Below are 128,821 nucleotides of genomic sequence, written 5' to 3'. Positions count from 1 at the left end.
GGAAGAGGATTTCATCACAGACACCCTGTGGTTGTTCCATGAACTGGTTTCGATTTGCAGTTGAAAAATGATACAGATGCTGGTTTCACAGGAATTGCTAGGACTAAATCTTTGCATCCATTCCCCAAGGCAACTCAAAGAATAACTGTGCCACGAAGAGGGTGAGAGAAATTTAGCATATTGTTTAGGAGGTGGCCGTGACGGCAGGATTTTGCAGCTTTGCAGGCATGAAAATGTCATCAGTTTCCCAGATGGAGAAGAACACCCTGTGCTGAACACAGAGATTGCCATCAGTCTTCCCTCTCTTATTTTTCCATTTTTTATGCTGGGACACAGTTGGAATCCCAAGGCTACAAAACTTTAGTAAAATAACTGAAATTCAGGAGAGAGAGAGAGAGAGAGAGAGAGAGAGAGAGAGAGAGAGAGAGAGAGAGAGAGAGAGAATGAATACTATTTTTTTTTAAATTTTATTTATATGCCGCCCTTCTCCGGAGACTCAGGGCAGCTTATAATGCGCTAAACAATAGCCTTCATTCTTTTGTATATTTATACAAAGTCAGCTTATTGCCCCCACAACTGGATCCTCAATTTACTTACCTTAGAAAGGATGGAAGGCTGAGTCAACCTTGAGCCTGGCAAGATTCGAACCTGCAGTAATTGCAGGCAGCTGGTCTTAATAACAGGGTGCTTTAGACCACTGTACTACCAAGGCTCTATTTAACATGAAGTCAGACTTATGAAATGTTTGAGAGACTGTGATTCTCTGATATTCCAAAGAGGAAAATAGCAAAGCAGATAGTAGAAAAACAACTGTTCATGGGGAAGCCATGAAGTTAAGTAAACTGGGTTCTGAGTAGAGTTAGCAGTTCTAAGGGAACCAGTTTTGTGTAGTAGTTAAACATACAGAATAACAGAGTTGGAAGGGACTTTGGAGGTCTTCTAATCCAACCTCCTGCTCAAGCACTAGATCCTATACCATCCCGGACAAATGGCTGTCCACCTTGACTTAAAAACCTCCAGTGATGGAGCACCCACAACTTTTGGAGGCAAGCTGTTGCCCTGATTAATTGTTCTCACTGTCAGGAAATTTCTCCTTATTGGATTAGAAACTAAGAGACTGAGTTCTATAAGTAGTCCTTGAGATACAACTGTAATGGAGCCTAGAATTTCTGTCAATAAGTCATGATGGTCTTAGGTTGAGGCACCCATGCAACTGATCTTATTTTGTGACTTTTATTTGTGACAGTCGTAAAGCGAGTCCATTCATTCCACTGGAAACCAACAATCATGGTGGTCAATCATCGTATGACTGTGGAATGATTCAACTTCTGAAAATAGTAACCCCTGTTACTATGCTCTTGTTCCTGCAATGACCAAAGGTCAAGACTGACTCAATTGACTGCAACAAAACAAGATGACCACAGGATGGTAGCAGTTTTCTGTGTCTCTTTACTGCCATCTAATGGTACACTGATATTTTGCAATAATCCAACTCTTGAGCTATTTTCCCCAACTGCAGCATAGTACTCCTGAAAAAGATCAGATTTTCTGTCTGGTCTTGTTGGCATGCCTATTCTCTCCAAATTGCATGTCGAAAATTTCAAGCGGATCCATTGGAATCCAGACAAGCGAGTCATGGGGCTAAGAATAGGATTCAAAAAAAGCATCCAAGAGGATCAAAGGGGATAATTCTGGCTTGGCAATTAAAAACGATTTTGCAATGAAAAAGGATTATATTTTTTATAAACGTTGATGCCTAAGTAGTCCAATCATTAAAAGCCTAGAGGAACATTCCATTAAAAAGAACATCCCACAGTTGTTCTGGAAACTGGTTAAAAATTAAGCATCAGATGGACAACACCTTTTATTGGCAAGAGTTTCAAATATGGTCTGGGAACAAGACTATCTGGCTATTTTTAACAAAGCCATGTCAGGTCCCACCCCTAAACTATACAATTTTGGACTGCACAATCATAGTTCTCTTCCTTACTTCCTACAACACATAATCCATAATATGATATGTTTATTCTTGGCAATGTGTAGATTCAGACACTATTTATTTATTCATTTATTTATTGATTCGATTTATATGCCGCCTTTCTCCGGAGACTCAGGGCGGCTTACAATGCATTAAGCAATAGTCTTCATATTTTTGTATATACCTGCTTAGTAGGGCTTTCGACCCCCCCCCAGCGGTGTTCTTTTTTTTATACAAAGTCAGTTTATTGCCCCCACAATCCAAGTCCTCATTTTACCTACCTCGGAAGGATGGAAGGCTGAGTCAATGATGAGTTAGAATCCATCGTTTATGGCTCAATGTGCTCTCCTTGAGTCCATTCAATAGTGGTTAACTTAATAATCTAGCTAGATAAGTCATGTGAACCAGGTTGGTCAGTCAATCAGACATGTCCCACTCAACAGGTGTTGTTGTGTAGACAACATTGGGGAAGGAGTCTCTGTCTGCAATCTTGTGCTTCTGAAGGAGACAGTTAGATCTCAATGCATCCAATGAATAAAGCTACTCTAAATTTGTGCAGTTATTCATTAAACTGATAGGTGGTTCAAGATGGGGGGGGGAAGCATTTTTCCAGAAAATGTGTCTGCACAGGGATGCTTGGAGAGAGGAGTTGAAAAAAGTCAACTGCACAATCAAAGACCTGCCCCTGTTTTACACATATCGAACATGTATACAGAACTTATGAAACACATGAGACCAAAAAAATCCATGGTACCTTAATCTTATATTTGGTAACTGCAGGAAGACTGCTCTGTGTTCAATGTTGGAAATATTCCCCAACGATAGTAGGAAGTTATGGTTAGTGAAAGTCATGGAACATTGGAACTGGGCAGAGATGGCAAAATTAACAGCTCTCATTAGAGGAAAGATACTAGTGAACTTCAACAGTAACTGGAAACCTTTGGTGGACATGTTGGAAGAAATGTCCAACTTGGTTCAGTTCCAAGTGGGAAGAAAGACACTGGAAATGTTAAGTCGTGGGCTCAAGAATGGACAGGACACGCAGTAGAATCTAACACTCTTTATTAGCTCCGTAATCGCAATGGAGAATCCTAGCCACGGCAGCTCCCTTTATAGTTAGGAGCTGTCCACGGCTTCAGCCACTGACGTTATTCTGAATTTCCCGCTCACGTCCCTGATTGGTCCGTTCAAATCTGCCATTCAATACTCAACAGGAAACATGGAGACTGCTTGGAAAGATGGTTTAATGGTGGACAGGACCATGTGGTTTTTGGGTCCTGGGCAAAATGAGCACATGATTTAGAGAGAGAGAGAGAGATTTATACACAGGAACAGGAAGCCTTCGAGCTTCCTGTTCCTGTGTAAGAAATGTATTCTGATTGGTTGTCAGTCTCCCATGGGGCCATGCAGGAGTAACTTTGTAGGTTGTCTTTTGAGTCCCAGGCCTGGTTGAATCTTGCTGGGTGATGATGTAATGAAGAGGGTTTTAGGCAATTCCTATTATGGCTGTGGGCTAATCCCAGCTTTGTTGGATATTGGGTGAGGGCATTTGCTTATGAATAGACCTAGCTATCTCTTTATCTCTTAAGTGCTGACATCTCTGTGGGCTATTGAGGAGGGTGGGAGCTATTAAGAGTGAGTCTGCTTCCTGCCTCAGAAGAAATGTTTCTCCATTTCTCATCCAGGGAAATATAATATTCTACCTTTTTAATATTTCCTAGACTATTTCATTCTTCTAGGAGAGGGGTGGGTGCTAACTTCCTACAGACATTTTGCGAGAAATACAACCCCCCCCAAATTATGACATGCGGATTTGATTATTGGTAAAAACTACTGATCATTGGGAAAATTGATTCTATGATGTAGCCCTAAATTAAGACCTGGATTTAAGTTTTATTCCTATCCTTTGTAACAGAAGTTGGAAGTAACTTTCTTTTTATACTTTTGGTTTTTTATATGCTGGTAGTTTTTGTTTTTGGCACGCTATGCTCTACCTTTCTCTTTATTCATTCTATCTATTCTTCTTTTTGGCTATTTATGTTTGTTAGTTTGTTAGTATGTTCTATAAAAACTTAATAAAATTATTTTTTTTATATACAAGACCTCCATCTTCCAATGTATCTCTGACTGTTCTCAGCTAGATGGCAGCATCCAGCTAATCTTGACTGCTCTCAAAAGCCTAAGTAGAATTGGGTTGCATAGGAGGCTTTCAAGGAATTTCAGGGGTGTAGACCAGTGGTGGGTTGATCCCGGTTTTGTCCAGTTCTTGCGAACCGGTAGTAAAAGCGGTGGGAGGCTCCGGCCACCCGCCCGGATGTCATAATGGACAATCTGTGCATGCTCCCTTTGCGAACCGGTAGTAAAGATAAGTAGAACCCACCCCTGCTGTAGACTATATTTGTTCTTTTTGTGTCTTCAAATCAATGCTGAACTCTTGAACAAATATGTAATTTTTTTGGCTAGATTTTGGAAGTGATTGGACAATTCCTTCTTGGCTGGCTAGGGAATTCTGGAATTTAAAGTTCACAATCTTAAAGTTGCCAAGGTTGAGAAACTCTGCTCTACAGCAAACTGGATAATGATGAGGATGATGACAGAGAATCTGGAGGGGGAGTGGGAGGAGATATCTCTGCAGTTTTCTTGAATTCAGATATGGTTTGCTATTGCCTCCTTCCTAGGATGAGAGAAAGTAACTGGCCCAGGGGTGAAATGCTCCCAGTTCGGCCCGGTTCGCCCAAACCGGTAGTAAAAAAGGCTACTGGTTTGCTGAACCGGTAGTAAATATATATATATATATATATAAAAAGTTCCGACGATCAGCTGAGCGACGCGCAATCGTTGGAACTTTTTTTTTTTACTTTTTTAGCATTTTTTTACAATTTCTGTAATTTTCTGAGTTTGTATGAAATGATGACCTTATTAGCTTTTTACTTCATTCTGCATTTTATCTGCTTTTGGTGATATTTTGAGATGTTCGTTTTTATATTATTGTGTTACTTTGCACAGTAATGGAAGAATCTGTAATAATTCCTTCCAACCCCAACAGATGTGGTCCTGAAACAGAGAGTGATCTTTTTCTTTGTGAATGCACACCAATAAGAGAGTATGGTAATCTGTTGTCAGGCACCAGGCAAGACACCGGGAGACTGTGAGTTCTAGTCCAGCCTTAGTCACAAAAGCCAGCTGGGTCAGCATGCGTATGTGTGCTTGTTTTGCTCGCACGCGGCACTTCTGCGTATGCACAGAGCATCCGTGATGACGTCCTGGTGGGTGGGCAGAGCCTCCCGCCACTGCCACTACTGGTTTGCCCGAACCGGGGCAAACCGGTACAAATCCACCACTGGACTAAGTCCAACCCCTCTTGAATTCCTTTTCTAGCGCCAATTTACCGCTGACCGAAAATTGACTAGATTCTTGTGTACAGTACATGAACAATAAATTGACTTAACTGGAACTTAATGTGTAGTCCTGATTCTTTGAGCCTGACAGCTATGCCCTTCTGAAAGCATCTGCCCCCAGCTGCATTAAAGTACATCCCCCCCCGTCTGCAAGGTGCAATTGCCAATTTAGGAAGTCTCCATTCCATCGCACAGTTCCTTGTAGCAATAGTCAGCCCGCTGAGATATACTGCTTGAAAATCTCCCCATTTATTCCACGGAGGGTGCATAAAACAGAGCCGAGCAGGGCCATCCGTGACCCTATAAAACAGCCTCCCCCACCAGCTCTTAAAACCTCCCCATTTCTCCTAAACCTAATACGTTATTTTTTTATTGAGCTCTGCTTTGTGTTTTGCATGGAAGTGATCAGAATGAAGCCAGTCCAAGAAGATACTGGCTTTAAATGTCCCCTCTGATTCAGAGTTCCCAAGACTACCCGGGAACTTCCTTTTTGGAACTGGTTCCAAATTTCAGGAGAAAAAAAAAACTCATTGTTCCATTCCGAGAGTCAGGTGGGTGTTTTTTTTCCATTTTTCTGCTGGGTAATCTCCAGAGGCTTTCAATATCCTTGGAAAACATTGAAGTCCTAAAAGGCCTTGTGCTAATGGGGAGCATCGGAGAGGCGGGGGGAAGGAGAAAATGGTCTAAGTAGCTCAGGAAGAGACCAGGGCCAAAGACATTCTGTTGTCCTTGAAGGACACTCCTTTCAGCTTTGAAAGGAAACCTGAGAAATGAACCCTCCTGATTGTACAGTCCAAGAATTTCATGTCCCCAGGCTACAACTCATTAAATCTATAAGGTAGATCAGTAAGAGCATTCCTATTTTGCAGACAAAATCATTAAAAGGAGGAAGGAGATGGAAGACAATCCATTGCAAGCCATCATGATGCAAACTACATTTGGCTGGATTTACAGAAGACACAAGACCTAAGGGAACCCACCGCATTCTATCTTAACACAATGTGTGAGAATAGAACATCTAAAGAACCTTTTCAAAATGAAAAAGAACTTCTGCAGTCACGACATAAGCCTAAGACTGAAAATCAGGCTTGTCAGATGTTACATCTTTTTTATCCTGCTCTACGGAGTAGAGAGTTGGTCTCTGATGGAAAACCACTTGAAGAAACTAGAAGCATTTGAAATGTGGATTTACAGATGGCTGTTACGTATAAATTGGGTTGACAAAATCAGAAATGAGGTGGTGATAAGCCGCCTGGGAAAGCCAAGGGAAATCATCAAAGCCATTAAAAAGCGAAAGTTAGAATATTTTGGACATGTGATGCAACACCTGGAAAAATACGGCATCCTTCACTTAATCCTCCAAGGAAAAGATTGAAGGCAAACGAGATCCAGGCAGAAGAAGAACATCATGGCTTCAAAAAACTTAAGGGATCATTTTGGACAAAACTCAGCAGCCCTTTTTCATGCGGCTGTTGACAAAAATAGGATGGCCAACATGATCGCCAATGTCCGATGATGGATATGGCACAAGAAGAAGAAAGAAGGTATAGGCAATCTGAAGTTAGGCAACCAGATCTGGGCTGCAAATATCTAGGGCCATGATGGCAAACCTATAGCATGCGTGCCACAAGTGGCACACGGAGCCATATCGGTGGGCATGTGAGCTCAGCTCTGGCGTGCATGTGTGCACCGGCCAACTGATTTTCAGGTCTTCTGGGCCCACTGGAAGTCAGGAAGCAGGTCGTTTCTGGACTCCGGAGACACTCCAGGGGAGTGGGGAAGGCCGTTTTTGCCCTCCCCAGGCTCCTAGAAAGGCTCTGTAGCTTGGGGAGAGTGAAAAACGGGCCTTTTGGTCCCACAGGAAGTCAGCAAATGGGCCTATTTCTGGCCTCCAGAGGGCCTCGGGGGGGTGGGGAAGGCTGTTTTTGCCCTCCCCAGGCTCCTAGAAAGCCTCTGGAGCCTGGGGAGGGCAAAAAAACGGGCCTACTGGGCCCACCAGGCCAAAGCAGAGGGAGCGCGGGGGGGGGGGGCGCATGAGCATGCACACGGAGGTGGGGCGCATAGAATTATGGGTGTGGGCATGTGTGTACGTGACCCTCCTGTGCTCTCTCCGCTTTTGGCACATGATGGCAAAAAGGTTAGCCATTACTGATCTAGGGAGTTACTTGCTGTTTTCTAATGGTCACCTGTCTTTTTGCAGCCCAGATCTACGGTCGTTTAAATTTTAAGAGCCCAACTGGTCCCTACATCCTTTCTTTGCTTCCCATGCCATTTATTAAACTGATGCTTCCAAATTTTACTTTCCCATTGTCTAGCAGCTGGACCCAAAGACATTCTGCAACAGTTCTTCTCAAACCAAAAAGAGATGAAGTTGGTGCCATCTGTTTAATCTCCTCACCCTGAACACTGGACTGAAAAGGGGGCATCAGCCATGGTGCCCTCAAAGACTTTGGTGCATATTTCTGCCTGGTTGCCTTGAATTTTTAGTAGATAAGTTATAGTGAGATTTAGAGACTGAAGTCTGCAGGTAGAGGATGGATGAGTGAGAGGAAACAAGTGTATGAAAAAAAGAAGAATGAGATTTAAGACAATTGAATATGTATTCTGGATGTGTTCATTTTTTTCCCTTGGACTTCTGTATGTTTCATCCACGAAGATTATGTGTTTGTAAATCTGAAGCATGTGTATGTATACTGCAGATTCATAGTTTTCAAAATGGATTAATAATTCTAGCCAAACAGCAGGTATCAGAGTTTATAACTAACAACAAGGAGCCTTGGTGGCGCAGCAGACTAAAGCACTGTTAAGTAATACCAGCTGCTTGCAATTACCGCAAGTTCAAATCTCACCAGGCTCAAGGTTGACTCAGCCTTCCATCCTTTCGAGGTAGGTAAAATGAGGACCCGGTTTGTGGGGGCAATAAGCTGACTTTGTATGAAAAAGAACACCGCTTAGGGGCCCCCCGAAAGCCCTACTAAGCAGGTATATACAAAAGTATGAAGGCTATTGCTTAACGCATTGTAAGCCGCCCTGAGTCTCCGGAAAAGGGCAGCATATAAATCGAACCAAATAAATAAATAAATAAATAAATAAATAAATAAATAAATAAATAAATAAATAAATAAATAAATAAACAAGGTGTATTAACTAGGTATTTTAGTTTATCATGCTATACAAACAAAATCAATGAAATTTTAATAAAATAAAGCACTTTCTAGGTTATGTTCTGGATTGCTGTGCCAATCATGGAAGAAAGGAAATGATCTTACATTACCTGGGTTTATGCATTGCCCTAAACCATGCTTATAAGGGATGTGGTGGCTCAGTGGCTAAGATGCTGAGCTTGTCGATCGAAAGGTCGGCAGTTCAGTGGTTCGAATCCCTAGTGCCGCGTAATATGGTGAGCTCCCGTGACTTGTCCCAGCTTCTGCCAACCTAGCAGTTCGAAAGCACGTAAAAAATGCAAGTAGAAAAATAGGGACCCCCTTTGGTGGGAAGGTAACAGCGCTCTGTGCGCCTTTGGCATTTAGTCATGCCGGCCACATGACCACGGAGACGTTTTCGAACAGCACTGGCTCTTCGGCTTTGAAACAGAGATGAGCACTGCCCCCTAGAGTCGGGAACGACTAGCACGCATATGCGGGGGAACCTTTACCTTTACCTTTAAACCATGCTTAAATATGTATTTCTTCCTGTATTTATCCAACAAGCCTTAGATTGGCTTCACAGATATCGTTAAATTCCAATGTCATTGATTTACTTTCGGATCCTTGGCACAGCATGCCTACCCACCCAGTTGTAACTTATTCAACAGCCCATGATTAAAACGAATCCCAGCTTAGGGTAATGTGTCAGCTCTTGCTTGGATCTGTCGCTTCTTCAATCCCTTCTCCGGCTTTCTGATGTAGCCACGGCCTCTCCATGCTGTCCCAGCCGAAGATGCCAAGCGCTCCTGTGTGCAGCCACTGAAAGCCTCCTGGCCCTCGAAATTAAGGCGCGATTGATTTTTCCCATTAGCCAGTCCAGGTCTGGCTTGGGTGGTGCGGAGAAAATGAAGGCCTGTTGAATAATTCAGGAGATGAGATGACAAAGTCCTTCCCTGCTCTCCACAGGCACCACAACACAAGGGCATCACAACCGCCGCTGCGCTCTCCACCCAAGTTACAGGTAAAGAAAAGGAACCCAGCAGATGGAGCAGAGTTCCTGCTTCTTTCTTGCATTTATGTCCCATCTCCCTCCCCCTAATGAACCCACAGGAGTGGAGTCTTCAAATCCCCCACCATTTTTTCCTTCACAGCCATCTACTCGGATAAGTGGTGATTGTTGTTGTTCAGTTGCTAGGTTGTGTCTTCACAACCCCACGGACCATGGCATGCCAACCTCTCCCTCCCTCTCCTGTCCTCCACTGGCTGCTGGAGTTTGTCCAAATTCATGTTCATTGTGTCGGTGACCCTGTCTAACCATCTCACCCTCCGCCGTCCCCCTTTTGCCTCCCCTCTTTCCCAGAATCAGGGTCTTCTCCAAGGAATCCTCTTTTCTCATTTGGTGGCCAACGTATTGGAGCTTCAGCTTTCGGATCTGTACTTCCAAAGAAAAGTTCAGGGTTGATGGGTTGATCCCCACCCTGAATGGCAACCCCCAGTGGGTGGGGTGGGGCCAGCCAGGACGAAGTGGTGCGAACCAGTTGAATCCCACAACTGGTTGATTTCCTTTAGGATTGACTGATTGTATTGTGGCCCACCAGCAGCCAGCAGAGCTGGCAGCAGATTCAGACAGTGAGAAGGTTGGGGTGGAACATGGGCCAGTCCTGGAGTCTGGGGAGGCTTGGATGAGGGCTCTGAGTTGGAGGCAGAGAGGGGGCCAAGGCCATCTGGAAGTTCTTTGCTGCCTCCGGAGTCTGACATCAGAGAGAGAACAGCGGGAGCCTGTTCCCAGTGTGCGCATGCACAGAGCTGCCAGAAGACAAGAACAATTAAGAAAACAGAATCGACTTGGGAGTAAGCCTTGGAGATGATTGGCCCCTCCCATAAGACCTAAAAGAGGGACGAACGGGACATGAACTTTTGCAGGAAGCAACTAGTTCATCTGGTTGGTTAAAGCTTTGGAAAGTTCTGTTTGACTCTGTGCTAAGTTTGGCCTTGCCCTGCATGTGGCAATTAGTTCTCTGGGAGCATTCCAAGGGAGATAAGGTGGGTGTTTATAAACATTCCCCTGAAAGACTGTTTGAGAAGCTTTTCGGACTGGGAATGATAATAATTCACAGCCCTATGAATAAAAGAGTTTTGCTGGGACTAAGATTGTGCTGTATACTTTCTAAGGAAGCCTAGGTCAGAACAGATTGGATCTTCTTGCAGCCCGAGGGACTCTCAAGAGTCTTCTCCAGCACCACAATTTGAAACCACCAATTCTTTGGCACTCCTTATGGTCCAACTCTCACAGCCCTACACTACTACTGGGAAAACCATAGTTCTGACTGTCTATGGAGATTCTCAAGTCATCCAGGTCGTGGGTTGTCCCAAAGGTGATTTTTTTTTTCCCCAAGAGGCAACTGGATTTCCTGGTTTTTCTTTGAAGACATTTTACTTCTCATCCAAGAAGCAAAACATCTCCAAAGAAAAATGAGATAGTCCCGTTGCCTTTAGAAAATGCACCTTTGGGACATAGCTTTGACTATACGGACTGTTGTCAGCAAGGTGATGGCTCTGCTTTCTAATATGCTTGTCAAGGTTTGGACTGAGAAAAGCTGAGTCATCTAGAGGGTTTTAAGCTCCAACTTTCCCAGTTGCAGTTTAACCCAACATTTTTCAACTTTGGCCACTTTAAGACCAATGGTGGATTTCTACCAGTTCAGCCCGGTTCGGGAGAACCAGTAGGGGCAGCAGGAGGCTCCGCCCACCTGCCTGGACATCATCACAGATGCTCTGCACGTGCGCAGAAGCGCCTCGTGCACGTGAAGCAAGCACACACACACACGAGCTCACAGTTCCGAACCAGTAGCGAAGGTAAGTGAAACTTACCTTACGTTTAAGACATGGGGACTTCAACTCTTTGCTGCTTTTCCTGTTTTTGCAGTTGTTTGGGCCACTGTAAATGAGTTGGGGTTTTCCCCCTTAGGTTGCAAGATTTTTGTACGGTATTGTAGTTTTGATATGTAAAGATTCGAGGGGACTGGTTGGTTTTGTTGTAGTCTGTCAGCAGCCTGCGGAGCTGGCAGCGGAGTCGGACAGCGATGAGGCTGAGGAAGAACATGGGCCAGTCCTGGAGGCTGGGGAAGGCCCAGATGAGGGCTCTGCGTCGAAGGCAGAGATGGGGCCAGGGCCATCGGGGAGTGAGGTGCAGACTCCAGAGCCTCCAGAGGCTGACAGTAGAGAGGCAGAGGAACAGGAGGAGCCTGTTCGTAGTGTATGTATGAGAAGAGGTGCCAGAAGGCAGGAGCAGATAAAACAGAGAGGACGACTTGGGAGTAAGGCCAAGAGATGATTGGCCCCTCCCATAAGGCTTAAAAGACCAGCAACGGCTCTTGGCCTCTTTGCCGGAAAACAACATTGAGAGATTTGCTTCTTGTTTCACTGTATTCATTTCTTATCGGCATCTTCTGCTTCTTGAACTTTTGCCAGGAAAAGCCTTTGGCAGTTTGCCTAATTATCCCAAGGTCGGTGATAAACTGAGGAACGGTGTTTTGAAGAATTTGCTTTCATTTCGTTTGGACTACGCTGAGAATTAGTTAATTCTTAGCTGTTCTAATAAGTCTGTTTGTTTTCGAATTGTTTGCATTTAATACTAACTACTTGGGCCTGGGTCACAACAGCTTTGATGTTCTAGCACAGTGATGGCGAACCTTTTCGGCACCAAGTGCCAAAAAAGGTCGCATGAACACATTGTGTGAGCGTGTGCGCTTGTCGGGGCCGCGCTTTGGAAAAGCTGAACTTCCAGGTTCTAGCACGCATGTGCACCTGCTGATCAGCTGGCCAGCACACATGCACAGGCCGGTTTTTGGCACTGCCACACACGTGATCACGCTCTGGAAAAGCTGAACTTCCGGGTTCTGGCGTGCATGCACACCCGACAATCAGCTGGCTGGTGAGCATGCGCACATCAGTTTTGGCACTGCCACGCACGCAAAGGACAGCTGATCGTCGCGCACGCATACACACCAAAAACCAGGAAGACAAACAGGCAAGGTCACGTGTGCCGGGTGACATGGCTTCGTGTGCCACTTTGGGCACGCGTGCCATAGGTTCGCCATCATGGTTCTAGCATTTTCATTATTTTGAATCCATTTGTTTGTTGTGCACCCAACCTCTTCATAATTATTTAAATCTGGTCCTGTTTGATTCCTCCAAAAGTGGAAGAGGAATCAGTGCTCAGTGCTCCAGTGCAAAAGGACTTTTATGGGCTTTTTTTGTTGAGAATAAATAAAAACGAATGGATAATTTCTTGATTAAAAAGTACATTTACAGAAAAAAAGAGAATTCTGTCATATACAGTAATTTAGAAGGGTGAAAACTAACTATGTTAATCTCCAAAGAAGATTGGAAATCATTTCTTTAAATATTTTTTCTCCTTCTCTTTTCCCCCTCATTTTCTCTTTCTCTTTTCCCCCCCTTTCTCTTTGTTCACTTCTCCTCTCTTCTTCTCTTCTTTTCTTTTTACTATTTTTATTTTTATTTTTATTGCTGCTTTGAACTTTGTCAAAGTTTTATACACGTGCGTGTCAGTGGTGAAATCCATTTTTTTTTATTACCGGTTCTGTGGGCGTGGCTTGGTGGACGTGGTGGGACTTGGTGGGCATGGCAGGGGAAGGATACTGCAAAATCCCCATTCCCACCCCACTCCTGGGGGAAGGATACTGCAAAATCCCCATTCCCTCCCCACTCCGGGGGAAGGATACTGCAAAATCTCCATTCCCACCCCACTCCTGGGGGAAGGATACTGCAAAATCCCCATTCCCTCCCCACTCCTGGGGGAAGGATACTGCAAAATCTCCATTCCCACCCCACTCCTGGGGGAAGGATACTGCAAAATCTCCATTCCCTCCCCACTCCTGGGTGAAGGATACTGCAAAATCTCCATTCCTACCCCACTCCTGGGGGAAAGATACTGCAAAATCTCCATTCCCACCCCACTCCTGGGGGAAGAATACTGCAAAAGCTCCAGTCCCACCCTACTCCTGGGGCAAGCCAGAGGTGGTATTTGCCAGTTCTCCAAACTGCTCAAAATTTCCACTACCGGTTCTCCAAACTACTCAAAATTTCCGCTACCAGTTCTCCAGAACCTGTCAGAACCTGCTGGGTTTCACCCCTGGTGCGTGTGCACGCATACACACACACACACACACACACACACACGAGTCCTCAATGTTCAGGGAGCACCTGCTTTTAGGCAGCTACATTTCCAAATTCAATCCGAAGCTCTCCAGTTCATTGATTAGAGGCCAGGATAATGGCGGTGCATCAATCCACTTTCTGCAATTTCCATCTCTTTCTGCAAGATATATTATTAAACTCGTCTTTGGCTCCTGCCGCATATCAATACCCCAGGGCTTGGCACTGACTGGCATTACAGGGATGTATTAGCGGCACAGAGTTCCTTTTTGTCAAAGAGCTGCCCTCGCAGGCAACCACCTCACTGGGACTTTGTAAAAGCCCATCAAAAGCCAAACCAACATTTTTCAGAAGACGTTCTCTTTGTTGCAACATGACGAAGCTTCGGAAGGCCGTCTGAAGAATTTTTTTTTCCCCCTCTGGTTATTCGACGCTGGCAACCATTTGCTTTCAATTATGCTCCCTCTCCTGATCAATCTGGGCCAGAACAGAGAGACACAAGAATGACTAGTCAAAGAGTTGAAGTCCACACATCTTAAAGATACCAAGGTTGAGAAACACTGCTCTAAGCTCTGTTCCAATATTTGAGGTGGGGTGTCAGAGGTGGGTTTCAGCAGGTTCTGACCAGTTCTGGAGAACCGGTAGCGGAAATTTTGAGTAGTTCGGAGAACCGGTAGTAAAAATTCTGACTGGCCTCGCGCCCATCTATTCTCTGCCTCCCAAGTCCCAGCTGATCAGGAGGAAATGGGGATTTTGCAAAAAGCTTCCCCTGGATTGGGGAAGGAATGGAGATTTCACAGTATCCTTCCCTTGGAGTGGGAAGAGAATGGGGATTTTGCAGTATCCTTCCCCTGGAGTGGGGTGGGAATGGGGATTTTGCAGTATCCTTCCCCTGGAGTGGGGTGGGAATGGGGATTTTGCAGTATCCTTCCCCTGGAGTGGGGAGGGAATGGGGATTTTGCAGTATCCTTCCCCTGGAGTGGGGTGGGAATGGGGATTTTACAGTATCCTTCCCCTGGAGTGGGGTGGGAATGGGGATTTTGCAGTATCCTTCCCCTGGAGTGGGGAGGGAATGGAGATTTTACAGTATCCTTCCCCTGGAGTGGGGTGGGAATGGGGATTTTGCAGTATCCTTCCCCTGGAGTGGGGTGGGAATGGGGATTTTGCAGTATCCTTCCCCTGGAGTGGGGTGGGAATGGGGATTTTGCAGTATCCTTCCCCTGGAGTGGGGAGGGAATGGAGATTTTACAGTATCCTTCCCCTGGAGTGGGGTGGGAATGGGGATTTTGCAGTATCCTTCCCCTGGAGTGGGGTGGGAATGGGGATTTTGCAGTATCCTTCCCCTGGAGTGGGGTGGGAATGGGGATTTTACAGTATCCTTCCCCTGGAGTGGGGTGGGAATGGGGATTTTGCAGTATCCTTCCCCTGGACTGGGGATAGAATGGAGATTTTACAGTATCCTTCCCCTGCCATGCCCACCAAGCATACCCACCAAGCCATGCCATGCCACGCCCACCAAGCCACACCCACAGAACCGGTAGTAAAAAATTTTGAAACCCACCACTGGGGGCTGCCACAAAGAAGAAGTGGGTCGACCTATTCTCCAAAGCATCAGAAGGCAGGACAGGAAACAATGGATGGAAACTAATCAAGGAGAGAAGCAACCTAGAACTAAGGGGAAATTTCCCGACAGTGAGAACAATGAATCAGTGGAACAGCCTTTGCCTTCAGAAGTTGTGGGGGCTTCATCACTGGAGGTTTTGAAGAAGAAACTGGACAACCGTTTGTCTGGAATGGTATAAGTCAGGCAGTGATGGGATTCAAGTAATTTAACAACCGGTTCTCTGCCCTAATGATTTCTTCCAATAACCAGTTTGCCAAACTGCTCAGAAAGTTAACAACCGGTTCTCCCGAAGTGGTGCGAACTGGCTGAATCCCACCACTGAAGTCAGGGCAGTGGTGAAATGTAAAATTTGTTACTACCGGTTCTGTGGGCGTGGCTTGGTGTGTGTGTGAGGGGGTAATGTGACTGGGTGGGCGTGGCCAACTTTTTTTTTTACTTTTAAAAGCATTTTTTCTACAACTTTAAGAGGTTGCAGAAAAAATGCTTTTAAAAGCCTCTGATGATCCCAACTGAGCCGCTCGATCATCAGAGCTTTTTTTTTTTAACTTTTAAAAGCATTTTTTCGGCCGAAGATCCTCTGATGATCGCGCGGCTCAGCTGGGCATGGGTGGGGGGGGGGCCTGCAGGGATTTTTGCTACCGGTTCTCCGTACCACCCACCGCCATTGCTACCGGATCGGGCGATCCGGTCCGAACCGGGAGCATTTCACCCCCGAGTCAAGGGTGTCAAACTCAATTTCATTGAGGGCCGCATCAGGGTTGTGTTTGATCTTGGGGGGCAGGGGTGGGCATGGCCAGTTTGACATCACTCATGTTGGCAGTGCCTGTGGTGGCCCGAGCGCTCTGCCAGCGAAAATGGGCTCCTGCCCACAACCATAATTCTATACGCCCTGCCCCCGTGCATGCGCGTGTAACCCTCCCATGCTCCCCCCATGCTCTCGGCACGCGATGGCATGGGAGGCCCGTTCTTCGCTCTCCCCATCCTCCAGAGCCTTTCTAGGAGTCTGGGGAGGGTGAAAATGGCCTTCCCTACCCCCCTGGAGGCCCTCCTGAAGGCAAAAACTGCCCATTTGCCAACTTCCAGTGGGACCGGAAGGCCTGTTTTTTTGCTCTTCCTAGCCTCCAGAGCCTTTTTAGGAGTCTGGGGAGGGTGAAAATGGCCTCCCCCCCCAGAGGCCCTCTGGAGGCCAGAAACGGCCCATTTGCCAACTTCCGGTCCTAGAAAGGCTCTGGAGGCTGGGGAGAGAGAAAAACGGGCCTTCCCCCCACCCCCGAGGTCCTCCGGAGTCAGGAAACAGCCTTTTCCCCTATTTCTGGTGGGCCCAGAAGGCCTGAAAATCAGCTGGCTGGCATGTGCATGTATGCCGGAGCTGAGCTCACATGCCCACTGATATGGCTACGCATGCCACCTGTGGCACATGTGCCATACGTTCGCCATCCTTGCCCTACACCATTTCTGACAAATGGCAGTCCAAACTCTTCTTGAAAGTCTTCAGTGATGAAGCTCGTATAGTGATGAAGTGATGTGTAGATTAAGATAACTAGAAGGTCCTGTAACCACATCATCTAAATTTGGACACACAATGACCGGCCCACATTTCCAATCGTCACAGCATCCCATAATCACGTATCCGCATTGGACACCTTCCCTGCCAGTTTCTAACAAATAAAATCAATAGGGAAGCCGGCAGGAAGCCACAAGTCACTTAACGACCCATGCAGTCCTTGCTTAAGGACTGTCACAAAAATGCCACTGTAAATCATCGCAGTCATGCAGAGTCTTCACTTAATTACTAGGTGGCTTAGCAACCAAGTTTCCAGACCTAATTAAGGTTTAACAGGTTAACAGAATTAGAAGGGAGCTCGTAGGTTATCTAGTCCAAACCCCCCCCACCGGGCAAGCAGGAGACCCTACACCATTTCTGACAGATGGCAGTCCAGTCTCTTCTTGAAAGTCTCCAGTGATGAAGTGATGTATAGATTAAGATAACTAGACGGTCATCTTCTCTCCTGAGAAAGCGCCATTTTGTTTTCTGTGTAAGATTGGGTTCACACCACATTCTTTAAACACAGATTACCTGCCTCGTTGTAGCATTTCAGCGGGGAAATGTGAGATCCCACCACTGCAATTACCGTCTTTTTTCTCCTTAACTTCCGTGCATTATTGTAATTTCTTGGTTTGATTATGGTGAACCTCCCAGAATTGTTAAGAGTCGGGCGGCATACAAGTTTAATAATTATTATACTGTATATTATTACTAGTGCGTATAGCCAAGGCTATGGTTTTCCCAGTTGCAATGTATGACTGTGAAAGTTGGACCATAAGGAAGGCTGAGTGCCAAAGAATGGAGGCCTTTGAACTATGGTGTTGGAGAAGACTCCTGCGAGGCCCTTGGACTGCAAGGCGATCCAACTGGTCAGTCCTAGAGGAGATCAACCCTGACTGCTCTTTAGGAGGCCAGATCCTGAAGAGGAAACTCAAATACTTTGGCCACCTAATGAGGAGGAAGGACTCCCTGGAGAAGAGCCTAATGCTGGGAACGACTAAGGGCAAAAGAAGAAGGGGACGGCAGAGAACGAGGTGGCTGGATGGAGTCACTGAAGCAGTCGGCGTGAGCTTAAATGGACTCCAGAGGATGGTAGAGGACAGGAAGGCCTGGAGGAATGTTGTCCATGGGGTTGCAATGGGTCGGACATGACTTTGCACCTAACAACAACAACAAATTATTACTACCTTTCCCATAACACACTACTGTGTGCTCCCATCAACCTTATGATGACCAAATGTTGAATCTGATTCATGCGGGGGGCTAAGGCCATTGCCAGTTTGCCACAAGATGCTGAATCATAAGCATCCCAACCTCATGGGCAGGCCATGTTACAAGGATGCCAGACCCCCACATCCCCAAACAGCTCCTCCATGGTGAGCTGTCTCAAGGAAAGCAATTGCATGTGGGACAAAGGAAGCTATACAAATAATAATAATAATAATAATAATAATAATAATAATAATAATAATAATAATAATAATAATAATAAATAAATAAATAAATAAATAAATAAATAAAATAAAAAATAAAAAAAATAAAAAAAATCGTGTGTTGTCCCGATTGTAATTGGAGCCCTTGGAGCAATACCCAAAGGGCTACCCCACTATTTAGAAATTCTAAATTTGCCGGACTTGAACATTTAGACTGCAAAAAACCACCTTACTCGGAACAGCTTACATCCTCTGACGATACCTTAACAGTTCCTAGGTCCTTGGTTAGGACTCGAGCTGCTGAGCTATTAACCAGCCTCAAAGGCTGTGAATCTCACTAAAGATTAACTAATAATAATAATAATAATAACAACAACAACAACAACAACAATAACAATAACAATAACAACAACAACTTTATTGCCATTGTATGTGTATATACAGTATACCCATACAACGAAATTCACTTAACACCCAAAGACCAGGCCCAACACACATATCAATCACCAAACAGACTCCCACCCACCCCAATTCCCCACCCCTAAACCACCCAAACATCCACACAACAGACCAAGTAATACTGTCCAACAGTTCACTGATGGTGGCCCTTTAGTTCATTGTTGAGTGCAATTATAGCTCTGGGATAAAAACTATTCAGAAGACACATGGTCCGAGTTTTAAAGTTTTAAAGACACACTGAAAGCCTCTCTCAAGACCCTGGATATCGACACCGCCTTCTGGGAAACCCTGGCACAAGATCGATCGACATGGCACACGTTGATCCATCAAGCTGTTTGATGGATCAACGCTGCCAGATGTTTGAAGACAGAAGGACAACCACAGCACAAGAGAAAGCGAGCACTCCGCAAAGTCAGAGCTGCAAATACTGCAATAGTGGTGCCCACGCATATCTGCCCGACATGTGGCAGAACATTCCGTGCCCGTACAGGCCTTACCAGCCAGCTGCGGACACATCGTGGATAGCCCACAACCTATTAGATGTCAAGGTCCTCTTCGAACACGATGGACAAACATCATCAATTATTATACTGTTGAATTATTATTACCTTTCCCATAAGATACAGTATTATTGTGTGCTCCCATCAACCTTATGATGATGATTAAATGTTGAATCTGATTCATGCAGGGGGCTAAGGGCTATGGCCAGTTTGCCACAAGATGCTGAATCATAAGCGGCCCAACCTCTTTGAACCAAGTCCAGCATATCTTGGGAATATAGCTGAGTTAAGGTCAAGGTCAAGGTCCCCCTCGTACATATGTGCTAGTCGTTCCCGACTCTAGGGGGCGGTGTTCATCTCCGTTTCAAAGCCGAAGAGCCAGCGCTGTTTGAAGACGTCTCTGTGGTCATATGGCCAGCATGATTCAATGCCAAAGGCGCATGGAATGCTGTTCCCTTCCCACCAAAGGTGGTCCCTATTTTTCTACCTGCATTTTTTACATAGGTTGGCAGAAGCTAGGACAAGTAACGGGAGCTCACCCCGTTATACAGCACTAGGGATTCGAACTGCTGAACTGCCGACTTTTCTATTGACAAGCTCAGTGTCTTAGCCACTGAGCCACCGCATCCCCCTAGCTGAGTTAAGATCCCCCTTTTTATGCCCTGCAACCCAACTTAGCCAATCCAGTTTTTCAGTTATGTTTATTGTCATGTTTTTTCCCTTTCCATTCCTTCAGGCAAGGCTGCTGTCAAAGGCACCGGGAGCATGAGTACCTAAAAAGGGGAGGGGGCACTCCACTGCTCCAGCCTCCAGAGACTGATCATCCCGAGACCCCCCCCCTTCTCTCTAAGAGAGAGAGAGAGAGGCACGGAGGCTGCTGTTCAGCCTTCAAGGCATGTGGACCAGAACTGCGGCAGGGGAAGAGTTAACCCTCCAGCCTCACCGCGTGAAGCTGGAGCTATTAATACCCTGCCTGCTTTATCTGTCAGAGAGAGAGAGCTGGCTGCTCGGTCAACCAGACAGCCCTGTGAATCTCGGTCTATTCAGCAGGTCTTGGAAGTTTTGATTCCCAGGGCAAAAAAAAAAAAAAAGACTGTGAGCATGGAACTCAGCCTTGGCTGCCCAGGGTGAATCCTTCCCTTCCTTCCGTGTGCATGCACATCTTTCTCTCTCTCTCTCTCTCTCACACACACACACACACACTCATAGAGGTGCTACCTTCTACCAAGGCATCACTTCTCCTCTTCCTGACCAAGAGATCCAGAGTGTAGAGCTGGCTGTCTCCACCTGAAAGGTCAGTGTCTTCCCTTCCCAAAGGGAGAAGAAAACTTTCCATAAGGCAAGTTGTACTGGGATGTCCGGAAGACCGCAGGGCAAAGCCTGACTTGGTTATCTGGGCTGAATGGGATTTTCCCCATCATTTCCAGAAGAACCAGAGTCAGTGAAGAGAAACAACTCCAGCAGGTGATCACCCACTTTTTTGGGAAGTCACCAGCAGAGACATCCATGGGAAAAATCTCAGAAGACTTGATTTCTAAGTTTGTCCAAGCTTTCTGGCTGAAGATTGAGAGAACTTCCTTGACTTCTTCTCTGGTTCTGGAATAAGGGTCTCTTTGGAAGCCTATGCCTGCAACCATCAGGCCATTGCAAGATTTAACAAGAGGAGAAGACATAGAAAAGAAGCAGAGGCTTCTCTGATCTGCTGCCAAGAAGACGTCAACGTCAAAGGTTCTCCAAGGAAGAGCACCCTCAAAAAACTGCTCAGCAAGGTCTTGTGAAGGTGGCCCCGATTTTCAAGGAAAAGCCGTTCTTCAATGGAAGCCGGGACCTGTCAAGAAATCTGCTAGATTACCTACAAAGCAACTGGCTCTAAAGTTCCTGATTTCCATCTCCAGCGGAGCGACCCCACAACAGGGGGGACCTTTTGCACCCTGGAAGGGGCAGCGGGAAATTGGAGAAGCGAAGGTGCGAAATGTTCGCCCGTGGAAGCTGGGCCAGAACAGCTGAGCGTGGAAGGCGGTTCCCGTTCCTTGCAAAATGCTGATGTCTGTCAGGTGTGGCCCGGCCAGGATCGCCCCTTGCCTTGCTTCCTCGGAGAGATGGATTCCTTCTGCTTCACCTGCTTTCAGAAGGAGGAGCTCCAGCCTTTGCAATCCAACAGGTAGGGTCCCATTATTTCTCGGCGCACCCATGCAAAGCGCGGTAGGCAAATCTGCAGGAGTCGAGGTGTTCTGATGTTCGGGTGCAAGTTCAGAAATAAGGAATCCTAAACTTCGATCGATAGGGTCACGGTGGCTCAGTGGCTAAGACACTGAGTTTGTCAATCGAAAGGTCAGCAGTTCAGTGGTTCGAATCCCGAGTGCCGCGTAACGGAGTGAGCTCCCGTTACTTGTCCCAGCTTCTGCCACCCTAGCAGTTCGAAAGCATGTAAAAAATGCAAGTAGAAAAATAGGGACCACCTTTGGTGGGAAGGTAACAACATTCCGTGCACCTTTGCCGTTGAGTCATGCCGGCCATATGACCACGGAGACGTGTTCGTCCAGAGCTGGCTCTTCAGCTTTGAAATGGAGATGAGCACCGCCCCCTAGAGTCAGGAACAACTAGCACATATGTGCGAGGGGAATCTTTACCTTTAAACCTCGATCCCAGACTCCACTGTGCAGGGAGGGTGGTTATTATAACAATGATTTGAGGGATAACACATTCAGGTTGTCTGTACATGCTCAGGGACACTGTTGCCCTTGTTTCTCCCATCCTAGAAATGCAGTCTGATGTTTTAAGTGGGCTCTGTGGCCCATTTCACCGGGGCAGGAGATTAAAAGCCTCACTGGAAGTTTTTAAGAAGATGCTGGATAACCATTTGTCTGAAGTGGTGTAGGGTTTCCTGCCTAAGGAGGGGGTTGGACTAGAAGACCTCCAAGGTCCCTTCCAACTCTGTTATTCTATTCTATTAGACCAGATCAGACGATTATTCCACCATATATAAGAAGAGGGAGTCCAGCTATTTTCCAAAGCACTAGGAAGGCAGGACAAGAAACAATGGGTGGAAACTAATCAAGGAGAGAACTTAGAACTAAGGAGGAATTTCCTGACAGTTAGAACAATGAATCAGTGGAACAACTTGCCTCCAGAAGTTGTGGATGCTCCAACACTGGAAGTTTTTAAGAAGAGGTTGGACAACCATTTGTCTGAAGTGGGGTAGGGTTTCCTGCCTAAGCAGGGGGTTGGACTAGAAGACCTCCAAGGTCTCTTCCAACTCTGTTATTCTAATTCTAATACTCAGAACTGCCTACTCTGAAGGATAGGCTGGGAACCCATCGCACATGGCACATCAAGCCCAACCGTCTATCTTTTTAGCTTAGCAATTTGGGTCGGTTTAAGTTGCAGGCTGTGAATGCAAAACACGAAGTTAGCTGGATAAACTCTGGTTCAGAAGCCTGTTGAAACTTCTCAGAGGAGTAGAGTTGCCATGGTTCTCTCCTCTCTGCAGAGAACGAGGCTTTATGCCCAGCCAATTTTAAATCAGCGAGTAGAGATGACATCACTCCTTACATCCTTTTCCTTAGGAGTTTGTGACTCTTCTCAATCACCAGCAGAGTCGAGGCAACCAGGTTGCCCCGTTCCTCCGCCTCTCCAACTCATATCATATCATAATATCACAAGTTTATTTGTCAAGCATATATAAGATAACAGGTAAAAGTATAAACATAATTTGAATACATGAAAAGAGTAAGTAAAAAAGGAATATTAGGACAGGGATGGTAGGCACGCTGGTGCCCTTATGCACGCCCCTTACAGACCTCTTAGGAATGGGGTGAGATCAACAGTAGACAGTTTAAGGTTAAAGGTTTGGGGGTTTGTGGAAGAAACCACAGAATCAGGTAATGCATTCCAGGCATTGACCACTCTGTTACTGAAGTCATATTTTCTGCAATCGAGTTTGGAGAGGTTTACCTTGAGTTTGTGTCTATTATTTGCTCGTGTATTGTTGTGGGTGAAGCTGAAGTAGTCACTGACAGGAAGGACATTGTGGCAGATAATTTTATGTACTGTGCTTAAGTCAGACTGAAGTTGGCGTAGTTCTAAGTTAACTAAGCCCCAAATCTGGAGTCTGGTGGCATAAGGGATTTTATTGCGGTTAGAGGAATGGAGGACTCTTCTCGTAAAATATCTCTGGACTCTCTCGATTATATTTATGTCCGATATGCAGTGCGGGTTCCAGACAGATGAGCTGTATTCAAGAATTGGTCTAGCAAATGTTTTGTATGCTCTAGTTAGTAGTACAACATTACCAGAAAAGAAACTCATTCATCTCCTCTTTTTTTCCATCCCTTGGACATGATGTTGCTTACCTAATTATGTATTTATTGGTATCCCCCCCCTTTATTATTTTTACAAATAACTCGAGGCGGCAAACATATCCAGCATGCTTCCTCCTCCCATTTTCCCCCAAAGAGAGAATAATTTTTATGCTGTCTCTCGACTAGTTCCAAGATCTGTCTGCTTTATACTAAGACCGTGATGGCAAACCTATGGCACGTGTGCCAGACGTGGCACGCAGCACCCTCTCTGATAGCACGCGAGCCGTCACCCCAGCTCAGCTCCACAGCGCATGCACGCCTGCCTCCCGCCGGCCAGCTGATTTTTGGGTCTATTCTACCCCTATTCTAGTCCAACCCCCTGCTCAAAGCAGGAAATGTAATACCATTTCAGACAGATGATTTGAAATCATAAAGAGGTCAGCTTTGCATATTGTATGAATCAGGGGTGGGATTCAGCCGGTTCGGACCCGTTTGGGCGAACCGGATGCTAATTTTACATCTGGTTTGCCGAACCGGTAGTTGCAAAGACTGGCTGGCCCCTCCTACCCCTCCCCTCCTCTCCCAGGAGTCTCCATGCATCCAGTTTTGGATGCCATGTAAGTGCACTGGCCTCCCAGAAGTTCTGGAAGTCTGGAAACTGGCCCATTTCCGGCTCAAGGAAAGCCTCTGGAGCTTGGGGAGGGTGAAAAACAGACCTACCGGAAGTCTGGAAACTGGGCCATTTCCGGCCTCCGGAGGGCCTCCGGAGCCTGGTGGAGGCCGTTTTCGCCCTCCCAAAGGCTCGAGGAAAGCCTCCAGAGCTTGGGGAGGACAAAAAACGGCCTTACTGGAAGTCTGGAAATGGGCCCATTTCTGGCCTCCGGAGGGCCTCCAGAGACTGGGCGAGGCCATTTTCGCCCTCTGGGAGGCTCAAATAAAAGCCTTTGGAGCCTGGGGAGGGTGAAAACGTCCCCTCTCCCTGCCATGCAGGAGGCTGAGTAGGCCAAGCCCACCATGGCCACCTAGCACGTGTGAATCCAACCTAAGAAAGATACTTTCTTAGTTTTCCTTTAGCACGGGACTGTACAATCAGGCCGGCAGCAAAGCAGGTGTCCCATTGCTGACCCAGCTTTCAAATTATGAATGACCGGATGGCCGTGTGAGAGCTGAGCCTGCTTGATAACAGCTTGGCCTCTCAGCCAGAAGGTGTTAAAAATGCTGAGAAACTTCAACAAAACGTGATCAACACGGGTGGATTATTTGGTGTTAAATTGTCCTCCAGAAGCCAACTTATTTATTTATTAGATTATTAGATCCTGTCTTTCTTTTTCTTTTTCTTTTTTTTGCACTGCCCACACCTCTGCTTAAAATAGCGGTGCGAACAAAGCTTAGAATTCATTTCGGATAGGTGTCGATTTTTCAGAAATGCACCTCGCCCGTACTTGAGCACAGGTGGATGAATTGGAAACGGCTTGAGAGACAGAATGGGGGCAGGACGAGAGATTAAAAAATATATATATATTGGATGACGGGAAGAGAGAAGGTGGATTTTCAAACCACGAGGATTCTTGTAATGCTAAATGGTGCTCCAGTTTCTATAACAGGAATGTCAAACTCAAGGCCTGTGGGCCAGATCCGGCTCATGGGGTTACTTAGATCTGGCTCGCGGGTGTTGTGGCTCCGTCCTCCGAGCCTATCTTATCGGAGGAAGAAGGCTCCGAACATGAAGGAGAGGAGTCGGCCAGGCCTCCCTCTCCAGGCCCCTCCTCTCTGGCAATGCCTCAGGTGCTGGCCGAGGAAGAGGAGATTAGCCAGGAGCCAGGCGTCTCCGATGATAGCGATGGAGGCGATCTGTCGTTCCTGGATCCACGCCAACGAAGGCGTGATAAACGGTTGCAGCAGTCGAGGAGGCGTGCCAGGGATTATAACTGAGTCACTGGACCACACCCCAGAGACTATATAAGAGAGGGTGGTGGCTATTTAAGACACTGTGACGGACAAAAACTAACTCTGGCTAGTCACTTTGAACAACGCCTAAATCTGCCGAAGGTTTCTTGTTTTGAACTGGACTATTTGCAAACTGTGTATATTATTGCTGTTTATCTGGTGAAGGGATATTAAGGAAAAGCACTTGGCAGTCGGTGCTCGTATTGCTGCCAAGTTTCTGATAACAAACTGTGTGTGCCAAGTACTTCCTTTAACCCTCGGCTGGCTGTGTGTGTGTGTGTGTGTGTGTGTGTGTGTGTGTGTGTGTGTGGAGACGGGGACAGTACAGCGGGGCTGTTCTGGAAACAGTGAAGGACTGGCCCGCGGTGCCTCTGCCAGGACAAAATGGCGCTCGGGAGGACCACCTGCGGCTTTCCCGAGCTCTGTATTTGTTGGCAGAGGGTTGCAGAAAGCCATCCCAGCCGAAAACGGAGCTCAGGAGCCCGTTTTCGGCTGGCAGAGCACTCGGCCACAGATGCCCCTGACACGAGTGACGTCAAACTGGCCATGCCCACCCCGGCCTCGCCCGAGGGCAAATACAACCCTGGTGCGGCCCTCAATGAAATCGAGTTTGACACCCCTGTTCTGTAAGGAGTTGCTACTTCAAGCGCAAATGATACTTTGGATCTCCCAAGTGCTGCTGTTCATGTGGCCAACCCTCCATCCTGAAGGTGCTTTTCTAAGTGGCGACTGGACTTCCTTTGTTTTTCCCCCCCCCCTTGAAAATGTTTTGCTTCTCATCCAAGAAGCTTCTTCAGTTCTGAACTGAAGATCTGAAGGAAGCTGCTTGGATGAAAAGCAAAATGTTGCTTTCAGACAATCATTTATTTATTTATTTTATTTATCAAATTTCTATACCACCCCGAAGGGCGGTGAACAGCCAAGATAAAACACAGATAATACAAACATTAAAAATCCATTAAAATTATTAAATTTTTTGGCCGAAAACAAATTTAAAACACCCAATTTATAAACAAATTAAACGATTTAAAAATTTAAAAGGGAGAGTTAGGCCAGGCCAGCCTGCTGAAATAAAAAAGTTTTGAGAGCACAACGAAACGTGCGCAGATCCGGGATCCTCCGTATCTCTGGGGGGAGCTCGTTCCAGATGGTAGGTGCCCCCACAGAGAAGGCTCTCCCATTGGGGGCCGCCAGTCGACACTGTTTGGCCGACGGCACCCTGAGGAGCCCCTCTCTATGGGAGCGTACTGGTCGGTGAGAGGCTATTGGTAGCAGAAGGCGGTCTCGTAAGTACCCCGGTCCGATGCCATGGAGCGCTCTAAAGGTGGTAACCAAAATCTTGAAGCGCACCCGGAAGACCACCGGGAGCCAGTGGAGCTCGCGCAGGAGGGGGGTCACATAGGAGCGCCACGTCGCTCCCATAACCACCTGCGCGGCCGCATTCTGGACCAGCTGGAGCCTCCGGGTGCTCTTCAAGGGGAGCCCCATGTAGAGAGCATTGACCATCATCCAGGTCAATCATGACCTGGATGATGGAGAATCTCCATACGCATTCCCCCATTCCAGGGGTGGGTTCTACTTACCTTTACTACCGGTTCGCATCGCTCGCTCACGTGCGCTCTTCTGCGCATGCGCAGATCAAAGGCTGACCAAATAGATCAAATAGCTGACTTTGTATAAATATACAAAAGGATGAAGGCTATTGCTGAGCACATTGTAAGCCGCCCTGAGTCTCCGGAGAAGGGCGGCATATAAATCAATTTTTTTTTTTAAAAAAAAGGTGGGTTTCAGCAGGTTCTGACCAGTTCTGGAGAACCGGTAGTGGAAATTTTGAGTAGTTCAGAGAACCGGTAGTAAAAATTCTGACTGGCCCCGTCCCCATCTATTCTTTGCCTTCCAAGTCCCAGCTGATTGGGAGGAAATGGGGATTTTGTAATATCCTGGAGTGGGGTGGGAATGGAGATTTTACAGTATCCTTCCCCTGCTACGCTCACCAAGCCACGCCCAACAAGCCATGCCATGCCACGCCCAACAAGCCACACCCACAGAACTGTTAGTAAAAAAAAATTGAAACCCACCGCTGGCACAGATCACCTTTGATGATGATGTCTGGGTTCCTGAACCTCCAGTAGGCCCATTTTTCACCCTCCCTCTGCCTCCACACATTTGCATCCAAAACTTACTTGCATCCAAAACGGGCTGTGTGGGGATTCCTAGGAGAGGTGGGTGGGATTTGGGGGTTCTCTGAACTGCACAGAATCTTAGCTAGAGATTCTCCCAAACCCCTGCGAACCCCCAGCAGCCCACCCCTGGGAAAAGCCCTTTTGCACACCGTCTTCCATTCTTGGACAGAAAGTGCCCAAAATTGCGACAATAAAAGAAATGCATTAAAAAAAAAAACGAAGAGAGCAACATTTGAGAATTCTACCCCTTTCTAGCCTTCCCGATGGTACGCATTAGTGCCGGAGCCTGCAATTGTCAACTTTAATTGAGCGGCTTGAATTACAGGAATTTATTTCCCTTGGGGCCATCTGCTTTAACAACTGTGTTCGAAGGCTGCAGAGAGGGACATGGCTGGATTGTAACCACGAAGGAGAAAGATGGAGGAAGAGAAGCACCGAGGGGTCTGTGGTGTAGGAGCAGACGGACCAAACTCTCATGTTCAAACTCATTTGTCCAATCGCCTTCGGTTTGGGACTGTACCTTCTCTGACCAGCTTACCCTACAGCTGGGGTGGGCAACTCTGCCGACTTTACGACCTGTCTGGACTTCAAACTCCCAGAATTCCTGAGCCTCAAGAATTCTGGGAGTTTGAAGTCCACGGGTCGTAAAATTGTCATAATTGCTCACTCCTGCTCTACAGGGTTGTTGTGTCAGGGATGAAAATGAAGAGACGCCCACCTAAACTGCTTTGAATCCTTGGAGGAAAGGCGGTGTTGTTTATTTTTTATCATATTTATTGATAGCCAGCCTTTATTATTTTTACAAATAACTCAAGGCAGTAAACATACTCCCCTCTCCTCCTATTTTCCCCACAACAACTCTGTGAGGTGGGCTGGGCTGAGAGAGAGTGATTGGCCCATGGTCATCTAGCCTAAGGCAGGGCTAGAATTTAGTCTCCCAGTGATTGGTCCAAAGTCACCCAGCTGGTTTTTCATGCCTAAGGCAGGACTAGAACTTACAGTCTCCTAATGATTGGGCCAAAGTCAGCCAGCTAGTTTTTCATGCCTAAGGCGGGACTAGAACTCACAGTCTCCCAGTGATTGGTCCAAAGTCACCCAGCTGGTTTTTCATGCCTAAGGTGGGACTAGAACTCACAGTCTCCTAATGATTGGGCCAAAGTCAGCCAGCTGGTTTTTCATGCCTAAGGCGGGACTAGAACTCACAGTCTCCTGGTGATTGGCCTAAAGCAGGGGTGTCAAACTCGTGTCATCATCGTGGTGTCATGTGACGTATTGGGACTTTTTCTCCCTTCGCTAAATTGGGCGGGGGTGCGGCCAACAAGTGATGTAACCGGCCTGTGGGCCGCAAGTTTGACACCCTTGGCCTAAAGTCACCCAGTTGGTTTTTCATGCCTGAGGCGGGACTAGAACTCACAATCTCCTGGTTTCTAGCCTGGTGCCTTCATCATTAGTCTAACAGAGAAAACTGGAGAATTTTAGAGATTTCATTCAAGTTTCCAATCCTCTCCCTCACCTCACACACGCAGTGTCAAAATTGTAGATGGGTAAAAACTGAAAAGTTGGTTGGTAAAAGAGAGCAACAGATTGGAAAATGTTGTCAGGAAACATTATATATCTATATTGCATTTGCTGTGCCAGAAACCTGGCTTTTTAAGACCGACTAACGTTATTTTCCCCTCGCAATCTTCCAACGCAGAGGCAGCCCCAGGACATGTCAAAAGTCATGATGGTAGCTAGGACATTGTGATGGAAGAGTCGTCTCTTTTGGTGAGCATCACGCATGTTGATGTATTTGCGAGACCTCCGCTGCACTGCTGTGGCTGCCATCTTCACTTTTGTTGACTTTAACCCAGAAAAAACACACCTCTTCCCAATTTTTCCCCACCTCCCTCCTTCCGATGACATCAGACAAATCCATTCGGGACGGGGAAGGGACATTGTTCTGTTCACAGAACACTTCAAGCCCAGTTTGTTTGACTAGAATTTGTGGGATGGAACGCAACATGCTAACCTATAACTGCTGGCTCATCCCCACAAAGCTTTTTTCCCAGGAGGCCAAACTGCAAAATAACCAACTTCATTTTCTCCTAATAGAGTATGTGTCAGGGTTCCGATGGATGCCCTCCTTAAATCATGAGCCTGGAGCCAAGCTTCAAAAGAAATCCAGTTATTTATTAGGAGCTCCATGTCCGCAGGTTCCAAATGAAGCCAACTCTGACCCCACATAATTTATGGCCCTAATCATGACCCTATTTCCCCCTCCCCCCAAAGTGTGTCATCAATCACATTCGCCAACAGAGCAATTTCCCGGGTTGTGGAGACCACTCCCCTCTGGCCGCTGTGGGTAACCCTGGGAGACAGCCTTGAGAAAGATATGTCTGGAATGCACTCCTGTCTTTGGCTGCCAGCTGCTTCATTGGTTTCCCATCCCTCTTGCCTATGGGAACTCGAGAGCAGTCCAGGGATGCTTTGTGAGTTGACATTGTGTTGTATGAATCTGACAAGCCTCCATCCCAAGCCAACCTCATTATCCCTTGGGATGTTGAACCAACCCAGTCCATGATGGAAAATTGGGAACACTTAGGTCAAAGTCCCAAAGATGCTTTTTCAAAAGGTAACTGGACTTTGGCTTTCTTAAAACCCACAAAGAAGGACCTCCACTCAGACCAATTGTCAGCAGCATTGACACCGTCACCTACAACGACGTGAAACATCTAACCACCTTATTAGCTCCTCTTATTGGCAACACTAGCCATCTTCTTCCTCCTAGCATATTCCCGCAGGTACAGGGTCCGCTTTTCAGATCATTGAACACCACTTTGCACAGTCAGCCGCATCTCCAGGGCACAGGCCCATGGCTTGCATATCTTTGTTGATGGTCTTTTGCCATCTCTGTTTTGGGCATCTGTGAGGTCGCCGGCCATTGACTTCTAGTCGATAGGCAGTCTTGGCCATGGTGAAAGATGCTGCTCTCTGGACATGTCCATACCAGCGGAGCCAGTCTTCTCTTATCTTCTCTATAACTGATGCCACACCAAAATGTTGTCGAATGATGTCATTTGTGATACGGCCAAGAAAGGAGATGCCTGATATCAAACGGAGCATTCACATTTCCATGGCATGGAGATAGCTATCGGTCCTTAGTTAGTTAGTTTAGTTAGTTTATTTGATTTGTATACCGCCCTACTCCCGAAGGACTCAGGGCGGTGAACAGCCAACAATAAAATACATAAATACACAAAATTTAAAAACCCGATAAAGTCCTGTTGTTGCTGCCCAGCATTCAGTGCCTTACAGTGCAACAGGGCGGATGGTTGTCTTGTAGATCTTAGATTTGAGACGGGTTGGCATTTTTCTGTGACATAACACACCGGTGAGTTCACGCTGACGCATTCAGGCTGCGTTCACTCTTGCTCGCATCTCGCCATTGATGTTGCCATTGCCTTGGAGGTGGGATCCCAGATACCGAAAAATGTCCACTTTCTTTAGGTTTTCAGGGGTGGTGACAGAGAGACTGAGTACTTAGACTCAGTTTTCTTGATGTTGAAGCAGAGTCCGAAATGGTTGAGACGATCATTCCATGTTTGAACTTGCTGCTGTAGTTCGCTTCTGGTGGGGGAAGCAAGCCACCATCATCAGCATACCACCCATCACATCAACAATTCACAGGATGTTCTCGACAAGGTTTCAAAACTAAAACTGGGATCCGGATGAGGCTACGGTTTCTTACAATGTGGCTTCACTCTTCACCTGCCTTCCAACAACTGAAACTGTCATGGTAGTGAAGAAACGGCTGCTACAAGACAATGTCAACTTGCAAAGCTTTCAAGTTGCCATGAGCAGGAGGGAGGGAGAACTGATAGAGCTGATTGATTTCCCTAACTGAAGTGCATTCCATACATTCTTCCTGACCGCAATCAGAAGGAGGGTTTTGGATTTCACAGCCAGCCAAAGTGGTTAATTGGAGAATGTGATTTATGACATGGCCAGAGAGGAGGGGAGAGACAGGGTCATAGGGGAACGTAAATCTAAGTGGGATTAGTTCTAACTGCATCCGAATATTGCCGAAATGGTGCTCCTAATAAATGACTGTATTTCTTTTGAAGTTCGGCTCATGGCTCATGAATTAATTAGGGCATCTTTCGGAAACTTCACAGCACATTAGGTGACAGAACCCCCCCCCCCCAAAAAAAGGAAAAACACAGTCCAGTTGCCTTTTGAAAAAGCATCTTTGGGACAACCATGACCTGGATGACTGAGAATCTCCACAGATATCTAAGTCAGGGCTATCCTACCTTGGCAACTTTAAGACTTGTGGATTATTCCTCAGGGAATCTGTTGAGCCCTTTTCCCCACCTCCTGCATTCAGAACCTGCCATGTGTGCTTAGACTACTTCAGGACATTTCTCTTTACATATAAAGAACGGTTAAACATACAAAGAACGGTTGCTGGAACTGGGTATGAAGAGGTTGCAGAAAAAGAATGCTTTTAAAAGCCTCTGACGATCCCAGCTGAGCTGCACGATCATCAGAGGCTTTTTTTTTTTTACTTTTAAAAGCATTTTGAAGAGGTTGTAGAAAAAATGCCTTTAAAAATAAAAAAAAAGCCTCTGATGATTGCGCGGCTCAGCTGGGCATGGGGGGTGGGGGCAGAGATGTTTGCTACCGGTTCTCCAAACCACCTGCCGCCATCGCTACCGGATTGGGCAATCCGGTCCAAACCGGGAGCATTTCACCCCTGCGACAGTGCATTTTGCCTGAAGCTTTGCCCTCAGGCAAAATAGCCCAACTATCTCTTTTTTCTGACTGTGGGGATTTCTTCCTGTATGCAATGAATCCTCAATCCTGATGCCATCTTTCACAGCAAGGAAACGAGATGAAAATCAACTGTTCCATTCCAAAAAAATCTGTTTTTAGGCTTCCCTGGCTGTGTTCGGATGCAAATGGGCCATGACGTATCGGTTACTGGCTCCGCGGAGTGTGAAGTTCTAGCAGCACAGTTGCCGTTTTGTGTGTGTGTGTGTGTGTGTGTGTGTATGTCTCCTTGTGTGTGCTTAATTCACTCATCTTTTTTGCACTTCTGATATGTAAAATTAGCAGGTCACACGGTTTGTCTCCCTGCCCCATCTTTTCTCCTACCTAGAGAGGGATAGAGGGTGAATTGCTACCTGTTAAGATTTGAGGTGTGATCTTCGGCTTTTTTTGAGGGCAGAGGAGAAGAAAGAAAATGTCACTCTTCTTGGAATATAAACTGAAGTCGTGCAATGAAGCAATCAAGCAGAAACAACATTTATTTACCCGTAAAAATATACAGTAATCAGGGTAGAATAGAATAGAATAGAATAGAATAGAATAGAATAGAATAGAATAGAATAGAAGAATTGAGTAGAATAGAATAGAAAATAGAATAGAAGAATTGAGTAGAATAGAATAGAAAATAGAATAGAATAGAATAGAAAATAGAGTAGAGTAGAGTAGAGTAGAGTAGAGTAGAGTAGAATAGAATAGAATAGAATAGAATAGAATAGAATAGAATAGAATAGAATAGAATAGAATAGCAGTGTTGGAAGGGACCTTGGAGGTCTTCTAGTCCAACCCCCTGCTTAGGTAGGAAACCCTACACCATTTCAGACAAACGGTTATCCAACCTCTTCTTAAAAACTTCCAGTATTGGAGAATTCACAACTTCTGGAGACAAATTGTTTCACTGGTTAATTGTTCTCACTGTCAGGAAATTTCTCCTTAGTTCTAGGTTGCTTCTCTCCTTGATGAGTTTCCACCCATTGCTTCTTGTCCTGCCCTCAGGTGCTTTGGGGAATAGCTTGACTCCTTCTTCTTTGTGGCAGCCCCTGAGATATTGGAAGACTGCTATCATGTCACTCCTAGTCCTTCTTTTCATCAAACTAGACATACCCAGTTCCAGCAACTGTTCTTTGTATGTTTTAGCCTCCGCTAAATTTACCGCTGTTTGCAGTGTGCCCTAGTTACACGACTGCGTTTAATGATAGTTTTGCTGAAAACTAGAACTTCCAGGGTTTAGTAAAACTGCACCTACAGCAAATCACGGCTTTGCCATAAAATCAGGTTGGTCACATAAGTGAGTGTGATTTATGACTGTCATGATTTTACAATCACAATGGGCAAGCCTCCATTACAGTTGTATGTCAATGACTAATTGTATTTCCTTCTATTAATCTGTTGTAAAATCTACACGTCTTAAAATCGTCTTATAACCCGAAATATTGAAGGCTACTTCTAAGAGGAATGGCAAGTGTCTTGTCTTGTCTCTAATATGAACAAAATTTCCTAGATTCCTGACTGAGGGTCATTTACACTCAGTAGTAGACAACCTGTTGGCTCATAAAGCCATATGCTGAAAATTATCCGACAATTATAAAGTATTCAGCTCGTGCAGAGGTGGTTGGCTCGATTTGGGCTTCGCGTGATGATGTGTGAACTCACAACTCAGTCGCCGGGGCTTATTCAATTAATCATAGGAGTGCAACGCGTGTGTGCCACCAGCCAAACCAATTTGCAGAATTATTTTGGAGGCGATGAAAGTCCCTGGCGAGGTTTTCTCAGATGTGGTAGGGCAAACTCATGCACTTGGAAAAATGCCCAGATTGTGCTAAGAACACGCTCCTTTTTTGTCTTGGAAAACAATATTTCTCAGAAGGGAGCATTATATTTGGAGAAAAAAAGAAGAAAGCAAATTTGGATATTTTCCTATTTGAGATATCTTTCAGATTTTGATCAGTGGTAGCTTTCAAAATTTTTTACTACCGGTTCTGTGGTTGTGGCTTGGTGGGCGTGGCATGGCTTGGTGGGCGTGGCTTGGTGGGCGTGGCAGGGAAAGGATACTGTAAAATCTCCATTCCCTCCCAATCCGGGGAAGGATACTGCAAAATCCCCATTTCCTCCCAATCAGCTGGGACTCAGGAGGCAGAGGATAGATGAGGGCGGGACCAGTCAGAATTTTTACTACCGGTTCTCCAAACTACTCAAAATTTCCGCTACCGGTTCTCCAGAACTGGTCAGAACCTGCTGAAACCCACCTCTGCGATACATTTTTTTAAAAAAGGCATTAACAACTGCCACAAAAAAAGGTTGTAGAATCAGTCCAGTCACATGATTACCTGTTCTACGTCTATCATGTCTTGCCGCTGTAATTGGCAGGCCCCTATTATGGTTGTAGGTCATTGGTGGAATTCAATTTTTTTTACTACCAGTTCTGTGGGCGTGGCTTGGTGGGTGTGGTGTGGCTTGGTGGGCGTGGCAGGGGAAGGATACTGCAAAATCTCCATTCCCTCCCCACTCCTGGGGGAATGGCTATTGCAAAATCTCCATTCCCACCACACTCTGGGGCCAGCCAGTGGTGGTATTTGCCAGTTCTCCAAACTACTCAAAATTTCCGCTACCGGTTCTCCAGAACCTGTCAGAACCTGCTGAATTTGACCCCTGTTGTAGGTCGAGGGCTAACTATACTGTAGATTTCAACTTGATCACTTCAAATTCCTTCTGATCCTTTCCGATAAAGGTAGTCCTCGACGTATGACCACAATTGAGCCCAAAATGTCTGTGGCTAAATGAGACAGAGATTAAGGGAGTTTTGCTCCATTTTATGACCTTTCTTGCCACTGTTGTGGATCACTGCAGTGGTTAAGTTAGTAACACAGTTGTTAAGTGAATCTGGCTTCCCCATTGACTTTGCTTTTCAGAAGGCCCTGGGACAGCGCAACCGTCATAAATATGAATCAGTTGCCAAGTATCTGAATGTGACCAAGAAGATGCTATAACAGTTGTCAGTGTGAAAACCAGTCATAAGTCAATTTTTTCAATGCCGTTCTAATTTTGAACATTCATTAAATGAACTCTTCTATCCCAGGTAGAGGCAGATATTGCTCTCTCTGGGCACACTGAGAATAATATATTCACACTGAGAATATAGCTGAACAAAACTCCGCATTGGCGACAGGAAGGACATCCGGCCATTAAAACACTCTGCTAGCTCCATTCAGTTGTCCAGACTCCATCTCATAAGGGATTATTGGGTTAGACGCTGAGCTTGTCGATCAAAAGGTCAGCAGTTGAGCGGTTCGAATCCCTAGCGCCGCTTAACGGGGTGAACTCCCGTTACTTGTCCCACTTCTGCCAACCAAGCAGTTCGAAAGCAGGTAAAAAATGCAAGTAGGAAAATAGGGACCACCTTTGGTGGGAAGGGAACAGCGTTCCGTGCACCTTTGGTATTTAGTCATGCCAGCCACATGACCACGGAGACGTCTTCGGACAGCGCTGGCTCTTCGGCTTTGAAACAGAGATGAGCACCGCCCCCTAGAGTCGGAAACGACTGCCACATATGTACGAGGGGAACCTTTACCTTAAATGAAGATGATTAAATGAACTGTTGTAAGCCAAGGACTACCTGTATTGAATCTGAAGAGGGTGCTTACCTTTATAGTCCACAGCTCAGGACAATTATCCCTCTGCTTTTATTTCAATAATCCTGCTCTGCCACCAGGCAGGTGCCAACCAAAGCCAAAACTTTAACCAGTCCATCCAATGTCCTTCCCATCCAGTCTCCACGAGCTGGTAATCTCCTCCCGCTTCTCCATCCCTGCCCCTCCTGCTGGGTGAGGGCCATAACCTCTGTTTTAAATGGATATGATCGTGCCAAGCAGATGGTGATGGATGGGGGCTTCTTTCAAATGAATACTTTCCAAGGTCGTAAAAAAAACAAATACAAAGAGAAATTGGCAGTCTCAAACCTCTCTGCTGGTGTAGCTGACTTTCGAGCTGAATGGTTGGTGACTCAGAGAAGCAGGATGTGGGATTTAAGTGATGGGAAGAAACCGCAGAATTGACAAGAGAATATCTGTAGCCCAGGTTTTGAACGGTGGTGTCCTTGGTGTTTTCTGAGCTTGGTCATTTGCTTGCAGATGTTTCATTACTAGCACTGATGATGTTACCTAGTTTGGTAATGGGAAAGGGGAAGTCATGGTACCATTTGGTAATGGTAAGGGGAAGCAGAGGAATACAAGTTGGATTTGTCTGGATTTGTCCTGCTTGAGCAAGGGCATGACAATTTGCCATGGCCAACTCACCACGGCCAAATCACCTTGGCTAACTCACCTTGGCCAACTTGCCATGACCAACTCACCACGGCCAACTTGCCATGGCCAACTCACCATGGCCAACTCGCCATGGCCAAATCATCATGGCCAACTAACCACCAACTCGCCATGGCCAACTCACCATGGCCAACTTGCCATGGCCAACTCACCATGGCCAACTTGCCATGGCCAACTCACCATGACCAACTCACCGCGGCCAACTCGCCATGGCCAACTAACCATGGCCAACTCGCCATGGCCAAATCACCATGGCCAACTTGCCATGGCCAACTCACCATGGCCTACTCACCACGGCCAACTCGCCATGGCCAACTAACCATGGCCAAATCACCATGGCCAACTCACACGACCAACTCACCACGGCCAAATAACCATGGCCAACTAGCCCATGGCCAACTCACCACGGCCAACTCACCATGGCCAACTCACACAGCCAATTCACCACGGCCAAATCACCATGGCCAACTAACCATGCTAACTCACTACGGCCAACTCGCCACGGCCAACTCACTGCAGGACAACTTGCCACAGCCAACACAGTGCAAGACAAGTCGTTGTGGGAGAAGGGTTACACGATGAGCCGCAGTGGCATAGTGGTTAGAGTGCAGTACTGCAGGCTACTTCCTCTGATCACTGGCTGCCAGCAGATTGGCAGATCAAATCTCACCAGGCTCAAGATTGACTCAACCTTCCATCCTTCCGAGGTGGGTAAAATGAGGACCCAGATTGTTGGGGGCAAGAGGCTGACTCTGTAAACCACTTAGAGAGGGCTATAAAAGCACTGTGAAGTGCTATATAAGTCTTAAGTGCTCTTGCTATCAAAGAAATGATGGAGTAGTCTCATTAATGAAAGCATGCAAAAGGAGGGACAGAATGAAATGTGCATGGCAAAGATTAAAATATTTTTTTCATTCATTTTAAATAATTAAATAGAATTGTTAAATTGTTAACCCACAGCGAGTTGTCCCTCGGTGAGTTGGCCGCAGCGAGTTGGCTGCAGCAAGTTGTCCCATTCCGTTGAGGAGATCTCCAATGACCCTTCCAAGCCTATTATTCTGTGTTCTAGGGATCCTTAGCAAAGCAGCCTCTTCCAAGCTCCACTGAGCTAAGAAACAGGCAGTAGGAACGGTTAAGGTCCCTTTGGGGGAAGTGGCCGGGGGGGGGGGGAGCTCCAAGCAACTTGGAAGGGAGACACCATTTTTTTTAAAAAAAACTTGATCGGCATTGCATTCTTTGTTTTGCTCCTGTGCCAGTCCCACTGGGCCATTGTGGCAGGCCAGCCTTTGAAAACCGCTGTGATATACAGATCTAAATGTACTTATTAAAAATAAATAGGAAGTTTCTGTCTTGCTCAACCTTGACATTGATGTGAATGGAAAAAAAAAAAAAGACAAATGCAAATTTGATGGCTCTTTTAAATCAGAGGATAAGTTGTCCTTCCAGAGTCGGAGAGAAGGAAATTGGTCCTTCAGCTTAAAAAAATTAGGCTTCCGTAATACAACGATACTTTTTTCTTTTCTTGTTGGAATAAAAACCCAGTCTAGTTCCAACCTGGGAGAAAAGAAGCTGGAAAGAAAATGGAGGCAGGCTGAAGGAAAGGAGGTCTCTGTTTATTTGGTGGCCAGAAACTTCAATGACGGCAGCATGTTTCTGGGGTAGCTGACAAAATGGGGTTGAGAGTAGGTGGGGTTTTATACATTCTTCGGGGCTCTGTGATCGAGATGCCTGTTCCTGTGTAAGAATGTGTCCTTTAATATTTTAATGGCTGTTGCCAGATTCCTATGGGGTCATATTGGGGTCATGGCTGGCTCTACAGGGAAAAGGGGAAATGCAAATCTTAGATGTTTGTCTGAGCTAATCTTGTCAGCTTTGGCTTGCCTAACTGTGTTGCTTATTTGGAGTCTCTTTCTTTATGAATAGATTGGCCCAGTCTTTCTGAATGGATACAAAATCTCCATTCCTAAATCTCCTCTTCAAGATTCTGCTTGAGGCTGTTTTCTTAGGGCAGGAAGATCGGGGGCTGCTTTCTGCCTTTGTTAAGATTTTTTTCCTCCTCTTCTGATTTAGGGGAAATATTCTATCCTGCCTCTTTTTTAATACTAAGAATATTTTAATCTGGGGAGGTGGGTGGGCTTCCTACACACTGAAGCTCTATTTTGGTTTAGCTGGGCTTCTGCTGACGCTGTCCACTCTTGAATCTAATGGGAAAAGACGAAGTAACAGAGATAGTGCTCGAATTCCCTTTGTCTACCCTGTTTCCCCGAAAATACAACCTACCCTGAAAGTAAGTCCTAGCTTGATTTTTAAATGTGCTCTCAATATAAGCCCTACCTCCAAAATAAGCCCTAATTAAGATCCCGTCCACTCCAGGATGCATGGGTAAAAATTAAGCTAGGGTGGGAATGGGGGTGTTGGGTGAAGCTGCCCTACTATTTACTTTTGGACAGTTGTAGCCAGGTCTCGCACACCCCGACACCTGCCTCGCCAGCCCATTTCTTCTACGGCTGGCAAGGCTTTCCTGAAGGCCTCTGTAGCTGATAACAGAGCTCCGGATCGATCCGGAGATCTGTTATCGTCTGCAGAGTCTTTCAGGAAAGCCTTGCTGGCTGCAGAAAAAGTTCCTGAAGGCCTCTGACAGCAAAAAGGAGGCCAGGGGTGACACACAAAAATGAGGTTAGTCAGTGGATGACATCCTCCGAAAATAAGACCTGGTGCCTTTTTTGGTGGCCAAAAATATATATATATAAGACAGGTTCTTATTTTCGGGGAAACACGGTAGTGACTGTTTGAAGATATGACAGCACCGAACAAAGGGACTTATGATGGTTTTTCACACTTAACGACCATTGCAGCATCCCCAAAGTCACATGATCAAAATTCAGGCGCATGGCAACTGGTATGTATTTATGACGGCTGCCGCGTCTTTCCAATCATGTGATCAAAATTCAAACACTTGGCAACTGGCATGTACTTATGTCGGTTGCCGTGTCCCATGGTCACATGACCATCTTTTGCAACCCCTTCTGACAACAGGGAAGCCAGATTCCTTTAACAACCCTGTTACTAACTCAGGGATCAGCAACCTGAGGCTCAGGAGCCGTATGTGGCTCTTTCGCCCCTCTGCTGCAGCTCCCTGTCACTCAAAATATGCATCACAACTGCCAATGTGCAACACCCGCCAGCACGCGATTTATTGAGCTTTTCAAACCCCGGTAGGCCAACCATGGATAAATCCAAGAAAAGAAAAGTTTCCAAAGAAAACAGAACATTTAATTCAACTACATATGCTAGTTTTGTGGCTGCTCAAGAAATAGTCAGGGTTTTGTGGCTCCCGGTGTTTTCTTTTTTGTGAGAAACGGGTCGAAATGGCTCTTTGAGTGTTTAAGGTTGCAGACCCCTGTACTAACTTAACCACTACAGTGATTCACTTAACAACCCTGGCAAGAACGGTCGTAAAATGGGGCAAAAATCACTTAACAACAGTCTTGCTCAGCAGTTTAAGGAAATTTAAGGCTCAACTGTGGTCGGAAGCCGAGGACTCCCTGCAATAAAAACCAAATCCGGGATCAAGTCAATGCAGCGAAGAGTGCGTCAACGGCCTTTCTTATCTGTTAACGTGGAAGTCCTTCAGCCCCACCTTGCAAAGAGAAACTTGAGCAGCTCAACTTTTGGCGTAACCCGACACAGCACAGTTGTGTTGGTCTCCCTTTTTTCTAGCTTCCAAACCCACATGCCCTTCTCTGGTTAACAAGCAGCTGTTGCATCTCTCCTAATAAGCAACTTAAAACTAAGGAGAAATTTCCTGACAGTTAGAACAATGAATCAGTGGAACAACTTGCCTCCAGAGGTTGTGAATGCTCCAACACTGGAAGTTTTTAAGATTGGATAACCATTTGTCTGAAGTGGCGTAGGGTTTCCTGCCTGAGCAGAGGGTTGGACTAGAAGACCTCCAAGGTCCCTTCCAACTCTGTTATTCTGTTAAGTAGAATAGAATAGAATAGAATAGAATAGAATAGAATAGAATAGAATAGAATGGAATGGAATGGAATGGAACGGAACGGAACGGAACGGAACGGAACGGAACGGAACGGAACAGAACAGAACAGAACAGAACGGAACGGAACGGAACGGAACGGAACGGAACGGAACGGAACGGAACGGAACGGAACGGAACGGAACAGAACGGAACGGAACGGAACGGAATAGAATAGAATAGAATCTGGAAGGGACCTTGGAGATTTAGAATAGAATAGAATAGAATAGAATAGAATAGAATAGAATAGAATAGAATAGAATAGAATGGAATGGAATGGAACGGAACGGAACGGAACGGAACGGAACGGAACGGAACGGAACAGAACAGAACAGAACAGAACAGAACAGAACAGAACAGAACAGAATAGAATGGAACGGAACGGAACGGAACGGAACGGAACGGAACGGAACGGAATAGAATAGAATAGAATCTGGAAGGGACCTTGGAGATTTAGAATAGAATAGAATAGAATAGAATAGAATAGAATAGAATAGAATAGAATAGAATAGAATAGAATAGAATAGAATGGAATCGAATCGAATAGCAATAGCAATAGCACTTAGACTTATATACCGCTTCATAGTGGTTTACAGCTCTCTCTTAAGCGGTTTAGAGAGTCAGCATCTTGCCCCCAACAACCTGGCTCCTCAACACATGAAGTACCCTTAATCAGTGGTGAAATCTGAACCAGTTCACAGGCCGCGCATGCGCGCCATGTGCCAAACGCATGCTGCACGCACGCACGTGCAGTGCGCACCAAAAGGAGGCTTGGGAAGGTAAGTAGAACAGCGCGGAGGGGTGATGGTGGTGATCAGCTGTGGCACGTGTGGGAATCTTTTAAAAAATTTTTAAGAGCATTTTTTACTACCGGCTCGGGCGAATAGGTAGTAAAAAAATGCTTTAAAAAAGTAAAAAAAAAAGGCTCCAACGATCGCGCGGCACAGCTATGATCGTTGGAGCCTTTTTTTTACTTTTTAAAAGCATTTTTTACTACCTATTCACCTGAGCCAGTAGTAAAAAAAATGCCTAAAAAGTAAAAAAATAAATAAATCCCGCATCGCTCAGCTGATTGTCGGAACTTTTTCAAAAAATTTTTTTACTACCGGTTCAGGCGAACCAGCCTGAACCGGTAGCATTTCACCCCTGCCCTTAATGTATTAAAGTTCAGAGGGAAAAGAAAGGGAGGTGGAAATAAATATGTTTGAGGTTTTTTTGCATGTTACTCCACTTTACCCCAGAAAATTTTAATTATCTTGGCTATCCAGAGGGTAGATTCACCCAACAGCCTAAGCTATATTATATTTAAATATGGTTTATGGGATTAATCACCAGTCAGCTTTATCAGGTACACCAGACAGGAAACACAGCCAGATAACTTAATTCTACTTTATTGCAAAGCTACATTATCAGAATCTTGCAGATCTGAAAGTACAAATCACCCACTGTCTCTTTTGCAGCCCAATGATTTAGGAAAGAGCGTTTTGCTCCATTTTCAGGCTCCAAAAGCTAAGAAAGAGAAATTCTTCTAAGCAGTTTCCTTTCTTTTTCCTCACTTACAGACAGAAATCTTGCCAAACCAAAGCAAAGTATTTGCACCCTAAAACCTATATTCTGGGAACTACTAGGGAGGTGCTGTCTTCACTCTTGTTCTCCAAGAGACCGTCTGAACTTTGCTGCCTCTTGGTCCCCTGGAAAGCAGCCCTCTTCCTCCTAGAAATCTGGTTTACATTACATCACATCCACCACCCGTTGTGCAGCTGTGGGCTATGCTTCCTCTTTTCTGACCATTCAATAGGCAGCATCTCTTTTGCCTGGTCTCCCAAAGTCTTTCACACACCGCATCCTATCACCATCGATTGGTTTGACACAACAACCAGAACTAGGGGAGACATGATAGCAGTGTTCCAATATCTCAGGGGCTGCCACAAACAAGAGGGAGTCAAGCTATCCTTCAAAGCACCTGAGGGCAGGAAAAGAAGCAACGGGTGGAAACTCATCAAGGAGAGAAGCAACCTAGAACTAAGGAGAAATTTCCTGATAGTGAGAACAATGAATCCGTGGCACAACTTGCCTCCAGAAGTCATGAATGCTACAACACTGGACGTTTTTAAGAAAATGTTGGATAACCATTTGTCTGAAGTGGTGTAGGGTTTCCTGCCTAAGCAGAGGGTTGGACTAGAAGACCTCCAAGGTCCCTTCCAACTCTGTTATTCTATTCTATTCTGTTCCATTCCATTCCATTCCATTTCATTCTATTGTATCATGGTGACCAAAACTAGATGCAATACTCCAATACAATGTCTTACCAAGACATTATAAAGTGATATTAACGCTTCATGCGATACTCTCCCTCTGTTGATACAGCCCAGAACTTCACTGGATTTTGGGGCAGATGTTAGCACAGATCCCATCAGGTGATTTTATTCCCCTTTCCAGCTCTTGTGGATCTCACAGGATCAAAGACAAAGAAATCCCGTGTTCTTTTAGGCTGCTACGTCTTTTTATTTTTTCTGATGAAGCCCCCGGCACCCTTTTCTAATTTTGCACAAGAGAAGCTGTTGACGTTTTCTGTTTATTTTGGGGCTCAGCGAGCGTCGGCTGTTTTTTTTCCCCTTGCCCTCGGCTTGCTAATGGCGTTTTAAAATGCAGAGAGGAAACAGCTGGCGATGCAGCGCATAGCTGGCAGGCGCACGGATCCCCCGGGGGATCTGATCTCTTGTTGGTCTCTCGTCTGCTTTCCCTGTCTTTAAGATCAGCTCCTGAAAACAGCAGGCTCCAGAGGCGCTGAAACATGTTCTAAGTCCGTGATGGCAAACCTATGGCATGAATGCCAGAGGTGGCACGCAGACCGTCGCGTGCCCCCAGAGATTCTTGACGAATATATTTTATTTTTTCTTTATGTACACTGAGAGCATATGCACCAGTGGTGGGTTTCAAATTTTCTTACTACCGGTTCTGTGGGTGTGGCTTGGTGGGCGTGGCCTGGTGGGCGTGGCAGGGAAAGGATATTGTAAAATCTCCATTCCCACCCCACTCCAGGGGGAAGGATATTGCAAAATCCCCATTCCTGTCCCACTCCTGGGGGAAGGATATTGCAAAATCCCCATTCCCTCCCCACTTTTGGGGGAAGAACATTGCAAAATCCCCATTCCCTCCCCACTTCTGGGGAAAGGATACGGCAAATCTCCATTCCCACCTCACTCCAGGGGAAGGATATTGCAAAATCCCCATTTCCACCCCACTCCAGGGGAAGGATACTGTAAAATCTCCATTCCCACCCCACTCCAGGGGAAGGTTACTGCAAAATCCCCATTTCCTCCCGATCAGCTGGAACTCGGGAGGCAGAGAATAGATGGGGGCGGGGCCAGTCAGAATTTTTACTACCGGTTCTCTGAACTACTCAAAATTTCCGCTACCGGTTCTCCAGAACTGGTCAGAACCTGCTGAAACCCACCTCTGATATGCACCAAAGACAAATTCCTTGTGTGTCCAATCACACTTGGCCAATAAAGAATTCTATTCTACTACAAGGTTTGTTTCTGAGACTGGTCGTGATTTTGCTCGTTTATTGTTGTTGCCATGACTGATTGTGCCGGAGACTTTATTGTGAGAGATGGACTGGGAGAACTCTTGTCTTTAAACGCAGCCCGGGGAAGTGCTTTAAAATAACTAGATCAACATTTTATTTTATTTATTTATTTGTTTCAATTTGTATACCGCCCTTCTCCAATAGGACTCAGGGCGGTGAACAGCCAAAATAAAAACAAAACATACAAAATTTAAAAACAGTTTAAAATAATTAAATATTTTTGGCCGCAATTTAAAACAAACCCAATTTAAAATCAATTAAAATTTAACCCAAACTGTGGGATCAAGCCAGCCTGGCTAGTTGAAATAAGTAAGTTTTCAGGGCCCGACAAAAAATCTGGAGGTCTGATATTGTACGTATCTCTGGGGGGAGGTAGTTCCAGAGGGCGGGCGCGAGGAAGCAACTAGGGAGCGATCCCTGACTGTTAAGGGTTGCAAAGCAGGTTAAAGCAGAGGTCTTCAAACTTGGCAGCTTTAAGACTTGTGGACTAAGACATCTGGGTTAAAGGATTAGGGGAAATTGCTTGCTGGCTGAAGGCTCCCTCTTCTGCTGTGTGGATAGCCAGAGATTTCCTTGCAGTAATATAAAATGACATTAGAGGGCACTTTAAGCTCAGATTTGAGAGCCAGGGACATTATAACCTCACTGGGATCCTTCTTCCATTATGGACCACGTGTCTGCCCATTCTCAAGAGCGACCACCAGTTTCTCTTGTTTATCATGACCAAAAAACAAAAAAATGGTTAATGTCTGACCTGGAGTTTCCCTCTTTTTAAAATTTATTTACAAAAATGTCTTTTGCACGAACAAGGTGACTTTTGAAAGCATCCAGGGAAGAGCAGCAAAGATGATGAGGGGGACCGATGGCTAAAATACAAGAAGAAGGTTGCAGGAACTGGGTATGTCTAGTTTAATGAAAAGAAGGTCTAGGGGAGACATGATAGCAGTCTTCCGATATCTCAGGGGCTGCCCCAAAGAAGAGGGAGTCAAGCTGTTCTCCAAAGCACCTGAAGGCAGGACAAGAAGCAATGGGTGGAAACTCATCAAGGAGAGAAGCAACTTAGAACTAAGGAGAAATTTCCTGAGAGTGAGAACAATTAATCAATTGTTCTCCCGGTGTTTTTTTTTTTCTTTTTTTGTGGGAAACTGGTCCAAATGGCTCTTTGAGTGTTTAAGCTTGCAGACCCCTGTCTTAGACCATCTCGACAAATCGAAACAAAAGCCAGCCAAGGATCTAGTCCTCAATGTCCTTTTCCAATACAAAGTCTGCAGTCATTGAGCCAGCACTGTCCCACTGCCGTCCCCGGACAACTGGAGAAGCTGTGAAGAAATCACATCGACGTTGGGGGTCTCGGTTCTGCAAAACGTTTATGGAGGAAACTATTTGAATTGCTTAGATGCCGATTATTAATTTTTTTCAGCCCGGGTTTTTTTTATATATATATAAATAATAATAATCATAGCTCTTGAGATGCGCCTTATTGCTTTATTAGATCAATGTTCTTTGGCAAAGGAGTAAGCAGGCTTTTAATCGTCGCTGTAAAGGAAAGAACATTAATGCTTTATTTCCCAAGGATTTCTATTTTGTGACCGTATTAAGCGAGGCATTCCTCCCTTCCTCCTCTCTCCTGCACCAGGATTTTCAAACCTGAGCAAATGCTTAATTGGGCTGTGCTTAATTGCACCCTGTGATTCAATTCCCAATTGAGCCCGAAGCTGGCATCTTTCTCCTCTCCCCTTCACAGAAACCCTCTTGATTACGAGGTATCCGATTACTAACTTTGGAGCTCGTCCAGGATCAGGCAGCCATTCCTGATAAATATTAGGCCTTTATTGGATCAACTGAGCTGTTCAACATTTTTCTTCCCCGGCTCTCTGCCAGGAGGGAGGAAAACAGTCCGCGCGGCAAGAAATCATCTAAGGTGATGACTGGAGGGGCCTTGGAAATCAGGAATCTTGCATTTATAAAACTGCTGACTTTTTTAAAAATAATAATAATAATAATAATAATTTGTTAGCCTGACCTCCTGCGGGAAAGTCAGGAGTGCAAATGCAGTACACTACATTCTTAACATCCAGAATGTACCGCCAGCCTTGCGAGGTAGACTGAGCCAAGAAGTACAGCTGGGAAGTCTAGCTCTCTCTCTAAAGGAACTTTTAAACCATTGCCTTGTTTTAGCCACTGAAATTCTGGTTTTCCCAGCCATGGCTGTTAAGTCGAGGACTACCTGTGTGCCAGGTGGTGGGAGAATTGTAGAGTTTGCAGAGGGGCCTGTTTGTTGAGCTTCGGAAGAAAATGGGAGGTTGTCTCAAAGGTGCTTTTTCAAGAGGCACCTGGACTATCTTTGTTTTTCCTTGAAGACATTTCCCTTCTCATTCCAAGAAGCTTCTTCAGTTCTGACTGAATGGTGGAGGAATGGAAGCATTTATATTCCTTGCACTCATCTGGTCGTTAGTACTCCCTCCCTCTCTCTCTCTCTCTCCCTCGCCCTCCCTCCCTCTCTCCCTCTCCCTCTCTCCACCCTCCCTCATTTGACTGCAAGGAATATAAACCTTTCCATTCTCCACCGTTCAGTCAGAACTGAAGAAGCTTCTTGGATGAGAAGGGAAACGTCTTCAAGGAAAAAAACAAAGGAAGTCCAGTTGCCTCTTGAAAAAAGCACCTTTGAGACAACTATGGCCTGGAGGACTGAGAATCTCCATCGACAAAATGGGAACTCGGGATGCTTCCAGGCAAAAGTTCCCTGTTTAACACAACAAAGGCCATTTTTAAGCCTGTCTCAGGGCATCAAGTTACTGATGGAGGAGGAAAGCGAAACCCAGGAAGCAAGGAAAGGAATATTTTGGAAGTCAGCACAGCTGGTAATAACCTTCCCTAGGACAGCCTCTAAACTGCCGCTCCCATTCATTATTTCTTACAGCCAAAGATTTGAAGCCAGAACGAAAAGATCCTCCTTTTCCCGCTGAGCCAATTTTTCCCCCTCGACAAGAACAGTTTCCATTTTCTGCATTTCCCCCCCCACCTCCAAACCTTTTGTACACCACACAAAAAGGTCAGAGGAACCTTTTGTACCAGCTCAGGAGATAGGAAGCAAAAAAAAAAAAGTTTTAAAAAAGCCTCTCCTTTCTTCTCCCGTTCTCTTTTTTAAAACAGACCCCCCTAAAAGCACACCTCCGCATTCCAAAGATTAGGCACTATAAATATTATTCATCAGGCAAGCTGTGAGATCCTTCAGCCTTTTCTGAGTAACGGAAATTTCTGAATGTGGCTGTCAGGGCTAAAAATAATTCCAATAATCCAGAAAGTTAAATGGGCAGAAACCGTTGTTGTTGGGCACATGGCAAAGCCATGCTCGCAGGCATTCCTGAGAGAACGGAGTTCAAGGCAGAGAGTGGGTTAAAGAAGAAGCCAAACCAGACATCTCATCTTCCGGATGTTTGGAAGAGACTCTTTGGTGAGAGAGAGAGAGAGAGAGAGAGAGAGAGAGAGAGAGAGAGAAAGGCTTTTATTTAGCCTTCTTCAAAGACTTTGGTTATAGATGAGGAATGAAAAGCCTGGACCGGATCCATTTTTCACTTAATAAAAACAACCCATCAACTGTCTTCCTTCAGAAAGGCTGGGATTTCTGCTGCTGTTTTCGATATTCTTGGTGGGAGGAGATTGTTGTTGTGGCTCTCCCCCACCGAGGGCCAGCAGATCTGGCAGCAGATTCGGACAGTGAGGAGGTTGGGGAGGAACATGGGCCAGTCCTGGAGTCTGGGGAAGGCTCTGCGTCGGAGGCAGAGAGGGGGCCAGGGCCATCTGACAGTTGTCAGCTGCCTTCGGAGTCGGACATCAGTGAGGCAAAAGAACAGCTGGAGCCTGTTCCTAGTATGCGCATGCGCAGAGCTGCCAGGAGAAAAGAACAGCTAAGGAACAAGGGTCGACTCAGGAGTAAAGCCACAGGTGGACGGTGAATGGCCCCTCCCATAGGGAATAAAGAGGAGCGAAGGGGAGGGGAGTTTGCAGGAGACAATTAGTACATTTGGGTGAAAATCTGTTCCTGCATTCTTGCCAAGTATTGTCAGTTACAGTGTAGAGTCTGAAAGATATCGGCCTGGCCACTCTCCAAGCCTGATAAAGGTCGGTAATGGTGAACTATCTTGAAAGACGGTGGGAGAGGAAAGACTTTGCTGGAGAGGAATTCACTGTCAATTAAATAAAAGGGGTTTATCGGGACGAGGACTCGGCTTCGAGCTGCTGGGGAAGCGTAGGTCAGAACAATTGTAAGGATTGTAAGAAGGGATCCAGAAGAGTTTATATAGTCCTGGATCCAGGAGTCGGAACGGGACAATTTGCCACAGCCAATTTGGCATGGCCAACTCGCCACGGCCCATTCCACCCAGCCAACTTGACCCAGCCGACTCCCCAAGGGATAATTCGCAGTGGCCAATTCACCATTGGGACAACTGGCTGTGGGACAATTCAACAATTCAATTATTTAAATTTAAACACATTGTGCATAAACACAATGGGCTTGGGGGGGGGCTTTGCAGAATTCCAATGGCCATCTTGACTTTTTGAATCCCCCAGCCTCACCCCCAAACTCATCTACCTGGAGTCACAGAGGAAAAACTCACCTTGTGCCATTCAACCAGCCACTGTTACATGGGGAGCTGTCCGTGGTGCTGTTTTGGGTCTGAATGTATAGTTAGGACAGGTATTTGGGGGAATGAAAGACCAAGAAATGGTTGGCACCCAATCCCTCACTATATTGAATGCTTTATCAGAGTGGTCTAGTGGTGAAGGCACCTGGCTAGAAACCAGGAGGCTGTGAGTTCAAGTCCTTCCTTAGCCACGAAAGCCAGCTGTGTGATTTTGTGCCAATCAGGAGATGGTGAGTCCCAGCGTGGCCTTTTAGGCATGAAAGCCATCTGGGTGACCAATATTTGAGGGGCTACTACAAAGATGAGGGGGTCAACCTCTTCTCCAAAGCAGCTGAAGGCAGGACAAGAAGCAACGGGTGAAAACTAATGAAATAAATAAATAACTTTATTGTCATTGTACGTGTATACACAGTATACCCATACAACGAAATTCACTTAACACCCAAAGACCAAGTCCAACACACATAACAATCCCCAAACACACTCCCACCCACCCCAATTCTCCATCCCTAAACCACCCAAACACCCACACAACAGACCAAGCAAAATCTAGAACAAAGGAGAAATTTCCTGACAGTTAGAAAAACTAATCAGTGGAACAGCTTGCCTTCAGAAGTTGTGGGGGCTCCATTGCTAAAGGTTTTCAAGAAGAGACTGGGCAGCCATTTATTCAGAATGGTAGGGTCTCCTGCTTGATCAGGAGGTCAGACTAGAAGACCTCCAAGATCCCTTCCAATCCTGTTATTCTGTTTTTATTCCGATGCTGGTTTTGACGCGCTCGGAATTCCATTGCAAGCGGGGGAAAAAAGGGACTGAAGATGTAGGAGAATTCTTCTTTTTTGCTTCTTGGTTTCTTCTGGGGTCCAAAAACAACAACAACAACAACATACAAACCCTGGAAAGTTGATGGTAGTTCAGCCAAAGAGCTCTTTTGCTCTGCAGGCAGCTTCGGCCCTTTGTATCTCTGGGTAGAAATCAAGAAAGAAAAAAAAAACAAACAAAAAAACCCAGGACTGAAGTCTGGGAGAATTTGCTGGCATGTGACAGCGTGAGCCAGATGGGCTGTGTCCTGACTTGGTCTCAGGCTGATCGCAATGTTCCAGAAAGGTTGCTGCAGATGACAGAGGCCATTGCTAGATTCAAAGAATCAGAATCTAGTCCAGAACACTGGGGCTTTCCCTATTAAAAAGCAGCATGATGGAAACCCCCCCACCCATCACAACAGATCTTTTGGGCACGAGCCTCTATTGCACGTCAGCACACAAATGCACACTTTTATTATACAGTTAGATCTTCGACTTAACAACAGTTCATTTAGGGACAGTTCAAAGTTACAGTGGCACTGAAAAAAACAAGCGACTTACGACCGTTTCCCCACAGTTACGACCTTTGTAGCATCCCCCCCCCTCCCATGCTCACGTGATCAACATTCCGACGGCTGGCAACTGGTTCATAGCACGTTTGACCATTGCTGTGCCCCATAGTCATGTGTGTTGATCCAGTGGTGAAATGTAAAATTTGTTACTACCGGTTCTGTGGGTGTGGCTTCATGGGGGTGTGGTGTAATGTGACTGGGTGGGCATGGCCAACTTTTTTTTTTACTTTTAAAAGCATTTTTTCTACAACCTCTTCGGCCGAAGAGGTTGCAGAAAAAAAAATGCTTTTAAAAGCCTCTGGCGATCAGGCAACTCTGCTGGGATCATCAGAGACTTTTAAAGCATTTTTTCTACAACCTCTTCAGAAAAAATGTTTTTAAAAGAAAAAAAAAGCCTCTGCCAATCAGGCAACTCAGCTGGGATCGTCAGAGGCTTTTAAAAGCATTTTTTTCTACAACAAGAGGTTGTAGAAAAAATGCTTTTAAAAGCCTCTGACGATCCCAGCTGAGCTGCGTGATCATCAGAGGCTTTTTTTTTAACTTTTAAAAGCATTTTTTCGTCTGAAGAGGTTGTAGAAAAAATGCTTTTAAAAGTAAAAAAAAAAGCCTCTGATGATCGCGCGGCTCAGCCGGGCATGGGGGGGGGGGCGCAGGGATTTTTGTTACCGGTTCTCCGAACTACCCGCCGCCATCGCTACCGGATTGGGTGATCTGGTCTGAACCGGGAGCATTTCACCCATGGTGTGATCCCCCTTTTGCGACCTTCTGATGAGCAAATTCAGTGGCAAAGCCAGATTCACTTAACAACAGGATTACTAACTTATGCACCTGAAATGGAGGTAAAGGGGAGGTGGGCCCTGGTGCGAATTGTATGCATGGTGCATAAGTGAATATACAGTGTGCTGTATACAGGATCACTGCCAACAATGAATAGCAACAGTAACAGCAATAGCTCCTAGACTTATACACCACTTCGTAGTGCTTCACAGCCCTCTCTAAGTGGTTTACAAAATCAGCCTATTGTCCTCAACCATCTGGGTCCTCATTTTACCAACCGCAGAAGGATGAAAGGCTGAGTCAACCTTGAGCCGGTCAGGATCGAACTGCTGACAGTGGGCAGAGTCATCCTGTAATACCACATTCTAACCACTGCGCCACCAGGGCTCCTCATGCAACATCCAATCAACTACAGCAATAGCAATAGCACCTACATTTATAAACTCATTTTACTGACCTCGGAAGGATGGAAGGCTGAGTCAACCTTGAGCCAGTCAGGATCAAACTACAAGCAGAGTTAGCCTGCAATACTGCATTCTAACCACTGCGCCACCAGGGCTCTTAACAGCCTGCTAAGTGCTGATAGCCAACTCTATTGCCTAGACCACAGTTTCTCAACCTCAAGATGTGTGAACTTCAGTTCCCAGAATTCAGTGTGCTAGCAGGGAGCACTTATTCTCCCCAGCTTCATAATGTCCAGCAGGATTCACAGATGAAGATTCTCTGCTGGAGTTCCCATCCTAGTGAAACCATTGTCCTTAGAAGTAATATCAATACTAGAATTTAGACTTCTATACTGCTTCACAGTGCTTTTACAGCCCTCTCTAAGCAGTTTGCAGAGTCAGCCTATTGCCTCTAACAATCTGGGTCCTCATTTTACTGACCTCGGAAGGATGGAAGGCTGAGTCAACCTTGAGTCGGTAAGAACCGAACTGCTGGCAGTCAGCAGAGTTAGCCTGCAATATTGCATTCTAACCACTGCACACCATGGAAGGAAGGAAGGAAGGGCAATAGCACTTAGACTTATATACCACTTCACAGTACTTTCCAGCCTTCTCTAAGCAGTTTTACAGAGTCAGCCTATTGCCCCCAACCATCTGGGTCCTCATTTTACCCACCTCGGAAGGATGGAAGGCTGAGTCAACCTTGAGTCGGTAAGAATCGAACTGCTGGCAGTCAGCAAAGTTAGCCTGCAATATTGCATTCTAACCACTGCACACCATGGAAGGAAGGAAGGAAGGAAGGAAGGAAGGAAGGAAGGAAGGAAGGAAGGAAGGAAGGAAGGAAGGAAGGAAGGAAGGGCAATAGCACTTAGACTTATATACCGCTTCACAGTACTTTCCAGCCTTCTCTAAGCAGTTTACAGACCCAACAATCTGGGTCCTCAATTTACCAACCTTGGAAGAATGGAAGGCTGAATCAAGCTTGAGCCAGTCAGGATCGAACTGCTAGCAGTCGGCAGAATTAGTCTTCAATACTGCATTCTAACCACTCTGCCACCCACAGCAATGAAAGTACATAATGAAGACTGAACACCTGAAAAGCTATATAAAGTGTAGATTCTCTGGTGACCCAATTCACATTCAGTCTATCCTGCGCATGGTTATGTTGGGCTCATACATCATCTGAGTGTGGCCATTACATCATGAAACAACACTGGACACGCAGCTCCAAAGCGGTTCCGAAAACCGTTCCCAAATTGTACTTGTTAATGGAGCAGAAGGAAAAATTTAATGAAAGTTTAATGAAAAGAAGGACCAGGGGAGACGTGATAGCAGAGTTCCAATATCTCAGGGGCTGCCCCAAAGAAGAGGGGGTCAAGCTCTTCTCCAAAGCACCTGAGGGCAGGACAAGAAGCAACGGGTGGAAACTCATCAAGGAGAGAAGCAATCTGGAACTAAGGAGAAATTTCCTGACGGTGAGAACAATGAATCAGTGAAACAACTGGCCTCCAGAAGGTGTGAATTCTCCAACACAGGAAGTTTTTAAGAAGACGTTGGATAATCATTTGTCTGAAGTGGTGTAGGGTTTCCTGTCTAAACAGGGGGTTGGACTAGAAGACCTCCAAGGTCCCTTCCAACCTATTCTATTCTATTCTATTCTATTCTACTCTACTCTACTCCTATTTTTTCTATTTTCTATTTTTTTCTATTCCCTATCCTATCCCATCCCATCCCATCCCATCCCATCCCATCCCATCCTATCCTCTATTTTACCATATTCTATATGATACAAGGTCCTATCCTATCCTATCCTATCCTATCCTATCCTATCCTATCCTATCCTATCCTATCCTATCCCATCCCATCCCATCCCATCCCATCCCATTCCATCCTATCCTCTATTTTACCATATTCTATATGATACAAGGTCTTTTCACTCTGTTCAGGAAAGATTTGGAGGGAAAGGAAGGATGATGATGATGATTATAATCTCATTTAAATCTTCATCTTGATCTATATGCCTCTTTCTTTGAAATCACATGGATACAGACAAAGAAAGCTCTTTTTATTTCTTAATTCGCCCTGATGCTTTTTTATTTTTTCTTGTTTTGCCTAATTGGAAAAACCATCCAGTTCAAGATTTGTCTTTTGGGGGCGGGTGTATTTTTGGAGGGGAAGATAATGTTTTGCAAAATTATGCGGCTACGAGGAACCTCTGTACCCAAAGGCAGTCTACCTCCCATCCACACACGTTTGGGAAATCATAAATGGGTGGACTGCTTGCCTTGAGATAGCTACCCAGTTGAAAAGAGGTTTTAATTTAGCTTTCATTTAAAATAAATGGATCCATTTCATAAGTAATGAAACATTGCAAAGTTAATGGGGCTGACAAGCATTGGAAATAAAATACATGAATAAGGACAAGATGTTCCATAAATGCTTAGGTACTTCTTTTAAAGAAAGCAGCTATTACTTTCCACAGTAATAGCAAGAGAGAGAGAGAGAGAGAGAGAGAGAGAGAGAGAGAGAGAAAGGAGAGAGAGAGAGAGAAAGAGAAAGAGAGAGAGAGAGAGAGAGGAGAGAGAGAAAAAGAGAGAGAGAGAGAGAGAAAGAGAGTGGGGAGAGAGAGAAAGAGAGAGAGAGAGAAAAGAGAGAGGGAGAGGGAGAGAGTGGGGAGAGAGAGAGAGGAGAGAGAAAAAAAGAGAGAGAGAGACAAAGAGAAGGAGAGTGGGGAGAGAGAGAGAGAGAAAGAGAGTGGGGGGAGAGAGAGAGAAAGAGAGAGAGAGAGAGAGAAAAGAGAGAGGGAGAGAGAGAGAGAGAGAAACCGCCAGTGTGTAGGTTCTCATTATGGCCCTATGGAAATATAAATTAAATAATGAGGTGGTGATGTGCATGTATACACTTTTTTTAAAAAAAAATCAACTGACGTAAGGACTTTTGTGGCTGCAGCGAAACGATGTGCCAAGGAAGTCAAAAAAGTCAAGATGGCGGCCATAGATGACAACTGACCTTCCAATGGATTGGATGGGATGGGATGGAGGAGGAGCCTTCTGATGTTAAAGGCACGAAAGAAGCATTTCGGCCCAAATTGGAAAAGAATAATTGTATCTCAGGGTTGAACCCCGGAGTCCTTAATGCTCTCTGAGCTTGGCTGGGTTTTTTTTTTCCCCCAGACATTTTATTATTAGCCAACTAGGTAACCTCATCAGTTACTGATGAAAAAAAAATCAGGTAACCTACTGATGAGGTTACCTAATTGGGTAATGAAACGTTTGCAAAAAAAAAAAAAACCCGACCAAAATCGGAGAGCACCAAGGAGCCCACAGTCTTCTTCTTCCCCCTCCTCCTCCTTGTATATAAGCAGAGTACAAATCCACTCCCTTCTAGCGCCGATAATGTTTATTTTATTTATTTATTTATTAGTTCAATTTATATGCCGCCCTCCTCCGAAGACTCAGGGCGGCTTACAATAAACTTATAGCAATAGCCTTCGTTCTTTTGTATATACCTGCTTATTAGGGCTTTTGCCCCCCCCCCCACATAAGTGGTGTTTCTACAAAGTCAGTTTATTGCCCCCGGGTCCTCAATTTACCTACCTCGGAAGGATGGAAGGCTGAGTCAACCTTGAGCCTGGTGAGATTTGAACTCGCATTAATTCCAGGAAGCTGGCAGCTAAGTGCTACTTAACAGCACTTAGTCCGCTGCACCACCAAGGCTCTCAATGTTACCTAGTTGAAATGTCTGCAAAAAAACAACCAAGCTCAGAGAGCACCAAGGACCCCACAGTAGTGATCTCCTCCTCCTCCTCCGTGCAAACCCCACTCCCTTCTATCCCTGGTGATGTTGCCTAGTTGGGTAATGGAACATCTCCAAGAAGACAACCAAACTTAAAGAGCACCAACATTCCCACAGTCTCCGTGTCCTCCTCCTCCTCCTCCTTGTATATAAGCAGAGAGCAAGTCCACTCCCTTCTATCACTGATGATGTTACCTAATTGGGTAATGAAACATCCCTCCCAACTCTGTTATTCTGTATCTAACTGTTCCTTAGGCATCCCATTTCTTAAGGTCTCCTCCCACACTTCCCCCCTCCATTCTACTTCCGCAGCCCCTAGCAGCCTAAGGGGGTAAATAAATCCCAGAAAACCCCTATCCTAGCGGCACGGATAGGAGACCACTCAGAGATCCCACAGCCACGACCTATCGGGTTCCCCGCGCCAGATCTCTCCAAGGGAGGGAAGGAGGGAGGGAGGGAGGGTGAGCAGAAGCAGCGGCCTCCCTCGACCCCCACCCCCCACATCCCGCCTCCCGATCCCAGGAATTGGGGAGGGGGGAGGAGGAGGGGGAGAGAAGACCGGCGAGGAAGCCGATCGGCTCTAGGACCCGGCGAAGGAAGCGGAGGCTTTTCCGCGCAAAAGCCCGAGACGGAGGGAGGCAGCCCCGGAGAAGCCGCGGAGCATCTCGCCAGCGGCGCGCAGAGCCCAAGAAGAACCCGGGAAGGGGGAGGAGGAGGAGGAGGAGGAGGATCGGCTGCAGCGGAGGGGGGGAGACTCGCTGCACCCCAGGGACCCCCCTCCCCTCCTCTCCAGCTCCGGACGGGTGTGCATGTGTCTGTCTGCCTCTTGCACCCCCCTTTCCCTCTTGCACCCCCCTTTCCCTCTTGCACCCCCCTTTCCCTCTTGCACCCCCCTTTCCCTCTTGCACCCCCCTTTCCAGCTCCCCCCGGGTGTGCAAGGCGCGCGTGCGTGCGTGCGGCTCTGCCTGCTTTGCAACGATGCCTGCGCGCCCCCCGGGCTGCAACCCCAGCAGGCGACGATGGAGAAGCTGAAGAGGGGCGATCGCCGCCGCCGCCGCTCCTCCTCCTCTTCCTCTTCCTCCTCCTCCTCCTCTTCCTCCCCCCCTGGCAGGGGTCCCCGGCTCGCCTGCCTGCCACCCCTCGCCCTGCATCGCCTCCACCGCCCAGGCTCGGGAACCCAGAGGGACCCTCGTGCGCCGCGGGGCTCAGGAGGGCGAGAGCCGAGCCTCTGCTGCGCCCCTCGCCCGGCCAGCCTTTGCTGAGATCGCAAGCAAGCCCCTTCCTCGCTCCGGAGCGCCTCCCTCCCTCCCCTCATCATCACCGCCACCACCTTCCAGACAGGTGCGTCTGGGCAAGCAAGGAAGCCAGCCCTTGGGGGGGGGGGGTTGCGCAGCTTCAGAGTCTCAGCACAGCGGGGGTAACGGGGCAGCGGGGAAGGGGCGCGAGGCGGTGGGTGGGTGGGCGTCGGAGAGATTACGGCGACCCCAGCCCCGGGGAAGGGGGCTTTCGCGGGGAGGGAGGGGCGTGGAAGCGGCGGCTGGGACAAAGGAGGCGAAGATGCAAAGAGCTGGAGGGGTGGGGTGGGGGTGGGGGGGCTCAGGTATCTGGGGAGGGATGCGCGCCTGGGAGGGGTCCTATCCAGAGAACGGGGGATGGATGGGTGGGTGGGTGAGTTTATCCCTGCATGCAGAATCTTCGCTATAGGGTCCTGCAGTGAGGATGATGATGATGATGATGATGATGATGATGATGATGATGATGATAATGATGATGATGGGGGGTAGGTGGGGAGGTGGGGAGGTGGGAGAGAAACGTTTGCCACAGCCACAGCCCCCCCTTCTCTCTCTCTCTCTCTCCACCCGACTCGCAAAAGGTGATCGCGCCGTGCAAGGGAACGGGTGGAACGGGGAAGAGGGGAGGGGGGGTGAGTGGGGGAGGCGCAGGAGAGTGTGGGGTGGGGGTGGGGGCCAGGCGAAGGGAGGAGCGGTTGGCCAAGCCCAAGTCGCGTCGGGCTTGTGGCAGCCTCGGGCACAAAGCGCGGCTGGAACAATAGAGCGCCTTCCACCGCCCTCCCTCCCTTCCTTCCTTCCCCACCTGCAGCGGCCAGAAAGGCAGGCCGGGCGAGCCCCCTTCCCCTCCCCTCGCGAGTCTGCAGCAGAGAGCGAGACTGGGGAGTGGGGGGAAATGAGGAGAGCCCCGGTTAAGGGGGGACGCGGGTGCCGAGAACAAGGTCAGCAGGTTCTTTGGTCTCCCCCGCCCCGTGTGAACGGAAGTGTTAATGCGGGGATGGGGTGTGGGGTTGGGGGTTGGGGGGGCTGGATCTTCCAAGAACCTACAAAAGCTTCTTCCACGCCCGCGGGAGTTTGGCTTTCTTGGCTGGCCCGCGTGGCTTGCAGCAACGGGCGCACCTGGGCTTTTAGGCTATATAGAAGGATAACAAAAGCATTCGTGTGCACGCTTCCACCCGTGGACACGTGGCTTGGTCTTGCGCGAGCCTCTTTGGGGCAACGGCAGGTGGCTTAGAAAATGCCAGGGTTTGTGGAGTGGAGGGTGGGTGGGTGGGTGAGAAGAAGACCACCAGCCCTCTTATTTTCTTTAAATTAGGATGCCAAAGCTCTTTTTCTGGTCTCGGGTCTCTGCTTTTCCCAACAGCTACTTGGGGAGGTGTTTTGGTCACAAACCAAGGGGAGGGCGTCTGCCGAAACCATGGTTAAACTGGACCACAGTTTCCAGGCTTAATCTAGATGCCTGGGCCCAAACAACACCCTGAATAAGAAAGTTAAAAATCTTACAGTTGCATCTGTCCAAGAGATTTGCTAGTTTTAACCTTGGTTAGGCATTATTTTTTTCCTCCTTCTTCTCCTGGTTTGGATACTGTGCAAATATATTGGGTGTTGCTGTGCAAACTTTTAACAATTCCATACGAGGGTTAAACAATTGACGGCACAAACGGCCCCAGATTCATTGTAGCCTGATATCTTGGTCAAACCCAGTTTGTAGATCAGGGTTTGGCTTGGAGAGGCAAATCTTTTCACCCGAGACTTGGTTTGGCTCTCTCGTTATGTAAAATATTCTGGAACAGTCATGGTTAAATAAGGGCCGGCGGACTAAACCGTGACAGATTTGTGGATCGTTTAATATACAGGTAGTCCTCGACTTACAAACTTCCGTTTAGTGACCGTTCGAAGTTGTGACGGCACTGGAAAAAAAAAGTGACTTTCGGACCATTTTTTCACACTTCCAGCACCCTGAGGGTCACACAATCCAAATCCGGACACTTGGCAACTGGTTCATATTTATGACCGGTTCGTATTTATGACCTCTGTTTCCCTGAGGTCACGTGATCCCCTTTTGCAACCTTCTGACAAGCAAAGTCAGTGGGGGGGAAGCCGGATTCACTTAACAACCTAACTTCTAAGGAGCCCCAAGGTACATCCGTTGTAACTTCAAACCAGGGGTGACATCCAAAATTTTTCCCTACCGGTTCTGTGGGCGTGGCTTGGTGGGCATGGCAGGGGAAGGATATTGCAAAATCCCCATTCCCACCCCACTCCAGGGGAAGGATACTGCAAAATCTCCATCCCAACCCCATTCCAGGGGAAGGATACTGCAAAATCTTCATTCCGACCCCACTCCAGGGGAAGGATACTGCAAAATCTCCATTCCCACCCCACTCTGGGGCCAGCCAGAGGTGGTATTTGCCGAACTACTCAAAATTTCCGCTGCCGGTTTTCCAGAACCTGTCAGAACCTGCTGGATTTCACCCCTGCTTCAAACAGTCACTAAGTGACAGGTCATCAGCTGAGGACTACCTGCATAGGTAATCCTCAATTTATGACCGCAGTGGAGTGCAAAAATTCCATTGTTAAGCGAGGACCTGTTGTTCAGTGAATTTTGCCGCATTTTACAACTTCTTTCAACGTAGTTGTTGAGTTGAATCCCTGCACTGTTTTCCAGTACTTGAGGGGCTACCACAGAGAAGAGGGGGTCAACTTATATTCCAAAGCACCTGAGGGCAGGATAAGAAGTAAAGGATGGGAATGAATCAAGGAGAGGTTAAAGGCTAGACTGAGACATTGGCCTTCCAAACTTCTTGCAGGAGTTAAGGGTCACCCATTGCTTTTCTTTCTTTCTTTTCTTTCTTTCTTTCTTTCTTTCTTTCTTTCTTTCTTTCTTTCTTTCTTTCTTTCTTTCTTTCTTTCTTTCTTTCCTGCCTTTCTCTTTCTTCCTTCCTCTTCCTTCCTTCCTTCCTTCCTCTTTCTTTCTTTCTTTCTTTCTTTCTTCTTTCCTTCCTTCCTTCCTTCCTTCCTTCCCTCTTTCTTTCTTTCTTTCTTTCTTTCTTTCTTTCTTTCTTTCTTCCTTCTTCCTTCCTTCCTCTTCCTTCCTTCCTTCCTTCTTCTTTCTTTCTTTCTTTCTTTCTTTCTTTCTTTCTTTCTTTCTTTCTTTCTTTCTTTCTTCCTTCCTTCCTTCCTTCCTTCCTTCCTTCCTTCCTACCTTCCTTCCCCTTTTCTTTCTTTCTTTCTTTCTTTCTTTCTTTCTTTCTTTCTTTCTTTCTTTCTTTCTTTCTCCCTCTCTCTCTCTCTCTCTCTCTCTCTCTCTCTCTCTCTCTCTCTCTCTCTCTCTCTCCCCCCCCTCTCTTTCTTTCTCTCTCTCCAGATTTTAGGAGCTTCTTGTATTAAGCCTTGTTTGTTTGTATTTGACTGGGATGCATAACAGCAGGACATCTGCTGATGGCCGGAAAGCCCGTGGCAGTTTGGAGAGGATCAGGTTCCCTTTATTTCAACAACGTGTCACAGCCTTTTGTCTGGTTTTTCCCACAGGGGAAGGAAGGGGCTGTCAGCATTTTCCCACAGACAGGCCAGCTGGGGTTTTTGCACAGAACGGTTCGCCCGAATCAGGGTTTACGGAAGGCAACCAAAAATCTGGGGTCCCGTAAGCTACCCGGCCGCCAAACTAGCCAAGCTGATTTTAACCCAACATCTTATGTGAACTCAGCCATTCTTTCTGCCTGAGACAAAAATCGATCTTTGGTTGCCTGGATGCTATTTGGGAGCAATTTTTCTTTCCCTGTTTAATGCCTTCTCATCGCTTTCGGAGCGGTGTTGTCTCCCTAATCTCTAATTTTTGCCCTCTCATCTTCCAAAGATTGGACTGTCGCTCCTAATTTCCAGGCAGGTTTACAGATGACAGATTAACAGAGTTGGAAGGGACCTCGTAGGTCATCTAGTCCAACCCCCACCCAAGCAGGAGACCTTACACCATTTCTTGGTGGGTGGGAATGTTGTACAGGAATTATAAGCATTAGAGGGCCATAAAGTAGGGAAGCTGATTTAAACTGCGGCTGTTTGTACTTAAATTACAGGTAGTTCTCGGCTTATGACTACCATGGAGCCCAAAAATTCTGGTGCTAAGCTAGAGAGTTGAGGTTTGCCCCGTTTTATGACCTTTCTTGCCATAGCTACCAAGTGAATCGCTGCAGCTATTAAGTTAGTAACACGATTGTTAAGTGTACAGATACAGATTAACAGAGTCGGAAGGGGTCTTGTGGGTCATCTAGTCCATCCCCCCTGTCCAAGCAGGAGACCCTACACCATTTCTGACAGATGGCAGTCCAGTCTCTTCTTGAATCTGGCTTTCCCATTGACTCAGAAGCCCACCAAAGGTGATCCTATGACCCTCGGATTTTCAACTGTCATAAACAATTGCCAAACGTCCAAATTCTGATCACATGACCGTGGGAATGCGGCAACACAGCAATGGTCGTGTGAAAAACGGTCATCGGTCACTTTTTCTCAGTACTGTTGTGGCTCCGAACGGTCACTAAGTGAATGTTGTAAGTCGAGGACTACCTATATCAGCCACCCCAGAGGCAGATCTCTCTGTCGGACCCATAATCCCATGTGGGGTGGAGTCTGGGCAACTGAATGGAGCTAGCAGAGTGTTTTAATGGCCAGATGCCCTTCCTGTCACCAATGAGGAGTTTTGTTCGGCAGATATATTCTCAATGTGGCTCAGAGAGAGAGAAATATCTGCCTCTACCTAGGATCGATCTCACAGCCTCCTGATTGTGAGGCGAGAGCTTCACCACTAGGCCATCGCACCACTCCACAAGCCATGGTTCAACTCACAGCTGAAAATATTGGCACTGGTTATCTTAACCTGGAGAAAGTCGGGTTCGTCTTAAAAGGAAATGGGTTGGACTTTGGAGATGTTTGGAAGGCAACTTTGCAGGTTCTGCGGCAACAGCTTCCATTCCTGGTACAAGCAAGCTGCCTTTTCTATTCTTTGTGTGAATTTACAGCTCAGTTGGATTGTGGTTTTACGAGGGTCAGTCATAAACCACAGCCATTACATATCCTGTTTCTAGTTTTGAAATTGTGTGACCAGTTTATAGGTAGCCTTCAACTGCATAGGCTGCATAAACAGAGGGATAGAATCAAGATCACGCGAAGTGTTAAGACCACTTTATAAGGCCTTGGTAAGGCCACACTTGGAATGCTGCATCCAGTTTTGGTCTCCGCGATGTAAAAAAGGTGATGAGATTCTAGAAAGAGTGCAGAGAAGAGCAACCAAAAGGATTAGGAGACTGGAGGATAAAAGATATGAAGAACGGTTGCAGGAATTGGGTATATCTAGTTTAATGAAAAGAAGGACCAGGAGAGACATGATAGCAGTCTTCCGATATCTCAGGGGCTGCCCCAAAGACAAAGAAGTCAAGCTATTCTCCAAAACATCTGAGGGCAGGACAAGAAGCAATGGGTGGAAACTCATCAAGGAGAGAAGCAACAGAGAACTAAGGAGAAATTTCCTGACAGTTAGAACAATGAATCAGTGGAACAACTGGCCTCCAGAAGTTCTGAATGCTCCAACACTGGAAGTTTTTAAGAAGATGTTGGATAACCATTTGTCTGAAGTGGTGTAGGGTTTCCTGCCTAGGCAGGGGGTTGGACTAGAAGACCTCTAAGGTCCCTTCCAGCTTCTATTCTATTCTATTCTATTCTATTCTATTCTATTCTATTCTATTCTATTCTATTCTATTCTACCTACAACCATTTTAAAAAAAATTTGATTTATATGCTGCCCTTCTCCGGAGACTCAGGGTGGCTTACAATGCATTAAGTAATAGCCTTCATACTTTTATATATTTATACAAAGTCAGCTTATTGTCCCCACAAACTGGGTCCTCATTTTACCTACCTCGAAAGGATGGAAGGCTGAGTCAACCTTGAGCCTGGTGAGATTTGAACTTGCAGTAATTGCAGTAATTGCAGTAATTGCAGGCAGGTGATGTTAATAACAGTGCTTTAGTCTGCTGCGCTACCAGGGCTCATTTCTTTAGTGAACATTCAAAGTTACAACAGCACTGCCAAAGGGACCGTTTCTCAGTTACGACCATTGCAGCATCCCCATGGTCATGTGATCAAAATTTGGATGCTTGACAACCGACTCATATTTATGACGGTTACAGTGTCCCGGGGGTCATGTGATTGCCTTTTGCGACCTTTTGATGCGGAAAGTCAATGGGGGAAGCCAGATTCACTTAACAGCCATTTACTAATTTAACAACTGCGATGATTCGCTTAACAACCGTGGGAAGAAATGGGTCGTAACATGGGCAAAAACCCACGTAGCAACTGCCTTGCTCAGCAACGGAAATGTTGGGCTCGATTGTGGCCGTAAGTCGAGGATGACCCGTGCAGATGCTGTTTCTAGAATTGCGGCTGAAATTGTGTGACCAATTTATTGTGTCTGTTGTCTAGGGCATCGGAAGTAAGAGGATTTTCTCAATGATAGGGTGAGCTCTTTGGCCAGTTGCTTCTTGGTGTTTCACCAAGCAGGCAAGATTAAAAAATAGTAATAATAATAGTCAATTCTCACATATGGTGTGTTAATATTGATCATTTGCATCTGAACGCTGCGTCCAGCTGGCTGAAAATGTCCTCCTTTTTCAAACAATGATTTGCTGTTTTTGTCTTTTGCAAGGAGCTTTTATAGCACTGAGTATTCCTTTTATAGGAAGAGCAGGATATTCTTAAATACATGCATGGTTTTAAATGCTCAGAAGATAAATCTGGAAAAGCTTATTTAGCTTTGCAGATTAGTGTTAAACCTGGGGGGGGATGGGAGAATGCTATCCAAATACCTAATATTTGGTGTGGAGCTCCCGTAAAGGCTCGGTATGTTCAGTTTTTACAACCTCCTTGTAAAACAGACAAACATCGTCTCTGCATTGCATGTTAGATGCTCATATCCAGCCTTTCTCCGGCCAGTTTCCCAACCAGGCACTGCTCTGACACAGCCTTGGTGAACAAAATACAGCAAACCCATAGCAGTGTGGCGAGGAATTTAAGGAACTGTAGTTCCAACCCAAAGAATGGAGGCCTTTGAACTCTGTTGCTGGAGAAGACTCCTGCGAGTCCCTTGGACTGCAAGGTGATGTAACCGGTCAGTCCTAGAGGAGATCAACCCTGACTGCTCTTTAGAAGGCCAGGTCCTGAAGAGGAAACTCAGATACTTTGGCCACCTAATGAGAAGGAAGGACTCTCTGGAGAAGAGCCTAATGCTGGGAACGATGGAGGGCCAAAGAAGAAGGGGACGACAGAGAAGGAGGTGGCTGGATGGAGTCACCGAAGCAGTTGGCGTGAGCTTAAATGGACTCCGGGAGATGGTAGAGGACAGGAAGGCCTGGAGGAACCTTGTCCATGGGGTCGCGATAGGTCAGACACAACTTCGCAACTAACAACAACAGTTCCAACCCACACATCTGCACAATAACAAGGAGGAGGCAGCTCATTTAAAAAGCTTTTTGGAGCACTGGTTGAGCTTCACTATGAACATGGGTTTCTAGATTCTAGGATCTAGGTAATTACTTCCCTCCAAAAGCGGAGGAAGGACCTTCGTTGATGTATCCATGATTGCAGGGCAAAAGGAGGTGGGACCAAAGAAAAGTGGGTGAGGCCAAATGGAGGTGGGTGGGGCCAGAGAAGAAGCCAGGAAAATCAACTTTCTCATTCACTACAGCAAAGTTGCGGAGGTTCATCATATGTTTGGGATAACTTCCTCTGCTACATGAGGATCTTTTTCTGAAGACCAGATGGTGCTCCAAACCAGCGAACCACACCAGGACAACAGCCAAATGAATTTGCTTCCGTTATCTACCCTGTTTCCTCCAAAATAAGACCTATCCCGAAAATAAGCCCTAGCATGTTTTTACACATGCGGCTAATATAAGCTCTACTCTCAAAATAAGCCCTACTTAAGTGCCTGCGCAGCTGCCCACCTGACCATTTTCTCTGGTTGCTCACTGTACCACTGACATCAGATGAGACGTGGGGGGAGATGGAGCTGCCCCACATGCCCTGCACCAGCTTACCTCAGGGCCCCCACAGCCAGGCCATCCACGCTCCAACAACTGCCTCATGGCCGCGCCACTAGTGTGTCGCTCGGCCTCCTGCTCCATTGAGGCTGCGAGCAAGCCGAAGTGGGCCGGAGGCCATACGGTGTTCTGCTGGAAAGGCTGTCAGAGCCGCCGCTGTGAGGCAAGGCAGGTGTCAGGACATGGGTGTCCTGACTGTGGGGGCCTTGTGGTAAGCTGGTGCATGGCTCATGGGGCAGCTCCACCCTTGCCTGGTGTTAGGGTTCTGACGGATGCCCTAATTAAATCATCAGCCTCAAGCCAAGCTTCAAGAGAAATCCAGTTATTTATTAGGAGCTTCATGTCTGCACATTCCAGGTGAAGCCAAATCTGACCCCATGTAATTTATGCCCCAATCATGACCTTGTTTTCACCCTCCCCCCCAGGGTGTGTCATCAATCACATTCGCCAACGGAGCAATTTCGCAGGTTGTAGAGATCACTCCCCTCAGGCCGCTGTGGGTAACCCTGGGAGACAGTCTTGAGAGAGATATGTCTGGAATGTGCTTCTGTTTTTGGCTGCTGTGCTGCTTCATTGGTTTCCCATCCCCCTTGCCTATGGCAACTCGAGAGCAGGCCAGGGATGCTTTGCAAGTTGACATTACTGCTGACACACTGCGTGGCCTCCTGCTCCGCCATGGGCAAGCAGAAGAAGTAGGCCTCCCATACATGGGGAAAAAAATAAGACATCCCCAAAAATAAACCCTAGTGCTTATTTCAACGCCCCAAAGAAAATAAGATTGGGTCTTATTTTCGGAGAAACACAGGTAACTGTAGTTACATTTAAACTGTTAATTAAGGTTAACATGGTTACTCTTTGTGGATTTAATTTTTCCCTCTGCCATATTAAACATTCACTTTTGGTGGAAACTTTCAGAAAGATTCAGGTTGTCCACATGTGCTCGGTAGGCTATTTATGTCTTGGTTTTAGACTAAGGTCAAAGAGATCAAGGTCAAACGTCTGGTGGCTTCCCCAGAAGATCTGTGGAGTTTCCAGGGCATTAATGCAGAGGTGATTTCCCATAATGTTCTTTGAGGATTTTTAATTTCGTACTTCCCTTTCTAGCCTGCAGCCGTAGGATCTCCTGGTAATCTCCCACCAGGTGGAATGCAGCACAGCTTTCTGGAGATCAGCCAAGATCTTCATGATGCTGCTATTAGCTGAGGGCAGGAGCCGTAGCTAGTCAGTCTTAAACAGAAAGAAAGAGGCTAAAAAACCTCTTGATGATGGTTTGGAATCTAGCCCATTATCTGATGGAAATTGCCAGTGTAAAATAATGCTCTGATTTGCTAAAACGCTTTATTTCGGAAGATTCTCAAAACGTTCTTCGAAGTCTTCACCCTTCTTCCTGCTCCTGACCAAAACTCCACCGGAGTTTTGATTATGATAATGGTCGAATTGCTGAACGTTTGCTGCCTTCTGTGATACCTAAATCAACCACGTTGCTTTGCCTAACTGCTAAATATAATCTCGCTTGGATGACGTGCATGGCATTCAATCTTTCTTTTACAATTCAAGGTGTCCAGATCTAAAGATGCTTCCATTCATCTCATCAGCTTTGGTCGCCACGATGTAAAAAAAGATGCTGAGATTCTAGAAGGAGTGCAGAGAAGAGCAACCAAGAGGATTAGGGGACCAGAGGCTAAAACATATGAAGAACGGTTGCAGGAACTGGACATGTCTTGTTTAATGAAAAGAAGGACTAGGGGAGACATGATAGCAGTCTTCAATATTTCTGCCCCAAAGAAGAGAGAGTCAAGCTATTCTCCAAAGCACCTGAGGGCAGGACAAGAAGCAACGGGTGGAAACTCATCAAGGAGAGAAGCAACTTAGAACTAAGGAGGAATTTCCTGAGAGTTAGAACAATGAATCAGTGGAACAGTTTGCCTCCAGAAGCTGTGAATGCTCCAACACTGGAAGTTTTTAAGATGATGTTGGATAACCATTTGTCTGAAGTGGTGTAGGGTTTCCTGCCTAAGCAAGGGGTTGGACTAGAAGACCTCCAAGGTCCCTTCCAACTCTGTTTATTCTATTCTATGATCTCTCCCTGGCTATCTACACTCACAGTTAGAGTTTCTCAATTCTAGGGATTGACACCTATTCATAACTGACTAGATGTTGGTGCTAACTCTCCTGCTGTCCCCAAGGATATTCCAGGCACAGTCGGCCTCACACTGTCCCACCTACAGTTCACAAGCCCAGGAAAACGAAATGCTAGAAAGATGCTTAGAAGGAGCAGGCAACCTGATTTAGCAAATTGGAGGAAGAACAAAATAAGGAGAGAGAAGAGCGACAGCCAGTCACGGCTGTGTTTACACACCCTGTTAAGCGAAACCAACCACATTTTGACACATGGCTTAATGCAGACTGCCAACACAGTCGCCGATTTATAAATCACACCGGTGGCTTGAAGCAGGGAAAGGAAGCCGTCCCTGTAGCCGTCCCTGTGTGTGTGTGTATGTGTGTGTGATTGTGAGGACATTATAGGACAGTGATGGCTAACCTTTTTGCCGTCATGTGCCGGGAGTGGGGGGGGGTCGCGTGTGCGCATGCCCACACTCATAATTCAATGCTATGCTCCCCCCACGCCCCCACACTTTTGGCACGCAATGGCATGGTGGGCCCGGCAGGCCCGTTTTTCGCCCTCTCCAGGCTCCAGAGGCTTTCTTGGAGTCTGGGGAGGGCGAAAACAGCCTTCCCCACCCACCCTGGAGGCCCTCTGGAGGCCAGAAACAGCCTGCTTCCTGACTTCTGGTGGGCCCGGAATGCCCGAAAATCAGCTGGCTGGCACGCATGCGCACTGGAGCTCAGCTAGGGCAATGCTGGCGTGCCCACAGATATGGCTCCGCGCGCCACCTGTGGCACGCGTGCCATAGGTTCGCCATCATGGCTATAGGATTTCAGCAGCCTCAGACAGTGAGAACAATCAAGCAGTCGAACGCCTTGCCTCCAGAAGTTGTGAATGCTCCAACACTGGAAGTTTTTAAAGAAGAGATTGGACAACCCTTTGTCTGAAATGTTGTAGGGTTTCCTTCTTGAGCAGGGTGGGGTGGGGGTTGGACTATATGACCTCCAAGGTCCCTTCCAACTCTGTTATTCTGTCTGATCGTCGGTGAGAGATGCTGGAAGCCAACAATACAGGTAGTCTTCGATTTACAACCATAATGGTGCCTGAAAATTTATGTTGCCAAGTGAAACATTGCTTCAGTGTGTTTTGGCCCCATTTTACGACTTTGCTTGCCACCGTTGCTTAGTGAATCATTGCAGTCGTTAAGCGAATAACCCGGTTGTTAAACAAATCTGGCTTTGCTGGTCAGAAGGTCACCCAAAGGGATTTGGGGACACTGCAACCGTCATAGATATGAACCAGTTGCCAGGTATCCAAATGTTGGTTAGGTGACACCGTGGGGGATGCTGCAACGGTGTGAAAAATGGTCACAAGTCACTTTTTTTTAATGATGCTGTAACTTCGGTCACTAAATGATACTGTTGTAAGTTGAGGATTACCTGTGTCTAGAAAACTTCCTGAAATGCTTTTTCTCTGTGCCTGGGAAAACGAGACCCCGTTTAAAATTTTTGCAGGTTTAACACAGGATGAGGCAAAGGGTTTAGTTAGATTAGATTAGATTAGATTAGATTAGATTAAACAGAGTTGGAAGGGACCTTGTAGGTCATCTAGTCCAACCTCCCGCCCAAGTGGGAGATCTTACACCGTTTCTGAAAAATGGCAGTCCAGTCTCTTCTTGAAAACCTCCATTGATGAAGCTCCCACAACTTCTGAAGGCAACGTCTGTTCCACGGGTTGATTGCTCTCACTGTCAGAAAATTCCTTCTTATTTCTAAGCTGAATCTCTCCTTGGTCAGTTTCCATCCATTATTCCTTGTCTGGCCTTCGGGTGCTTTGGAAAATAGCTTGACCCCCCTCCTCTCCTTGGCAGCCCCTCAAATATTGGAAGGCTGCTATCCTGTCTCCCCTGGTCTTTCTCTTCACTAGACTAACCATGCCCAGTCCCTGCAACCGTTCTTCATATGTTTTAGCCTCCAGTCCCCTAATCTTCCTGGTTGCTCTTCTCTGCACTCTTTCTAGAGTCTCAATATCTTTTTTTATAGTGTGGTGACCAAAACTGGATGCAGTATTGTAGGTGTGGTCTTACTGAGGCTTTACAGAGTGGTATTAGTACCTCCCTTGATCTTGATTGTCATCAAATGGTCACCTACATCTTCTCTTCATCAGAGGCTGATTAACAAAAGAATGAAAACATTTCCACCCAATCAACCGAGAGATAAAAAGAGTCCAAAATATAAAGCTACTTAGCTGTCAAGAGTGGTTTAATTGAAAGAGAAGTTTTTTTATTACAATCCTACCACTGACACCCACACCAGCATTCAATAAACCATGGTTTAGGCCCCTGCCCACCAATCTCTCATCTCTCTCTCTCTCATTTTGGGAGTTGATCCTTCAGAGAAGTTATTTTCAGAAATGCGAATTCTTTTGTATTTACCGATTGTGAAGCTCTCTCTCTCTCTCTCTCTTTTTTTTTTTTACCTTTGGGCTATTTAAAGAAACCCAGTACAGTTTAGGCAGAAAATAATAGAGAGGGATAACAGGGATTAGCCGAAAAGAAAAAGAACAAAAACAGGGACGGGAAGAAAGGGCCCCACATAATAAAAAAAAGCGCATCACTCATTCTAGAGCCAATAAATTTCCTATAAAGTCTTCAGCAGTGGGCTTCAAACATTTTAGCATGGGGTTCTCTGTGCCTGGTGGCTGGGTGGGTGTGGCCATGGTGGGTGTGGCCCAGTGGTGGGTTGCCCCCGGTTCGGACCGGTTCTCAAGAACCGGTAGTAAAACCGACGCCTTGGATGTCGTCATCGATGATGTGCGCATGCGTAGAAGTGCATGCGATCCCGTTGCGAACCGGTAGTAAAGGTAAGTAGAACCCACCCCTGGTGTGGCCTACTCGGCCTCCTGCACCACAGGGTGGGTGGGGTTGGGGGTTGGGAATGGACATTTCTGCCCTCCCCGGGCTCCAGGAGCTTTCCTTGAGCCTCTGGGAGAGCTAAAATGGCGTCCCCAGGCTCTGGAGGCCAGAAACAGGCCCATTTCCAGCCTTCCCAAACTTCCAGTAGACCCATTTTTCACTCTTCCTGAGCCTCCATGCGCGCCCTGCACTGACCTGCATCCAAAATGGGCTGCGTGGGGACTCCTGGGATGGGTGGGGCAGGGTGGGCGGGGCCAGCTAGGAGTGGGATTTGGGGGTTCTCCGAACTGCTATCCCTCTGTTGATGCAGCCTAGGATTGTGTTGGTCATTTTGGTAGCTTAGTGAGGCTATGTCAGTTTTCCCAGGTAGACAAAGGAGGCCAGAAGACCAGATGAGCTAACTCTATTTTATTGTAAAGCTGCATTAACAGAAGGTCGCTAGTTTGAAATAACAATCTCCCACTGTCTCTTTTTACAGCCTGAGAAATTACATCTTTTCTAAAATTCTTTCTCTGCCCCTTATGCAGCTGGGGGTTCTAATTGTTCCCTAGGCAGCATCTCTTCTCCCCTTCCTCCTTCTCCCAAGGTCATTTACACATACCAGTACAGCGTAGCACCCTGTGGCCTGAACTCAATCCTCCTGCACAATTTTTGAGCCTGTCTATATAAGCTAAAGAGGGACGCAGTGACTCAGTGGCTAAGACGCTGAGCTCGTCGATCGAAAGGTCAGCAGTTCAGCGGTTCGAATCCCTCGTGCCGCGTAACGGTGTGAGTTCCCGTTACTTGTCCCAGCTTCTGCCAACCTAGCAGTTCGAAAGCACGTTAAAAAAAAATGCAAGTAGAAAAATAGGGACCACCTTTGGTGGGAAGGGAACAGCGTTCCGTGCGCCTTTGGCATTGAGTCATGCTGGCCACGTGACCACGGAGACGTCTTCGGACAGCGCTGGCTCTTCGGCTTTGAAACGGAGATAAGCACCGCCCCCTAGAGTCAGGAACGACTAGCACATATGTGCACCTTTACCTTTTACCTATATAAGTTTTAAAAAAACCCACCATCCTGTAATTCAGGGGCTTCTATAAATATCAGAAGTGGGAAAACAAATGTGTCAAAAGATTCCGCAAGGGGTTGAAATCCTTTTCTTTCAAAGAAACCATTCACTCCCACAAATTCAGGAGGGGGGAGGGACGACTTTGCCCTCTTCCTGAGTGATGATGGGATTCACCAGCCACAACTGCAGTCTTTACTGGCTTGGGGGGGAAAAAAGCCCCACCCAATGCCCTTCAAGCTAAAACACAATATAACATAATTTCCCATCTCTGCTTTAAGTCACAGTTGGCTGCTTTTACCGAACACACATTAATGCAGGGTGTATAAATCATATTGTTTTTTGGATCAAATCAGGCCATTCGTTTTAAAGGGTTGGGTTAGCATAGCCCATTGCAGTGCTCAAGACAAGGGGATTCGACCCAAGAATAAAACCCCAACTCACATTTTCCTGGGCATAAAAAATGGTGTGTAATCTCTGCATTTGCTTCATTAGATTGTCACTCTCAAGGATGGGCACATCTTAAATCTGTTTCTTCTTTTTTTATGATCTTCTGATGTAGAGAGATAGATAGATAGATAGATAGATAGATAGATAGATAGATAGATGGATGGATGGATGGATGGATGGATGGATGGATGGATGGATGGATGGATGATGGATGGATGGATGGATGGATGGATAGACATCATTATATACCAGTGATGACTAATCTTTTTGTCATTGTGTGCCAAAAGCGGGGGGAGCGCGGGGTAGTCACAATTCATTGCAGCCCCCCGTGCATTCGCATGTGACCCCCCCCGCACTCCCCCCTCTTTTGGCAAACGATGGCCCGGTGGGCCCATTTTTGGCTCTCCGCAGGCTCCAGAGGCTTTCTAGGAGCTTGGGGAGGGCAAAAATGGGCCTTCCCCCCTCCCTCCGGAGGCCCTCTGGAGGCCGGAAACAGCCCATTTGCCAACTTCTGGTGGGCCTTGAAGGCCTGAAAATCAGCTGGCCAGCGCACGCATGCGTGCCGAAGCTGAGCTAGGGCAACACTCACGTGCCCACCGATATGGCTCTGTGTGCCACCTGTGGCACGCGTGCCATAGGTTCGCCATCATAGTTATATACTGTACAGACCATTGTCAAAGAGATATCTGAAGGTGAACAAATAGGCCTCCAAGTCAGCTAAAAAGCACATAATGGAAAGGAATATAAATATTCTGGAATAGATTTCACAGATCCCAGATTATACTACTTTTGATACTCCGTGGGACACCTTGAATGTACAGGGCATACAAGACTGCCTAAGGAATGGTGCGGTGGCCTAGAGGTGGAGCTCTCTCCTCACAATCAGGAGGCTTGTGAGTTCGATCCTAGGTAGAGGCAGATATTTCTCTTTCTGGGCACGATGAGAATATTATCTGCTGAACAAAACTCTGCATTGGTGACAGGAACGGCATCCGGCCATTAAAACACTCTGCTAGCTCCATTCAGTTGCCCAGACTCTACCCTGCCAGAAATTATGGGGTTGTTAAACGATGATGATGATACTAAGAATATTTCTCGGCTAGAAAGATTCTGCATGGAAGAGGAGGGGGAAATCTAAAAACAAAAAAGATAATAAGCAGTCCAGTGGCGTAGGGAGGATGGTGGGTTAGGGGATCTAGCTGAAAGAATGAAAAGAATGAAAGCTTAAACCATAGTACAAGGAACGATTGAGGTAACTGGGTATGTCAGGTCTAATGAAGAGAAGGACTAGGGGTGATATGATAGCAATCTTCCAATATTGAGGGGCTGTCACAGAAAAGAAGGGGTCAGCCTGTTCTCCAAAGCACCCGAGGGCAGGTAAAGAAGTACCAGATAGAAAATAACCAAGGAGAGAAGCAACCTAGAACTAAAGGGGGGTTTCCTGACAGGTAGAAAAATAAACCAAAAACGGGACTTCCAGACTCACCAGAAGTCAGCAAATGGGCCTTTTCCAGCCTCCAGAGGGCTTCTGGTGTGGGGGAGGCCATTTTTGCCCTCCCTGTTCTGTCCCCAACCACACGCACACACACCAACAGACGTTCAGGAGTTAAAGACCAAACCAGCTGGCAAAATCCTTTTCCTTATGATAACAGAATTTGGCAACAACCTTGTGGCTGCCTGCCAAGAGTTTATTACTTACGAAGAGGAGAGATAACTTCTCCCCGCTTCTGGTACATCAAAAGAAACAGCTCAATAATTACAGAGTCAATCAAGTCCAGAGATAATCCAGCAAAGTCTATAGCAAAAGTCCGGCAATGCAGAATGGCGTGGAAGCTTTCAGCTTTGTTCGTCACAAGGTTTGACTGGCCACCACGCTCCCTTTTATATCCTGTGGGGTGTTGTCCAGTGACTCAGTCTAATATTGAGCACGCCTTTTATTCTGTTGCGCGCGCTTATCTCTGCGATGCTGGCGTGGATCCAGCCAAGACTCATTACCCTCATCACTGTCCATCTGTGGCTGCGTGGACGTGCTTGGCCCTGGCCCTATCTCTTGCCCTTCGGCGGACACCGAAGGCATTGCCAGAGAGGAGGGTCCTGGAGAGGGAGGCCTTGCCAACTCCTCTCCTTCACTCTCGGAGTCCTCTCCTGACAATGACACAGGCTCCGGTAACGGAGCCACAACACTCCCCAGGCTCCTAGAAAGGCTCCGGTGGGTCTGGAAGGCCCGAAAATCAGTTGCTGGTGCGCACATGCGCACCGGAGCTGAGCTAGGGCAACCCTCGTGTGCCCACTGATATGGCTCCATGTGCCACGTGTGGCAAACATGCCATAGGTTCTCCATCACGGATATAGAGTCTCCTGCTCAAGCAGAGGGGCTGGGTTAGAAGATCTCTAAGGTCCCTTCTAACTCTACAGTATTATTCTATGTTCTATGTTTCTTAACTGACTACAAAAAAACAACAACAACATTTTGGAAGCTGTTATTTTTGTCTAAGGAGGTGTTACCAAATGCTGACTGGAAGGGTGTCCAAATTGTAGCACCTCCAGCACTCACTGTTTCTTTCTTTTAATTCTGTAAACAATTGCCTGTAATTAGCCATTAAGCATTAAGACTTGTCGAAAGGTCGTATTTAACATGGTAGAGCACCGAAGGTTGCATCAGCTTCTGTTCACCGGGAAGGGGGGGGGGAATTCCTTGAAAAATAGGGATTCGTTGTAAAGAGCGCTGAAACTTTTGCAAGCAACTGCAGTTTTCATCTAAAAAAAAAAGATGCTGAGTGCAGAGAAGAGCAACAAAAGTGATTAGGGGACTGGAGGCTAAAACATATGAAGAACGGTTGCAGGGATTGGCTATGTCTAAAAGAAGGATTGGGGTGACATGATAGCAGTCTTCCAATATTTGAGGAGCTGTCATAAAGAAGAAGGGTTCAACTTATTTTCCAAAGCACCAAAAGGCAGGACAAAAAGCAACAGACGGAATCTTAATCAAGGAGAGAAGCAACCAAGAACTAAGGAGAAATTTCCTGACAGGTGGGGACAGTTTTGTTTAGAAGTTGTGGGTGCTCCATCATTGGAAGCTTTTAAGAAGAGATTGGACAGCCATTTGTCTGGAATAATACAGGGTCTCCTGCTTTTGTAGATGGTTGGACTAGAAGTCCTCTAAGGCCCCTTCCAACTCTACTATTCTGTTACTAGTTCTTTCAGCAGCCTGGATCAATATTTCTGATTATTAAGATACCTTGTCTCTTCCACCAATGATCCTTTCTTCTGAGCATGAAGAATATTAGCAAGGAAAGGAAAGGAAAGGAAAGAAGGAAAGGAAAGGATAAGGAAGTTTCTCAAGCTACTACTATCCATTGCAGATTTTCATTTGCTAATTTAAAGATACAGGCAGGTGTCTAAAAATAACTGAAGTACTGAACAGCTTAAAAAGAAAAGGCAATCTGTGTGACAGCCTATCAAGGAACTAACATTTGATGGGTTGTTTCAAACTGGCTTCAGTTCTTTAAGCCTGAAAAGTGGACAGTACACTTTAAATAAAAATCACCTTGAAATACAAGGATTGCAGTCGTTTGGATAAAGGGGAAGAAGGAACCTCTCTCCATTCTCTCCGTCATGGCCTGGAACTGGCTGACTATCTCAGCCCACTGAGCCTCCACGCGCCGGCACCTGGCCTTGCACTTCCTCAGGTCTTCCCTCTGCTTGGAAAGCCTATGCTCCTAGTCCTCAGTGAGGTGCTTCAGCTGAGCCTCCTTCTCAGTCAGATCCAATTTGAACTGAGCCAGCTGTTTTGCCAACTCTTTCTCATGGTGGCTGCTTAGCTCCAACAACTGCTTCCTTTTGGGGTCCTAAGGAGCCTGGGCAGGCAGGGGAGGAGTGGCTGGGAGGGGAGGGGCGAGTAGAGGCCAGTGAGGCACCCCTCGATGTGAGTGACATCGGGTTGGCCACGCCCACCCAGTCACATGACCACCTAGCCACGCCTACCCCGCCAGTCATTAGGCAGATCTTATTAGCGGTCCGCGGGATTTAATATTATGAATTTAGCGGTCCTTGAGGTCTGAAAGGTTGGGGACCCCTGGCCTAGGCCACATTAAAGTGGGGTTGGGTAGTTCATGGTTCAATCATCCTAGCATCATGCATGAACAGGAGATCCATGACAATGGCTTATTTCTATTGGCAGACTAGACGGGCAAAATTTGTTTTAAATCCCCATAATGGGTTGAATTGTAAAGCTCCAGTTCTCAGAAAAATTACTTACAACCTTCCATCCACTTCCAACAAGCTATCTTACACTTTATCCCAGATTGCAAGAAAGGCAATTCTTCTCACGCAGGTTTACTCTGAAGTAAACGCTTCTTGTTCCCGGCTAAGGCTGCAGAGAATTAATCATCCGTCTGTGCACAAAGGCAGATGATGAAGTCAATACGTTTTTTTGCATGATGCTCCCCAGTTTTTGATGATAAATAAATCCTAATTTAAGCAGAAGATTTGGCCTTTGAAACATGTAGGATAAAATGACTAAGAGCAGGAAGCAAGCTAATCCGGTTCTGTGCAGTAGCTCCAAAATGCAGGTAATCCTCGATTTACGGCCACAACGGAGTCCAAAATCGATGTTGCTAAGTGAGATATTTGTTTAAGTGAGTTTAGCCCCATTTTATGACCTTTCTTGCCATAGTTGTTAAGTGAATCATTTGCAGTTGTGAAGTTAGTAACCCGGTTAAGTGAATCTGATTTCCCCATGGACTTTGCTTATCAGAAGATCGTAAAAGGGGATCACAGAACCCCGGAACACTGCAACTGTCACACATATATACCTCCAAGGTCCCTTTCTGTCCTGTCCTGTCCCTATTCCTATTCCTATTCCTATTCCTATTCCTATTCCTATTCCTATTCCTATTCCTATTCCTATTCTTATTCTTATTCCTCTTCTCTTCTCTTCTCTTCTCTTCTCTTCTCTTCTCTTCTCTTCTCTTCTCTTCTCTTCTCTTCTCTTCTCTTCTTCTCTTCTCTTCCTCTTTCCCTTCCTCTTCCTATTCTCTATTTCCATATTCTCTTCTCTTTCTCCTTCTCTTCCTATTCTCTATTTCCCTATTCTATTCTATTCTATTCTATTCTATTCTATTCTATTCTATTCTATTCTATTCTTCATTCCAATATTCTATTCTATTCTATTCTATTCTATTCTATTCTATTCTATTCTATTCTATTCCTATTCTCTATTTCCATATTCTCTTCTCTTTCTCCTTCTCTTCCTATTCTCTATTTCCATATTCTATTCTATTCTATTCTATTCTATTCTATTCTATTCTATTCTATTCTATTCTATTCTATTCTATTCTATTCTATTCTATTCTTCATTCCAATATTCTATTCTATTCTATTCTATTCTATTCTATTCTATTCTATTCTATTCTATTCTATTCTATTCTATTCCTATTCCTATTCCTATTCTCTATTTCCATATTCTCTTCTCTTCTCTTCTCTTCTATTCTTCATTCCAATATTCTATTCTATTCTATTCTATTCTATTCTATTCTATTCTATTCTATTCTATTCTATTCTATTCTATTCCTATTCCTATTCTCTATTTCCATATTCTCTTCCTCTTCCTCTTCCTCTTTTTCTTCCTCTATTTCCATATTCTATTCTATTCTATTCTATTCTTATTCTTATTCTTTATTTCTATATTCTCTTCTCTCTTGTCTTCTCTTCTCTTGTCTTCTCTTGTCTTGTCTTCTCTTTTTATTCCTATTCTCTATTTCCATATTCTCTTCTCTTTCTCCTTCTCTTCCTATTCTCTATTTCCATATTCTATTCTATTCTATTCTATTCTATTCTATTCTATTCTATTCTATTCTATTCTATTCTATTCTATTCTATTCTATTCTTCATTCCAATATTCTATTCTATTCTATTCTATTCTATTCTATTCTATTCTATTCTATTCTATTCTATTCTATTCTATTCTATTCTATTCTATTCCTATTCCTATTCCTATTCCTATTCTCTATTTCCATATTCTCTTCTCTTCTCTTCTCTTCTCTTCTCTTCTCTTCTCTTCTATTCTTCATTCCAATATTCTATTCTATTCTATTCTATTCTATTCTATTCTATTCTATTCTATTCTATTCTATTCTATTCTATTCTATTCCTATTCCTATTCTCTATTTCCATATTCTCTTCCTCTTCCTCTTCCTCTTCCTCTTTTTCTTCCTCTATTTCCATATTCTATTCTATTCTATTCTATTCTATTCTTATTCTTATTCTTTATTTCTATATTCTCTTCTCTCTTGTCTTCTCTTCTCTTGTCTTCTCTTGTCTTGTCTTCTCTTTTTATTCCTATTCTCTATTTCCATATTCTCTTCTCTTCCCTTCTATTCCTATTCCTATTCCCAAGTTTGAATTTTGATCACATGACCATGGGGATGCTACAATGGTCCTAAGCGTGAAGAATGATCATAAGTCACTTTTTCAGTGCTGTTGTAACGTTGAATGTTCACTAAATGAACTGTTGTAAGTCGAGGACTCCCCTACTTCTCTACTTGGTGCTAGCCAGCACCAAGGGGCATTCCACGGGTTTAATGGAAACCATCCTGCCCTGCAAATCTTCCTCATCCTGGTTGCGCCAATAAGGTTGCTGTGGTTGACTCTATTTGTGCAAGCTATGGTTTATCCACCCTGCAAGCAACTAACTACCTCATGTTTTATGCATTGGCTAAACTGGGTCATCATGTTAAGCCATCCTGTGGCTTGTCGGTTTTTGACTTTGCATATTGGAGGGACGCAGCCACAAGCAGTGTAATGACTTGTGCAAATACAACCAATTAAATTAGCCTGCTTGTCCCAATAATCCATCTTTAAAATCTGGGGTCATGCAGGATGCTCAGAGTGGCCTCGCTCAGCCAGAGCTTAGGGTTTTGCAAACAGCTGTGCTTATCTGGCTTCTGTCGCAACAAAAAGCCATTAAGCTTATCTCAAGGTCACCAATCCAGTCCAAGCCACACGCATGGAAAGGTGATCTTACCAGTTGAGAGTATTCAAGGTGGGGGGAGGAGAGCAAAAGGGTTGAATCCATGGCTAGAAATTCCACAACTCTAGGAGCAAAGAAATGCTCTAAGCCAGGTGTCCAACCTTGGGAACTTGAAGACTTGTGGACTTCAAGAATTCCCCAGCTAGCTTCCTCTAGTAGGTGACTCCAGAGGGACCCTTCCAGATCCAGCTGGTTCTCTGCCTTCTGCTGCTCTCAAATACTTGAGGGCTGGGAAGAGGTGGCTTCAAGATGGATTACAGTAGGAACTATGAGGCTGGTTGTGGGGCAGGATCTGGCAACCCAGGAGGTCCTTCTGGCAATGGTCTTCTGTCTGTCTGTCTGTCTGTCTGTCTGTCTGTCTGTCTGTCTGTCTGTCTGTCTGTCTGTCTGTCTGTCTACCTACCTACCTACCTACCTACCTACCGTATCTATCTATCTATCTATCTATCTATCTATCTATCTATCTATCTATCTATCTATCTCTCTATCTATCTATCTATCTATCTATCTACCTACCTACCTACCTACCTACCTACCTACCTACCTACCTACCTACCTACCTACCTACCTACCGTATCTATCTATCTATCTATCTATCTATCTATCTATCTATCTATCTATCTATCTATCTATCTATCTATCTCTACTTTTGCTCATCTATCTATCTATCATCTATCTCTACCATCTCTCTCATCTATCTATCTATCTATCTATCTATCTATCTATCTATCTATCATGTATCCATCCATCCATACATCCATCCATACATCCATCCATCCATACATACATACATCTATCTATGCCAGGGGCATTATTCAGCAGGTTCTGACAGGTTCTGCAGAAGTAGATTTTGCAATATCCTTCCCCCAGGATTGGGGAGGGAATGGGGATTTTGCAATATCCTTCCCCTGCCATGCCCACCAAGCCACACCACGCCCACCAAGCCATACCCACAAAACCGGTAGTAAAATTTTTTGAATTCCACTCCTGAGTCCATGTCATGACATGCTGTTGATTAAGTAAGTCATAAGAAGCTGAATGTCTATGGAGATTCTCAGTCATCCAGGTCATGGTTGTCCCAAAGGTGCTTTTTCAAGAGGCAGCTGTACTTTCTGGTTTTTCTTTGAAAATGTTTCGCTTCTCGTCCAAGAAGCTTCTTCAATCCTGACTGGATGGTGGGGAATGGAAGGATTGATACTCCTTGCAGACAGCTGGACAGCTAAAAGAATTCAAACGACCAGCTGTCTGCAAGGAGTATCAATCCTTCCATTCCCCACCATCCAGTCAGGATTGAAGAAGCTTCTTGGATAAGAAGTGAAACATCTTCAGAGAAAAAAAACCACCAGAAAGTCCAGGAAAAAAGCACCTTTGGGATCATAAGAAGCTGGCTTCACCTCCAAGTCAAATCTACCTCAAGGAGACCCAGTGAGGTCCTAGCATGATGGTGGCACTCAGCCCAAATGTTTGCCTAGATTAGGGGTCTGCAACCTTAAACACTCAAAGAACCATTTGGACCCATTTCCCACAGAAAAGAAAACACCGGGAGCCACAAAACCCTTCCAGTGCCTGACTATTTCTTGAGCGGCCACAAAACTAGCATATGTAGTTGAATTAAACCTTCTGTTTTCTTCTGAAACTTTTCTTTTCTTGGATTTATCCATGGTTGGCTTACCGGGGGTTGAAAAGCTCAATAAATCGCGTGCCGGCGGGTGTCGCCCATTGGCGGTTGTGACGCATATTTTGAGTGACAGGGAGCTGCAGCAGAGGGGTGAAAGAGCCACATGCGGCTCCAGAGCTGCAGGTTGCTGACCCCTGGCCTAGATCAAAGTTTCTCAGCCGTGGCAACTTTAAGATGCATGGAGTTGGGGTCCATATAACTTAAGGCTTCCAAGGCTGAGAAATATTGGGCTAGATCAGGGGTCTCCAACCTTGACAACTTTAAGCCTGGCGGACTTCAACTCCCAGAATTCCCCAGCCAAGTTGCCAAGGTTGGAGATCCCTGGCCTAAATCAAGCATGGACAGGTGAAAGCGGAATTGACTTCGTAGAAGAGGAAGAATTGTAGTAAGTAACGTGTCTGGGATTGATTTCCTCTCCTCTGTATTGTATCCATTTCTTTTCCTTTCTCTGCCTTTGTATTATGTCTGTTTCCTTCTCGGAAATATGACTGACTTTCTTTTGAGGTACCATAAGGTTCACATCCCCAGTCCTGTGGCCATTGGCTGAGGATTCTGGAAACAAAAAGTCCCCACATCTGGAGGGTGGCTTTTGAACCCAGCTGCTCCCCAGATGTGCTGGATTTTCATCTCCGGGAGGGGGAGAAAAAAAGAGAGAGAAAAATGAACAGTTGTCTTGCAGCATTGCATTGAATGCCGAAGACCATTTGATGGATTGCAGTCATAACCTGAAACCAGTTGAAGTTTTTAAACTCGATCCCTAAAAGTGCAATTTAAGTTAGTGGTAAGAAAACAAGATCCTTTTTTTTTTTTGGCTCAGAAGACTCTGAGAAATATGTCCCACCTGTCTTTTCGGGCCTGAAGGAAGATATTTGAACGTCAGCGTTCCTTTGCATAATCGTTTTGAGAGCTGTCCAAAAAATCTTAGCGCTTGAGATCTGCACATTCCAAATCTTTGATCATTTCTATAGTCCTCCCCCACCCCCTCAAAAAACCTGTGGATTTCCACCTTCCTTTCTTCCTGTGGCAAATTTTTGGGTGATTTAATACCAGTAAGCCTTCCCTCCAGTTTTATAGTTCTTGTATATAGGTCAGTGGGGGTTGCCCCCGGTTCGCACCGGTTCTATAGAACCGGTAGCAAAACTGACCCTGATGTCATCAAAATGATTCTGCGCGTGAGCGGCCCCGTTGCGAACCAGTAGTAAAGGTAAGTAGAACCCACCCCTGATATAGGTGCACAGGTGGAAAAGAAAAGAAAAAAGAAAAGAGGAAAGGAGAGAAGGGAAGGGAAGGGAAGAGAAAGGAAAGGGGGAGGAAAGGAAAGGAAAAGAAGAAGAAGGGAAGGAAGAAGAGATGAAGGGAGGGAAAGGGAAGGAAAGGAAAGGAAGAGGAGATGGAGGGAATGGAAAGGAAAGAGGAAGGAAGGAAAGGAAAGGAAGAAGAGATGAAGGAAGGGAGGGAAAGGGAAGGGAAGGAAAGGAAAGGAAAAGAAGGGAAGGAAGAAGAGATGAAGGGAGGGAAAGGGAAGGAAAGGAAAGGAGGAGGTGGAGGGAATGGAAAGGAAAGAGTAAGGAAGGAAAGGAAAGGAAAGGAAAGGAAGAAGAGATGAAGGGAAGGGAGGGGAAGGGAAGGAAAGAAGGAAAGGAAAGGAAAGGAAAGGAAAGGAAAGGAAGAAGAGATGAAGGGAAGGGAGGGAAAGGAAAGGAAAGGAAAGGAAAGGAGGAAAGGAAAGGAAAAGATGATGGAGAAAGAAGTCAGAAAACCACATTATAAAACAATAGTTTGCGATAGGCTGGAAACTAGACTAGGTGAGTTCTAGTCCTCTCTGAGACATGAAAGCTGGCTGGGTGACTTTGGATCAGTCTCCCTTTCTTAAACATAATTATAAATACAGGAAACGAATACGAATAAACGGGGACAGTAGGACAGGGGCGGAAGGCACGCTGGTGCGCTTATGCACGCCCCTTACAGACCTCTTAGGAATGGGGTGAGGTCAACAGTAGACAGTCTAAGGTTAAAGTTTTTGGGGTTTGGGGAAGAAGCCACAGAGTCAGGTAGTGCATTCCAGGCATTGACCACTCTGTTGCTGAAGTCGTATTTTCTGCAGTCTAGTTTGGATCGGTTTACCTTGAGTTTATATCTATTGTGTGCTCTTGTATTGTTTTGGTTGAAGCTGAAGTACTTCTGAAGTTGGGGAGTTTCTCCAACTCTCCTTTGGAGCAACAAACCAGCTGGCAACATTTAAGGTGGCTTCACCCAGATCAGATTTCTCCTTCATCCCCAGAGAGCTGGTGGTACTCGGATGATCCTAGAGACCAATTGGTAATTGATAATTGTGCCTTGGTAAAACCACACTTGGAATGTTGCATCCAGTTTTGGTCACCACAATATAAAAAATGATGTTGAGACGCTAAAACAGGGATCTCCAACTTTGGCAACTTTAAGCCTGATGGACTTCAACACCCAGAATTCCCCAGTCCACCCTTGGCAACTTTAAGCCTGGAGGACTTCAACTTCCAGAATTCTCCAGCCAGCTGGGGAATTCTGGGAGTTGAAGTCCACCAGGCTTAAAGTTGCCAAGGGTGGAGATCCCTGCTCTAAAAAGAGTGCAGAGAAGAGCAGCAAAGATGATTAGGGGACTGGGGGTTAAAACATATGAAGAATAGTTGCACGAATTGGATATGTCTAATCTAATGAAGACAAAGACTAGGGGCGACATGATACCAGTCTTCCAATATTTTGGGGGGGGGACTGTCACAGAGAAGAGGGGGTCAACCTATTCTCCAAGGCACCTGAAGGCAGATCAAGAAGCAATGGGTGGAAACTTATCAAGGAGGAGAACCAAGGTAGAATTAAGGAGAAATTTCCTGACTGTGAACAATTAATGAATGGAACAACTTGCCATTAGAAGTTGTGGGTGATCCATTATTAGAAGTTTTCAACAAGAGAGCGGACAATCATTTGTCTGAAATGCTTGAGCAGGGGGTTGGACTAGAAGACCTCTAAGGTCCCTTCCAACTCTGTTATTCTATTATTCACTACCACATCCAGAAGCATTGTGGACAAGTGTCCTGCTAACTAGACAATTGTCCCAATGCTGTTTGAGGGATAGTCAAACATCTAATATGGAAGGTGGTTGGGATTTTGGTACCTGGCTTAGAATTCTGGAACCCACCTAAGTGGGTACTCTAATCTCATAACTCCCAAGAGGAAAAAGCTTTAGTCCCTTGTCATGTGGCCATTATATGTTTTAGCATGCAGCTGCGAAGAGATACCACCTTCCGTTGACGTTCATAAAAATCCTCCCAAAAGGAGGGAGAAATGACACCTGAGGTATCTTGGATTCCCCCCCCCCCGGTTATCCAGACTGCGCTTAGCAAATCTAATATTTGCAAATGTGACATTTATTTGTCAATTTAGATCACGCCAACCCAGTCACTGATTCATAAATCGGTTTAAAAAAAAAACAACCCAAAACCCACTTCCTTCCACGTCGCTTTGAAGTTTGCAAGCCTTGCTTTTGGAAAAGAGCTGTACATTTGAGGTCTCTTTTAGACAGATCAGAGGGATAAAGGTCTGGGTGACTCTGGGCCAGTCACTTCAGGGGTGGGCTTCAAAAATTTTAGCAAGGGGTTCTCTGCCTGGTTGCTGGGTGGACATGGCCATGGTGGGCGTGACCTAGTCGGCCTCCCGCACCATGGCAGTGTGTGTGTGTGTTTTTTTTTCCCCCTCCCCAGGCTCCGGAGGCTTTCCTTGAGCCTCCAGGAGGGCGAAAACAGCCTCCCCAGGCTCTGGAGGCTCTCTGGAGGCTGGAAACGGGCCTGTTTCCGGCCTTCCTGAACTTCCGGTAAGCCCGTTTTTTGCCCTCCCCGAGCCGCTACACTTAACTGCATCCAAAACGGGCCGCGTGGGGACTCCTGGGAGGGGCAGGGTGGGCGGGGCCAGCCAGGAGTGGGATTTGGGGGTTCTCTGAACTGCCCAGAATCTTAGCTAGAGGTTCTCCCGAACCCCTGTGAACCCCCAGCATCCCACCCCTGAGTCACTTTCTCTCAGCCCTAGGCAGAAGGCAATGGCAAACCATGTCTGAAAAAACCTTGCCGAAAGGACTCTGCAGGTAGTTGCGCAGGCAGACTTCAAGAATCAAACATAACTGAAAAAAAGAAAAAAAAAACAGAGTTCTGCTATGCTTCGGTAATAAGCTAAATCTCTGGATGGCTTACAGATCCAGAGCCATTCACTTTCATGGCTGCCTCTGATTTTTTTATGCAACCTGCAAAGGTCGGAGCAACATAATAATCCATAATCCTTGGATTATGGATTATTGTATTGTTGCCAATCAGGTTTTTTTTTTTTGCAGCTTGGAAGCCTTGTGGCATATGGTTTGGTGTGATGCATAAAGTTTGCCTTTTGTGGTTTAATTAACAAGCCAAGGTTAGGTAAAGTATGGCGCTGCTTGAATACAGAAACGTCTGAGATGGTCTCATATGTATGTATGTATGTATGTATGTATGTATGTATGTATGTATGTATATAGGTAGTAGGTAGGTAGGTAGATAGATGATAGAGATAGATAGATAGATAGATAGATAGATAGATAGATAGATAGATAGATAGATAGATAGATAGATAGATGAGCAATGGTAGAGATAGATGATAGAGATAGATAGATAGATAGATAGATAGATAGATAGATAGATAGATAGATAGATAGATAGATAGATAGATGAGCAATGGTAGAGATAGATAGATAGATAGATAGATAGATAGATAGATAGATAGATAGATAGATAGATAGATACGGTAGGTAGGTAGGTAGGTAGGTAGGTAGATAGATAGATAGATAGATAGATGATAGACAGACAAACAAAGACAGATAGATATAAATATTAGAGGAGATAGATGGATGGATAGATAGATAGGTGATAGATAGATAGATGGATAGATAGATAGATAGATAGATAGATAGATAGATAGATAGATACGGTAGGTAGGTAGGTAGGTAGGTAGGTAGATGATAGATAGATAGATAGATAGATAGATAGATAGATAGATAGATAGATAGATAGATAGTAGATAAATACGGTAGGTAGGTAGGTAGATAGATAGATAGATAGATGATAGACAGACAGACAGACAGACAAAGACAGATAGATATAAATATTAGAGGAGATGGATGGATGGATGGATGGATGGATAGGTGATAGATAGATAGATAGATAGATAGATAGATAGATAGATAGATAGATAGATAGATAGATATACGAGAGAGGGAGGAGGGAGGGAAAGAAAGACAGACATGATAGATAGATAGATAGATAGATAGGATAACTAGGTAGGTAGGTAGGTGGATGGTCTGTGATGGTCTCCTTTCAGAATGATGGAGAAATTCCTCAAGGGGAAAAAAATCGGGGACATCAAAAGCTTCCGCCTCTAGAACCTAGCATGAAATGCTCGGCTTGAATAAGACAGAAATGGAGAAATTCACGGGGAATGAGCACGTAATTTAAACTCTAGCCAAAAGGAATTGTCACAAAAATATAGGATTGAAGCAGGCTGGGAAAGAAAGAGATTTGAGCTCCTCGCTCTCCTCTGTAGGAAAACCTGCTTTGGAGGTGAGTTGCTGGTGAAGACCTGGAGAAGATTTTGCTCCAAGCTGATTGCTGAAGGCATGAAAGAGATTGCTGGAGGCAGAAGGAGAGGGACAGAGGTGAGGGATGGAGGTTAGCAGAGGAACAAAGGCAGCAGAGATAAAGAGGGAGGGAGGGAAAGAGACAAAGCAGACGAGGGAGCAGCTGGCGGGGCTCGGAGGGGAGGCAGAGGCAGCTAAATTGGGTACCTGAGCAGCAGGAGACAAGAAAGACGGCTCTTGAGATAAGAGAGAGGAGACTTAATTGTGTTTTGTTCCCAGCGAGCTGCCACTGTCTAGCCACAGAGCCAAGCGTGCTGCAAAGACAGCGGAATAATACCAGGGATAAAAGGGAATAAGCACCCGGGTTTTATGGTTGGTTGCCAGGAAAAGCAATAACCCTTAGACTTATAGACCGCTTCACAGTGCTTTTATGACCCTCTCTAAGCGGTTTACAGAGTCAGCCTGATTGTCCACCAACAATCTGGGTCCTCATTTTACCCACCTCAGAAGGAAGGAAGGTTGAGTCAACCTTGAACTGATCAGGATCGAACTGCTGGCAGTCGTCAGAGTTAGCCTGCAATACTGCATTCTAACCACTGTACACCGTGGCTGGCTGGCTGGCAGGCAGGCAGGCAGGCAGGCAGGCAGGCAGGCAGGCAGGCAGGCAGGCAGGAAGGAAGGAAGGAAGGAAGGAAGGAAGGAAGGAAGGAAGGAAGGAATAGCAATAGACTTACAGTATATACCGCTTCACAGTGCTTTTACAGCCCTCTCTAAGCAGTTTACAGAGTCAGCAAGTTGCCCACCAACAATCTGGGTCCTCATTTTACCAACCTCGGAAGGATGGAAGGCTGAGTCAACCTTGAGCCGGTCAGGATCGAACTGCTGGCAGTCATCAGAGTTAGCCTGCAATACTGCATTCTAACCACTGTGCACCATGGCTGGCTGGCTGGCAGGCAAGCAGGGAAGGAAGGAAGGAAGGAAAGGAAGGAAGGAAGGAAGGAAGGAAGGAAGGAAGGAAGGAAGGAAGGAAGGAAGGAAGGAATGAATAGCAATAGCACTTAGATTTACAGTATATACCGCTTCACAGTGCTTTTACAGCCCTCTCTTGAGCCGGTCAGGATCAAACTGCTGACAGTCAACAGAGTTAGCCTGCAAAACTGCATTCTAATCACTGCTCACCGTGTTTTCCACAGACACTTGGAGATTAGTTCAAGAACACCTGATCTTGAACTTGACTCAAGTATCTCCATACTGCTTTTCTGGCCCAATGTAGAAGTGGTTTGCCCCTGGCCTTCTTCTGAGCTTGGAGGTCTCTGGGATGCCTGAAGACCTAGAGTGGGTAGAAATCTCTGCCCTAGATCACAGATGGTGGTGGTGGGGGATGATTTGTGCTAGCAGAGGGGACTCACCACATCTCTTTAAAGAAAACTGCAATAAAAACGATGCAGCGATTAATATCAATAAGTTCTAATCAATCATTTGGGGCTTCAGGAATTTGATACAGAATGTTCTCAGAGGTTCAGGGGAAGAGCGAGGAATTAAACCAACAGAGCAGTGTGATTTATTATTAATCGAGGCTGGATTAATGAAGCCAAGGAGTGTGTGCAGTCCCCCGTACATTTTTAAGTTAATACTGGGACTCTCAAAACAAAGTGAGTTTGGTCTAGCGGTGAAGGCACCAGGCTAGAAACCAGGAGATTGTAAGTTCTAGTCCTGCTTTAGGCATGAAAATGGGCTGGGTGATTTTGGCTCACTCTCTCAGCCCACAGCCCGGCTCTGGTGATAAGCTGGTTAATCAATTCCTGTCACAATCAATGGATCAAGACTCCTGCACTTTTGGGGGAGGGTGGAGGAGGAAGAAGAAGAAGAAGGGAGGAGGAGGAGGAGGAAGAAGAAGAAGAAGAAGAAGAAACAGCAGGAGGAGAAGAAACAACAAGAAGAAACAGCAGGAGGAGAAGAAAGAAGAAGAGACAGCAGCAGGAGGAGAAAGAAGAAGAAACAGGAGGAGGAGGAGAAGAAAGAAGAAGAAACAGCAGGAGGAGGAGGAGGAGAAGGAAGAAGAAGAAGAAGAAGAAAGAAGAAACAGCAGGAGGAGGAGAAGGAAGAAGAAAGAAGAAGAAACAGCAGGAAGAGGAGGAGGAGAAGGAAGAAGAAACAGCAGGAGGAGGAGGAAGAAAAGAAGAAGAAGAAGGAGAAGAAGAAGAAGAAGAAGAAAAAGAAGAAGAAGAAGAAGAAGAAGAAGAAGAAGAAGAAGAAGAAGAAGAAGAAGAAGAAGAAGATGATTTAGACTTCAAACAGACAAGAACCTATCACCTAAACACCTCAGACTTAAGAATTGTCAGTAAGACCAAAAAAAGTCTGGATCGTGGACATGGCAGAACTTGGAGACCGCAAAAAAGAAGAGAAAGCAGTGGAGAATATAACAGAATGCACAAGACTTACAAAGAGGACTAGAATGACTGTGGCAAATGAAAGCAAAGAAAGAACCAACAGTAACAGGCACCTTAGGTGTAATCCCAAAACATCTGGAGCAACCCCTTGAACACCATCGGCATTGACAAATTCACCGTCAGTCAATTGCAAAAGATAGCCTTACTCGGAACAACTTACATCCTGCGATGATGCCTTTAAGACCATCAAACATCCATATCTGCCATATCCCAGGTCCTTGGGAAAGGACTTGATAGGTGACAAAAATCCTCAAATCCAGTCTGAACACCTGGCTAACCGGTGTGGCAAACCATAATGATGATCATTCGGGGAGTTGAAGTCCACGCATCTTAAGTTTTCAAGGTGGAGAAAGACTGTGTTATTGTGATATTTCTTGCAAGTTCTGGAGAACCGGTAGTAAAAAAAATGCCTAAAAAGTACCTTTCTCCCTTTCTCCCGTAGGACTCAAGGCGGTGTACAGTCAAGAAAAATATAGACACACAAACATCATAAAATTGCTAATTAAAATTATTACTTAGTTTGGTCAATTAAATAAAACCCAGAATTAGATAACATTTAATAAACCATTCACATGTTCATATGTTTAGCCCCGCCTGTTGGAACATCAGGGTCTTGAGGGCACGGCGGAAAGCACGGAGATCAGGGATATTCCGTATCTCCGGGGGCAGTTCATTCCAAAGGGTTGGAGCCCCCACAGAGAAGGCCCTCCCCCTGGGAGTCGCCAGTCGGCATAATTTGACTGACGGTACCCTGAGTAGTCCCTCCCTGTGAGAACAAACTGGTCGGTGGGAGGCTATTGGTGGCAAAAGACGGTCTCGTAGGTACCCAGGTCCTAAGCCATGGAGCGCTTTAAAGGTGATAACTAACACCTTGAATCGCACCCGGAAGACCACCGGGAGCCAGTGCAGCTCGCGTAGGAGAGGTGTTACATGGGCGTAACGAGCTGCGCCCATAATCACCAGCGCGGCTACGTTCTGGACCAGTTGGATCCTCCGGGTGCTTTTCAAGGGGAGCCCCATGTAGAGAGCATTACAGTAGTCCAAATTATTTATTTATTTATTTATTTATTTATTTATTTATTTATTTATTGATTGATTGATTGATTGATTGATTGATTGATTGATTGAATTTCTATACCGCCCTTCTCCCGAAGGACTCAGGGCGGTGAACAGATTAAGATTTCATATACATATAACAATTTATTTTTTATTTTATTTTACTACCGATTCGGCGAACCAATAGCCTTTTTTTATTACCAGTTCGGGTGAACCAGACCGAACCGGACGCAGTTCACCCCTGGTTCATCCATTGCATCACACCGGGGTTTGCGGACAGTGGCTTGTGAAATAAACCCCCAATTACGGCTTATAGATAAAAAGCTGTGCATGAACCCAAGCCTAAGGAAGCAGCGTAATGGAGAAGGTTTGGAGCTGCAGCCTATGGTGAGTCGGCTGATGTGTTGCCAAGCTCCCAAGCTGGCTGGAGAACATTCTTTCAGTGTCATGGTAAGCCAGCTACCTGGAATGCCTGCAGGGTTTTATGGGATGCTTGCCCACTAGGTCATGGGAAGCTACGCTTTCCAAGGACGAAAGGAATCAAGAACTCAGCTGAAAGACACCGAGCCTGTAGAGCAGGGGTCAGCAACCTGTGGCTCTGGAGCCGCATGTGGCTCTTTCATCCCTCTGCTGTGGCTCCTTGTCGCCGGTTGGCTCCACAATTGATAGGGCTTTCAGTTAGGACAGGCAGAGGAAAAAGGACGCCATGCTAGGAGGAGACTCTATGGTGGGAGAACCGGACTTCTGGTTGGCAGAGGAAAAAGGACGTCGTGCTAGGAGGAGACTCTACGGTGGGGGCAACCAGACTTCCAGTCGGCTCCAGAATTGAACGGGGGCTTCCAGTTAGAACCTTTGTGGCTCTTTGAGTGTTTAAGGTTGCCGACCCCAGCTGTAGAGAATAAACTTCAGTGCAACAAAAGCACTCTGCACATGCCCAGAGATACCCTTGACCTTTTACAGACTATGGCTGGGGAATTCTGGGAGTTGAAGTCTACAAGACTTCAAATTGCCAAGTTTGGAGAGGTTGAGAGTGAGTCTTCTATCTTCTCTCTTGGAGGTCCCTGAGCCCTTTTCTCTGCCCTCTCTCTCTCTCTGGATTCCTAAATGCACTGATTTTTTTCCCCTTTCCTTGGCTCCCATTCTGTTCTATTTCACACCCCTTAATAATAGGGCGGTTGTTCCCCGGCTCTGTAATCCCTCCCCCCCTCCTTTCTGAATCTGGCTGGATTTAGCCGATGATGTCAACCATCCGCCTCTTACCACGTGTCCTCCAGCCTTCTCAATGAGCTGCTAACGAGTTGCCAATTACACTTGGCACCAGCGGTACCTTCCAGGCTTCAGGGTATCAGGAGAATTAAAGCAGGCAGCTTTGCAGAGCTTGGGAGTTAAATCATCTGGATTTAAAGCTCCTGAAGAGATCAACTCGTGTCTGGTTTAGGTTGGGATAGGGAGAACGTCAGATTAATCCAAATTTAATTGGGCTTTAGACATTCGGGTGCCCTCTAAATGTCCTGGAGCTCGAATGCCATAATTCCCAGCCATTAGGGCAGGGGGCGAGGTCTCTGTAGGGGAAGGTCTACAACACGGTAGCCCCAGTGGTGTGATTGAAGCAACACAAATACAGAAAGCAACCATTCACTTGGGCCGAGGTGGCGCAGTGGTTAGAGTGCAGTACTGCAGCTGCTTCACCGGCTCAAGGTTGACTCAGCCTTCCATCCTTCCGAGGTGGGTAAAATGAGGACCCAGATTGTTGGGGGCAATATGCTATTTAGTACACTGTCTTTGGTGTAAGCCGCCCAGAGTCCTCGGAGAGTGGGTGGCATACAAATATGACTAATAATAATAATAATAATAATAATAATAATAATAATAATAATAATAATAATATTTAGCAACCGTTCAAAGTTACGACGCCACTGAAAAAAAGTGATTGACAACAAACGTCTCACTTAGCAACAGAAATGTTGGGCTCCGTTGTGGTCGTAAGTCAAGGACTCCTTGTAATCGGAACTATTAACGGTCAAGGCAAATGGGCATCAGATAAGAGTCAACGGACTTCAAGGGGGTAGGGGATGGACTTAGGTCTCTTACAGGAGTGTAGAGGTTCCAAACTAATGATATGTTGGAAGAAATGTCCATCGGGGGTCAGTTCTAAGTGGGGAGAAAGACACGGGAAACATGGAGGCTGATTGGAAAGATGGTTTATTGATGGACAGGAGCACATGGGTTTTAAGTCCTGGTGCAGCTGAATACATGGGTTTGAGAGAGAGAGGTATTTATATCCTCTCTTGGGCCTTGCCCTTGAGCTTCCTGTTCCTGTGCAAGAAATGTATTCTATTGGTTGTTGTCAGACTCCCATGTGGAGTCATGTTTGTCTGAATCAAGTTTGGTTGAACTTTGGGCTGATGTAATATCCTTAGGTGCCACATGGTGTGCTCTGCTGCTAGATGGGTAGAGGGCTAATCCTATTATGTCCTGAGGATGACAGTCTTTTGTCTTGTAGATAGGCTGGCACCAAAATATCTTCCAGGGGCAGGGAGCTGAGGCTGAGTTTCTGTTTAAGAGTTAATAATTTTATTTCTCTTTTAGGGGAAATATTCTGCCTAAATATTCTGAAGCTCTGAGTTTCTGTCTCCCTTAAGTTTTCTATTTCTCTTTTAGGGGAAATATAATATTCTGCCTTTTTAGTATTTCCTAAAATATTTCATTCTTCTAGGAGAGGGGTGGGTGCTAACTTTCTACAGGTGCATTTGACCCTGCCCAGATACTCAGCCTGGTCATCTCCTACATTGGATTTGCCATTGCCTTCCTCCTAGGGCTGGGAGAGAGTGACCGGCCCAAAATCATCCAGGTGGCCTCGTGCCTAAGGTGGGACTACAACTCACAATCTCTTATTTTCTAGCCTGATGCCTTAATCACTAGAAACTGGCTATTTTCGTACATTTCACAGGCTTCACAAAATGCACCAGAACCCAAATGGGATCTGCTCAATAGCACATGGTGTGAATCCAAGTTCTTGATTTGTGAATCAAGAATTTTAAGGGTGTGAAAACTCAGCCGGTGTGTTTTATTCAGCCAACCGTGATTTATAATTACTAGTGTAGAAAATCAGCACCCACCCCTCCTAGAAGAATGAAATCTTTTTCATTAAAAGGCAAAATATTATATTTCCCCTAAAAGAGAAATAGAAATCTTAAGGGAGACAGAAACTCAGAGCTTCAGCTTCCTGACCCCAGCAGATATTTGGTGCCCATTGAGAAAGACTGGGCCAGCCTATTTACAAGACAAAAGACTTTCAGCTCCAGGTTTGATGGGATTAAGATATGATCTTCCAGGACATAATAGAATTAACCCATCTAGCAGCAGGGGCTCACTGCATTGCAAAATCTCCTAAGGACATTACATCAGCCCAAGCTTCAACCAAACATATCTCAGACAAACTCCTAGGATTTGCACATGATCCCTACAACAACCAATAGAATACATTTCTTGCACAGGAACAGGAAGCTCAAGTTCAAAGCCCAAGAGAGGGTATAAATGCCTCTCTCTCTCCACTCCATGTGTTCAGCTACCCAGGATCTCAAATCCATGTGGTCCTGTCCACCATTAAACCATCTTTCCAATCAGCCTCCATGTTTCCAGTGTCTTTCTCCCCACTTGGAACTGAACCCAAGTGGATATTTCTTCCAACACTAGTTTACAACCATAAGGGCCCCGGATCATTGTTGACGGTTCCTTCTGCATGCGGTGGATGATGGACTTCATTTTCTGTCTGGCCATCTGTCTTGTGTGAATGTAAAAACTTAAGACGTTCACTTGGGTTTGTCATCCTGTTTACATGGATGAAAAGACCCCTGGGGAAGTTTGATGTAAGGGAGTAACAATGGTCTGGTCCTCTGGTGGGATACTTAATCAGGGTAAATGAAACTTTGCTTGTTGCAATCTGACGCATGGCTGGTTGTAAACTACACAATGCTTTGAGTTTCCCTGATGTACGAGGGCACTAAAACCCAGAGGAAAAGGACCACCATTAATTCGTACAAGATTGGTTGTGCAACGTTCTGGCCTCTGGGATTTACACAATCCAATAACAGATGAAAAACCAGAAGGCAACAGAATCTGAATGGGATAAATTGAAAAAAAAGACGTGATTCTTGCCATTGTAACAGAATAACAGAGTTGGAAGGAACCTCAGAGGCAAGGGTGGGCTGCTGGGGGTTCGCAAGGATTTGGGAGAACCTCTAGCTAAGATTCTGTGCACGGAGAACCCCCAAATCCCACTCCTGGATGGCCCCATGCCCCGCCCCTCTCAGGAGTCCCCACACGGCCTGTTTTGGATGCAGGTAGGTGCAGGGCTCGCGCAGAGGCTCAGGGAGGGTGAAAAACGGGCCTACCAGAAATTTGGGAAGGCTGGAAACGGGCTCGTTTCCGGCCTCCAGAGGGCCTCTGGAGCTTGGGGAGGTTGTTTTTGCCTTCCCAGAGGCTCAAAAAAAGCCTCCGAAGCCTGGGGAGGGCAAAAAGCCCACCATGGCCATGCCCACCCAGCAACTGGGCAGAGAACCCCTTGCTAAAAATTTTGAAGCTCACCCCTGCTCGGAGGTCTTCTAAATCCAACCCCCTGCTCAAGCAGGAGATCCTAAACCATTTCAGACAAATGGGTGTCCAGTCTCTTCTTGAAAACCTCCAGTGATGGATCACCCACAACTTCTGGAGGCAAGTCGTTCCACTGAGTAATTGCTCTAACCGTTAGGAATTTGCTCCTTAGTTCTAGGCTGCTTCTCCCCTTAATAAACATGATTATCTTGATACATACATCTGCATACATTATATGTACGTAGCCTTGATAACAGTAAGAGGCTGCCTTCTAACATCTGGTGTTCTGCAGCTGTGTTGCTCTTCAGTCCCATAATCCCCAGCTACAGCATCTTGCCAACTTCGATGGCAGATAGGAACTGAACAAATTATTTTTTTCAACCCCAACCTGGTGTTTCTGGTTTTCCCAGTCTCAGAAGATTGAAAATCTGGGGGAAAAATAATGGGCAAAATTATCTTCAAGATGATAATTCCAGCAGAATGCTGAATATAAATTAAGGAGGGAGGGATCGGTGGGAATTTTAATAAGGGTGGAAAGAGCTGGATTTTTTAAAAAATGGATCTGAATGTGGAAGTTATTGAAACAGACAAATCTGGCTATGCAGGGAGTAACTTGAATTTTAATCTCTTCACTAATGGAATAAGAGCAATCCTGAAAAAAAGCCTGATTTTAGAATACTGTACACTGTTCCAGTTAAAGCTATAAAAACTCCCGTGGAAATATATTTGTGCATTCGTAATAGAGGTTAGCTTCAAAACTCCCTGAATGAATCAAGACTCTGCAAAGAAAACAAAAACCCACTATAAATACCAATTGGGTTAGATAACTTTGGAAAAGAAAGCTTATCTCAGGCAATTTTTTTTAATTTTTTAAACCTGCTGCATTAGAAAAAAGGCATGTTGATAATAGGTCCTTCAACAATTTCTCTTAAGCATGATCTAAATGAAAGGAAGATATGTAGAAGGGCTCTTTACCTTATAGATAAAGGTAAAGGTTCCCCTCGCACATATGTGCTAGTCGTTCCTGACTCTAGGGAGCGGTGCTCATCTCTGTTTCAAAGCCGAAGAGCCAGCGCTGTCCGAAGACGTCTCCGTGGTCATGTGGCCGGCATGATTCAACGCCAAAGGCGCACGGAACGCTGTTCCCTTCCCACCAAAGGTGGTCCCTATTTTTCTATTTGCATTTTTTACCTGCTTTCGAACTGCTAGGTTGGCAGAAGCTGGGACAAGTAACGGGAGCTCATCCCGTTACGCGGCACTAGGGATTCAAACCGCTGAACTGCCGACCTTTTGATCGACAAGCTCAGCATCTTAGCCACTGAGCCACTGCATCCCTTCTTTACCTTATAAGACACTGCAAATATAACTGGTAAGGAGCTGCATTTTACTGTCCTTTTTATGGACTTCAAAAAAATCCCTTTATAAAAACCTGTTAGACTGGAACAGAGCTCTCTTAAATGCAGCCTGTAACATGGACAAGGCTGCTGATTGTTTTGCGGGATATTTTTCTGTCGCAGAAAAAGACACCAACAAGGAAACAGGGAAGAGGGCGAAAGAAGAATGAAAGAATCTGGAAAGATGAATATCTGAATCAGATTGCAATGTTTCTCCTAATCTCTGTTTTTTAATCTTCTATTCTATTCTATTCTATTCTATTCTATTCTATTCTATTCTATTCTATTCTATTCTATTCTACTCTACTCTACTCTACTCTACTCTACTCTACTCTACTCTACTCTACTCTATATTCTATTCTATACTCTATATTGGGGACGTGGTGGCTCAGTGGCCAAGACGCTGAGCTTATCAATCAGAAAGTCGGCAGTTCAGCAGTTCGAATCCCTAATGCTGCGTAATGGAGTGAGCTCCCGTTACTTGTCCCAGCTTTTGCCAACGTAGCAGTTCGAAAGCACATAAAAAAATGCAAGTAGAAAAATAGGGACCACCTTTTGTGGGAATGGAACAGCGTTCCATGCGCCTTTGGCATTGAGTCATGCCGGCCACATGACCACGGAGACGTCTTCGGAGAGCAGTGGCTCTTCGGCTTTGAAACGGAGATGAGTACTGCCCCCTAGAGCCGGGAACGTCTAGCACATATGTGCGAGGGGAACCTTTAACTTTACGTTTATACTCTCTATTCTATTCTATTCTATTCTATTCTATTCTATTCTATTCTATTCTATTCTATTCTATTCTATTCTATTCTATTCTATTCTATTCTATTCTATTCCCTACTCTACTCTACTCTACTCTACTCTACTCTACTCTATTCCCTACTGTATTCGCTACCCTACCCTACCCTACCCTACTCTACTCTATTCTACTCTACTTCGTCATGCTTAAAATAAGTTTTGGCTAAGTGCAAAGGTGGGACTCAAGTAGTCTAAAAGAATCATCCTGAGCAGTGTGTTACTGCTGTTCCTCTTACACAGGGAGAAGCATAATAAATCTGATAAAAATCCACGACTTGCTAAGTTAGGCTTACTCTCACTCGGAGTAAGTATTCTCCTGTCATTGGAAAGGGAAATATGGGGACTAGCAGTCAGGGCTAAACCAGGACAGATCAAGTGGTAGTCCAAGTGACCTCAGAATGGTTTCATGCAGGAGCTACGGAAGCAGAGGCTGACATATTTAGAGCAAAGAGATGGATGTGGCTTCTCCACCTGATCCTATAAAGGGAAGTGTTCAGGCAGCCCTTGGGATTTTAACAGATTAACAGAGTTGGAAGAGAACTTGCAGGTCATTTAGTCCAACCTCCCGCCCAAGCGGGAGACCCTACACCATTTCTGACAGATGGCAGTCCAATCTCTTCTTGAAAGCCTCCAGGGATGAAGCTCCCACAACCTCCGAAGGCAACTTCTCTTCCATTGGTTGATTGTTCTCAACCAATGTCAGAAAATCTCTCCTTATTTCTACGTCGAATTTCTCCGTGATCAGTTTCCATCCATTATTCCTTGTCTGGCCTTCGGGTGCTTTGGAAAGGGAAATTTTATTTCCCATGGGACTTGAAGGCTAGGTTGACAGAAGACTCTAGACTAGCTAAAATGGAGGAGGGCTTTATGGCTTAGTGTGTGTCAAGGGAGGCATGTCCCAGGCATGTTAGTAGAAGGCAAAATCACAAAACTGCGTCCCACTTATTTTTGGCCATCTCATGTGGGGGAATTTACTGAAGAAAGCAATTGTGTTGGGAAGAGTTAGCAGTAAAAGGGAACCAGGTTCAGGGGTGGGTTTCACTTACCTTTACTACTGGTTTGCCCCGCATGCACTGTCTGTGCGTGCGCCCCATCTTCCACACATGTGCTTTGCTTGCTCGCGTGCCTTCTGTGCACTTGGCCTCGAAAACATGCCTAAATAGCACAACTTGGAGCTGGGGCGAGCCCACCCACAATCACCACTACCGGTTCACCCGAACCGGTGTGAACCGGCTGAATACCACCTCTGACCAGGCTGCCAAAGAACATGATGGGTGGACACCATCAAAGCTGACAACAGCCGGAGCATAGAACAACTCAATGAAGTAGTGAAAAATCAGAATACGTGGAGAGACCTGTCCCATAGAATGGCCAAGAGATGGACGCAACTGAAAGGATATCAATATCATCATCAACATGGAGAGTGGTGCGGTGGCTTAGAGGTGGAGCTCTCGCCTCGCAATCAGGAGGCTGTGAGTTCGATCCTAGGTAGAGGCAGATATTTCCCTCTCTGGGCACGATGAGAATATATCTGCTGAACAAAGCTCCACATTGGCGACAGGAAGGGCATCCGGCCAGTAAACACTCAGCTCCATTCAGTTGCCCAGACTCCACCCCACAAGGGATTGTGGGGACAATGATGATGATGATCGTCATCATCATCATCATATCAAGGAAACCCATCTATTGTCTTAGCATCCTGAGTGAATAAAACCATCCTATGCTTTATTTGTTTGTGATATATAAATATAGGGACTGTGCTTTGACAACCTGGATTTAGGATTTTGTGTGAACTCAGCCAATATCTTGCTGGATTCCTATGAAATCAGGGGTGTGTCTGGGATCTGCTTTCCGTTCTGTTGATTTCCAGTTGAGGTGAAATAGGGGAGCAGGGATCACCTTCAATTATCCTTGTTGGGATTCTATGCAACCATGAATTGCTAGTTTCCAAGGGCTGGTCTTTCAAGCCAGTAGCCTCTTCGTGTATAAAAATACAGATACGTTAAGTTTGGGTGAAAATATAGGGGATTTCCTTCCTTTGGGCAGAAAACACAGGGCATTATTTTAATAAGGTAGGGTTTTACTATCACTTCCTCGATCCCTCTTAATAGTAGAAGCAACAGTAAGAGTATAACAGAGTGGGAAGGGACCTTGGAGGTCATCTAGTCCAACCCCCTGCACTTTTTTGGACAAATGGCTGTCCAGTCTCTTCTTAAAAACCATGTGATGGGGCATGCACAGCTTTCGGAGATAAGCCGTTAATAGTTCTCACTGAAAGGGAATCCCTCCTTAATTCTAGGTTGCAACTCTCCTTGATAAGTTTCCAACGGCTACTTTTTCACTTAATGAGTTTTTACTTAATACGTTTCCAACCCTTACAGCTTTGCTTACTGACTTCCCTTTGCAAATAAAATAAAACACAACAATCAATTGCTGTGTATTTCTACAGAAATGTGCTTCTGATAAGCATTCTCTTTCTTACACACACACACACACACACACCAGTGATAGAGAAACAGAAGTTATCTATCTATCTATCTATCTATCTATCTATCTATCTATCTATCTATCTATCTATCTACCTACCTATCTATCCATCCATCCATCCATCCATCCATCCATCTATCTATGGCTCTCGTATCTTTCTATCTATGGATCTCTCTTGTATCTATCTATCTATCCATCCATCCATCCATCCATCCATCTATCTATCTATCTATCTATCTATCTATCTATCTATCTATCTATCTATGGCTCTCCTATCTATCTATCTATCTATCTATCTATCTATCTATCTATGGATCTCTCTTGTATCTATCTATCTATCTATCCATCCATCCATCCATCCATCCATCCATCCATCCATCCATCCATCCATCCATCCATCTATCTATCTATCTATCTATCTATCTATCTATCTATCTATCTATGGCTCTCCTATCTATCTATCTATCTATCTATCTATCTATCTATGGATCTCTCTTGTATCTATCTATCTATCCATCCATCCATCCATCCATCCATCCATCCATCCATCCATCTATCTATCTATCTATCTATCTATCTATCTATCTATCTATCTATGGCTCTCCTATCTATCTATCTATCTATCTATCTATCTATCTATCTATGGATCTCTCTTGTATCTATCTATCTATCCATCCATCCATCCATCCATCCATCCATCCATCCATCCATCCATCCATCCATCTATCTATCTATCTATCTATCTATCTATCTATCTATCTATCTATCTATCTATGGCTCTCCTATCTATCTATCTATCTATCTATCTATCTATCTATCTATGGATCTCTCTTGTATCTATCTATCTATCTATCTATCTATCTATCTATCTATCTATCTATGGATCTCTCTTGTATCTATCTATCTATCCATCCATCCATCCATCCATCCATCCATCTATCTATCTATCTATCTATCTATCTATCTATCTATGGATCTCTCTTGTATCTATCTATCTATCCATCTATCTATCTATCTATCTATCTATCTATCTATCTATCTATGGCTCTCCTATCTATCTATCTATCTATCTATCTATCTATCTATCTATCTATCTATCTATCTATCTATGGATCTCTCTTGTATCTATCTATCTATCTATTTATCTACCTACCTACCTATCTTATATCTATCTATCTATCTATCTATCTATCTATCTATCTATCTATCTATCTATCTATCTATCTATCTAGTATCCATCCATCTATGCCAGGGGTGAAATCCAGCAGGTTCTGAAAGGTTCTGGAGAACCGGTAGCGGAAATTTTGAGTATTTCGGAGAACCAGCAAATACCACCTCTGGCTGGCTCCAGAGTGGGGTGGGAATGGAGATTTTGCAGTATCCTTCCCCTGCCATGCCCACCAAGCCACACCCACTGAACCACACCACACCCGTCAAGCCATGCCCACCGAACCGGTAGTAAAAAAAAATTGAATTCCACCACTGATCTATGCGTATATATATTTTTGTGTTGCTGTTTTAGCGTTTATTCTAACCGGATTTTTAATCTCTCTTCTCTCTGGTCTCACCTATGAAGCCTGTGTGAGCACCTTAGCATTTTTTTAAAAAAAATGCATACTGTCTTTGAGCCAGCATTCTCTCTCTGTATGTATCTTTCCTAATGATTCCTCTACTGTCAATTTAGTTTGGGAGATTGGAACGCCAATTCCCTGGCGCTGGTTAATGACCGCAACTAACCGATTCCGATGACGGATGACCGAAACCTCCCTCTCGTTCCCTTTTCAGCATGACCATGAGCGCTGCCTCCATCGAGCAAGAGCCGTCACGCAAGCTGGCCTGTTGTGGAGTCCCCTTGATAACGGAGGACATGCAGTCGCTGGCCATCCGCACGCTTTCTGGCACGGACATCAACAAGCACTACGACCTCATCCGTGAGCTGGGGAAGGGAACCTACGGGAAGGTAGACCTGGTCTCCCATAAGAGCACAGGTGAGTTCCGGGGAGGGGAACTCTCCCTGGGCACAATTCACGCTTCCAATTGATTAAAAATGGCAAAAAAAGAGAGAAAAAGGGACATGGTGGCTCACTGCGGTGGCTTCCTCACATTCCTTGTGGGATGGCCAACTGTACAAAGTCCTGTTTAAAGATCATATTTTTTGGGGAGTTTCATCTTACCTGGACAGTGATTTCCAGAATGATTTTATTTCCTTGGTCCTCATCACACAGGGAGTTGCTCACCATCCTCTCCCTTGCCCTGTCTTCTCCATCCGCAGGCACCAAGATGGCTCTGAAATTTGTCAACAAGAACAAGACCAAACTGAAGAATTTCCTGAGGGAGTTCAGCATCACCAATACTCTCTCTTCCAGCCCTTTCATCATCAAAGTGTTTGATGTGGTCTTCGAGACGGAGGACTGCTATGTCTTTGCTCAGGAATACGCACCCGGAGGAGACCTTTTTGACATCATTCCTCCCCAGGTAGGTGGACTTCGGTTGTCCCTTCTTGACCTGAACGGAAGGTGAGGCAAGATGTCTTCCAATAGACAATACCAAGATGGATAAATGGGGTGTTATGGCAATAGCAGTAGCACTTAAGACTTATATACCGCTTCACGGTGCTTTCCAGCCCTCTCTAAGAGGTTTACAGAGTCAGCCTCTTGCCCAATCCCCCCTCCCCAACAATCTGGGTCCTTGTTTTACCAGCTTCAGAAGGAGGGAAGGCTGAGTCAATCTTCAGCCGGTCAAGATCGAACTGCTGGAGTCGGCACAATTAACCTGCAATACTGCATTCTAACCACCACGCCACCACAGCTAATCAGCAATAGCACTTAGACTTATATACCGCTTCACAGTGCTTTCCAGCCCTCTCTAAGCAGTTTACAGAGTCAGCCTATTGCCCTCCAACAATCTGGGTCCTCGTTTTACCGACCTTGGAAGGATGGAAGGCTGAGTCAACCTTAAGCCTGGTGAAATTCGAATTGGCAAATTGCAGTCAGCCTTCAGTCAGCAGAAATAGCCTGCAGTACTGCCCTCTAACCACTGCGCCACCGTGGCTCTCAGTTTCCTGAAGCTGTTTCATGGAAGCTTGATCCAATTATGATGCTAACAATCTGGACTGGGAACCAAATGTGATCTTCTCATCTGGCCTCCAGCTTCCTCTTATACCCTACACAGATGTTCCTTTTGATCTTCCCAGGGGAAGATTTCAAGGGTGGGCAATGGAAGATTAATGTATCCCTCACACAGCCATTGCCCTTATGACTTGAATAGAAAGTAGTGCAAGATCGGAAGCAGAGGTGGGTTTCAGCAGGTTCTGACCAGTTCTGGAGAACCGGTAGCGGAAATTTTGAGTAGTTCGGAGAACCGGTAGTAAAAATTCTGACTGGCTCTGCCCCCCATCTATTCTCTGTCTCCCAATTCCTAGCTGATCAGGAGGAAATGGGGATTTTCAAGTAATCTTCCCCTGGAGTGGGGTAGGAATGGAGATTTTACAGTATTCTTCCTCTGTCACGCCTACAATTTGTCACACCTCTGTCACGCCCATAATTTGGTTTTAATTATGTTTCTAACTTTTGTATTTATGTATTTTATTCTGTGCCTATTCACCGCCCTGAGTCCTTCGGGAGTAGGGCGGTATATAAATTTAATAAAACGTAAAACAAACAAAAACAAGCTACGCCCACAAAGCCATGCCACACCCACCAAGCCACACCCATAGAATCAGTAGTAAAAAATTTTGAAACCCGCCACTGATCGGAAGATGTGGTGAGATTTGGGCCATGGAATCACCAAGGCCTTCATCATCATCACGTATATTTCGACTCCATTTGCTTTTTGTCTTTCCTCCCCACCCCCATGGCAAAGATCCCCTGAGAGCTTTGAGGCAAAGCCCTGCAGCACCATTGTGCAAAGTTCTTAAGCAACAAGTGATCCATGCCCAGAAAATGGTCAGATGGTCTAGATGATCACTATTTTCCAAAACCATGCCTGCCTATTGCCCTGGGGCTGAGGACCAGTGTCATGGGACATCCACCACCATTCAGTGGTTTGATGTTATATGTGTTTGGGGATTTTTGCAAGCCATAGAAGGAAGTCAGCTTGGAGACTGGATAATGGGGTCTTTGATAATTCTCTGAGCTTGGTGAGCAGACTTTTCATTGCCAAACTAGGTAACTCTTGATTGTTTAGAGCTTGATTATTGGGAGGAACTAGGAAATACCAATATGGGACGTGGTGGCTCAGTGGCTAAGAGGCTGAGCTTGTCGATCAAAAGGTCAGCAATTCAGTGGTTCGAATCCCTAGCGCCGCGTAATGGGGTGAGCTCCCGTCACTTGTCCCAGCTTCTGCCAACCTAGCAGTTCGAAAGCACGTAAAAAAAAATGCAAGTAGAAAAATAGGGACCACCTTTTGGTGGGAAGGTAACAGCATTCCGTGCACCTTTGGCGTTGAGTCATGCCGGCCACATGACCACAGAGACGTCTTCGGACAGCGCTGGCTCTTCGGCTTTGAAACGGAGATGAGCACCGCCCCCTAGAGTCGGGAACGACTAGCACATATGTGCGAGGGGAACCTTTAGGAAATACCAACTCAGAAAAACAATCCAATAATGAAATAATAGTTTGGTAATGAAAGGCCTTCAAGGAAACAACCAAGCTCAGAGAGCACCAAGGACCCTGAGCTATAAATATCCTCTTCCATTGGTAAGACTGGGTTAGGATGCTCCATTACAATGAAAATCATTTGCATTCTACTGTACTGCCTTTCGTACCGAAGAATGTCTATTCCCATCACAGGACATTAAACACTCTGAACATATACAGGCATGCGATAGCAGGTGATATTCTGAACATTTAGAGCAGCGGCCCTCAACTTTTCGAGCACCTGGGACTGGTTCCCTGGAGAGTGGTTTTTCCATGAACTGGAGGGGCCATGGTTTTGTGCACTACCTGCATCCCACGTGTGCATGGATGGGGCTTCACTCATTTGCATGACCTAGTTTTCTGGCGCGCCAGAAAACTTTTTCTAAACACACCCAATGCTGATGACCATGCAAAGGGTGGGGCCTCGATCGCACAGTTGTGACCCCCAGCTTGAGGGTTTTAAACACTGCCCCATGGCTGCAAAAGATAAATGCATGACTCATTTCAGTAATTATATATGCAGTCCTTGCAATACAACCGTGCTTGAGCCCCGAAATGACAGTCAGAATAGAATAGAATACAGTAGAATACAACAGAGTAGAGTAGAGTAGAGTAGAGTAGAGTACAATAGAATGGAATGGAATGGAATGGAATGGAATGGAATAGAATAGAATAGAATAGAATAGAATAGAATAGAATAGAATGGAATGGAATGGAATGGAATGGAATGGAATGGAATAGAATAGAATAGAATAGAATAGGAATAGGAATAGGAATAGGAATAGGAATAGGAATAGGAATAGGAATAGGAATAGGAATAGGAATAGGAATGAGCTGGAAGGGACCTTAAAATAGAATAACAGAGTTGAGAGGGACCTTGGAGGTCTTCTAGTCCAACCCCCTGCTTGGGCAGGAAACCCTACATCACTTCAGACAAATGGTTATCCAACATCTTCTTAAAAACTTCCAGTGTTGGAGCATCCACAACTTCTGGTGGCAAGTTGTTCCACTGATTAATTGTTCTAACCGCCAGGAAATTTCTCCTTAGTTCTAGGTTGCTTCTCTCCTTGATTAGTTTTCCCCCATTGCTTCTTGTCCTGCCCTCAGGTGCTTTGGAGACTAGCTTGACTCCCTCGTCTTTGTGGCAGCCCCTGAGATATTGGAAGACTGCTATTATGTCTCCCGTAGTCCTTCTTGTCATTAAACTATACTATTACAGTATAGCGTGAGATGTTCCTGGGTTTGGGCGCTTCCAGATATAAATTCACCTCTCGACATCTCTGTCTGCTTGCAGGTGGGGCTGCCAGAGGACATGGTGAAGCGCTGCGTACAACAGCTGGGTCTGGCGCTGGACTACATGCACAGCAAAAACTTGGTGCACCGGGACATCAAGCCGGAAAACGTCCTCCTGTTTGACCGTGACTGCCGGCGCGTCAAGCTGGCTGACTTTGGCATGACGCGCAAGGTGGGGTGCCGGGTGAAACGCATCAGCGGCACCATCCCGTACACAGCGCCCGAGGTGTGCCAGGCAGGCCGGGCGGAGGGTTTCACGGTGGACGCGAGCATCGACGTGTGGGCTTTCGGGGTGCTCATCTTTTGCGTGCTGACCGGCAACTTCCCCTGGGAAGCGGCCACTGCTTCGGACTCTTTCTTTGAGGAGTTTGTGAGGTGGCAAAAGGGGCGCCTGGTGGGCGTCCCCTCTCAGTGGCGCCGCTTCACGGACAACGCGCTGCGGATGTTTCAACGCTTGTTGGCCCTCGACCCAGAAAAACGCTGCCCAGTGAAGGAGCTTTTTCTCTTCATCAAGTACGATCTGATGTCCGAGATGCGCCGACGGCCATCCTATCGTTCCCGCAAGCACACCGGGGACAAGCTCTCAGCTGGCCCACACCGCCATGAGACGCCCAGTGGCTGTACCCCAACCCCACTTAAGAGGACCATCCTGACGGAGGGCAGCGTCTCTCGGCTGGCGGCTTCGGAGCCTGGCCTCCCTTCCCCCGGCGGAGGAAGCAGAACTGACGCCCGGGCAGAGAAGGCCAAAGGCCAAATGGTTTTGGCAACCGCCATTGAGATCTGTGTCTGAGGAGAACACGGCACATATGCCAAGCCGGCATTCTGATATCAGCACTGTATCTTCTTCTGCCCTGAGATAGGCGGTGTGTAGAAGGACTCTTTTTTTAAAAAAACACACACACACACACAAAAAAAAGATCCTCTGATTGACTGGGATTTCTGTCCCTCCGAACAACTAGCAAACAATACAATAGAAAACCAAGGAGAGATGGGGGGGAAAATTGATGATTTATCCAATGACTTGAACGATGCAAACGGTTTGTGGCTGGGCAGCTAAGGCCACGGTAGAAATAGGCATGGTGTGTGTAAATCAGGAAGGGGGGAGGGGAATGCAGAAAAAGGACTGGGGTGGGGGTGGGGTGGGTCGTTGGGGGGGGGAAACTGGAACAATTGGTGAGCTCGTAGCACCCATTTTCATCCAGCAACAGAAGTGGCTGTTGGGTAGCTGGGGGTGGGGGGTGGGTGGGTGGGAAGTTTGGGGAGGGGAGGAGAGGGAAGGACTTGTAGGGAAGGGGTAGAATAGGGCAGTAGCTTTTCTGATTGGGAAAATAGGGCTCCTCCCCCTCCCCTGCCAAAGAGTCGAAGCAGAGCCACGAGCGTTGCCTTGCCAACCTCTCGATGTATGGACCTCTTGATGCCCATCATCCCTGCTGTGCCGGCTGGTGTGGGGAACATGGGAGTTCCCATCCTATGTACTTGAAGGATGTCTTGGGCAGTGGCTTGACCTTCGAGTCGGTTGGAGCCCCCTGAGAGGACATGAAGCTGGATTCCGTAAGAGTCTTGCTCCCTCAGAAGTTCTTGAGGAGGTTCAGAAGAACGAGAGACTCCTGTGACCTACAGCCTGTGAAATGGGGCTAGGAGGTATTCTCCCCATGAGAGGCTGATGACTCACCTAGGTGGACCTTGGCACGCTGTTGGCCCTTGTCTAGCTCCTCGTTCCAAATTCAAGGTGACCTCTTAGGAGGTCCTCTGAGGAGGGGGAAGAGTGTCCACTGACTAAGGCAGACCATGTCCTCCCATCATCCGCGCCTCTTCCCAGCAGGGTAGAGAGCCTGGTTTCTGATGGACACAGGCTCCTGAGCAGTGTTTCTCCACTTCGGCAACTGTTAAGACGGGTGGACTTCGACTCCCAGAAGTCCCCCAGCTGGGGAATTCTGGGAGTTGAAATCCACCCGTCTTAACAGTTGCCGAAGTGGAGAAAGGCTGATCCAGGGGAAGCTTAAAATGCTGAGCTGGGAATATCTGAGCTTTCACAGGAAAGCATTTGGTGCCACTGATGTAGCAAATGTTTTCTGTGTCTCGTGTGTGTGTGTGTGTGTGTGTGTGTGTATGGGTGTGTACACGTGCATCTGTGTGTCTCTACGTTCGTCAGGTCAACAGTAGCTGTGTGTTGTGCGGCCATTCACCGCTCAGGAAAAGATAATTTTCCCTTTGTTCCTAGGGTCAAACGGGAAGACCAGGCGGGCACTCAGGTCTGCTGGCACAGAGGGCAAAAGGGGAAGGGCATTTGGATGGGATTGGTGCTGCCACTGAGGGCTCACAAGGTATGGGAGATGCTGATTTCCACCATCCCATGCCTCTGGACTAGATTGTCTGGGCCGGTCCAAATATCTTTGAATGGTCCAATACACCTACCTTTGGCTGTGTGAATAGTATACTAGCAAGAAGAGAAGTTTCCCAATGGTGGGGTCCTTGGTGCTCTCTGAACCTGGTTGTTTTCTTGCAGACAACTCTCATGACCCAACTAGGTAAATGACATCATCAGTGCTAGAAGAGAGTGGTTTTGCTCTCTGCTTGTATCTTAGTGGCTCTGCCCTATCGGTGTTGGTAAGAGTGTTCTTGGTAGTTCCTTGATTAAGATATTGTTTACCGTTTGATTGATTATCTGTGTTGGTAGTTTCTGGTTTGGGGTGTTGGTTGTTGGGAGGAACTAGGAACTACCAACAATCCAATAGTAAACAGCAGGGGTGAAATCCAGCAGGTTCTGACAGGTTCTGGAGAACCGGTAGCGGAAATTTTGAGCAGTTCGGAGAACTGGCAAATACCACCTCTGGCTGGGCCCAGAGTGGGCTGGAAATGGGGATTTTGCAGTATCCTTCCCCTGGAGTGGGGTGGGAATGGAGATTTTGCAATATCCTTCCCCCAGGCGTGGGGAGGGAATGGGGATTTTGCAGTATCCTTCCCCTGGAGTGGGAAGGGAATGGGAATTTTGCAGTATCCTTCCCGTGGAGTGGGGTGGGAATGGAGATTTTGCAGTATCCTTCCCCTGCCACGCCCACCAAGCCACACCACGCCCACCAAGCCATACCCACAGAACCGGTAGTAAAAAAATTTGGATTTCACCACTGGTAAACAGTAGTCTAATCAAGGAACTACCAAGATCACTCGCCCCAACACTGACAGGGCAAATCACTTGTATATAAGCAAAGAGCAAACTCTACTCCCTTCTACCACTGATGATGTTACCTAGTTGGGTAATAAAACATCTGTAGGAAAACAACCAAGCTCAGACTCCACAGTTCACCCCTGAGCTACAAATATTCTCTTCTAGTGGGTAGTTTCCCCCAGTGTCTATAAAGCACGAGCAGGAAAACCGCGGCCCAGCAAATATTCCTGAGCTACAACGTCCCAGCAGTCCAGGCATCGTGGCCAATGCTGATGGATGTTGGGCAGCCCAAGGGAAGTCCCAGAAGAACCTTCCTTGGATTCGGTGGCACCACGTTCTGCTCCAGAAGATGTCTGGACTAATGTCCAGAATTCTCAGTGACGTTGGCTGGGGAATTCTGGAAGTTGAAATCTTGAAAACCTCCAGATTGGGAAAAGTTAGTTTTAAGAAGGCTATTGTTTATGATTGTAATAATGGGTTCGAATATGTCCTTCAAATTTCAGCCTGCCAAATGTTGAGCTATTCGACGCAAATTGAGGAGAGGAAAAGTAGTATCCTCTTTATGTGTTTCGAATACGAACCCGTATTCTTTATATGCAAGTATCAGCCTTGGTGTGTAGAGAGTAACTACAATGTCGAATCCCTTTTCTCCAGAAAGATTCTTATATGTTCAGAAACCAAGGTAATTTGGACTCTGAATGGTGCTGAAATCCTTCATGAACAGGGAAGGGGTCCAATTCAGTTACAAACATCCAGTTTGGTCTAAATCTGGTCTGTTTTATTGTCAGTGTTGGGAAGATTAGAATTTTGGCCCATTCTAGTATTTAAAAATAGGGACGTGGTGGCTCAGTGGCTAAGACACTGAGCTTGTTGATTGAAAGGTCAGCAGTTCAGCGGTTCGAATCCCTAGTGCCACGTAACGGGGTGAGCTCCTGTTCCTTGTCCCAGCTTCTGCCAACCTAGCAGTTTGAAAGCACGTAAAAAAATGCAAGTAGAAAAATAGGGACCACCTTTGGTGGGAAGGGAACAGCGCTCCGTGCGCCTTTGGCATTGAGTCATGCCGGCCACATGACCACGGAGACATCTTCGGACAGCGCTGGCTCTTTGGCTTTGAAACAGAGATGAGCACTGCCCCCTAGAGTCGGGAACGACTAGCACATATGTGCGAGGGGAACCTTTACCTTTATGGAATTTGGAAGATCTTGCAAATTTGCTTCTATGGAAATCGATAGTGCAGCGTTTCTAAACCTTGGCTACTTTAAGATAGGTTGGACTTCAACTCCCAGAATTCCCCAGCCAGTTGACCTATCTTAAAGTGGCCAAACTTGAGACATGCTGCTTTAGTGGCTTTGTTTAATATCCCTAAAGTCGAAAGAGATCCCATATTCCTCCCTACTTCCCTTCTTTTGAGTAGTTTCCACCCCAGGATTTGCTAGTGCCTCCGTAACACAACAAGGATTTCGCTACAGAGTCCGAATCGGTAACCCATTTTATCTTAAATTTCAAGCAAGATGCCAAGATGTCAAACGAGGTAACACACGATTACATAAGTCTCCCTCGGGGCGAGATCCCTGTAATCTTGCAATCCTGGCCATTTTATATGATTTCAGCCATTTCATTTTTTTCCTTCGTTTAGAATCCTGGGCCAGCTGTCCCAGTTCTCCTGCTCTGCCATGGGTGGTAAGCACCTGAAGTTTTCAAGAAAGACAAAAACAAAAAACAAAACACCACAACAGTCTCCAGATTTCTACTTTGCTAAACATTTCTGGGAGAAGATTGGGTGGAATTTAAACTCATCAAGAAGAGGAAAGGGAGTCTGCGGGAGAGGGTCTCATGGAAATACCCGCTGCCTAACAAGAGACTCTCAAATGCCATAAGGGGTCTCAAATCTTGGCAACTTCAAGGCTCGTGGAGCCTTAAAGTTGCCAAGGTTCGAGACCCCTGATCTAGGGAACCTGGTTTTTTTGAGGAGAGCAAAACTGGCTGAGGAATTCTGGGAGTTGAAGTCCACGAGCCTTAAAATTGCCAAGGTTCGAGACCCCTGATCTAGGGAACCTGATTTTTTTGAGGGGAGAGTAGATGGAAGAATGGGGTTCAAAAGGACCTGCAAAAAGGATAACGGAACTGCAGTCTTCCCAAAGGACCCACCCCTAGTACAGTAAATAATCTGCAGATGTTGTCTGTAGCGGAAGGTTCCTTGGCAACTCTGTGGCCATGACAATGCTAGGATCCAGTAACCAAGTGATGTGGGAAGAAATATCAGCCAAGATCTTTCTTTCAAAAGAAAAAAAAATCCAAAGGGATAATGTTTGGTTATGAGGTTGTGAGGACTCAGCTTGGTAACCCAACTTTGCAATTCAACTGTTTCCTCCTCTGGCTTCCAAGATGTTTTGGACCAACTCCCATTAAAGTTAGGAGTGTCCAACCTTGGCAAGTTTTAAAACTTGTGGACTTCAACTCCCACAATTCCCCAGCCAGCCAACCGAGAACCAAGGAGAATTTTCCTGACACAAATAATCAGTGGAACGGCTTGCCTCCAGAAGTTGTGGATACTCTTGACACTGGAAATTTTGAACAAAAAAAAAAAAAAAAAGATTGGACAATCATTTGTCTGAATTGGTATAGGGTTTCTTGCTTGGCCATGGGGTTGGACTAGATAGAAGTCCTCCAAGGTCCCTTCCAACTCTAGTTATTCTGTTATTCAGATGTCAAGGTTAGACACTTCTGCATTGAAGTCTGCGGTGATGGGACCTTGAACAACCCATCTGCAGGGCATAAGGTTAGGTTGACCTTGGGACCAGATGATTGGGATGAAGGTTGACCTTGGGACCAGATGATTGGGATGAAGGTTGACCTTGGGACCAGATGATTGGCATGAAGGTTGACCTTGGGACCAGATGATTGGGATGTAGACTACCTTCCTACAAAGGGGCTCCTGTCAACTTCTTTCACCAAGGGCTTTTGACCAATCCTGACCTCCCTTTGCCATTGATCTAACTGACCTGTGCAGAGGCCCTTCTCTTAAGAATCACGAGCAGCTGTCCTTTAGGGAAACTCTAGAAGAATGTGGACATGGAGGCATCACTTCTTGGTTAAACATGGTCTCCGTGGTCCACTCCTCACCCCACAAGTTCAAACGGTGGGGGGAAGGGACAGAGAAGCCCAACTCTTGGGTCCACAGCTAGCATTTCCCCCCCGTCTCCTCTCAACGGGGCTGAGGGCCTGCTGTGGGCAACATTGCATTTCAAGACCTTGCCAAGGATCCCTCTCCTGTACACAAAGGGCTATAATGCTATTTTTCTGAAGCAACCACCGTTTACAAAACGAAGAAGAAAAAAAATAACCCCACAGACAAAAAAGTGGCTGCCCTCCATCGACTCCTTCTTAAACTTGAGGAGGGGTACCCCTCTCATCCAACAGCTGGTTTTTAACCAGGTTTTGCGTGTACAAGTTGCCGATGTGTATGTGCGTGCGTGGGCGTGTGTGTGAACAGCAAGGGTGTGTTTTCCGTGCCGCTGCCGATGACAGTGTGCGCCTCCCGCCTCTGCCCTCTCACCTAAGACCCATCAATCCCAACGGTCTCTAAAATCCAAGATGTTCGGCCCGCACAAGGCCACCTCAAACCATCATCCTTTTGGAGGAGGGGATATTGATGAGGTCCGGAGGGGTGTGCTGAGTACCAGGGACCACCTGACTGCCTTTTCTAGTTGCCCTCCAGGCAAGCTCTCGATTTTAAGCCACGCCAGATATCTCCACCAGCTTTGGTGTGGGACCTAAACCCCGACGCGTTCCTTCAACCGTTCCTCCTTGCTTGTCCGTCTTTGTGTCTCAACAAGCCACATCAGAGTCTCTTGGGAGTTGGGGTGGGGTGGACGACACGGCTTTTAAAAAAAATTTTGGTTCCTTTTTTCGACTCTCTTCGTGCTGCCCCATTCTTTCACGAGCCTCTTGGGGAGGGTGCTGGATGCTAGAATTTTCTTTCCTTTTTTTTTTTTAGAAAATAGGCACAGAATTTAGATATTAGCAGCAATGTCTCCTTTATGCCTTAGGCACCAAATCATCCTTGATCTTTTGTGCAATAATGTAGATAAGGATTCAGAACAATATATAAACCTTGTTCGGGTTTCATTTTTTTCGCATCTGGGGCTGAGGAGCTGATAAGGGAACAATGTACTAGGGACGGAACAAAAAAAAAACGGGGTGCGTGTTAAGTATGAGATGTTTTTACGTCATCTTTGTCCTTATTTACCATTCTCTTGTCAGTTTTCAGAACTTTCTCCACCATCTAAGGAAGCTATTTGGGATTATTATTATTATTTTCCTGTGTTAAAAATATGTTACCTCAGTTTCTGTCACTGTTGAAATAGAGGAATGCTTTTTTCTTTTATATAAAAAGAAATAATAATAAACATGACAAAATGGTAACAGATACTTTTTAAAAAAGGGTACGTTACGGAAAATAAGATTTAAAAAAAAACAGAAAAATTAAAATGTGGTGATTTCCTGTTGTAGCACTGAGCTGGTGAAGTTTCTCCAAAGTTCTGATTGCAGCAAAAACTCTTCGATTCTGAGGGGAAAAAATATTTCTCCCTCAAAATGAAGATTCTGGGCAGAAATAACGTTTAGTTGATCAAACTTCATAGGTGTAATGCTGGTTAGATTCACACACTGTATTTCTTGTTAACTTAGCTTGTGAAGAAGGCATAACAGGCAGTTTCCTCAAATGTTAGGCCACAAAATGGGGTTTATAAACTACAGTGTTATGTCATGCTAAGCCCAAGCTGACAAACTTGGCTTAGTGTATTGTGTGAAGCGAGCCACTAGATGAATTCACATATCATTAGCCATAGTTTGTTTGAACCATGGTTGTCTGTGGAGATTCTCAATGATCTAGGACAGGGGTCGGCAACCTTAAACACTCAACGAGCCACAGAGGTCCTAACCGGAAGCCCCCCATTCAATTCTGGAAGCAACCGGAAGTCCGGTTCCCCCATCATAGCTTCCTCCTAGTGCGGCATCCTTTTTCCTCTACCTGTCCTAACCAAAAGCCCTATCAATTGTGGAGCCAACCGGCAACAGGGAGCCACAGCAGAGAGATGAAAGAGCCACATGCGGCTCCAGAGCCACAGGTTGCTGACCCCTGATCTAGGACATGGTTGTCCCAAAAGTGCTTTTCCAAAAGGTAACTAGACTCTTTTTGGTTTTTTTCCTTGAAAATGTTTCGCTTCTCATCCAGGAAGCTCCTTCATTTCTTCAGTTTTTCAAATAAACCACAACTGCCTGATTTCATGCTAAGTGTTAAGATATGTTCACAAAACGCAGGACCTGAATTCTTGCAGCACACTAAGCTAGAAAGTGTGTACATCTCAAAGATGATTCAATGTGTTGTGTTCCTCTTGGGAGATTTAACATTGGGGCAAAATTCAGAAGATGACTTGCCAACTTTGGGGAAAGTGTATTGTTTGTCTTCCCATGAATCTCTTAATGATCCAGGAAGATTAGGAAATCCAGTTAGATAAAATTTAAGGAAAGAGGTGCCACTCTTCCTTGGCTGAAACGGCCTTGGCTGAAGTGACACTAAACCTCTTTGTGATATGCTGAAGGTGAGCTCCAAAATCTGGATAAGAACAACAGGGAGCTAGTGAATAACTATTTCATGTGGGTTAATTTTGTTAGAAGATTAATTGTTCTACCTCCTGTTACAGTTCGATGGCCAATTTTGGAAACAGGCTGGTTGACAGCCCCCAAGACTTCATGTTCTACTTTGAAAATCGTAGACTTGTTGATCAACAAATGGAGAAGACCTAGTGGTGGGCTTCAAAAATTTTTAGCAAGGGGTTCTCTTCCCGGTTGCTGGGTGGGTGTGGCCTAGTCAGCCTCCTGCACCATGGTGGGGGGCGTTTTTACTCTCCCTGGGCTCCGGAGGCTTTTTTCGAGCCTCCGGGAGGGTGAAAACAGCCTTCCCAGGCTCCAGAGGCCCTCTGGAGGCCAGAAACAGGCCGATTTCTGGCCTTCCCGATCTGGTAGGCCCATTTTTTGCCCTCCCCAAGCCTCGATGCGCACCCTGCACTTATCTGCATCCAAAACAGGCCGTGTGGGGACTCCTGGGAGGGGAGGGGAGGGGTGGGCAGGGGTGGGATTTGGGGGTTCTCCGAACTGCACAGAATCTTAGCTAGAGGTTCTCCCGAACCCCTGCGAACCCCCAGCGGCCCACCACTTGGAAGACCCTCTTAGCCCACGGAAATAAAAAAGAATACAGGTTTGGCTGGCTGGCCGATTCTGAGATTTGAAATCCACGTGTCTTCTAAATTGCTCCTATGGAGAAAGACCGTTTTAAGGGATTACGTTTATGCCAAACCCTACAGTTAAATTCATGCACTAAGATACCGCATAGTTGTTCTGTCCCCGTCTCACACATGCACACAAATAGTCAGCCAGGGGTTAAATAAAACTTGCAGTCAATAAATTCCTTCGATAACAGGATTGGCAGCAACCCAGTAGCTGCTTGCCAAGAACTTTACTCACAGAGGGAGGTGTTCCTCCTCCGTCAGATAAACCAAAACAAATACACAAAGTCAAAGAATTGTCAAGTCCAGTCCGTATTAAATCCAAGGCAGGCAGATAATGTAATTTCAGAGATACAATGCGACTCGCTAGTTGTTTAGTTTTGTCTGTCACAGAGCCTGAATGGCCACCACACCTCCTTTCATCCCCTGTGGGGTGTGGTCCAGTGACTCAGCTTAATCTCTGGCACGCCTCCTTTTCTGTTGCGTGCACTTGTCTCTCCGATGCTGGCGTGGATCCAGCCAAGACTTATCTCCGTCACTGTCCGACTGCGACTGCTTGGAGATACCTGGCTCCTGGCCAATCTCTTCTCCTTCGGGAGACACCTGAGGCATTGCCAGAGAGGAGGGTCCTGGAGAGGGAGGCCTGGCCAACTCCTCTCCTTCACTTTCAGAGCCTTCTCCCTCCGATAAAACGGGCTCGGGGTCGGAGTTACAACAATAGTTTGTTTGATTTTGGTTTAGCATGGTGTAAGACAGACTGTGATTTAAGCCGTGGTGGCGCAGTGGTTAGGATGCAATATTGCAGGCTTACTCTGCCAACTGCCAGCAGTTCGATCCTGACCGGTTCAAGGTTGACTCAGCCTTCCATCCTTCCGAGGTGGGTAAAATGAGGACCCAGATTGTTGGGGGGCAATACGCTGACTCTGTAAACTGCTTAGAGAGGGCTGGAAAGCACCACGAAGCAGTATATAAATCTAAGTGCTATTGCTAATGCTACTTATGGCTTAGTGCAAAGCTTGAATCCATCATAGTTCTTACTGGATAAAAACAGATAGGAAGCTATAATGTCTCAAGTGAAGCTTTCCTTTTCTTTCTTTCTGTTTTATCCTAAAGTTGTGATAGCTGCCTGGATGTCCTGCTGTCCCTCTAAAAACTGCCACCAGATCAGACGGAGGACAACATGGATTAAGGACACAAAGAGAAACCTTATCCATTGCACCGAACTCATTTAATCAACAAAGTTAATCTCGGTTGTTGGTTTTTTTTTAAATCCTGGCCCTACTGTTTTTGGAACTTGGCAAGTCGCTCAGAAGTCAAGTTCTGGGTGAGAAAACGGGCTGGCCTCCAAAGCATGCCCTATTTAGAAGTTGTCACTTGGGGGTCTAAAAAATGCAAAACCCTTCAAGAATCCAGCAGCCACGATGGTTGGGGTGGGATAGGATGTGGTGAGTAGGCAGGGAGGCTAGCCAAGGATCCCGCATCACAGTGCAAATCTTGCATCTCCGTGTTATCTTTACCATGTGGCCTGTTTTATGTTCCCTTCTTCTCCACCAACGTTGCTAGAATCAGCCTTCTCTCTTGGGGACGTCACGGAGCCAACCAAGTTGACTTGGAGGCAACTATACAAACATGGTTTGCCATTGCCTTATTCCAAAATCCACCTCCTTTCCACGTCCTCCCAAAGTTTCCCAGTCTAGCCTACACCCCCCAGAATTTCCAAGAGATCTCCCACCTATGTGATAACCAGATCCTGTTTATGAGATCAACCGAGGCTGACAAACTCTAGTGAGATGCTTCCTGTTGAGGATCAACCTTACTAAAAGAGTGCTCCTTCTTTGGCCAGGGCTGCAAAATAACCTACCACTCACCTGGTTGGTTTGCTGGTGGTGAGATGATCACCAGAGCTGACCCTTCTCCTAATTCTTCTAACGCTACTTGAACAATCAACTTCTTTGGGGAACCTTCACTGCCGTTCCGTTGTGTTTGTGACTTAGCATTGTGTGAAGCGGTCAGATGTATTTGCACCATTCTTGTACTAAACTCTTGCAAGGAGAGGAAGGGTGTGGCAAGGCCGTAGCAAGGAGGGGCCCGGAAGCTCTTGCAGGGGCCAACTTCTTCCACTTCTTCCTTGAGGGGAGAAAGAGAAAGAGAGAGAAATAAAAACGAAGCCAGACCAATAGACAAGCGAACAGTCATCATCACACATGAAAAAGATCCTATGTTTGTAAATATTCTGGAATTCTCTTGACTCGTGCAAAGGAGGTTTTTAAATGTTATTTAATTCTATTGCAGACAATTGCTATAAAATAATAAAAAATCAAAAACAAAGGGTCAATATTGCAACTCTGTGGATGTATCTGTGCATGTTACGATTCCTTCACCTGTCTTAACTAGTACGACTTAGGAAGATGGGGGTGAACATCAATTGAGGGATTTATTTCCTATTTCCAGGCTTAGTTCCAAAGTTGGACTTAAAAGTTGGGGTGGGGAGAAGAATTCCCTTCCAAAATCGCCTTTCTTTTTCCTGCACTAAAAACATGACTCATTGTTAACGGAGATCGATGCGATAAACCAGATCAAGTCGTGTTTTATTGAAGGAGCTCCCGAACCTGCATTCGCAGGACAGTTGGAGCTGCAGACTTGAGTTTGCAAACCAGAAACGGCTTGGTTCCACAGCCAACAGATCTAAACAAACCACGGGGCCGTTCAATAAATAATTAATGGAACATTGAACGAACCGTCAATCATTGTTAATTGCCAAAATAAAAAGCAGGACAGGCACGTCTTTTATCCGGTAGGAAACAAACACAGATCCAATAAAGCTTCCGTTATGTCTAACACTCTTCTTCTTCTCAACCTGATAAGCGGAGAGTACAAAGATTGTAACAGAGTGGGGGGGGGCACGCTCCTTGAGTTACAAGAGGAAGTTCTAGCAGCATAAAGGTGGAGGAGGGGAGACGGCTGAAGAATCCCAGAGTTAAAATGCAATGAAACGGATGGTAGTTGAAAGCTATTCCCTTGTCCATCTGTCCAGAAAAAAAAAAGGACAAAGCAGAGACCACGTTTTTCAGGGGTATCAGGGGACAACACGGACCAACCTCGTGGCTTTTGTCTTCTGATAAATTAGGGATCGGCAACCTTAAACACTCAAAGAGCCACATAGGTCCTAATCGGAAGCCCCCCGTTCAATTCTGGAGTCAATAAGATCTCCCCAAAAATAAGACCTCCCCAAAATATTTAAACGCATATGCAGCCAGTCCCTGCCATTTCCTCTGGTTAGGGTTAGGGAGACAGTGCTGGAAATCAGATAAAATGGCAAGAGGAGTCCCGTCTTGCTCCATGCGCCCCAAAATAATAAGACCTCCCTGAAAATAAGGCCAAGCGCTTATAAGACAGGGTCTTATTTTTGAGGAAACATGGTATATATAAAATATATAAATCACAGACCATTAGAATATATAGTGGAAAAAAGAGTCTTGAGAGCTAACAAGATTGATACTCTATGGTACAAAGCTACTCCAGAATCTCATTGTTCTGCTTTGGATAGTGTGAAGCCTCGTCCCAGAAGGTAACAAAGAAAACTGGTCATGGAGAGGATGTGTAGCATCCCAGACAATACTCCGGACCCTGGTACAGCATCGCTTATATGCCATGTGGATAGAAGAAAGTGAACTTTCAATATTCATTTCTGCTGTCCTCACCACTTTCTCCACAGCCTTCCTGTCCGAAACAGTAATGCCTCCTATAACATATTGTATTTCATTTTGCCAAAATTCCTGGGGAGCATTATAGGGAGCAAGGATGGCAGTAAAGACTTCTATTTTTCTTTACAGCTTGCCTTCTTTCTGTTTCCTTTTTTTAATTAAAAAGAGTCAAGGCAGAGAGTTGGGCAGATGCCAAAGAACGCAAGCCTATCAGATTCACCTCTTCCGAAGGCCTCCTTAGAGACAGAGATGCCTTGCAACACGCTTGCTTGCTATGTATTTTGTTCATTAAAAGGCTCTAAAAATAATAAAAAAAGGAAGCCAGACAAGGCTAGGGAGGCTGAGTGGGTGGGCAGAATGCTTGTCCCTGCGTTAGATTAACAGTTGTTTCTTAAAACTCCTGCAAGTGACAAAATTAATTTCGTGTATTCGCACATGGAGAACTGAGCTGGGCACGGGGATTTTTGTCTCTATGCTGAAGGAACCCACAACTTGCCTGGTGTGCAAAGTACCTGGGTGTAAAGAGGGTTGGTGTGTGGGCACCCTCAGACACAACTGTTAGCTTGGTTGAGAGAGCAAAGCAGTGTGGAATTTGCACACCCTGCGCAATTTACACAACAACACCAGTCCAATTTGCATCCCCTTTCTGGAGGCATTTCACTGAAAACACACACACACACACGCACACACACACACAGGGTGCAGATCAGGGGTGAAATGCTCCCGGTTCAGACCGGATCGCCCGATCCAGTAGCGATGACAGCAGGTGATTCGGAGAACCGGTAGCAAAAATCCCTGCCCACCCCCGTGCCCAGCTGAGCTGCACGATCATCAGAGGCTTTTTTTTTTACTTTTAAAAGCATTTTTTCTTTGGCCAAAAAAATACTTTTAAAAGTTTTTTAAAAAAGCCTCTGACGATCGCGCGGCTCAGCTGGGATCACCAGAGCCTTTTAAAAGCATTTTTTCTACAACCTCTTCCGCTGATGTTTTTAAAAGTAAAAAGAAAAAAGAAAAAAAGTTGGCCACGCCCACCCAGTCACATTACCCCCCCCCACCAAGCCACGCCCACAGAACCGGTAGTAACAAATTTTACATTTCACCACTGGTGCAGATATATGAAGCGCAAACGATCAGACCCACACTTGGAGGCTTCCATTTAGCTGTTCTCCTGCTCAAGTCTTTACACAGGAATCTTTTCAGGTTCTCAGTTTGCATCTGGGTAAGACCAGATCCCACATACTTTGCGAAGAGAAGACTTGGAAAAGAGCCTGAGGCTCGGAAAGATGGAAGGCAAAAGGAGAAGGGGACGGAAGAGGATGAAGATGGTTTAGATGCTGTCGTCGACAAAATGAACATGAATTTGGGAAAACTCTGGGAGATAGGGGAGGTCAGAGGTGCCTGGCAGGATAGCAATAGCAATAGCACTTATATATTGCTTTACAGTGCTTTACAGCCCTTTCTAAGTGGTTTACAGAGTCAGCATATTGCCCCCAACAAACTGGGTCCTCATTTTACCCACCTCGGAAGGATGGAAGGCTGAGTCAACCTTGAACCGATTAGGATCAAACTGCTGGCAGTGGGCAGAGTTAGCCTGCAATACTGCATTCTAACCACTGTGCCACCAGGATTCCTAATAGCAATAGCACTTAGACTTATGTACCGCTTCACAGTGCTTTTACAGCCCCCTCTAAGCGGTTTACAGAGTCAGCCTTATTGCCTCCAATAATCTGGGTCCTAATTTTACTGACCTCAGAAGGATGGCAGGGCGAGTCAACCTTGAGCCTGGTGAGAGTCAAACTGCCAAATTGCAGTCAGCAGAAGTAGCCTGCAGTACTGCATTCTCACCACTGCGCCACCGTGGCTTGCAGTGATCCATGGGGTGGCAAAGAGTCAGACATGATTTCACAACTGTACAAAAAGACTAGATAAAGTTCAATGGCAGGTGGGGGGGGGAGGTAGATTTTGCCTTCTTGTGCCCACATAGGGATTCCAGACTAAGTCCCTGTTTGACTCCTCCTCCTGGCTCAGCCGGACTCTCTTCTACAAGAGACATTGTTCTTGGAGATTAGGAGTTCCTGGAATGGGATACGTTTGCTTAGTTCTTTCTGTGAGGAATTACAAACTGAGGCAACCCAGAATTCATATTTTTTTAAAAATGGTCTCACACACCCACTTTGGAAAGCAGGAGGAAGTCGGGGAAAGCCTGTTGCCTTACAACGGGATAGGCGATGCCGTCACTCCTCGCTTTGTCTCCATCCCATAAAATCCCATACCCCTTCCCCCCCTTCCTCTCCAGCCTTGTCCACCACTTAGTGGCACGATGCTCTCTGGCGGCCTGCGAGCCTCTGCCAGTTGCCACGGCAACAGCAGCTGCAGGGGCTTGCTCGGATTTCCTGAGCTGGAAGCTGAAATGCCCATCTCCACATACGAGGATGAAACTCGGGACCGTCTGCAAGCCAGAAGCCCAAAGCCAAAATGAAAGCTCAAAGATGCCCAACGCCCACACAAGAGTACCTCTGGGCATGTGTTGAGAGCACTTTACCACCAGCCTAAGTTGTTTCACTCCCCAAGCCAGGGATGCCAATGGCGTCTCTCCATCCGTCTCAAAACGATGCGATAATAAGGGGACCCGGATCGATCAGTAAATCTGTAAAACTTGTAAATTGATCACGAGCTGCAAATGAACCCCAGCGTTCGTGGGGTGTGCGGAGTGGGAAGCCTATTTCTGAGTCCAATTTAATTCTGTGGGGCTTTCTCCCTCACGAGCACAGCGTTGCTGCTTTAAGCCAACATCTGTTTTCCTTCCGACCTGCTGGATCCTTCCAGAAAGGGCTTCCCACACTTTTTTTATTTTATTTTATTTTATTTTTAATTTGATTTATATGCCGCCCTTCTCCGGAGACTCAGGGCGGCTTACAGTGCATTCAGCAATAGCCTTCATACTTTTGTATATTTATACAAAGTCAGCTTATTGCCCCCACAAACTGGGTCCTCATTTAACCTACCTTAGAAAGGATGGAAGGCTGAGTCAACCTTGAGCCTTGGAGAGATTCGAACTTACTTTTAATTGCAGACAGCTGGTGTTAAATTACAGTGCTTTAGTCTGCAGAGCTATCCAGGCTCCTGAACACTGTTGTTTTGCCCCTCATTTCTAGGTTGTGCAAACCCTGATTTGCACCTTGGGTTTCTTTACGGGACTCTGAATGCTCTGCGAATCCAGACTTTGGGTTTTTTCCAAGTCCTAATTACGGCTCAGAAAGGTCTACGCACCTAAAGCCTGTATTATTTAGTAAACTGGATTAAGCAAAGCGTGACTTAGCTGCCATGGGACGAATCGCTTCTAAACTGACATTTCCCTGCAGTCTTTATGGTTAAAGCACACCTGCTCTATCAATAAACCTGCGTTCCTCTATGATGCTGTTTCGTTCCCTTGAAGGCCCCAAAAGCAATGGTGAAATCCATTTTTTTTAACTACCGGTTCTGTGGGCGTGGCTTGGTGGGCGTGGTGTGGCTTGGTGGGTGTGGCTTGGTGGGCGTGGCAGGGGAAGGATACTGCAAAATCCCCATTCCTGTGCCACTCCTCGGGGAAGGATGCTGCAAAATCTCCATTCCCATCCCACTCCAGGGGAAGGAGATAGCAAAATCTCCATTCCCTCCCCGCTCCTGGGGAAAGGATATTGCAAAATCCCCATTCCCACCCCACTCCTGGGGGAAGGATATTCCAAAATCCCCATTCCCTCCCCACTCCTCGGGGAAGGATATAGCAAAATCTCCATTCCCTCCCCACTCCTGGGGAAAGGATATTCCAAAATCCCCATTCCCGCCCACTCCAGGGGAAGGATATTGCAAAATCTCCATTCCCTCCCCACTCCTGGGGAAAGGATATTGCAAAATCCCCATTCCCGCCCCACTCCTGGGAGAAGGATATTCCAAAATCCCCATTCCCGCCCCACTCCTGGGGGAAAGATATTCCAAAATCCCCATTCCCGCCCCACTCCTGGGGGAAGGATATTCCAAAATCCCCATTCCGCCCCACTCCTGGGGGAAGGATATTGCATGCTCAGAGGGTAAAAAACCGGTTAATTCCTGGTTAAAACCAGGAAGTATAACGACCACCGGGTGGGTGGGCAGAGTGTCATGCTGCCATCGCTACTGGTTCTCCGAACCACCCGCCGCCATCGTTACCGATTCGTCTGAACCGGTCCGAACCGGTAGTATTTCAACCCTGGGTCACACCCACCATGGCCACGCCCACCCAGCAACTGGGCAGAGAAATCCCTTGCTAAAATTTTTGAAGCCCACCCCTGCATAACAGTTCCCCTTTGTACCGGCTGCAGAAGGCATGATTATAAAGCCCAGCGTGTGAAGATGCTGCTCAAAATTTTGAAAGACTTCTCTTCCCGTAGATACGGACGAGGGAGGGAGATAAGGATGCTGCAGGGACCTTTTGTAGGAACCCAACGATTCAAAATGGGGGGGAAAAAAGAGACCAAACAGTTTTCTCTCTGGCAGGATTAGTCAGAACAGGAACAGAGCCAGGAAACCGTACATTTCCATGCTAAGGCAACATCATGCAGCAAGGGGGTATAGCTCAGTGGTAGAGCATTTGACTGCAGATCAAGAGGTCCCTGGTTCAAATCCAGGTGCCCCCTCCTTTTTTTTTTCTTTGTTTTCTCTTCGTAGAAAAATGATGGAGAGGGGAAGCTTTCTTGGATAAGAAGAGACAGCCTGTTTTCCCCCAGAGAAATCAAAAAAGCGGAAGATTAGAAAAAAGTGGATTAGCTGTGAGCCTAAAGAGATTTGTAGAACATCCAAGAGGGCAGAGAGAGATGGTAAGGTTGTAATTATCTGTTGACGAGAAGGTTGGAAGTCATTGTAGTTCCTTGCTTTCCATTTTCTTTTTCCTTTGCATGCACCTTTTTCCTTTCCTTTCCTTTCCTTTCCTTCTTTCCTTTCCTTTCCTTTCCTTTCCTTTCCTTTCCTTTCCTTTCCTTTCCTTTCCCTTTCCCTTTCCCTTTCCCTTCCCTCTTCCTTTCCTTTCCTTTCCTTCTTTCCTTTCCTTTCCTTTCCTTTCCTTTCCTTTCCTTCTCTCTTCCTTCCCTTCCCTTCCTTTTCTTTCTTTTCTTTTCTTTTTTCTTTTCTTTTCTTTTCTTTTCTTTTTTTTTCTTTTTTTCTTTTCTTTTCTTTTCTTTTCTTCTCTTCTCTTCTCTTCTTTTCTTTTCTTTCTTTCTTTCTTTCTTTCCTTTCCTTTCCTTTTCTTTTTTCTTTTCTTTTCTTCTTTTCCTTTCCTTTCCTTTCCTTTCCTTTCCTTTCCTTTCTTCTTTCCTTTCCTTTCCCTTCCCCTTCCCCTTCCCCTTCCCCTTCCCTCTTCCTTTCCTTTCCTTTCCTTTCCTTTCCTTCCCTTCCCTTCCCTTCCCTTCCCTTCCCTTCCCTTCCCTTCCCTTCCTTTCCTTCTCTCTTCCTTCCCTTCCCTTCCCTTCCCTTCCTTTTCTTTTCTTTTCTTTTTTCTTTTCTTTTCAGGTTTGTCTTTGCCTTTAGGTCAAATTCTTTAAAAATATAAATAAGAAAGAACTAAAAAAAGGAAAGGACACATGGAGGAACCCACCTCTAAAAGCAGACAACTACAAGCTACGTTCACAACTGTGCCCTTGGCACTGGGCAATAGAAATTCTTCTTACACCAAAGATCACCGCTTGCTAATCTTGGCATGCTCAGGTGCTGTCCCAGACAATAGTCCTCGACTTACAACAGTTCGTTTAGTGACCATTCAAAGTTACAAGTGACTTATTACAAAAAGCGACTTAGCAATGTTTTTTTCATACTTCAGACCGTTGCAGCATCCCCATGGTCATGTGATCAAAAAAAATGCTTGGCAACTGGCATGTACTTACGACAGTTGCGGTGTCCCGGGATCATGGGATCCCCTTTTTGCGACTTTCTAACCAGGAAAGGCAACGGAGAAGACAGCTTCACTTTATAACCGTGTTACTAACGTAACAACTGCAGCGATTCACTTAGCAACGGTGGCAAGAAAGGTCGTAAAATGGGGGCAAAACTCACTCGACAACTATCTCGTTTAGTGATGGACATTTTGGATTCAACTGTGGTCATAAGTTGAAGACTACCTATATAGCCATGAGTTTATAAAACTGGAAAATCAACCGTGCTTAGAAAATGTGCAAAAGGTTGAATGTCTGCCTGGCCTACAACTGCTGAAACTCAGGAAATTTGGGAAGGGTGAAAGTCCAGCCTTCACTACACACTGCTATTCACTGCTATTACCCTTGGAGAAAATGTCCTAAAATTCACATGTGCCTTAACTGAACAGCAGCTTAGAAATGTTAAGTTGAGGGACGCATAGCCTTTTAAAAGAAATGCTCTTGCTTAAATGCTCTGGTTCACACTTTGTGCAGGTTATAACTTAACTATATAATGTAGTTGTTTTTATAAATTAAATCTTGAAAGAACAGAAAAGGATAGAATAAGATTGTTGGAAGGGACCTTGGAGGTCTTCTAGTCCAACCCCGTTGAGTAGGAGACCCTATATCATTGCAGACAGATTGGCTGTCTAATCTCTTCTTTAAAACTTCCAGTGTTGGAGCATTAACAACTTCTGGAGGCCAGTTGTTCCACTGATTAATTGTTCTAACTGTCAGGAAATTTCTCCTTAGTTCTAGGTTGCTTCTCTCCTTGATGAGTTTCCACCCATCGCTTCTTGTCCTGCCCTCAGGTGCTTTGGAGAATAGCTTGACTCCCTCTTCTTTGGGGCAGCCCCTGAGATATAGGAACACTGCTATCATGTCTCTCCTGGTCCTTCTCTTCATCAAACTAGACATACTCAGTTCCTGCAACCATTCTTCATATGTTTTGGCCTCCAGTCCCCTAATCCTCTTTGTTGCTCTTCTTTGCAACTCTTTCTAGAGTCTCCACATCTTTTTTACATCGCGGAGACCAAAACTGGATGCAGGATTCCAAGTGTGGCCTTACCAAGGCCTTATAAAGTGGCATTAACAACTACACGTTATCTTGATTCTATCCCTCTGTTTATGCAGCCTAGAACTGTGTTGGCTGTTTTGGCAGCTGCTGCACATGGCTGGCTCATATTTAAATGATTGTCCACTAGGGCTTCTTATATAATTTGTGAACTATATGTGGCTAGCTTATCATGGCTAGGGGACTGCAATGAAAATTGTGTGGTCAAGAGACCACAATTGAACATGTAGACACACACACACAGGTACAAACCATATCCACAGTCTGCAGGAATCCGTTGTGGTCTGCCAGCAGCCTGCAGAGCTGGCAGCGGAGTCGGACAGCGATGAGGCTGAGGAAGAACATGGGCCAGTCCTGGAGGTTGGGGAAGGGCCAGATGAGGGCTCTGAGTCAGAAGCAGAGATGGGGCCAGGGCCATCGGAGAGTGATGTGCAGACTCCGGAGCCTCCAGAGGTGGACAGCAGAGAGGCGGAGGAACAGGAGGAGCCTGTTCCTAGTGCATGCATGAGAAGAGCTGCCAAAAGGCAAGAGCAGCTGAAGCAAAAAGGATGACTCGAAAGCAAGGCCAAGAGATGATTGGCCCCTCCCATAAGGCTTAAAAGACCATCAACGGCTCTTGGGCTCTTTGTCGGAAAACAACATTGATAGACTTGTTCTTGTCTTGCTGCACTTATCTCTGGTCGGCGTCTTCTGCTTCTGAACTTTTGCCAAGAGGAGCCTTTGGCAGTTTGCCTAATTATACCAAGATTGGTGATTAGACTGAAGAATTTGTGTTATGAAGAGTTTGTTTTAATTAGTTTGGACTACGCTGAGAATGAGTTAATTCTCAGCTGTTCTAATAAAGTCTGTTTGTTTTGGAACTGTTTGCATCTAATACTACCTACCTGGGCCTGGGTCACAACAAAATCTCCCCCCCCCTCTTTTTTATGGGGGCAGGGGTGGACTTTGCTAAAGCATATAATAAAGCTTATGTTTGCCATTTTCTTCTTTCAAGATGGTACAAAATCTTGCTGCCAAATTTCACCAGTCATAATCAGAAGCAGCTTTACAGGCAGCATTGAAACTGGCGGTGCAGAGGTGAACTCTGTCAATTGTGCTTCGTTCAACTAACTGTGGTTAAACAAACCATGGTATAGCCTAATAGGCAAAATCCTCACCTGTTTCCATCTGAAGCTCCTTCTAAGGACGGCACTCTCCTGTGTCCTTCAGCCTTCCTTTCAACTTTGCGGTCTCTGGATTTGAAAACTTCCTGTTTATGGCCAGATTACAACAGTTGTAAAAAATCTCTCTCTCTCTCTCTCTCTCTCTCTCTCTCTCTCTCTCTCTCTCTCTCTCTCTCTCTCTCTTTCTCTCTCTCTCTCTCTCTCTCTCTCTATATATATATATATATATATATACACACACACACACACACATACAGAGAGAGGAAGCAAACCAGGCACTTATCTATGAACAGACTAGTTTAGGCCATAGTTTGAGACTGTTTAATGCTTATCCTACAGGTGGAAACAATCAGTATTATGCTGAAGAATTGGCTGGTAATTTTTTGGAAAATCAAACATTTTAAAGCAACAGGAATCACTTTGCATGTTTTTTTGTTTTTTGGGTAGTACAATATCTAGAGTGGAAACCTTTCTCCTTAATATCCCAGAAGGAAGAAAACAGTTGCCATGAACAAAGGCTCTAAGGAAGTTTTTAATTAATCTTAACATCGCTGCTGTGTAGACGATCGATCAAGACTAAGTCATAAACTAAAAATAGTCTCCTTCAAGTTGATTTTGATTAGCATTTGTCAAGCTTGGCAAACTTGAAAACGTGTGGGTTTCAACTCCTAGAATTCATCTTAATGAGCAATATTATCTTGATTTTATTGGCCAGCAATCTCTATCCTGTGTTTTGAGGCCTGGGGCCCTGTGATATAGCCAGAATAAGGTAGGCAGGCAAAGACACTACAGTGAAGATCGAAACAAAAACTCCAGCACGATTGGCCAAAGGTGAAGATTGGCTTGGTCATTTAACAGAAGAACAGACTTGGAGAGACCTTATTCCAGGGGTCCTCAACCTCTGGGCAGCAGATTGGCTGTGGATCGCCAGGAACTAAGCCACACGAGTGTCAGATTTTCAGGCTGTCTTCAAATAAATTGCGTCTCAAACAAAGTCTTTTTTGAAACAAACTTCCATTTTATTTAGCACGGCAACTTTTACACTGACTCCATGCAATCAGCACTGACGTGCTGACCCAAAATCCCTCCTCTTCCTTCCCCCACTCCTCTGCATTCATTGGCCATCTTCCCAATCATTCACCCCTAATCTACTGCTCCAATTCAAAGAATTTCTCCCCTCCCATCCATCTCCTAGGGGACATTATCTCCAGCTAAAATAAGTAGGTGAAAGGCAACCATCCCGTTGCAGACACTTGCGTTCTCCTTCTCATGTCAGCACTAGGATAAATGCATCTTGACGTGCTGACAACAAGTGAGTGAAGCCCCATCCATGCAGGGGTGGGATGTAGGCAGTGTGCAAAATCACACACGCACACAGACTCCACAGAAAAATCACTCTCCATGTAACCAGTCCCTGGTGGCCAATAGGTTCGGGGCCACTGCCCTTTACCATTCCAGACAAGTGGTTGTCCAGTCTCTTCTGAAAAACCTTCAGTGATGGAGCACCCACAACTTCTGAAGGCAAGTTGTTCCACTGGTTAATTGTTCTCACTTTCAGGAAATTTCTTCTTAGTTCTAGGTTGCTTCTCTCCTGGATTAGTTTCCACCTGTTGCTTCTTGTCCTGCCCTCAGGTGCTTTGGAGAATAGCTTGACTCCTTCTTCTTTGTGGCAGCCCCTGAGATATTGGAAGACTGCTATCATGTCTCCCCTGGTCCTTCTTTTCATCAAACTAAACGTACCCAGTTTCAGCAACCGTTCTTTATATGCTTTGGCTTCCAGTCCCCTAATCCTCTTTGTTGCTCTTCTCTGCACTTTTTCTAGAGTCTCAATATCTTTCCCCCCTAATTTGTGGGTGCTTGTATCATCCTAGCCAAGCTGGTGGGGTCAGTTCAAACTCAGGTTCATTTATTAAATCTTGGCTACAGGAAAGTGTGCTGGGAAACACAGCTAGTATTTTAAAACCTTCCCATTCATTCCACCGACATCAAACCTCCTAGACTTGCTGATCCTGAATTAGTGTCCTAGATCCGTGATGGTGAATCTATGGCACGCATGGCAGAGGTGGCACACAGCTCCCTCTCTGTAGGGACGTTCTTAATTGGGGCTTATTTTTGGGGGTAGGGCTTATATTACGAACATCCTCGGTGGTGCAGAGGACTAAAGTGCTGTTAAGTGCTAGCACTTAGCTGCCGGCTGCCTGCAATTAGTGCAAGTTCGAATCTCACCAGGCTCAAGGTTGACTCAGCCTTCCATCCTTTCGAGGCAGGTAAATTGAGGACCAGGATTGTGGGGGCAATAAGCCGACTTTGTATGGAACAACACCGCTTAGGGGGTGCTGAAAGCCCTAATAAGCAGGTATATACAAAAAAGTATGCAGGCTATTGCTATAATGCATTGTAAGCCGCCCTGAGTCTCTGGAGAAGGGCGGCATATAAATTGGATTAATAAATAATAAATAAATAAATAAATAAAATCCTGAAAAATCATGCTAGGGCTTATTTTCCAGTTGGGTCTTATTTTCGGGGAAACAGGGTAGCCATGCAGAAAGAGGAGAGAGGAATCATACAGCAGCAAAGTAGGAAGACTATGAATCCATCCTGGACTTTTTGTTCCCTCATTCGTTTGGGCAAAAGGGAATTTGCTTTAGAAATTTGCTTTTCAGAAAGAGGCTGGATCCAGCCTGGCCTTCGAAAGAGACATTTTCACAGCAAAACCCCCAGGGTGATTTTTTTTTTGCTTTAAGGAAGCGCTTGATTGAGCCAAAGGGCTATTCAGTGGGAGCTCATCCCTCCCTTGTTTGAAATCCCTGTAGCTATGCAACCAACATGGTCATCTCGGCACCTGGGAGGCCTCCTCTCACCGTCCTTGAAAGAGGCTTTTATTGTGTAGGTGTTGCATCTTCTTCTCAAGATACAAGGCTTCGGAGACTGAGAGCCTTTGTTGGAATGCAGGCTTGCTAAGGGAGTAGATCAGGGGTGAAATCCAGCAGGTTCTGACCAGTTTTGGAGAACCGGTAGCAGAAATTTTGAGTAGTTTGGAGAACCGGCAAATACTACCTCTGGCTGGCCCCAGAGTGGGGTGAGAATG

At 45.8% G+C, this 128,821-nt stretch overlaps 1 protein-coding gene and 1 non-coding gene across 2 annotated transcripts; both read left to right on the top strand.

Annotated features, from left to right (window-relative positions):
• Nucleotides 1-20,252: 20,252 nt before the first annotated feature.
• SBK1 (SH3 domain binding kinase 1) lies at nt 20,253-105,315 on the top strand. Its single transcript, XM_034420445.3, has 4 exons — nt 20,253-21,423; nt 100,276-100,478; nt 100,763-100,965; nt 104,422-105,315. The coding sequence occupies exons 1-4, from the start codon at nt 21,362-21,364 to the stop codon at nt 105,208-105,210; spliced, it is 1,257 nt and encodes a 418-aa protein (XP_034276336.1). The 5' UTR covers nt 20,253-21,361; the 3' UTR covers nt 105,211-105,315.
• Nucleotides 105,316-122,157: 16,842 nt separating this feature from the next.
• TRNAC-GCA (transfer RNA cysteine (anticodon GCA)) lies at nt 122,158-122,229 on the top strand. Its single transcript has one exon. It is a non-coding gene; the product is annotated as a tRNA-Cys (tRNA).
• The last annotated feature ends 6,592 nt before the right edge of the window (nt 122,230-128,821 follow it).

Source organism: Pantherophis guttatus, chromosome 14, assembly GCF_059756535.1.
Source record: "Pantherophis guttatus breed Tessera chromosome 14, ASM5975653v1, whole genome shotgun sequence".
NCBI classification, from domain to species: Eukaryota; Metazoa; Chordata; class Lepidosauria; order Squamata; family Colubridae; genus Pantherophis; species Pantherophis guttatus.
This window is presented reverse-complemented; position numbering and strand designations above follow the sequence as displayed.

Bases quoted from the DNA above. Each gene is read 5' to 3' on its own strand.
- SBK1 (XM_034420445.3), top strand. From the start codon at position 21,362: ATGGATTCCTTCTGCTTCACCTGCTTTCAGAAGGAGGAGCTCCAGCCT. The intron at 100,479-100,762 runs GTGAGTTCCGGG...CTCCATCCGCAG, and splicing joins GGTCTCCCATAAGAGCACAG to GCACCAAGATGGCTCTGAAA. The intron at 100,966-104,421 runs GTAGGTGGACTT...GTCTGCTTGCAG, and splicing joins TTGACATCATTCCTCCCCAG to GTGGGGCTGCCAGAGGACAT.